The sequence below is a fragment of the Salvelinus namaycush genome, chromosome 32, assembly GCF_016432855.1.
Source record: "Salvelinus namaycush isolate Seneca chromosome 32, SaNama_1.0, whole genome shotgun sequence".
Taxonomy (NCBI): Eukaryota; Metazoa; Chordata; class Actinopteri; order Salmoniformes; family Salmonidae; genus Salvelinus; species Salvelinus namaycush.
Window position 1 is genome coordinate 1,725,588 of NC_052338.1, and position 144,179 is coordinate 1,869,766.

General features: G+C 43.1%; 3 protein-coding genes and 1 long non-coding RNA gene across 13 annotated transcripts; 1 reads left to right on the forward strand and 3 right to left on the reverse strand.

Moving 5' to 3' along the window:
* Nucleotides 1-23,012: 23,012 nt before the first annotated feature.
* LOC120027537 (ubiquitin-associated protein 2-like) lies at nt 23,013-70,205 on the reverse strand. 9 transcript variants are annotated; one of them, XM_038972519.1, is made up of 30 exons: nt 70,011-70,205; nt 63,410-63,541; nt 59,731-59,808; nt 56,314-56,424; nt 55,913-56,087; nt 55,565-55,660; nt 54,816-54,870; nt 53,280-53,324; nt 52,087-52,193; nt 50,474-50,536; nt 50,329-50,381; nt 43,893-43,978; nt 41,655-41,829; nt 34,217-34,418; nt 33,707-33,987; nt 33,282-33,451; nt 32,958-33,057; nt 32,699-32,735; nt 32,188-32,377; nt 32,007-32,073; nt 31,552-31,879; nt 31,195-31,283; nt 30,917-30,970; nt 30,649-30,730; nt 30,063-30,283; nt 29,640-29,745; nt 26,544-26,669; nt 25,070-25,140; nt 24,714-24,914; nt 23,013-24,600 (listed from the first exon to the last, which is right to left on the reverse strand). In XM_038972519.1, the coding sequence occupies exons 2-30, from the start codon at nt 63,497-63,499 to the stop codon at nt 24,502-24,504; spliced, it is 3,558 nt and encodes a 1,185-aa protein (XP_038828447.1). In that variant the 5' UTR covers nt 63,500-63,541; nt 70,011-70,205; the 3' UTR covers nt 23,013-24,501. The 9 variants fall into 9 exon arrangements, with proteins under 9 accessions (XP_038828447.1, XP_038828446.1, XP_038828449.1 ...); XM_038972518.1 differs by having other exon boundaries at nt 24,714-24,917; XM_038972521.1 differs by lacking the exon at nt 53,280-53,324 and having other exon boundaries at nt 24,714-24,917.
* A 25,554-nt stretch (nt 70,206-95,759) lies between these two features.
* LOC120027267 (pygopus homolog 2-like) lies at nt 95,760-115,700 on the reverse strand. 2 transcript variants are annotated; one of them, XM_038972184.1, is made up of 3 exons: nt 115,494-115,700; nt 98,726-98,775; nt 95,760-98,450 (listed from the first exon to the last, which is right to left on the reverse strand). In XM_038972184.1, the coding sequence occupies exons 2-3, from the start codon at nt 98,765-98,767 to the stop codon at nt 96,843-96,845; spliced, it is 1,650 nt and encodes a 549-aa protein (XP_038828112.1). In that variant the 5' UTR covers nt 98,768-98,775; nt 115,494-115,700; the 3' UTR covers nt 95,760-96,842. The 2 variants fall into 2 exon arrangements, with proteins under 2 accessions (XP_038828112.1, XP_038828111.1); XM_038972183.1 differs by having other exon boundaries at nt 114,761-115,700.
* On the forward strand, nt 105,749-106,972 carry LOC120027269. Its single transcript, XR_005473274.1, has 4 exons — nt 105,749-105,846; nt 105,955-106,059; nt 106,195-106,577; nt 106,680-106,972. It is a non-coding gene; the product is annotated as an uncharacterized LOC120027269 (long non-coding RNA).
* An 18,143-nt stretch (nt 115,701-133,843) lies between the features above and the next one.
* Nucleotides 133,844-134,363, reverse strand: LOC120026749 (protein S100-A1-like). Its single transcript, XM_038971469.1, has 2 exons — nt 134,232-134,363; nt 133,844-134,050 (listed from the first exon to the last, which is right to left on the reverse strand). The coding sequence occupies exons 1-2, from the start codon at nt 134,346-134,348 to the stop codon at nt 133,844-133,846; spliced, it is 324 nt and encodes a 107-aa protein (XP_038827397.1). The 5' UTR covers nt 134,349-134,363.
* Nucleotides 134,364-144,179: the final 9,816 nt, after the last annotated feature.

Consider the following 144,179-nt stretch of genomic DNA (forward strand, 5'->3'; position numbering starts at 1 on the left):
TTAGGAGCTAGAAGCAGAGCTGCCGTATCTGTCGGCGCCAAGTTTGCATTTATGTTGTCATATAAAGTTCTGTCTTTTCTGGTGGATTAAACAGAGATTGCAACCAACTTTCTATGGGTTGTTTTAAAAATAGCGATACTTTGGAGATTATTTAATTTTTAAATAACCGAAAGTCAGAGGTTGTAATCTGAATAAAGGGAAAAAGGCCATTCTTTACTGATCTGCTAGAGAACCAGTTTGGATTTAAGTAAAGCTTTTGTATGACTGAAGCCTTTAGTGAGGTCTAATGCTTTAGTATTTAATCATTTCTGCCCGCCGAATTCAAATTCATTATATAAATAGACCCGTTTAATTTTGTCAGGCTTGCAATTCCAAATAGAATTGAATACTTTTTGCTTATATAATTTTAAAAACAAGTCATTAGCTCATTGATTTTTCCATAAATAGACAGGCATTTTTGTTTCCATTGGGTTACCTCTTGTCCTCATTAAAATGCGCAGCAGCCTTGACAAAAGTATTGGGTGTACACCTTATGAAATGTTAACAAGACGACCAATGAACACCCCAGGGGTGAGACCTATGACTGACCGACATAGTGTGACCATCTTGAGTACATGAAGGAACTAACTTCGGTTATACGTTTTCTCCACTCTCACACTAGGAAAGCAGCAGAACCAATCCCAGAGGTCCGGATGGCACCATCTCTCGCATTCCACGTTTCTCCCAGGTTGGCAACCATCCTGCTTTAGGACACAGAGGAGGAAAGAGGCTGAGATCCACCGATGAGGAGGGCCAGAGGAGAAAAGGGGAAGACCAAGGTCAGAAGAACCAACAGAGGGTTCAGCCACAGAGGTTTCAGCCACAGAACCTGAAGAGTCATCAGATGTCGAGGAAACCATCATACATACACACTATGGTTGTGAAACAAGAAAATCGCAACCATGGAAACACACATGCAGGATATTTATTGCTCTCCAAATCCTACCCGTTCCCTTTGTGGACGGGGATGTGGAGAATAATAAATGGGTGAAAGCAGTGACATACATAGGATTACAGGGGAAGGGGAACACATCTGGCACACGGGTAATGATTTTCCATAAACCCACCTCCACAGCCTTTCTGTGGGAAACCCAGGTAGTACCAATTGGAAAGAATGATTTTGGATGTTAATTACTCAATTTTATGCAAAGGAACAATACCAGGGTTCGACAAAGAAACAGCAATTATACTATTCTGATGTTGGTCACTAGGGGAAAGGAAGCAGCATGGGAATGTGGATTATCCAATAAGACAACAGGTAACAGTACAGATGCAGCTAAAGAATTTCAGGAGGTTGGGCCCATTGAGACTAAATGGCCAAAGTAGAAGAATGTTCCTAGTGTACAACCAGGTAACAATTCCCAGCTGATTAAATGCATAGGACCTCCAAAAGTACAATGGGGAGAGTATCTGACTGGTAGTGTAAAGCCCCTAAATGATAAAGGAGATGTTGTGTTGGCAGGATTAAAACCCACAATAACTCCCCCTGTTTGTATCTGCAACTCAGGGAATGTGGATGTAGGAAACACTACTAATTGCCTGTCTTACACAGGCCTAAAAACAGATACCAGTAGATTTGATGTACTGGATGGGCAACAATTAATAACTAGGGTAAATATGTCAAATATAGGCAAAGGCATTGGGACACCTCCGGTTCATCTCTGGATCTGTGGGGGTAATGGCTACATTTTCCTCCCCATGGGATGGAAAGGGTGTTATTATCTGGGGGAAACTGAACTGACAGTAGCAACATTACTTGTTGCTGAACAGTTCTTTGCAAATTCGTTTCAGATCGAATGGCAGAGCTAAAAGAGCAGTGGCTCAAAATAATGAAGCTAATGGACATGTGCTGTCTCAGATAGAGATGGCAGCCCTAGTAATCTTTCCAGGTGCAGGAGTTGTAGTAAGGGGATTAACCATTTGACATACTCTATGCAGGCCCATACTAGTTTGAAAGTACAGGGTTTTACTCAGTTGTCACTAAATGTGCAGAATTTGAAGGCAGTAGTGACCAGAGACGAAATAGCACATATTGGCTAAAGACAGAGGGGCCTACAGGTCCTTTGGAAGAGACGATGAGGATTACTGTGTCATGTTGCTTCCTGACTCTTCTGACATGACAGCTATTATAAATGACCTGGCTAAATTAGGAGGTACTCTGTGAAAAGTTGACAACACTATCTTTGACCAAATTGGACACTGGTTTACTGGTGTATTTGGAAACGTGATGGGTAAGGTAATGATGTTCTTGTCTGCCATGATTGTTCCACTTCTGGTAGGACTGCTGTGCTTTGCTGTTGCTTTATGTATAATAAAGTGCTTGGCTAAAAAGACTGTTGAACATTTGGGGATTATGGGACACATGTATGTTGGGGGGGTTACAGGAAGGGAGCAAACTTACCTAATGTGGCAAGAGGGAAGATATGGGAGATACTAGAGCTTGTCATGTATATATGGGTCAACTGAGAGAAGAGTATAGTGATTGGAGAAACTATACTAAAGGGGATTTTAGTGTGTTAGACTTACAGTAACAGGTGACAGATGTAAACATTTACAGAATAGAGGAAGGCATGGGAGCACCTTTTGGATGGATGTGGGTATGCAGTGACAAGGGGTATCTCACTTTACCTCCTGGGTGGGGGGGGGTTGTGTTGTTATTTGGGGAGAACAGAAATGTACATGTTAAGAATTCCGGTCATGGATCTTTTCAATGAGACAGGTTAAAACAACTCTGGGGTACTGCAGCGTGCAAAACGACTCATACCAGACAATCAGGAAGCCTATGGTCATGTCCTACACCTGGGTGAGATTTTTGGTATGTCAGTCATACCCTACTGGGGTGTGGCTGTCCTAGGAAAGTGGGTAAACAATTTAACCTACTCTTTACAGGCCCATATGAATTTAACGATCCAAGGATTTAGCCAACTCTCATTAGATGTCGAAAATCTGAAAGCAGTCGTCAGCCGCCATGAGTTGACTTTAGATTATCTTTAGGCGAAGGAAGGAGGACACTGTGCTAGGTATTATTGATCCTGAAAATTGTGTTATGCTCCTCCTTGACTCCTCTGAGAAGATGACTGCAATAATTGATAAAATTGCTGATCTTAGTCAAATCTGAAAAATCTGTTTTTGACAAAATTGGTGACTGGTTTAATGCTAAATTTGGAAATGGGATGGGAAAAGTTATGTTAACTTTGTTTTCATTGTTTACTCCTGTACTTGAAGGAGGTTTGGTGATTTTGGTTACTGTTTATATTTGTAAGAAATGACTAACTGCTCTTGAACATGCTGGAATGATGGTGTTGGTGGAAGCTGATACAAATCGTGCTGAAGGTGATACTGGTGCATTTCTGGTTTCTCTTAATCCCATTGTTTTTTCAACTCGTGTGGTTCTTCCCAGGACTCAAGAGGAAATGGGAGTATAGCCAGACTCACCCCACCCCCCACCAGCATTCCAGGAACCTCAGGAGTTGTTTCTCCCGTTAGAAGGCCATCCCTGTGATCAAATGGATCCGGGGGATTTGCCAACTCTGTTTGATTTCAGAGGAGAATATTATGATTGAAGCTGTGAGACTAATTAGTCTCAAAGGGGGAAATGAAAGGGGTTCACCTAGGGGTCATGATAGGGGCTGTACCAAATGTTTGCTGTATTATAATAATTGATTATGCTTATGTTGTATTAATAGAAGGGGAGGGGTTACATGTATAGGGTCCTAGACTACAGATTAACAATATATATACATTATGAGGTTTAATATTGTTCCACGGTACTTTTCTAGTCTCTCTGCTTCTTAAGAAGAAACTGTCTGAGAAATGTGTGACTGAAGACAGAACTCTGCAGGGGAGTGTAAGAGATAAGAGACTAGTCAGACATTCCACTATAAATCAACTTGGACATTTACTGCTAAGCTTTTAGATAGCTATATAAACAAGAGTTTTAGTGTTGAGTAGGCATGATTTTGGTCTCATAAGTTGAAGATAATGATGTAGGCAGTGACATCACTAGGGCTGGACTTTGGGTTTAATAAAATAACATGGGACCTTTTCTTTGATGCAGAACTTACTCAGAAACATGAGTTATGTTCCTGTTGTCAACTTCTGTCTGCAATTGCATTAATAAAGGTTTTTGAATGATTTAATCAAAGATATTGTCATAATGCTAATTTCACCAATGAGCCAATGACTGACAAGGAACAAGGAAATGAACCCCAACACCATATCTATTTTTTCTAACTTTGTATAAAAATGTATTGCTGTGAGAATTTCTCTCTTTGGGATATGAATACCGAGTATGTCCACTTCGACGTCAGACAATTGTATTGGAAAACTACACGGTAATGTAAAAGTTGTATTTTTTTAGTGATCCAATAGATATTATGGTACACTTGTCATAATTTGCTTGTAATCCAGAGAGGTTATGAGAAAAATCTAGATCCTCTGAGGCTGTGGAGGGATCCTAAAGAAAACATGTATCATCAGCGTACAATGACACCTTTGTTTTTAAACCCTGGATTTCTAGCCCCTTGATATTATAGATGGATCTGATTTTAATAGCCAACATTTCAATGGCAATAATAAATAGATATGCCGATAGTGGAGAACATTGTTTTACTCCTCTTGACAGTTTAAAACTTTCTGAGAAGTAAACATTATTTACTATTTTACACCTAGGGTTACTATACAGTTGAAGTCAGAAGTTTACATACACCTCAGCCAAATACATTTAAACTCTGTTTTTCACAATTCCTGACATTTAATCCTTGTAAAAATTCCCTATTTTAGGTCAGTTAGGATTACCACTTTATTTTAAGAATGTGAAATGTCAGAATAAGAGTAGAGAGAATTATTTATTTCAGCTTTTATTTCTTTCATCACATTCCCAGTGGGTCAGAAGTTTACATACACTCAATTAGTATTTGGTAGCATTGCCTTTAACTTGGGTCAAACATTTCGGGTAGCCTTCCACAAGCTTCCCACAATAAGTTGGGTGAATTTTGGCCCATTCCTCCTGACAGAGCTGGTGTAACGGAGTCAGGTTTGTAGGCCTCCTTGCTCGCACATACTTTTTAAGTTCTGGCCACACATTTTCTATGGGATTGAGGTCAGGGCTTTGTGATGTCCACTCCAATACCTTGACTTTGTTGTCCTTAAGCCATTTTGCCACAACTTTGAAAGTATGCTTGGGGTCATTGTCCATTTGGAAGACCCATTTGCGACCAAGCTTTAATTTCCTGACTGATGTATTGAGATGTTGCTTCAATATATCCACCTAATTTTCCTGCCTCAGGATGCCATCTACTTTGTGAAGTGCACCAGTCCCTCCTGCAGCAAAGCACCCCCACAACACGATGCTGCCACCCCCGTGCTTCATGGTTGGGGTTGTGTTCTTCGGCTTGCAAGCCTCCCCCTTTTTCCTCCAAACATAACAATGGTCATTATGGCCAAACAGTTCTATATTTGTTTCATCAGACCAGAGGACATTTCTCCAAAAAGTACAATCTTTGTCGTAGTCTGGCTTTTTTATGGCGGTTTTGGAGCAATGGCTTTCTTCCTTGCTGAGTGGCCTATCAGGTTATGTTGATATAGGACTCGTTTAACTGTGGATATAGACACTTTTGTACCTGTTTCCTCCAGCATCTTCAAATCAAATCAAAGTGTATTTGTCACGTGCGCCGAATACAACAGGTGTAGTAGACCTTACAGTGAAATGCTGAATACAACAGGTGTAGACCTCACAGTGAAATGCTGAATACAACAGGTGTAGTAGACCTTACAGTGAAATGCTTACTTACAGGCTCTAACCAATAGTGCAAAAAGGTATTAGGTGAACAATAGGTAGGTAAATAAATAAAACAAGAGTAAAAAGACAGGCCATATACAGTAGCGAGGCTACATAAAGACACCGGTTAGTCAGGCAAATTGAGGTAGTATGTACATGTAGATATGGTTAAAGTGACTATGCATATATGATGAACAGAGTAGCAGTAGCGTAAAAGAGGGGGTTGGCGGGTGGTGGGTGGGACACAATGCAGATAGCCCGGTTAGCCAATGTGCGGGAGCACTGGTTGGTCGGCCCAATTGAGAAAGTATGTACATGAATGTATAGTTAAAGGGACTCTGCATATATGATAAACAGAGAGTCCTTTGCTGTTGTTCTGGGATTGATTTGCACTTTTCGCACCAAAGTACGTTCATCTCTAGAAGACAGAACGCGTCTCCTTCCTGAGCGGTATGACGGCTGCGTGGTCCCATGGTGTTTATACTTGCGTACTATTGTTTGTACAGATGAACGTGGTACCTTCAGGCATTTGGAAATTGCTCCCAAGGATGAACCATGTTTTTTGTTTCTGAGGTCTTGGCTGATTTCTTTTGATTTTCCCATGATGTCAAGCAAAGAGGCACTGAGTTTGAAGGTAGGCCTTGAAATACATCCACAGGTACACCTCCAATTGACTCAAATCATGTCAATAAGCCTATCAGAAGCTTCTAAAGCCATGACATGATTTTCTGGAATTTTCCAAGCTGTTTAAAGGCACAGTCAACTTAGTGTATGTAAACTTCTGATCCACTGGAATTGTGATACAGTGAATTATAAGTGAAATAATCTGTCTGTTAAGTAATTTTTCCAACAATTGTGTCACACACAAAGTAGATGTCCTAACCGACTTGCCAAAACTACAGTTTGTTAACAAGAATTTTGTGGAGTGGTTAAAAAACGAGTTTTAATGACTCCAACCTAAGTGTATGTAAACTTCCGACTTCAACCCATTGTATAACAGAGATTCTCCAAAATCGAAATATTCAAGGCATTTGTATATACACAACCGTTGAAAAGTTTGGGGTCACTTAGACATTTCCTTGTTTTTGAATCAGATTGATCAGAAATACAGTGTAGACATTGTTAATGTTGTAAATGACTATTGTAGCTGGAAACGGCAGATTTGCTTTAATGGAATATCTACATAGGCGTACAGAGGTCCATTCTCAGCAACCATCAAATCAAATTGTATTAATCACATGCGTCGAATACAACAGGTGTATGTGTTCACCTTACAGTGAAATGCTTACTTACGAGCCCCTAACCATCAATGCAGTTTCAAAAAAATACAGATAAGAATAAGAGATAAAAGTAACAAGTAATTAAACAGCTGTAAAATAACAATGGAAAGACTATATACAGGGGGGTACCGAAACAGTGAAAGGAAAAAAAGGATTCTGCTAGTCCGTGGTGAGTAATCGCAGTCCTGATGTCTAGAAGTTATTTTCGGTCATAAGAAATGGCAGCGGCAACATTATATACACAATAAGTTTTTAAAAATAAGTTACAAACAATGCAAATTAACGAACAAAAGAACACAATCGGCTGGGGGCACGTAAAACGTCTGCCTTCTTCTCCCGCGCAATCTTATCACTCCCGTGTTCCAATGGCACGTTGTGTTAGCTAATCCAAGTTTAACATTTTAAAAGGCTAATTGATCATTAGAAAACCCTTTTGCAATTATGTTAGCACAGCTGAAAACTGTTTTGCTGCTTAAAGAAGCAATAAAACGGGCCTTCTTTTGACTAGTTGAGTATCTGGAGCATCAGCATTTGGGGGTTCGATTACAGGCTCAAAATGGCTAGAAACAAAGAACTTAATAATATATTAGACTTTATCTTTGTTGAATAAGTTCCTACAGTTATTTTTGTTATTCTGTGCCTCTATGGTACAGTTCTTATTGCTATCTATCTGTATTGTTAGTCTGTCTATTTCCTTTGTTAATATGAACTCTTTTGACCTACATTGCTTCTGTTTTATAGATGAGTATTGAATTGCATGGCCTCTAAAGGCACATTTAAAAATGTCCAAAACAATAAGGGGATCTGCTGTACCTATGTTGGAAAAAGTCAGTTATAAATTCTTCTGTCCTAGTTAAAAACAAGTTGTCATCCAATAGGCGTTGATAAAATGTCCAATACCCTCGTCCACGTGGAAATTCTGTAAGAGTAATGTACAGTGTATTCGAAAAGTATTCAGACCCCTGGATTTTTCCACATTTTGTTACGCTACAGACTTATTCTAAAATGGATTACATAGTTTTTCCCCCCTCACTCACACACACAATACCCCATAATGACGAGGCAAAAACAGTTTTGGGACATTTTTGCAAATGTATAAAAAATAAAACTGATCACATTTACATCAGTATTTACATCTTCTTGGATATGACACCACAAGCTTGGCACATCTGTATTTGGGGAGTTTCTCCCATTCTTCTCTGCAGATCCTATCAAGCTCTGTCAGGTTGGATGGGGAGTGTTGCTGCACAGCTATTTTTAGGTCTCTCCAGAGACGTTAGATTGGGTTTAAGTCTGGGCTCTGGCTGCGCCACTCAAGGATATTCAGAGACTTGTCCCAAAGGCACTCTTGCGTTGTCTTGGCTGTGTGCTTAGGGTCATTGTTCTGTTGGAAGGTGAACCTTCGCCCCAGTCTGAGGTCCTGTGTGTTCTGGAGCAGGTTTTCATCAAGGATCTCTACTTTGCGCCGTTCATCTTTCCCTCGATTCTGACTAGTCTCTCAGTCCCTGCCGCTGAAAAACATCCCCACAGCATGATGCTGCCACCACCATGCTTCACCGTAGGGATGGTGGCAGGTTTCCTCCAGACGTGACACTTGGCATTCAGGCCAAAGAGTTCAATCTTGGTTTCATCAGAGAATCTTGTTTCTCATGGTCAGAGTCTTTAGGTGCCTTTTGGCAAACTCCAAGCAGGCTATCATGTGCCTTTTACTGAGGAGTGGCTTCCGTCTTGCCACTACCATAAAGGCCTGATTAGTGGAGTTCTGCAGAGATGGTTGTCCTTCTGGAAGGTTCGCATATCCCCACAGAGGAACTCTAGAGCTCTGTCAGAGTGACAATCGGGTTCTTGGTCACCTCCCTGACCAAGGCCCTTCTCCCCCGATTGCTCAGTTTGGCTAGGTGGCCAGCTCTAGGTAGAGTCTTGGTGGTTCCAAACTTCTTCCATTCAATAATGGAGGCCACTGTGTTCTTGGGGACCTTCAATGCTGCAGAAATATTTTGGTACCCTTCCCCAGATGTGTGCCTTGTCTCTGAGCTCTACAGACAATTCCTCCGACCTCATGGCTTTGTTTTTGCTCTGACATGCACTGTCAACTGTGGGACCTTATATAGACGGGTGTGTGCCTTTCCAAATAATTTCCAATCATAACAGATGTTTCTACAACTTGGAGTCCATCTCAAGGATGATCCATGGAAAAAGGATGCACCTGAACTCAATTTCAAGTCTCAAAGCGAAGGGTCTGAATACTTAAGCAAATAAGCTGGTTTTCATTTGTAATAAATGTGCAAACATTTCTAAAAACCTGTTTTCGCTTTGTCATTATGTGATATTGTGTGTAGATTGCTGAGGATTTTTATTTATTTAATCAATTTTAGAATAAGGCTGAAAAGTAACTAAATTTGGATGAAGTCAAGGGATCTTAATACCTTCCGAAGGCACAGTACTGTATATCTCACAAGGTCAGAATATTTAAGCCTAGTTCCAACATTTCCATGATATTCTTGATGTACTTAAGTGCATGAGGGTGATAGTTTGTAATGTTATTTCCTTTACAAACCATTGAGGTATTTAAAACCATATTATAATCACCCTCCATAATAATAGTATTTTATTGCTTGTAGGTTTGAAAAATTATTCCTTTTTTTTCAACAAAGCATGGATCATCATTATTTGGACCATATAGATTAATGAGCCAAATCTGTTTCTGGTTCAATAACATATTTAAAAGAATCCATCTACCTTGCGGATCTGTTTGGACAATTTGCATAGTTAATATCATCACCCTTTTGAGTTTCTTTTCCCATGGGTGTAGTATATTTCGCCCAACCTGTCCTTTTTACACACAACTTCATCAAAAATTGTTCAATGAGTTGTTCAATATAAAAATTATATTATATTCCTTCTCTTTTAGCCAGGTAAATACTCTATTTACTATAATGAGATACAGTACAAGTTTAAATTCTATTTAACATATGTATGGTAGTGTAGAAAAACCCAGTTCTATCCCCGTATACGGGTAGTAGAACCTAACATAGGATGATATACCCAACCCAGTTCTATTTTCTATAACCCCTCTTCTTCTTTAGTTTCACTACATTTATTCACTAACCACACTACTGTAAATGGTTCCACATATGTGTGGTAAATAACCATAATTGGTTTCAATTGTATTTTAACTTCAGTACAGGGGTCTCCCTGTTTCCTCTCTTGTGGATATAATGGAAGAGTAAACTCACAACATGTCTTTCCCAACACGCAATTCACAAATGTATCCCTTCTTGTACTAGTCTTAAAGACTTGTCTATACCAGTCTAGATTTATTTCAGTACATAGAAATTATTGATATACACTCAACTCATACAACAATTGTCCCACACCAAATCTATAACCCCACCAATTATACATATATCAAAACAAAACCAGTGCCTCCCTCAGGTAAGAACATCATACATAAAATCAGTGTATTCCCTCAGGTAAGAACACCATACATAAATCCAGTGTCTTCCCTCAGGTAAGAACACCATACACAAAACCCGTGCCTTCCCTCAGGTAAGGTCACCATACATAAATCCAGTGTCTTCCCTCAGGTAAGAACACCATACACAAAACCCGTGCCTTCCCTCAGGTAAGGACACCATACACAACAATTCTTTAAAAACCCGTGCCTTCCCTCAGTTAAAAACACCAAACACAACAATTCTTTAAACAAATCAAAATATATTCTTCAAAGTAGCCACCCTTTGCCTTGATGACAGCTTTGCACACTCTTGGCATTCTCTCAACCAGCTTTACCTGGAATGCTTTTCCAACAGTCTTGAAAGTGTTCACACATATGCTGAGCACTTGACTGCTTTTCCTTCACTCTGCGCTTCAACTCATCCCAAACCATTTCAATTGGGTTGAGGTCAGGTGATTGTGGAGGCCAGGTAATCTGGTGCAGCACTTCATCACTCTCCTCAAATAGCCCTTACACAGCCTGGAGGTGTGTTGGGTCATTGTCCTGTTGAAAAACAAATGACAGTCCCACTAAGCACAAACCAGATGGGATGGCGTATCGCTGCAGAATGCTGTGGTAGCCATGCTGGTTAAGTGTGCCTTGAATTCTAAATAAATCACAGACAGTGTCACCAGCAAAGCACCCCCACAGCATCTCCATGCTTCACGGTGGGAACTACACATGCGGAGATCATCCGTTCACCTACTCTGCGTCTCACAAAGACACGGCGGTTGGAACAAAACATCTCAAATTTGGACTCATCTGACCAAAAGGACAGATTTCCACCGGTCTAATGTCCATTGCTCATGGTTCTTGGCCCAAGCAAGTCTATTCTTATTGGTGTCCTTCAGTAGTGGTTTCTTTGCAGAAATTCGACAATGAAGGCCTGATTCACGCAGTCTCCTCTGAACAGTTGAGGTGTGTTACTTGAACTCTGTGAAGCATTTATTTGGGCTGCAATTTCTGAGGCTGGTAACTCTGGGTATTCCTTTCCTATGGCGGTCCTCATGAGAGCCAGTTTTATCATAGTGTAACCGATGTGAAATGGCTAGCTAGTTAGCGGGGTGCGCGCTTATAGCGTTTCTATCGGGACGTCACTCGCTCTGAGACCTTGAATTAGTTGTTCCCCTTGCTCCGCAAGGGCCGCGGCTTTTGTGGAGCGATGGGTAACAATGCTTCGAGGCTGGCTGTTGTCTATGTGTGCAGAGGGTCCCTGGTTCAAGCCCAGGTAGGGGCGAGGAGCGGGACAGAAGCTATACAGTTACAATAGCGCTTTATGGTTTTTGCGATTGTGCTTGAAGAAACTTTCCGCATTGACTGACCTTCATGTCTTCAAGTAATGGACTGTCGTTTCTCTTTGCTTATTTGAGCTGTTCTTGCCATAATATGGACTTGGTATTTTAGCAAATAGGGCTATCTTCTGTATACCATCCCTACCTTGTCACAACACAACTGATTGGCTCAAACACATTAAGGAAAGAAATTCCACAAATTAAATTAACAAGGCAAACCTGATAATTGAACTGCATTTCAGGTGACTACCTCATGAAGCTGGTTGTGAGAATGCCAAGTGTGCAAAGCTGTCATCAAGGAAAAGGGTGGCTACTTTGAAGAATCTCAAATATGTTGATTTGTTTAACACTTTTTTGGTTACTACATGATTTCATATGTGTTATTTCATAGTTTTGATATCTTGCCTATTATTCTACATTGTAGAAAATAGTACAAATAAAGAAGAACCTTGAATTATTAGGTGTCCAAACCTTTGACTGGTACTGTATATAATTTTAAAATTGAATTCTACAATTAACTTATATGCGTAACAAAGTAGGCACTTCATACAAAGGATTGTTACCTTTAAACATTACAACAACAACAAATATTTTTGGGGAACAATTATTGTGATTTATCCTATACTGTCTCTAACACCATTACCCCTTAGCAACAGATGTGGGATACATACACACTCTCCCTACAAACAACCACAAGCTCAGGTGGTCAACAGTTGTTCTATCCCCGAGCCCAACTCAAGAGAATACTTGATGTGCTAATGCATATACAGTTGTAGCTGTATGAGAATGGCATGCAAAAGTGATGGACTTGCTTTGACAGTCATTTCTGAAGATGAATTATTTCATGTGACGTCATTTACGGCGGTCCCTCATTTTAAGGTCAATCGTGTTTCATGAAATTAACTCTCATTTTAATATGGTGAAACTATTCCTTTTTAAATTATTTTTATTTAAGAAACATTGAACATAGTCATATCTCTGGTAAAGCAGGTGTGCTGGTTCTACTCTTTTTAGCCATTTTCTGATGTTTTGTGATGGAAAACTGAGCATGTCGAGAATAACATGTTACCCATAGCTAGAAATGTTTAACAATTGTTAAGCTTGCATTCAACTGCCCCTCCCTGCTGCACACAACAAGCTTCCATTCCCTCTGTCACAAGGGGATTCATGGCTGATTAAAGATGAAAAACTCAACCCTGTTAATGTCACTTACTATACACATTTAATTTTTTACCCCTTGAGATGGTAAAATATATTTTTTATTAAGTTGAACATGTGCTCTTTATGACAATGTTAAAATTAGGTGAATTGTTTATACTACCCAAAATGGCCTCTATTTGTGAAACGACCCCTGTATGACATCTCATTAATGCCGGTTGCCAGCTCTATGGTTCATTAATGCAGAAAGTTTTTTTTTTGTGTAAACAACAGTATCTTGCCAGGCGGTATCACACAACAGTTTCATTAAATGGAGTGTAAATGGAACGATGTATAGATTGCTCAAAAGCTGTATATTTATGTAAATATATGGCTCTGTATTGTTGATGGAGCTCTCTGTTACAACACCATTGCAGCATAAATATGAGAAGTTTGATCGGGCTACTACAGTAGGATTCCATGAGAGTTACAAGGGGTTTTAAGCATAAATGAGGCTACCGGGTTTTGTCTTGAATTACCACTTACCAGAGGTACCTGACACCCACTGAAAAGGCAATATTGACCCCTGGTCCCCAGAGTCAACTTCACCTGGGCTATTACCGCACAGCCAAACATCTGAGGGAGAGAGAGAGGAACGGAATGGGGATAGAGGAGAAAGGGCTGGAGAGGTATGGGGGAGAGAAATGTTCCACGGTCAAGTTAGTACAGTCAACATGCATGCTAGACCAACGTCTTTCGATAGAAAGCACACTGATAAGGGAATAAAGATGGAAGAGAAAAAGACGGAGATTGCAACAAGGTTGGCGAGAACTAAAAGCAGCATGTAGAGACTTGCAATGGATGTGATGGAAAAGTAAAGTGCTTTCTAATCTAGAACATTCCATTTTAACCCAGGGTTGCTGTGTTTAGTTTAATGTTTCTGGATCTCACTCCAACTCTCAAGTCTTGACTACCATGTCAACACAAATCTTTCACTGACTTGCCTAGTTAAATAAAGGGCCAATGGATTCTTTAGGAACAGCTATTCTATAGAGCATTTCGATTATGCTCAACATTGTGGTGAGGTAGTTTTTGCTCCCAAGCACTTTCAAACACGGAATAAACAAATTCCTATGAGATGTAAGAATGCATAAAACAGTAAAAACCCTTGAGAAAGAAATACATTTTGGGATAAAGTACTCACCATAAGGACGAACGTAGCCAAGGTCTTAACAGCGTATTCCTCACCCTTCTCCTCAGTACCTCCATCCTTTCTACCCATCTGTTCCAACTAAATCAATTATTTCCATTTCTAAGTCTCTCAATTGTTCTCTATCAATATTACCCTCTTAAATATCCGATTGTCCCGTCCTGGTAGTCCTGTGTCAAACCCCAAATACTTACAACTAACTCTTAACTATCAGAGTATGCCTGTTGTCATCCCCATGCTTGAGCTCCGTCTGTCTACAGAGGCTCTGTCCAGGTACCTCAGCTTGTCCGTCCTATATGTCCCCTCTATTAACACAATAAGTATGTCACGGGGAGTCGGATAAACTAGCAACTACTGTATGTTTGGAACTAAAGTCTACAACCATGTTAGATACACTGCTTCCAGTAGGACAATTGACACTACTGTAGCCAAGCAAGTGAGAATGAAGTCAAAAACAAACTGCAGATACATTTAATTCATGTTTATTTCTTAAAACAGTTTAGTCTCTGACAATATATATAATGGAACAGATGAGGTCAGAGGTAAGCATTTAGCTCAATTATGATAAGATAACCATGCATCTCAAGAAATAAGTGTATGACATGAAGTACATTTTAAAATCAGAAGCCTTGGACTGTTGCTACACAGGCCATTAACACCACACCTATAGAAGTATCTGGCAATCATGACGATCACATGAAAGTTAACCCATATTTTAGTACATGCAGCAATGCTTTAGTTCAGGGCTGGTCAACAATCTTCAAAACGACTTCAGTTTGTCCTCGTGCAGCAGCAAAAAGGTACGCGTTCCACTTGTTTTCTGGACAGACCATTTAATTGTTGCGAGAAGTAGCCCACTTCTTTTGTACTTGATCTTAGTTCATAGAAATGGCATCACAAGCATACATTTTTTGGTGTGATCCACAAAAAATTCTAAAGCTTCTTCGTGTGATGCTTGAGGCAAAAGGGGTGCAGAGTTCCTCTTGTGAGTGTGACTTCGTCCCAAATGGGACCCTATTCCTTATATAGTGCACACATTTCGACCAGGGCCCTCGACAGGTTGTTTTTCAGATTCAAACAAGCATCACAATTTCATAAAACACGATCACGCCTCTATTGTTCAGTCATAAATTCACATTGCAGAATCTGAAAAGGACTTTACAAAAATAAAATACACATTGAGAAGTGAGAATTTTCTGGTGCCTGATTTAAGCTGAGCTCTTTCTGCAAACAAACTTACTATTCAGGAAAGGGTTATTTGACTTAAGTTTAGACCATACCGTTTCCTGCCTAGCTTATCAGTGGTCATTGGTCGATTAAGAATCACACTGCCATGCTATACGTTTTACAATACAGAAATACTCAGGTTTTTTGGTAATCAAAGTTGGTTCTAGCCTGGGTGCCAGTCTGTTGCGCCATCATGCCAACTCATTGTCACTCATTGTCATGCCAAGCCATGTTTGGCTTGACAATGAGCAATGGCAAGAGCACAAACAGATCTGGGACCAGGCTAAGTTGATTCAGCCTGCCCATAGTTAGAGCGAGGCAATATAAACAGGCTTCATTAAATCCTTACCGAATATACAACCAACACTAAACATTACTTTACTGCCATGTGCCACAACACAATACAGTGAAATAATGTCTAAAAATGATGACCTTCCGAGCTCCAAATCAATAAGTTTATCTCCTGCCTCCAAAGGTGTGTTGCCTCCTGGGAAAAACATTTGCGTAATATACTGGTAAGTCCTTTGCACGAGGTTCTGTTGGAGGTTGATAAGGTATTTTACGTATCATCATAATATACAGTTCTCCCCCATATTCAGTGATAAATACATGGCTGCCAACTTTGACCTAAACCATGACCATGTACGGTTCTCAGTGTCAGGTTATTTTCACATACAGACCTATGATTTGACACAATTGTATGCAAATTAATATGAATGCTGTCCTAAATATGATCTGCCATAATAAGGCACCTATTCCCTATGTAGTCAATGGCTCTGGTCAAATGTAGTGCACTATATAGGGAATTGGGTGTCATTTGGGACATATATTTGAGTTTCTCCATGTTGACCATCTTGGAAAAAACAGGGACCAAGATACAACTTTCAAAAATAAGTAGACAAACTTCTACTGTCTATCATCTTGAGGTGAACCGTGTCGCAGGCTTCACAACTTTGGGAAGAAAGAGCGTGTCTTATGGCTGAGTGGGAGACCGAGCAGGTGGAGCTAGAATCTGATCCAGCCCTCCAGCGGAGACTTGCGAGTCCAGATCTGAGGAGATGGTGTTTGGGAAATGGAAATTATTATGCAAATCCAACAAAGAACAAGACTATCTACCTTTGTTACAACATCTTTATCAAACTGGAGCATTGCAAAGTTCGCTATTTTCTAATATGATGAGTTACAGTGGGGAGAACAAGTATTTGATACACTGCCGATTTTGCAGGTTTTCCTACTTACAAAGCATGTAGAGGTCTGTAATTTTTATCATAGGTACACTTCAACTGTGAGAGACGGAATCTAAAACAAAAATCCAGAAAATCACATTGTATGATTTTTAAGTAATTAATTTGCATTTTATTGCATGACATAAGTATTTGATCACCTACCAACCAGTAAGAATTCCGGCTCTCACAGACCTGTTAGTTTTTCTTTAAGGAGCCCTCCTGTTCTCCACTCATTACCTGTATTAACTGCACCTGTTTGAACTCGTTACCTGTATAAAAGACACCTGTCCACACACTCAATCAAACAGACTCCAACCTCTCCACAATGGCCAAGACCAGAGAGCTGTGTAAGGACATCAGGGATAAAATTGTAGACCTGCACAAGGCTGGGATGGGCTACAGGACAATAGGCAAGCAGCTTGGTGAGAAGGCAACAACTGTTGGCGCAATTATTAGAAAATGGAAGAAGTTCAAGATGACGGTCAATCACCCTCGGTCTGGGGCTCCATGCAAGATCTCACCTCGTGGGGCATCAATGATCATGAGGAAGGTGAGGGATCAGCCCAGAACTACACGGCAGGACCTGGTCAATGACCTGAAGAGAGCTGGGACCACAGTCTCAAAGAAAACCATTAGTAACACACTACGCCGTCATGGATTAAAATCCTGCAGTGCACGCAAGGTCCCCCTGCTCAAGCCAGCGCATGTCCAGGCCCGTCTGAAGTTTGCCAATGACCATCTGTATGATCCAGAGGAGGAATGGGAGAAGGTCATGTGGTCTGATGAGACAAAAATATAGCTTTTTGGTCTAAACTCCACTCGCCGTGTTTTGAGGAAGAAGAAGGATGAGTACAACCCCAAGGACACCATCCCAACCGTGAAGCATGGAGGTGGAAACATCATTCTTTGGGGATGCTTTTCTGCAAAGGGGACAGGACGACTGCACCGTATTGAGGGGAGGATGGATGGGGCCATGTATCGTGAGATCTTGGCCAACAACCTCCTTCCCTCAGTAAGAGCATTGAAGATGGGTCGTGGCTGGGTCTTCCAGCATGACAACGACCCGAAACACACAGCCAGGGCAACTAAGGAGTGGCTCCGTAAGAAGCATCTCAAGGTCCTGGAGTGGCCTAGCCAGTCTCCAGACCTGAACCCAATAGAAAATCTTTGGAGGGAGCTGAAAGTCCGTATTGCCCAGCGACAGCCCCGAAACCTGAAGGATCTGGAGAAGGTCTGTATGGAGGAGTGGGCCAAAATCCCTGCTGCAGTGTGTGCAAACCTGGTCAAGAACTACAGGAAACGTATGATCTCTGTAATTGCAAACAAAGGTTTCTGTACCAAATATTAAGTTCTGCTTTTCTGATGTATCAAATACTTATGTCATGCAATAAAATGCAAATGAATTACTTAAAAATCATACAATGGGATTTTCTGGATTTTTGTTTTAGATTCCGTCTCTCACAGTTGAAGTGTACCTATGATAGAAAATTACAGACCTCTACATGCTTTGTAAGTAGGAAAACCTGCAAAATCTGCAGTGTATCAAATACTTGTTCTCCCCACTGTATATCTGAACCCAACCCTGAAGCACTTACAGGACCTTACGTCTAAATCTAAATAACTTGGCCATTTGACAATTACAAGAGATTAATACAGTGTTACAACATTAAACAGTAATTACCATAATTTTATTAGACCAGTCTATTACAGAGATGATGCTCAGTTGGTTATGGCAATTGGCAAGCATCAGTCAACAACTATGGAATCTGCCTCAGTTAAATACCTAAACCAGTAGTAATAGCATGGCTCATCTATAACCATATTTTTTTACCAGGGAATTTCATTCACAATACACATTACAATCAGCACTGCCCTGTCAATATCAACTTTGTATTGGTATGTCTGAGGGTTGTCTTGGGTTTTTGCCATCATACAAACTCGTCATGCAAAAAAAGAAAAAGGCCAGTGACCAGGCCAAGGATAGCTGAGTGCTCGTAACCAACTGTCCTGCTCAAAACTGGCCATCGAATCGGCCTAGCGGTGAGAAGAACTCTTACATCTCTTTGAAAACCTGGCCAAATAGCTCAGACTCCTGGATCATCACTCAGTTTGGGCCCAAGCTGAAACCAAACCCCCACTGATCATCAAACGGGTCCTGCTGGCCACCGCCACCATAAGAACCATCAAAGTACATTCCATCCTACTTTTCATCTTCATCATGGGTCATGCCATCAAAGAAGTGGTCTCTGAGCAAGATTAGGAGAAGTGAGCAAGGAGAAACTTTAAGGAGATGTCACTTTGCATCTAAGCAGTAGTGCTTGTACAAGGAAGTAATAGCATTTTGCTTGTTGTTTTGGGGAACACAGCTACATCACAACCTGCACTTTAGCCCCACCTTCTGGTCAAAATAATAGCCCCACCTTCAAACAAAATCTTCTAGCACAAATACTTATTTTGTGGTAGAAGACAAGCCAATAAAATACTTAACATTAAATAGCCAGCTAAACATATAGCTAGTCAGCTCAACTAGTTAGGGTGGTGGTTTAATTGGCTTCAAGACACATATTATGAACAGGGTTATGCAGTGCCATTTATGTTATTGGCAATCTACACTGAACAATAATAAAAAAATGCAACATGCAACAATTTCAAAGATTTTACTGAGTTATAGTTCATGTAAGGAAATCAGTCAATTGAAAAAAATCATTACATACTGATCAATGGATTTCACAACTGGAAATACAGATATGTATATGTTGATCAGATACCTTCAAAAAAGAAAATAAGGTAAGGGCGTGGATCAGAAAACCAGTCAGTATCTGGTGACCACCATTTGCCTCATTCAGCACAACATGTCTCCTTTGCATAGAGTTGATCAGGCTGTGGATTGTGGCCGGTGGAATGTTGTCTCACTCCTCTTCAATTGCTGTGCGAAATTGCTGAATATTGGCGGGAACTGCAACACGCTGTCGTGCATGTCGATCCAGAGCATCCCAAATATGCTCAATGGGTGACATGTCTGGTGAGTATGCAGGACATGGAAGAACTTGGATATTTTCAGCTTCCAGAAATTGTGTACAGATCCTTGCGACATTGGGCCGTGCATTATCATGCTGAAACGAGATGGCGGCGAATGAATGGCACGACAATGGGCCTCAGGATCTCATCACGGTATCTCTGCATTAAAATTGCCATAGGTAAAATGGAATTGTGTTAGTTGTCTGTAGCTTATGCCTGCCCATACCATAACGGCATCATGAGGAATTTGGTTAAGAAAGTTGACATCCGGAAACCGCTGGCCAATATGACGCCACACGATGCTGTCTGCCATCTGCCCGGTACAGTTGAAACCATGAAGAGCACACTTCTCCAGTGTGCCAGTGGCCATCGAAAGTGAGCATTTTCCCACTGAAGGCGGTTACGACGCCGAACTGCAGTCAGGTCAAGACCCTGGAGAGGACAACGAACTTCCTTGACGTACTGCCGAATTCTCTAAAATGACTTGAGGCGGCTTATGGTAGAGAAATGGACATTCATTAACAGCTCTGGTAGACATTCTTGCAGTTAGCATGTCAATAGCATTCTCCCTCAATAGTTTATACATCTGTGGCATGTGTTGTGACAAAACTGCACATTTTAGAGTGGCCTTTTATTGTCCCCAGCACAAGGTGCACCTGTGTAATGATCATGCTGTTTAATCACTTTATTGATATGCCACACCTTTCAGATGGATGGATTAGCTTGGCAAAGAAGAAATGCTCAACAGGGATGTAAACACATTTGTGGTCCAAATTTGAAATTTTGCATATGGAAAGTTTGTAGGATCTATTATTTCAGCTCATGAAACATTGGCCCAAGACTTTACATGTTGTTTAAATTTGTGTTCATTATAGTTAGCTAGCCAAGTGGCTAATTTAGCTAGCTAGCGACTGACCGCTGTTCTTGCAATCCACCCAGGTCTCTCACCTTCGGCCCTCCAGGTACCACCAAAAAATCCACGAAACATATCAAATACACTCATTTAAATCAAACGTTAGATGTAAAACTTGGCTACAACCACTAGCACCAAAAAAACATTTACGCAATGAGGCTGACAACAGATCAGAACGTTTAGCTTAGTGTTGGTAGTTTTAATAGTTTATTTCTTCACATTATAAGCGCTTCAATGCGCACATGGCAGTAGGCTATAAGCGCGAATGTTCCAAAACGCAACAATTAGCGGTAGAACGCATTGCTCAAGTGATCACAAATGCAATTACGCATGTAATTGTTTGATTATAATGGCGCATTTTTAATGGTGACAATTCTCTGCCCCAAACTTGAAACTCACGTGCTGCGTACGTATGCCAGTTAAGCTCTACACCCATTGTAAAGCGTATTAATGTGCCAAATTTTAAGCAGTTATTTGGCCACTTTAGTTGTGATTAACCTTATCAAAACATAGTCCTATTGGCTAGGCTACATGAGGTGTGCTACTATGATTTGCATAAGGTCGCAAAAAAATGTGCTGTTTGCCTTACTGCACAAAGCTTGGCATCATTCACAAGTGATAGGATAATATTGTCACCCATCAGACTTTGATTTAATCTAGTCTTTACATATACAAAATAATATGTGTTATGATTTAGAATGGACCATTTCCATACCCCGGTCTTGAAACAAACGTGAAAATGCTGCCCCCTATCCTAGAGAAGTTAAACAGCGAATGGAGGACGCTTTTCCCGTGCTTCATTTTCATGCCAGCCAAGTAGGCAGGCTATACTCCTGTTGCAAAGAGAAGCAATGTGCTTAATATTTGGAAAATTGAGAAATATAGTAAGCCTAGCCTAAAAGAGGCCATCACGGTTCTCTCACGCAATTGCATAGCCTATAAAAATGTTGCGCAACATGAGCTCTCATGAAGTGTTTGATTCGATTTTCGATTACATTTGCATTGCTGTCAGAGGGATTAGAGACAAAAGTGCTGAGTACCAGGCAGATAGCAAGTGTGCTAAGCTACTAATGACCATCAGCAGCAGAGCTTGGAGAAGCCTAATTATCGGGGCTAAAAGGTCACGTGGAATTTGACTACAGTCATGCCTCGTGACCGCCGGTGTGGTGGTATTAAGGTCACTGTAGCACCAAGTATGCACCATGCAGAGTTCTACAGAGTAATGTTTTATTTGATACTGCTGTAACAACCCAGCCCTGCACACCCCCTTGGATGACTACAGAGCAGAGACGTCCAATCCTGTTAACTTAAGGCTGTCCTTGAGGGTTCCCTTCAATTCATGTCTTTTGAACTGTATTCAACCAAATTATACTAATAAATAAATAAATATGAGATAAAGGGAAACTTGCAGAATGACAGCCCCAAGACCAAGGCTGGGCACCACTGTGTTCAGCTGACTAAATTGAAGAAGACACTGCTGTATTTACAAGCCACATAATACAAGCCAAAATGATGAAAATGTATTTTTCCTGTTTATTTAATTAATATTTATATATTTTTTACAAAATAAAAAACATGAAACAAAAAAGCTAACAAGTCTGATTTGAGAAGGGGGAAAGCCATTGAACAAACAAGGACTACAGTACTTGTGTGTGTGTGTGTGATAACCCTACATGCCAAAAGTATGTGTGGACACCTGCTCGAACATCTCCTTCCAAAATCACGGGCATTCATATGGAGTTGGTCGCACATTTGCTGCTACAACAGCCTTCACTCCTCTGGGAAGGCTTTCCACTACATTCTAGAACATTGCTGAGGAGACTTACTTCTATTCAGCCACAAGAGCATTAGTGAGGTCGGGCATTGATGTTGGGCAATTAGGCCTGGCTCGCAGTTGGTATTCCAATTCACCCTAAAGGTGTTTTGATGGGGTTGAGGTCAGGGCTCTGCGCAGGCCAGTCAAGTTCTTCCACACCGATCTCAACAAACCATTCATTTCTGTATGGACCTCGCTTTGTGTACAGGGGCATTGTCATGCTGAAACAGGAAAGGGCCTTTCCCAAACTGTTGCCACAAAGTTGGAAGCGCAGGAACGTCTAGAATGTCATTGTATTTGTAAGTCGCTCTGGATAAGAGCATCTGCTAAATGACTTAAATGTAAATTGTATGCTGTAGCGTTAAGCATTTCCCTTCACTGGAACTAAGGGGCCCGAACCATGAAAAACACCCCTGGACCATTATTCCCCCGCCAAACTTTACAAAATGGCACTACGCATTTCGGCAGGTAGCATTCTCCTGGCATCCGCCAAACTTAGATTCGTCCGTCGGACTGCCAGAGAGCAAAGTGTAATTCATCACTCCAGAGAACACGTTTCCACTGCTCCGGAGTCTAATGGTGGCGAGCTTTACACCACTCCAGCTAACACAGGCACTGCGCATGGTGATCTTAGGCTTGTGTGCGTGCGGCTGCTCGACCATGGAAACCCATTTCATAAAGCACCGACGAACAGTTCTGCTGACGTTGCTCCCAAAGGCAGTTTGGAACTCAGTAGTGAGTGTGGGAACTGAGGACAGACGATTTGTACGTGCTACAGCACTCGGTGGTCCCGTCCCCGTGAGCTTGTGTGGCCTACGACTTTGCGGCTGAGCCGTTGTTGCTCCTAGACGTTTCCACGTCACAATAACAGCACTTACAGTTGACCGGGGCAGATCTAGCTGGGCAGAAATGTTACGAATTGACTTGTTGGAAAGGTGACATCCAATGACGGTGCCACTTTGAAAGTCACTGAGCTCTTCAGTACAGGCCATTCTACGGTCAATGTTTGTTTATGGAGTGATGGCTGTGTGCTCAATTTTATACACCTGAAATAGCTAAATAGATTAATATGAATAGGTGTCCACATACTTTTGGCCATGTAGTGTATATGTACACACACACACACTCATCCATCCATTTAAAAAACATACAGTACAAAAAGAAAATCACTGACAAAAAAAAAGTAACATTTTGTCCATCAGTAATCATTGCTGCAGGTTTCCTAATAATATATTGGGGGGGACATGTGGTGGAGTGAGCGTGTAGGGGTTTAGAAAAATAACTCGAACACATAGGTAAGGGTGTGCTCTGGCCTCTCGTACAACAATTTTGTACTGCAGAATCTACAAATGTAAAAAAAAAAAAAAATCATGGGTAAAGCTAATTTGCAACATAAAATGGGAAATCATTTCAATTGGTATCAGTTTGAGGGACCAGTGTACACACACAATATAGATATCTATATCTAGATCTTGATCTATATATATCTATGGTAAAAAATAAACTTCACAACTCCTGTCAATTTAGAGAAACCATTAGTGAAACTAAAATGTTGTAAAAACCAAATGGGAAACCAAGGAAAAGTTCATCTGCGTTTGGTTTTAGGGTGGGAACGGTACATTTTGACCAAGTATAAGGGGGTGAAGGGAGAAATAGAAAGCCAGCCTGTCCCCCACCTTCAGATTTTTCTTTGTTCCTCCCATCAGTAAAAACAAAAACATTATTTATTTTAGAAAACAGTTCTATGTTACATACAACAGAGTGAAAGGGGGGGGGTTGAACACGATACAAAATTCCAAACACTCAATAATCAGCTCTTAACGATCTGTTACTATAACCATTTAACCCCGCCCCCCTCTCTTTTTAAGACTGCCCCCATGCTCTCCTCGCCACACTAGTGCTTTCCCTCAGCACATCGCCACCCGTGGCAGAGGTGAGTACTGCCGGTGTACTGAGCCAAGAGAATGGGATCACTGTAGGAGAGAGGGGGTTATATGGAGACCATTTGTGGGGAAGGATGCCCCCCTTTGTCAGACTTCGGGACAGGGGGCTGGATGATGGGCGGGTGTTAGTTGGCCCCCCAGTTGTAGCTGTTGTATGCAGACTTGTTGATCTGGGTCTTCTGTTGAAGCGAAGCATTCTGGCTGCGCTGTCCAGTGCCACCACTCTGTTAGGAGAGAAGATAGGAAGAGACCATAGGCAAGGTATTCTGTGCCAACTATTTCTCTCCAAGATAGTGTGACACACGCGCCGTCACATACACACACACACACACAGTACCTGTCCGTCCTGCTGCAGATGATGGTGCAGGATCTGCGAGTGGGGCTGCTGGTGCGGTGCCAGGATGTGCATGAAGGGGGCTGGAGCATAACCAGCCGCAGCTGGGGGGTTGATGGGACCACCGCCGCCCAGGGCCGGGGGCAGGCTGAAGGAAGCTGCCGGTGTACCAGCGTGGAAACCCTGCTGCTTCTCAAAAGACTGCTGCTGAAAGGATTAACACAACAAAGTCGGACGCCCGTTTTTTCTAGTCTGCAGATTTTACACTTGTTTTTCTACATAGACACTGGTTTTCATATCCTTTCCGTATGTTTCAGAAAATAATATTGTATTCTAGTGTTTAATAGCATTATTCTCACCTGCTGTGTCTTTGTGTAAACAGACCCTGAAATGTCTGGGACACCGGTGTTGCTTGACGTCACCGAGACTCCTGCAGAGGAAACAAAGGGGTTCGGACACATTTACTTCACCGTGTTCACCAGGTTACAACCCCTGCAGGAGAGGCAAGAAAACCCCTGGGAGTCAGATCCACAGAGTGATCCAGGATTAAGGCAGAAGTTTCGAATGAAAATTCTGTCAAACATGCATCACATTCTAATTAGGTGCAGGGTGAGAAACTCCACACAGAAACATTAAGGCTTGTACATGACTTGCTCCCATACCATTCCTATAGCAATAATGCCTTTTACATGATTTTCTCCTACACCATTATCGATCCTATAGGACTCCTTGTACATGGTTTGATTTGCTCCTACAACTCAGACTGCCCCGTTGAAGCATGCGCATTGATTTTGTGATGTTGCCAGGTAACCCATCTCTATCTACACACCTTGGATCAAAACTCAGTACAAGGCTGTATTGGAGCAATACAGGACTTTAAGAAGATGGTCACTAGATGCTAATAAACAGTAATCAGATGCATCAATGTAAGGGAAGGATAGTAAAGAAAAAGGCAGCAGGAGAATGAAAGAATGAGATGGGAGTGAAAAAAAAGAAGAGGATGATGCAAAGAAAGATGTGGCAGTGTATCAGTTCTAGTCAGCCATGGCGACGAGGGTCTGATTATCTGGTGGCGGCTACGTGTTGTTCTAGCACACCACTTGTCCCACTGCACTCGGAAGTCGGAAGCATCCATTTCAAGGGAAAAGCAGAGAAGAGGCAAAAAGCCTGAAAACCTGATGCTTCCGGTTTCGTCCAACCTGCGTTAGGTTAGTCCCCCTGTATCGCCATGGAGACGCAGGACAGGGTCAACAAATATGCGGCACAGAGAACAGAAAGACTCAAACCCGAGACTCTAATCTCCGGCGGTCACTCAAACGACAAGTCCAGTTTACCGTTACCTAGCATTAGCATCAAACTCAGGAAATTCACTTTAACTACATAAAAAAAAATACATTTCCCTTTATCTGCTGTAGTTGAGACAAAATATATATAGAGAGTTTGAGGGAGAGTATCACTTTGTAAACATGATACCTTCACACCCCAGTCTCCTGTCACCATTTCAGAGAATGGCAGTTCAACAGGCAGGGCCTCCATTTTGTCACTCGTTCACCAACCCTAGTGTGTGTATCCTGTGTCAACCACACAGGACAACGGGCAGAGAGGTACTGCTGACACATATTTAAGCAAGCACACGGTGGAAAGCTGGCAGCAGAGTGTGCATGGACCAGGGCTTCACAACTGTTAAGTGGTAGTATTGGGGCATGGAGGCAGAGGGTGGCGGGTGACTGCATAACAGGCATTTGTGTGGTGCAGACGGTAAGCAGCGATGAGTGAGAGGGTGGAGGTGATGACGGCGCGAGGAAGTGAGGGTTGGCGTGTGGCGGCACTCACCGACTCCAGGCCCGCTGACAGAGCTGGCTTGCTTGTTTTGTGCAGAAGCGGCGGCGGCCACGGCAGTGCCGTATCCACCCTTACAGAAATCCCCACTCCCTGAAGCCTGGCCCATATCCTCATAGCCTGAAACAGTCAGACGCAGCCCACAGCGTTAGACACACCAGGCAGGGTTAGGGGGTGTCAGGCGGGGTGGAGGCAGGAAGCAGAAGGTGGTGCAGATAGCAGAAGGTGCTGTGTGACCAAGTGGATAGAGGGAGAGAGATAGGATGATGGAAGGATAGAGGTGGAGCGATGGAAGTTTTAAGATGACCTCCATGTGGGAGGGGGTGGAAGGTGGAGGGTGTAGCCGGAAGCCCAACTCCAGTTGTTGAATGAGCAGAAGCAAGCAATGATAGGCAAAAGCAACAGAACACCCACCACCCTACTCCCCCGAAATATATGTAGTGGAAGGGCCATCGATACAGTCCACTTTTCAACTCCAAAACTACTGAAATAGAACAAATGACCATACCAACAAAAAAAAGGTACAAGGGTAAACTATACAGCCTTCCCCATTCAAAATAATGAGTTGCAGAACCATACAGCTCCCATTTCAGAAAAGCGTTAGAAACTTTAAGTCTTACAAAACGCACACCCTGCAAAAAAATGAAATAAATCACAAGGAGCCTCGACCTAATAATCAATATTGGTCCCAGATCACTATAGCTGGCCCATACCAGACAGCACTCAGGGTTGGTGTCGTTCGAATGGTTTGATGGTAACGGAGGCAGCAGGCAACAGTGACTGTGGCTCAGGGTTTCCGTTATGAAAATGTGGCGCCGGACATTTGGCCAGGAGCATTTTAAATTGACCAGACATTTGAGAAATTCAGATGGCGACATGTGCATTGGGTGCATAACCTGTTTAAGCATCCACCAACAGTGCTCAAAATGGTGCAATGGGGGGGTTCTTGGGGGTGGGGAACGGAGTCTATTGTATATAAAAAAAAATCTTCGGGGGGGGGGGGCTCGAATGGTTGAGGGACAGCTATTGGGGAACTGTTGGGGGAGGGGGGGATCTTGGAGGGTTCGGGTTTCACAAGTTTGTGATCATGAAAAAGGAAACTATGACATATTTTATATCACCATCATGCACACGCACCCTCACACATAAGGATGGCTCTGTTGCGGAAAGACTGATACATGTTTGATAGTGTCTTGATGCTGTATTGTTTGTCCTTCATGTTCTAATACTTTCATGTTACCCCTTCCTTGTGTTTTTTGTAATAAAAAAAATATGTTTTTTTAAGTGCTCAAAACGACAGAAATCAAACAGATTATGCCAATTAATCTTAACATAACATTCAAGTCAAAGATGCAATGACGTGTGTCCTTACCGCGCACTTTGATAGAACAACTGTCCACGTTTACTTTTGCTCAGGCAATGAACAGCAAAATCACTAGCCTATGCATAGGTGCGCGTGAGTTCCAAGTTTGGGGAAGCAAATTTTCACCATAAAAATGCACCTTTAAAAAAAGCATTCCATGAGTCATCGTATTTACCGACTTATGTAAAATGGCCTACTATTTGTAATGTGATGAGTAGATTGGACAGTCATTATTTCAGCTAATAATATAACGCACTGTTCTCAAAAAAGACTGCTCAATGCATGGCTGAGCATGTGCTATAGCAGATACGTTCCTTTCGTTGCACAGGAAACACATTTCATGCAACTCCTACACTTTGAGACATAAAAAAATATATTTTTTAATACGACAAAATACAGGATAGCAGAGTAGGCTAACACTGGCAAACATAACAATTAGCACAACTTTGACCATATAATTGGCCTACGAGGAGAAGAGAATATGACATTCATCTAAACTGGAGGAAATGATTGTCCAATTTTTTTTAACTTGCGTTGAACAAGGATGCTCTCCGCTGGTGCCAATAAGATAGGCCGACTGTTGAGACTTTTCCCCTAGGCTTATGGACGTGCCGCATATGAGCATATGTCTAACTACTATCCCCCATAGCAGTAAAAGTGTACTTATTCTATTGGTCAGCTTGTCTAGAAAGAAATAGCCCAGACAGACCCTGGGACAATTCGTACAACCAGTAGGTCTAGGCAACATATATATTTTTTTTTAAAGCAATGAATCTGATGCAACAGATCAGAACTATTAGCTTAAAATGTTGATAAACTATTTCTTAACATTATTAGAGCAGTAATGCGCACATGGCAGTAGGCAACGTACAAATGTGCATTTGGCTACCAGACAATGAAAGTTGAAAACCAGTAGAACATGAGAGAAATAGGCTACTGGTTTCAATGGCATATTAAAATAATAAGTATTGTTTTCAAAATGCATACTGCCTCCAGCTCAATGCTAAGTGGTTGCCTATGCATTTGAATGGTGAATGAAAAGCGTGTTTCAATTGCCAGTTGAGAAATAAAAATAGCTCTTAAATCGTGGGCCAAAAACTATTTTTAACACACGATTGCATTTAGAATTGTTGCGCAATGAGCGGGCTTATAAAAGAGCTGTCTGACAGATTTTACACCCAAAGGCTCTGTACGCATGTGATACATAATGAATATACACTCACATGCCAATTTAATTCCATACTTATGCAAATTAACACAGACCGAATTAGCATGACCGGTCAAATTTACATCAATGAATAGGCTAAAACTACTTCACAATGGGATTTTTCGCATCCCGAACAATTGGGCGGTGCTAATTTTATTCGTCAGCTTTTCCATTTTTGAACAGCCAAAAGCCGGCTATTACTGGCTAACGGAAACCCTGCTGTGGCTATGCATGCCCGATTAGAAAGGTTGGAGTTCATGCCGTTTCATCAACTAGTCATGTTGAAGAACAGTTGATGTAGACTGGTAATGTGGGCAATGTCAGCCTTAGGCACAGGCAAATGTTGCATCAAACCCAACAAACCTTTGAATGTGAGATGCCTATTAAATATAAAAGTGAAAGCACACATTGTCAACTAAACTGACTTTGTTGCATGTAGTGTAGATAGCCATTATATCAGTATGTACAGTGTACTGAATGACCCCTGAACAAATGCCGTTCCACAGGGTGTGAGTCTTACCAGTGTTGTAACCATGGGAACCGTAGCCGCTGGCCTGCTGGAAGGCAGTTGCCGAGGCATTGACTCCAACGTTCACACCGTGCTGCTTCGACGAGGTAGGGGCCACCTAGAAACCCACACAGGTTAGAGGTGAAACTCATATAATTCGTTGACTAACATATGTCAAAAAAATCAGCTGCTAGCACATGCCATTTAAAATTCCTTTTACAGCATACTGGATTCTCTCAATTAAAGCGAAAAACTGTTGACAGTACATTTGCGTCCCGATTATAAATTAGGACAGTTCGCAATTCATATTACAAACTGCATTTGTACATGTATCAGGAGAACATACTTCATAAACTTATATATATATATATATATATATATTTTATATTTTTAAACATCCAAAACAACACCCAGACAAATCATGTGAAACCTCACCGGGAACATAGCGGGGCCGTACTGGAAGGTGTTGGGCAGGCCCGGCACGCCGGTGTAATAGGGCAGGCTGGTGTAGCTGTAGCCTGGGGGCAGCGCTGGGTTGAGGAAAGGCTGCTGCGTGTTGTGGTGCGTCTGGCTCTGGTTCTGCTGCGTCTGCTGGGCCAACGTGGTGGCCGGCGCCGGGGACGACGCATCACCTCGACCAAACTTTGATAAGTCACCTGCACGGAGGGGAATGGGGGGAAAACAAAGAATAAGGTAAAGTGTGAAAAGAGTGAGTGAAAGGGGGATGAGAGGGAGATGAGTGAGAAAAAGTGACAACTTCCATTGTGTTCAAGCAATGGGCGGGTGAGTCATTGAGATCAGTTAGTCACGGCGAATAAGGTCTGACTATCTGGTGGTAGCTAAACATTGTTTTAGCACCACTGTCCCTCTGCATAGACATGAGACGCAGGTCAGGGTCAACTGATGCGTGTTTGTTCCCAACACCAAACGGCTCCTGTCACTGTGTTAGCACTCTGTACATAGACCATAGAATAGGAAAGTAGAGTTAGACACCATAGATGGAGGTTAGAATGGTGCTTACCAGAGTAAGGGTTGTTGCTCAGGCTGCCATCTCTGCCAGTCAGTGCTGTGTTGGGGGTGGCAAACGGGATGCTATAGTAATCCTGAGAAGACAGAAGAGGCTCAGTTTTTACTAGTACGAAAGGATTATGAGACTATATATCCCATTGCATCACATCGCAAAGTTCCTGGAAACAAATGAGTTCCAAGAACAGTTGTTCACGTCTGTAAATAGTCATATTTGGCCAGTCCACGCATGGATGGGTTACATCCAGATAGCTTAGACTCACCAATGGTATTCTTGTCTGGAGCATCTGTAGGTCATCATAGCCATACACCTGAGGCTGAGAAACAAGACAAAAGGGGGAAAACAATTACTTTGGGAATTTCCCTCCAATTGCAGTATACCATTATGAAGCACTAAATCTGAACTTTTAGAAAGTGTAAAAAACAGAATATAGAATGACGATGTGCGCAGATATAAGCAGTCAGTCACACTTCGATAGACCTCATGATTTCCATGACCTAAAGGCAGGTTTAGTTGACAGAGACCGTGAGGAGTACTTACAGGGTAGGCATGCAGTAGTCCGGGAGCCATAATGTATGGGTTGGGAAGCAGAGGGGGCACTCCAGGAGGAAGGTTAGGAGGTGCTTTCCCTGTAAAGAGACCAGCAAAAACAAGACAAAAAACATGTGAAATAATAGGATGGAAATTATAGTATTAAGAAAAGAAAAGAACAAAAACATACACACTTCAAGTTTACAACAAACCAGACCCCACTTGCATCCCAAATGGCACCCTATTCCCTATATAGTGCACTACATTAGACCAGGGCCCATAGGGCTCCAGTCAAAAGTGGTGCACTATATAGGGAACAGAGTGCCATTTGGGACGCACACCCTTTACCAACAATCCATGTCTAACCTGAGGAGACTGCAGAGCTGCGTGAGGAGGCGGAGGAAGCGATAGCCTGGGCTTGTGCTCCTGTGGACATGGCTGCGGAGGCAACGGCTAGAGGTCCCATGGAGGCTACTGTGTGGAGGCCCATGGCCACTAGGTTGCTCACGGGGCCCAAGCCCGAGGGGGCTGACTGAGACACTGTGTTCACTGAAGAGGGCTGAGGGGCCCCCATGGAGACCTGCTGAGCTGCTGCAACCACCGACGAGGAAGAGAGGACCGAGGAAGAGGGGACCGCCGAGACAGAGGAAGGGAAGGAGGAAGAGTGCAAGCTGGAGTCCTCTATGCTCTGGTGCTGTAAGGATGGATGAATGGAGAGAAGAGGAGATGGTTATGATAAACAAGATTAAATACTAGGTGAGATTAAGAAGTATTTGATGCATCCATCACAGGAAATGCAATCTCTTCTCTCACACACTCACCATTAGACTGGTGTTGGATGTGCGGACTTGGGATGGCGCAAGACTTTTCTGTTGTGTAGAAAGGGAACTGAAAGAACAAACGATCGTCCATCAGATTAGTTGAATAAAGAACAATTATCCACTGGCACTACTACAATCCAAACTCTTCAAATTACTCAAGTCTTTCAGGGTGGCATCTTACTTGCTGTGCTGAGGCATGGTATTCGGGGGCAGGTCTTCATTGTGCCCCAGAGCGCTGTGCGACAACTGATTGGATGTGGTCAACAAGGACACGGGCCCTGAGCCACTGTCTGTCAACGTAGCCATGGAGACTGACGCAGGCGTGGCCGAATCAGAGGCCGACTTCACAGACACTGCAGAGCCTGCTGCAGCTGGACAGGGACAGGAGAGAAAGAATCTGGGATTAGTATCAACCCAGATGGACGACAGCTCTAGAATACACACTGTCTAATAGGGCAGATTGCCATTCCAAACTGTATCCACTTTTAGGGACACTGGGTGAATAGCCGTAAAATACAAATAGAGGACCACAAAATAACAGGCATGGTTCCCGAGTACTTAACCTACATCCAGGAAATGCATTACAATGCATGTTAGCGGATTACCACTCACACGGTTGCCATGCTGGCCATAAACACCACATATTTAGACTTTCTTCACTGAAAACCCACACAGCTACCAAAATGACTCACCTTCCACAGAATGTGTCTGTATTGTATTGAATCCATTCTGAAAAAAACAAGTTCAGGTGGGCTTGTTAGGGTACACTAATTTAGGGGAGTCGTTTCCATAGCAACAGGCTATTCAATAAGGGGAGGGAGCCAATCAAAGAAAAGTGAAAAACATAAATTGCTTTATTTTGTATTTCTCTAAGAATCAAAGCAATATGATTAGAGGAATTAATCTCAAGGAGGCAGAGCAATATGAATGGAGGAATTAATGGAGGCTCGCCTCTTTCTGCGGGGAGGAGACAGGGGTGGGGAAGCGCCGGGCCTGGGGAGCCCTCTGGTCGTACATGTCAATCTGACTGGGGTTGGAGGGAATCGCCTCACTGGAGGACAAGAAGCAGAGAGATTAGATAAAGCCATGGGCTACTTTGAGAAAAGAGATGGGGTCCAGTGTCAAAGTGGGCCCACTGACACTGGTGCCCCACGTGTGTGTGTGTGTGTGTGTGTGTGTGTGTGTGTGTGTGTGTGTGTGTGTAGTGTTATAGCTGTATACAACTCATATCTTACACCAATTTTGCAGTGTCTGGTATGACCGATGTGTGCTCACCAGCTGGGGCTTGTGTAGAGGCTGTTTTGAACCTGGCTTCCTGGTGTGGTGGTGGGGGCGCTGTCGTAGTCCTGGAGCACAGGTTCAGAGCCAAACTGCAGTGCTCCAAACTGCAGGTTCAGCCCAGAGATGTCTGCCGAGCCAGGCATCTCCACCGCCATCGCTGGGATCTGGAATAAAATATAATAAAGATATGGTTGACGTCAGGGAAAGCAAGGTAATTATTTATGAAAAGGTAAGCAGAGGTAGGGAGGGAAATATAGGGGTTAGGCTAACAGTGATGAAAGTAAAGTGAATGTGTGCTCACTGTTAGTGCTCACTGCGAGTGAGCAACTGTTACCTATCGAAAATATTAGAAATTAGTCGCAGCATGACCAGCCATTCACTCAGTTTACATTGTCCTTATATCAGTGTTGAGCTGTTACCTTGGTGGTGATGGAGGTCCTCTTCTTTTGTTGCTTGAGCTTGTGCTGCTGCAGTGGCAGGGGGCTGGAACCCTGGGCATCCGATGAGTCAGGGGACACCTGGTGCCCCAAGGAGGGCACCGCCATCTTGGGGAGGGCAGACACAGGGGGCGCCATGTGGGACGAGGGGCTGTTCTGTGAGGGAGGGGGGAGGAAGGCGTCCAACACGGAGGTGGTGGGCTGGTAGGGATGGCGCTTGGTGAAGGGGCTGTGGACCGGAGGCTCTGGCTGGGCCTTGCTGTCTGGGGGGAGAGAAGGGGATGGGAGAAAGGAATGTAGGGGCTGCACCTGACAGCTATAAAACATCCAATTCTGAACCATGCATAGGGCATTTAAGATGTCTCCTCTTCATAACCAGAAAAATATAATGTAGGCATTTCAAAAGCTCTGTAAACCCAAGTTAGTCTAGCCACTATGTACACCCCCTGCTTTACTTAACCATACCAACTGTCCCTATATATTTCCTCCTACCATAGTGGCCCAGCTCTGCGGAGTTGGTTTCCCAGGAAGAGGGGGTGGGGTTGGGCTGTCCTGTCTGCGACTGCTGGGCAGCCAGCTGGGCCAAGGCTTGTGCAGTCTTAAACTGCTCCAAGAACTGGGAGCCGCTGGTCTTCCCTGTACTGCCTCCTTTAGGGTCCCCCACCTCCCCAAAGCCCTTCCGCAGCATGTTCACCTGCAATGGAAACAAGAGGAACTGAAATCCTGCAAGTTTCAGGAATGAGCGTCGAACAGAATAGAACAGCTGTGCTGGTTTATTGCTAGAACCAGTGTTGTCACGATACCAACATTTCACTAACGAGGACATGTAAACATAAGGTTATGGCAGTGATGGCGGACTGAAGATGGCAGTGCAAAATGAGTTATGAGAAATCGCAATATTCATTATCTCTAAAACTGACTAAATAGGAGCACTACACTGATCTATTTAATTGTGGGCAATAACATTCAAGCTGGATAATAACACCAAAAAACATAAGGCTAGAGAAGTTAATTGATAAATAATACAAACGCAGTCAAGGCCAAAACATGTCGGAAAGGAACCAGGAAGAAAAATGGAGAACCAAACTCCAAGACAAAATTCCTTGACAGACACCGATGATTTATGCTTTTCACCACCTGGTACGCCAAGAGTAGAAACCGTTCTGCTAAAAATCAATAAATTATAAATTAGGTGTACTTGAACTAAAGAAAATAAATATAGGAGATGAAGGGGAGCCTCGAAATTGGTGACGAAAAAGCCGTGACAATGGACAAAGAAACTAGCTAAAAGATCATCAATACTATTGAAATGGATGTTAAAGAACATGGTTTGAGAAGCCTTACTTGGAATACAGACTGTCGGATATTATTCATCCTAATCACACAGGTTTTTTTTGCATGGACGATACATTGGAGATAATATAAGACGAGTATGGGAAACAATAGAACGCCGAGAATTCTGGGAAACCAGGCCTGGTATTCATAGCTAACTTTGAAAAGTATGACGGGAACTTATATATAAATGCCTGGAATACTTAAATTTTGGAGAATCTCTGTTATACAATGGGTTAAAGTTATGGTAAATAATTGCTACTTCTCAGAAAGCATTAAAACAATGGTTTTCCACTATCAGCATGCCTATTTATTATGGCCATCAAAATGTTAGCTGTTCAAATCAGATCCAACAATAATATCAAAGGTCTAGAAATCTAGGGCTTAAAAACAAAAAGGTGTTATTATAGGCTGATTTTAAAAGAAAATATGAACATCCACAATTTGGATCCCTCCACAGCCTCTATACATTTTCTAACCTCTGGATTACAACCAAATTATGATAAATGCACTATATTACGTATTGATCACTAATAAAAATACAACTTTTACATTACCATGTAGTTTACCAATAAAACGGTCTGATGGTGAAATGACAAACTATTCACGGCTATTCACATCCCGAAAGAAAGAAATGATATCACAACAATAAAACATTATAGAAAGTTACTTATGCTAAGATCTAGCTGTCAATTAGTGGAAAAAAATTATATCCCTGATTAACTTTAGTCATATCCCAGTTTACCCATTTGCTAATGGCCTTGCCTACACCTATCAACTTGTTTTTTAAGTTACGAGCAAATAATAACACTTTATTTAGAATTGCAAGCCAGGCAAAATTAAAAACGGGCCTATTTATTTAATGAATATGAATTCACAGGGCAGAAATGATTAAAAAGCATTACTCTCTCACTAAAGGCTTCAGTCATACAAAAGTTATACTCAAATCCAAACTGTTTCTCTAGGAGATTAGTAAGAATGTCTCACCCCATGTCCAAGAACGTCCTTTAACCCCTCCCCCTTTATTTATTTAGATTGCAACCTCTCACTTTCGGTTATTTGAAAATGAAATATCCCAAATATTTTTAAAACAAGCCATAGAACGTTGGTTGCAATTTGAGTTTAATCCACCAGAAAAGACAGAACAAATATTACAACAATTATGGTTAAACACAAATATACAAAATTATTTTTAATAAACTATGATTTAAAAATATATATATAATATCATAAATTGGACTGGCGGAGATGTCACATGCAGCTAACAAAAATATGGAAATGTCTGCTCTACTCAAGATTACAATGAACTAACTGCAGCATTACCGAAAAGTGGAAGAGGCAAGTGGAAGTGGGAGAAAGTAAAGGAACTTGTCTGTTGAACCTGCATTCTTTTCTATGAGAATAGAACGGTTCAGAACTTTTGTGAAACATTTGAAAAATAAAATGGCAACTAGAATTAAAACTGGACGGCGTTCTGAGCGAGATGGGAGAGGTTGAGAGGAGCTTAAGGATGGAACAAAAAACAAACAAAATATAACTACTGTAAAATTTAGACAAGCTGGAAGTAGAAGCCTACAAACGCAGCAAAAAGAAACATCCCTTTATCAGGACCCCATCTTTCAAAGATAATTAGTAAAAATCCAAATAACTTCACAGATCTTCATTGTAAAGAGTTTAAACACTGTTTCCCATGCTTGTTCAATGAACCATACACAATTAATGAACATGCACCTGTGGAACGGTCGTTAAGACACTAACAGCTTACAGATGGTAGGCAATTAACCTGTTTGGGCTGCAGGGGCAGTATTGAGTAGCCAGATAAAAGGTGCCCATTTCAAACGGCCTCGTACTCAATTCTTGCTCATACAATATGCATATTATTATTACTATTGGATAGAAAACACTCTCTAGTTTCTAAAACCGTTTGAATTATATCTGTGAGTAAAACAGAACTCATTTGGCACAAACTTCCTGACCAGGAAGTGGAAAGTCTGAAAACTATGCTCTCTTCTAGGTCCTGCCTATAAATGGGCATGATACGTATTAGTATACATGCACGTCATACACCTTCCCCTGGATGTCAAGAAGCGGGGAGAGAAGAAATGGGGTGTTTATCTTGGTCTGAAGTGGAATAAAAGCTCTTGGAATGACTTGTCACCCATTTCCTGTTTTCAGGAAGGCGCGAGGGACCTAGATTTGCCTTCTGATAAGCTGACATTATGGACGACTAATATCTCCGGCTTTGATTTTATTTGATACATGTGACCATATCATCGTAAAGTATGTTTTTTCAATATAGTTTAATCAGATTATTGAATTTTTTTCGGGAGTTTTGCCGTGTTCCGTTCTCTTCCGTTTGTTGACATGGAGAGATTCGTGCCACTTGGCTAGTGTGCTTGCTAAATCGAGAGGGAAAGAGGCCGTTCTAAATCCAAACAACGATTGTTCTTGACAAAGGACCCCTTGTACAACATTTTGATGGAAGATCAGCAAAAGTAGGAAACATTTTATGATGCTATTTCATATATCTGTCGTACATGTGAACTAGTCGTCGGCGCCCAGCTTTTGGGTACTCTAGCTATATCGAAGCTGTATGTCGTAATGAAGTTATTTTTAGAATTCTAACACGGCGATTTCATTAAGAACTAATGGATCTATCATTTCCTATACAACATGTATTTTTTAGTTATGTTTATGAATAGCTATTTGGTCAGAATATGTGTGTCAGAAAAAGTGTCAGAAAAATATCCGGACGTTGTGGGAAAAAGCTACGTTAGCACAATGTATAACCACTGATTTCAGCTCTAAATATGCACATTTTCGAACAAAACATAAGTGTATGTATAACCTGATGTTATAGGACTGTCATCTGATGAAGAAAATCAAGGTTAGTCAAATTATATATCTTTTGCTTGTTTGTTACGATCGCTAACTTTTGCTACTGGGAAATGGCTTGTGTTTCTGGCTATTGTGGTAAGCTAATATAACGCTATATTGTGTTTTCGCTGTAAAACACTTAAGAAATCGGAAATATTGGCTGGAATCACAAGATGCCTGTCTTTCATTTGCTGTACACTATGTATTTTTCAGAAATGTTTTATGATGAGTAATTAGGTATTTTACGTTGGTGTCTGTAATTATTCTGTCTGCTTTCGGTGCAATTTCTGTTCGGTGCAATGATTTATACCTGAAATATGCACATTTTTCGAACAAAACATAGATTTATTGAATAACATGTTATAAGACTGTCATCTGATGAAGTTGTTTGTTGGTTAGTTTGGTTGGTTCTTGGTTAGTTAGGTTGGCTTTGTGCATGCTACCTGTGCTGTGAAAAATGCCTGTCCTTTTTTGTATTTGGTGGTGAGCTAACAAATATACGTGCTGTTTTCGCTGTAAAACATTTTAAAAAATCGGACATGTTGGCTGGATTCACAAGATGTGTACCTTTCATTTGCTGTATTGGACTTGTTAATGTGTGAAAGTTAAATATTTCTAAAAAATATATTTTGAATTTCGCGCCCTGCACTTGAAGTGGCTGTTGTCATATTGATCCCGACATAGGGCTTGCAGCCAGAAGAAGTTAAGGTCACAGTTATGAAAACGTAGGACACCAAAGAGGCCTTTCTACTGACTCTGAAAAAGACCAAAAGAAATATGCCCAGGGTCCCTGCTCATCTGCATGAACGTGCCTTAGGCATGCTGCAAGGAGGCATGTGGACTGCAGATGTGGCCAGGGCAAAAAATTGCAATGTCCGTACTGAGACGCCTAAGACAGCGCTACAGGGAGACAGGACGGACAGCTGATCGTCCTCGCAGAGGCAGACCACGTGTAACATCTGCACAGGATCGGTACATCCGCACATCACACCTGCGGGACAGGTACAGGATGGCAACAACTGTCCGAGTTACACCAGGAATGCACAATCCCTCCATCAGTGCTCAGACTGTCCGCAATAGGCTGAGAGGCTGGACTGAGGGCTTGTAGGCCTGTTGTAAGGCAGGTCCTCAGCAGACATCACCGGCAATAACATCACCTATGGGTACAAACCCACCGTTGCTGGACCAGACAGGACTGGCAAAAAGTGCTCTTCACTGACAAGTCGCGGTTTTGTCTCACCAGGGGTGATGGTCGGATTTGCGTTCATCGTCGAAGGAATGAACATTACACCGGGGCCTGTACTCTGGAGCGGGATCGATTTGGAGGTGGAGGGTCCGTCATGGTCTGGGGCTGTGTGTGTCAGCATCATCGGACTGAGCTTGTCATCATTGCAGGCAATCTCAACGCTGTGCATTACAGGGAAGACATCCTCCTCCCTCATGTGGTACCCTTCCTGCAGGCTCATCCTGACATGACCCTCCAGCATGACAATGCCACCAGCCATACTGCTCGTTCTGTGCGTGATTTCCTACAAGACAGGAATGTCAATGTTCTGCCATTGCCAGCGAAGAGCCCAGATCTCAATCCCATTGAGCACGTCTGGGACCCGTTGGATCGGAGGCTGAGGGCTAGGGCCATTCCCCCCAGAAATGTCCGGGAACTTGCAGGTGCCTTGGTGGAAGAGTGGGGTAACATCTCACAGCAAGAACGGCCAAATCTGGTACAGTCCATGAGGAGGAGATGCACTGCAGTACTTAATGCAGCTGGTGGCCACAACAGATACTGACTGTTACTTTTGATTTTGACCCCCCCCTTTGTTCAGGGACACATTATTCCACTTCTGTTAGTCACCTGTCTGTGGAACTTGTTCAGTTTATGTCTGTTGTTGAATCTTATTATATTCATACAAATATTAACACGTTAAGTTTGCTGAAAATAAAAGCAGTTGACAGTGAGAGGACGTTTCTTTTTTGATAGATACCAGGCCAAGTTCTCTGCTGCCAATGACTGGAATGAACTACAAAATCTCTGAAACTGGAAACACTTCTCCCTCACTAGCTTTAAGCACCAGCTGTCAGAGCAGCTCACAGATCACTGCACCTGTACATAGCCCATCTATAATTTAGCCCAAACTACCTAACCCCCTACTGTATTTATTTATTTTGTTCCTTTGCACCCCATTATTTCTCTCTACTTTGCACATTCCTCCACTGCAAATCTACCATTCCAGTGTTTTACTTGCTATATTGTATTTACTTCACCACCATGGCCTTTTTTTTTGCCTTTACCTCCCTTCTCACCTCATTTGCTCACATTGTATATAGACTTATTGTTCTACTGTATGTTTGTTTTACTCCATGTGTAACTCTGTGTTGTTGTATGTGTCGAACTGCTTTGCTTTATCTTGGCCAGGTCGCAATTGTAAATGAGAACTTGTTCCCAACTTGCTTACCTGGTTAAAAAAAAGTGAAAAATAATAAAAAAGTAACACGATACAGAGTAGTATCGCCATAACACGTGGAAAATTTGAGTGGCCTTAGCGTCCTGTTCGCCCTGTACCCCCAACGCGCGTTTCCGTTTTCTAAACGTTGTGCTACACAAAAAACCTGTCACTGATATTCACACGTCTACTCAATGCAACACATAGAATTTAACTTCACACTGTATAATAGAATACATCATAGAATTGCTGCTTTACTCATATTTGTAAATGCCTACCTGTGATATGGAGGAATGAGGGGAAGGGATGCATAATGATCTGCATGTCATTGCATGAAACCTTTACTCTTCAGTAAACAAACGCAGACTCCCTCACACACACGCACTGTTCCCAACTTTCAAAAAACAGGTACCAAACAGAATTTAAGGAGTACCAATTATTATTATTTTTTATTTATTTAAATAATCTATTTTAGGCTTACATTAGGCCTATATGAATCCTACCTTTGAAGCACATCTAATTAGTGAAGCAGACCGTTTTCCTTTCTTCAGCCAATCAAATTTGCTTAGACCTACTGCCAAGTTAGCAGGTTGTTAGCTAGGCAACATGACTGAACAAGCCATTATCTTTGCTGTGAAGCTGCAAGCATGCCTGTCCCACTGCTGTACTCGGATTTGTCTTTCCTGGCACTCCCGAGGCTGCGTGACAGCGTACTTGCAAAGCCTACACTAGCCTGTACACTTGGTTACATCGGAGAAGAAATTACACAATGCATCAACTTTGCTCGCTCTGCACGCTGCTCTAATGTATCAAATACACAAATGTAACAGAAGACTCAGTGACTGCATCCCCACTCACCATCACGGCTAAATTCGATTTTAAAAACTGATTGAGGAATAGATGTGCAGGAAGAGCGGACGGAGAGAAGCAGGTGAGTGATGGCTGGAAGAGGATGCTGGCTGGCTCATTACAGCTCCCACACGTGATATGATATGCGTATGAAAGTGAAGTGGATATTACTGGACCGGCGCATACAAGAGACGAGCGGCTGTTGCTTAAAAAATGTAACTGAATTTATAAACAAAACTGACTTCATTAACATTTTATAACAGGCGCCAGCATGTTCGTTTGATTGGTAGGGCTGAAAAATTTGATAGTATCATACGAAACTGTACTGAAGTATAATTTTTTTTTGGTATCATAACGTTTTGGTACAACACTTTAGGTCACTAAAACTGTAGAATAGGGTTAAGGCAGTTTTGTGTGTCCTGTGGGCTCACCATGCTGTGCTGGGTGTAGGAGGTGCTGCTGGAGGTGGTTTGGGACAGCGGCTGCTTGGAGTTGCTGAACACAAGTGACTGGGGGAGGGAGGGGGGCTGGCTGGCCTCTATGGGGCCCGAGGCCTCTGCCTCAGAGGATGGGGAAGTCTTCCCAAGCAGCACTGCCAGGTCAATCCTGCAGGGGACAGAGGTCAGAGTTAGTAATTAGCCTTGTCCGAGCCAGAACAGCCCATAGAGCAGGAGCCCATCTCCTGCTTCTGTAGCGTGAGGCAGCTTTATGTACAAGTACAACCCCTAGACAGGACACTAGCCTATCACAGGGTCTGAGAAACGGATGTTGTTCTGACTCACGTTAGCTAATTGATTGTTTCTGTGATAGTACGTTTTGGGGTGGATGAAACATAATACAGAGATGAAAATCATAGTCAACACCAGAAGTGCTTGAATTACAAATTTGAATGTTCTACACTCAGTAAAGGTGAAAACTTTAGATATTTGACAAGACTGCAGAGTTTGGTGATGTTGAAGACAAGTGTTTTACATGGACATGAGTCAGGATACACAATGCATGGATTTCAGTGAGTGGATGAGGAGTTGTGGTTGTATGTATGTATGTATGTATGTATGTATATGGGTCTTCCTATAAACTAGGGTACCAGTGAGGGTTTCTTACGCTGGACAACATTACACCATTGATAATAAATCTGCCTTTTTTTTTTTTTTTTTTTTTTTTTTTTTTTAAATGTGATTGCATTAAGATTTAAGAGGGGAACGTCGCTATATTCAATACAATTCATGAGTCGATTTAAAACCTGTGTAACGCTTTCTCATGGTTGGTGTCTTGACAGAGCTGTCCAAAATAGTGACAAAAAACCCACTTCTCTGTCCTTGCATTTATGGCAAATATAAAACACAACACGTAAAGTGCTGGTCCCATGTTTCATGAGGTGAAATAAAAGATCCCAGAAATGTCTATGTTTACAACCCTGTTAGTGAGTATTTCTCCTTTGCCAAGATATTCCATCCACCTGACAGGTGTGGCATATCAAGAAGCTAATTAAACAGCATATTCATGACACAGGTGCAACTTGTGCTGGGGACAATAAAAGGCAACTAAAATGTGCAGTTTTGTCACAATGCTACAGATGTCTAAACTATTGAGGGAGAATGCAATTGGCATGCTGACTGCAGGACTGTCCAGCAGAGCTGTTGCCAGAGAATTTAATGTTAATTTCTCTACCATAAACTGCCTCCATCGTTTTAGATTTAGCAGTACATCCCTCCGGCCTCACAACTGCAGATCACGTGCATGGCGTCGTGTGGGCGAGCGGTTTGCTGATGTCAACGTTGTGAACCGAGTGCCCTATGGTGGCAGTGGGGTTATGGTATGAACAGGCATAAGCTACAGACAACAAACACAATTGCATTTTATCTATGGCAATTTGAATGCAGAGATACCGTGACAAGCGGGCCATTCCCCACTGTCATGCCATTCATCCACCGCCATCAACTCATGTTACAGCATTATAATGCTGGTCATATTATTAACAAATCCTTATGCTTTATGCAAAACTAAGATTTTTTACAATTTATGAGCCCATTAATGTAAAGTAACATGGGCATATTGTTAACATATATTCATGTTTTATTCAGAACTGAGAGGTTGTAGCAATTGAATAAATCAATACCAAATAATCAATTGCAATGTACAATTAACTGCAATGGGAAATGAATAATTAGAACTACAATTAGAAATAAAACAAAGTATCACATTTTAACTAGTCAATTATGAAGAGGTGACCTAGTAACAATACCCTCACATCTGGCCTAGGCCTATATCTCTCATATGTTTTTCACTCTAAAACATGCGCGCAAAAAAATACTCACCAAATCTCTCCCATGGGCACACGCTCTGCCAGCCAGTCAAGTGGATCTCGACAGGCATAGTAATAGTTTAAAAATAGGTTTGGAATACTGCAGTTTGCAATGCTGCCTATAACACTTAACGTGCTGTTCCCATCATCTCGCTCACTTAAAAAAAGATGTATTGTGCTAGGCCCGTTGTATAAATGGAGTTATGGGCCAATTTGCATATATTCCTCCAAGAAAACACACGGAACCATTTAAAAATTGAGCCAATGTCACAAATTGACCAAATTGTTGATAGAAAGACACGTGTGATAGCATGACTAGAGGGAATGGCTGTGGGTGTGTGCATTACGTGTCAGGCCCACCCACCTCTGTCCTGCAGTGATGGTGACATTCTCCTGGGGGAGTGGCATGGAGACCACACTGGAGGCTGTGAAGATCTTGGTCTCTGACAGCTAGAGATGAGAGAGAGAGAGAGAGAGCGCGCAAGATGAGCAATTGAAGTATAAAAAATAAATAAAACAGAAAAAAAATCAAATAGACAAACTCGTATCTGTTAGATGTGACCTATTCCGATAAGGGTAACTAGTGGAGCACAAACACCAAAGTAAACAGAACCTAGGCCTAGATTTATTTATTTTCATCTTCCCTTGACATTTATACTTACTTTCACACACCAGCTTGCTGAGCGGGCCCTAGCGAAGCCAGCAACTTGTGTAAAGTGCGAGTAGTTATATTCTTCCACAAGATATTTTGTATTCATTTACAGACCATTTTACATTTTATTTAGAGTGTATAGACAGACGGCCTGTAGAGGTCCGGACCGACAAATTTGTTTTCTGATTGCAGAGAAAAATTAGCGGGCGCGACACTAAAATGTGGGACTTCGAAATGCCCATCTGACGCTATCGGGAATTTATCAGCCTCCATATGTGGTCTTAGCAAATTGTCTGACCTGCTGTATAACTATGCTCAATTTGAATTAGTAACAATGATTTTAAATCTAGATTGGTTAATGCTAATATCGGATGGGCTGAAAGATGTTTGTACTGAGCTAACCCTAACCCAGCTGATAACTAAACACAGAATAATATCTAAAGGAGGATTTTTCAAACAAAATCTAAATTTTACAGCCAATTGGATATTTACCAATGAGATTAGTCACCACTACCTAAAATCTCACGCATTACTACAAAAGAGACTAAGAACTTTAATATGCAGTTTTTTATGTCTGAGCTGGGGTTAAGTGACTGAGGGATTGTCAACCAGCATCGACTCAGATCATGTCCTTAATTGTTTTATTTCCCTGTTTAACTCTGTTGCAGATAAACATGTCATACAAAAAAACTAAGGGTTAAAGACTGATGTAATCCTTGGTTAACGCATGAATTGTGATAACATCCTTTTGTTAACCGAACCTAGAATACTTCAAATGCCGACCGTATTACCTCCCAAGAGAATTCACTTTGGTTATAGTCACAGCCGTGTATATCCCCCATCAAGCCAATACCATGAAGGCCCTCAAAGAACTTCACTGAACTTTATGCAAACTGGAAACCACATAACCTGAGGCAGCATTTATTGTAGCTGGGGATTGAAACAAAGCAAATTTGAGGAAAAAGGATGCCGAAATTCAAACACATTGACTGTAGTACTTGCGCTGGAAAAACATTGGACCACTGCTACTCAACTTTTCAAAATGCTTACAAGTCCCTCCCTTCGGCAAATCTGATCACGAGTCCATTTTGCTCCTCCCTTCCTATAGGCAGAAACTCAAACAGGAAATACCCGTGCTAAGGTCTATTCAACTCTGACCAATCGGAATCCACGCTTCAAGATTGCATGATCAAAACAGACTGGGATATGTTCTGGGTAGCCTCCGAGAATAACAATGACTAATACACTGATACACTTCCTGATGAACTCAGTCACTGTATCGGAGAAGTTGTACCCAGTGTGACTTAAAACCTACCCAAACCAGAAACCATGGACAAATAGCAGCAAAACTGAATTATTGTTTAATTCTTTCCTCCGTATCGGGAAACAAATAAGCTAAGCGTCAGTACAGAGACAAAGTGGATTCGCAACTCAACAGCTCAGAGACGAGACGTATGTGGCAGGGTCTACAGACAATCACAGACTACAAATGGAAAACCAGCCACGTCGAGGACACCAACGTTTTGCTTCCGGACAAACTAAACACCTTTGGCCGCTTTGATAACACAGTGCCACCGACGTGGCCCGCTACTACCAAGGACTGTGGGCTCTCCTCCGTGGCCGACTTGAGTAAGACATTTAAGCGCGTAAACCCTCGCAAGGCTGCCGGCCCAGACGGCATCCTTAGCCACGTTCTCAGAGCATGCGTAGACCAGCTGGCTGGACTGTTTCATAATCAATCTCTCTCCATCCCAGTCTGCTGTTCCCACTTTCTTCAAGATGTCCACCATTGTTCCTGTACACAAGCAACTGTAACTGAACTAAAATTACTATCACCCCGTAGCACTCACTTCTGTCATCATGAAGAACTTTGAGGCGCTATTCAGGGATCATACCACCGCTACTGTACCCGACACCCTAGACCCACTTCAATTTTCTTACTGCCCCAAGAGCCACAGACTATGCAATCGCCATCGCACTGCCCGATCCAATATGGACAAGAGGAATACCCATGTAAGAATGTGTTTCATTGACTATAGCTCAGCATTCAACACCATAGATCATCACTAGGCTCGGGGACCTGGGTCTGAACCCGGCCCTGTGCGACTGGGACTTCCTGAAAGGCCGCACCCAGGTGTTGAAGGCTGGAAACAAGCTTCAAGTTTCTCGGCGTACACATCACTGATATGAAATGGTCCACCCACACAGACAAGGCGGTGCAACAGCGCCTCTTCAACACGAGGCTGCTGAAGAAATTTGGCTTGGCCCCTAAACTTTTACAGATGCACAATTGAGAGCATCCTGTCGGGCTCTATCACCACCTTGCACAGCAACTGCACCGCCCACAACTGCAGGACTCTACAGAGGGTGGTGCAATCTGAACCAACGCATCACCAGGGGCATATGCCTGGCCTCCAGGAAACCTACAGCACCCAATGTCACAAAAAGGGCAAAAATATCACAAAAAAGGACATCAACCACCCGAACCACAGCCTATTCACCCCGCTATCATCCAGGTGCATCAAAGCTGGGACCGAGAGACTGAAAAACAGCAGGCTGTTAACTTCTTTGGGACAGGGGGGGGTAGTATTGAGTAGCTTGGATAAAAAGGTGCCCAGAGTAACCTGCCTGCTACTCAGTCCTAAAAGCTAGAATATGCATATAATCAGTAGATTTGGATAGAAAACACTCTGAAGTTTCTAAAACTGTTTGAATTATGTATGTGAGTATAACAGAACTCAAATGGCAGGCAAAAACCTGATAAAAAAATCCAACCAGGAAGTGGGAAATCTGAGGTTTGTAGTTTTTCAACTCTTTGCCTATCCAAGATAGTGGAAATGGGGTGATATTGCACTTCCTAAGACTTCCACTAGATGTCAACAGTCTTTAGAACCTTGTTTGATGCTTCTACTGTGAAGGAGGGGGGAATGGGAGCTGAATGAGTCAGAGGTCTGCCAGAGTGGCATGAGCTGGTATCGCACGTTCACGTGAGAGGTAGCTTGCGTTCCATTGCAATTCTACAGACAAAGGAATTCTCCGGTTGGAACATTATTGAAAATTTATGATAAAAACATCCTAAAGATTGATTCTATACTTCGTTGACATGTTTCTACGAACTGTAATATGACTTTGTCTGAACTTTTTAGCATATGTTATTGTAGGTGTTGTGAAATGCTTGTGTTCCTAGCTCCAACAGTGCAGTAGTATCTAACAGTTCACAACACATCTAAAAGTAAAAGAATGGATTCAAGAAATATAAATATTAGATTGAACAATGTTGGAGTGGCATTGACTAAAATACAGTAGAATAGAATACAGTATATACATATGAGACGAGTAAAGCGTTTCTGGTGTTATCCCTAAGATCTGGAAAGCGGAACGTCCTCCCCCTACATAGAGATACTTCTGACTTAAATGCCATTCAATTTCCAGATTATCTTGCCTTTCCAATGTTTAAGAATCCCTTACTACCTTTCAGCTAAGAACTTTAAATTCACTATATTCTGAATGTGCACCAATCTGGTTTTAGACCTGGACATAGCAGTTTCAGCTGCTATGGTTGTTTAAGATGCGTTCAATTGTTTGGATCAAAAATAATTGTGCTACCTTATTTATAGACCTTTCCAAGCCCTTCGATACCGTTGACAGTACGGACTTTGCCATTTATTGCCCTGGGCAGGGACCCTGGGCATCTCTTTGTGTTTTTCAGAGTCAGTAGAAAGGCCTCTTTAGTGTCCTAAGCTTTCATAACTGTGACCTTAATTGCCTACCGTCTGTAAGTTAGTCTTAACGACCTTTCCACAGGTGCATGTTCATTAATTGTTTATGGTTCATTGAACAAGCATGGGAAACTGTTTTAACCCTTAACAATGAAGATCTGTGGATTTTTACGAATTATCTTTGAAAGACAGGGTCCTAAAAAAGGGACGTTTTTTTGTTGTTGCCGAGTTTAGAAAGCCCTGGTTGGTTTAACGTAAATGGGGATAAGACTAAATACATTATGTTCTCTGGTTCTCGCAAGAATGTTTCAGATGGAAAACATTTATTAATTGGATGGATCTGCCATTGATTGGGTTCCCGCCTACAAGTATCTGGGCATTTGGAATGATAGACTTAATGTTTTAAAAACATTCGGATGAGCTACTTAAAAAGCTAATATTTAAAAGTGGGCTTTTTTTAGACGTAGATCTTTCCTCTCCCTATATAGCAGGAAGCAGATTGTACAGTCAGCTTTCCTGCCAGTTATTGATTATGGTGACACCATTTACCAGATTTCAGCACCCACTACGCAAACCTATGGATGTGGTCTACCATAGCACTATTCGTTTTATCCCTGGTGACAGTTTTAATACTCACCACTGCATCCTGTATCAAAAGGTTGGCTGGTCCTCATTAAAGTTCCGTAAATCAATTCATTACTCTTTTTGATTACGAAGCCATAATATACAAGCTTCCAAATGACAACGTTGTTGCTAACGTATAAAATGAGCTACCAAACCCACTCACAGGACTGGTTAACTCGAGGTCCCCATGGTCTCAAAAAATTAAGGTAGATCCTCCTTTAGTTTTAGTGCCCCCCACTGTTGGATTAACCTACAAAATTCCTTGCATCTTGATTCCTTGGTGCCGCTAGGGCAGTTTAAAACTATGGTAATTAATGAATTCATTGAGGATTGCAGTTTGAGTGTAGACCTGGGCGATATGGCTAAAATATGGTATTATTCATTTTCTTTGACAGTTTGACATGTTTTTGATTAATAAAAGTTCTAAATTTGATTTTTTCAATGGGCCTTTCTCCATTCAGATTGTTTTATACTGTTCAATTCAACTTCAACCGAAAATCATTTCCATTAATTTCTGCATTTCCTGCACCCATTTGCGATCATTTCCACACTGCCACGATACAGGCAAAAATACTAGGCCTTATTTTTAACCAAATGTTGCAATTGCGATTTAGATCAAAACACGTGGGTTAACTTTTGGAATCATGGAAATGGAATGTGTATTATAATTCTATAGTTAGAATATAAATAGTGGGCACTTTGAATACAGTGTTTGACATGAAAACGAAGGAAAATGCCATGGACGAGTTATTGTGAGAGGGTAGGAACCAAAGTGATGTTCAGTGTTTCCTAGGGGATCCTATAATCTTTGGCTACATTAAATCTTTATTCATGATACGCCTATTCCTCTGATTTAGAAGATAGTTGCACAAACATGCTGATGTAGCGGAGTAAACAAAAAAAATGGACATTACACACGGCGTATCACATTTAACAAACCAAACATTCAAATACCGTTACAGAAGGTAAAGTAAAAACCCAAACCGGTCCATGCATAAATACCGGTATATCGTAAAATACGGTATACCGCCCAGCCCTAATTGAGTGTAGTGGATGCATCATGTTATGGGTATGCATGTGATCATTAAGGACAGGTGAGTTTTTCCCAGGATAAAAAACAGAAATAGAGCTAAGCACATGCAAAAACCTACAGGATATCCTGTCTCAGTCTGCTTTCCACCAGGCACTGGGAGATTAATTCACTACTCAGTAGGTCAAGAACCTCAAAACACAAGGCTAAATCTACACTGGAGTTGCTTACCAAGAAGACAGTCAATGTTCCTGAGTGGGCGAGTTACAGTTTGGACTTAAATCTACGGCAAGACCTGAACATGATTGTCTAGCAATGATCAACAACCAATTTGACAGAGCTTGAAGAATTTAAAAAATAATAAAAATGGGCAAATGTTGCACAATCCTGGTGTGGAAAGCTCTTAGAGAGAATTACCCAGAAAGACTCACAGCTGTAATTGCTGCCAAAGGTGTTCTACCAAGTATTGACTCAGGGGGATGAATACTTATGTAAGTGAGATATCTGTAATTCTTTTTCAAAACATGTTTTCACTTTGTCATTACAGGGTAATGTATGTAGATGGGTGAGAAAAAAAAATCGATTTTGAACCATTTTGAATTCAGGCTGTAAAAAAGTCAAGGTGTATGAATACTTTGAGGGTGCTATATGCAGAAACATACAATGTGATTTGTCATCATTTTTACGGTCAAAAGATGAGATCTGTCAAAATACGGAGTACATCAAATAGGCACACCACCAAATCAATAAATAGGCATAGTGAAAAGGTACTCACGTCCTCATTCCAGTCCTCAGTACCCCACTCTTCTGTCGCGCTCCTCCAGGCACCTATAGGAATATAGAGGGGAAAACATTTGTGAGTAATAGGTTTCAAACCAACCAGGCGTCAAACAAAAGAAAGGATGGCGGTTCAATCTTACAAGGGGCAGAGTCAAACTTGGGTTGGTAATTTGTCCCCTCTCCTCCTGCAGAGTACTCAATCCCTACAAAAAGGAGAAGTGAAAGGTGAGACATGTAAGATTACAGAGGGGTATACTACGTACCGGGTTTGAGGTGTTAGCGAGTTAACTTTGGTCAACTGAGTTTAACTCAGGATAAGCTGGACCATGAAAATAGCTCACCTTTAAGCCAAGTACATTTCTATGGCAACGAATCCTTCACTAACTAACTTGCTCCAGGGCAGACTAACTTCATTTATTTAGAATGAAGCGTGAGCTGCGAGTTGAGCAATGAAATCAGATTCCCTCCCACTTGCTAAGAATTTGTCATCATCCCCTTCATTTGAGAAAGACTGATTAAATATTTTATTACCCAAATGTTTAAAAAATAATGTGAAAATAGTGTAACGGTACATGTATTCGTACCAAACAGTTCGATAAGGGGACTTCGGTTCAGCCTGTGAAACCAAATGAATACAAAAAAAACAGATCCACCCCTTTATGAGTCACAAGCGCGCAACTGACACTTAAGGAGACAGTGTCATGGTGCGTTAGTAACCAAGTGGAAATTTACCACATATGACATGAGAAAGATCCACTTGAACGGCCCTCAAACTGGTAATTACTAGTGGGAAACTAGGCTATCATCCACTTCTCCCACATGGTGACCTCTGAAGTCACCTACTAAGGAAACGGCCACAAAAAGATCAGTTTTAGCAGTTAATACAACAAAATATATATAACCATCTATTAATGTGTTTTAACTCTTTTGTTTACACATATGATAGCTGTACTTTTAGTTTCTTTGACACCAAATGGTTTCTCAACGAGTTCAAATCATGAATGCATTCAACTTGTATTTACAACTTCACAATTTTGAAAGCTGAACATTGTGAATGGCATTTAATTCACGCTGTACCAAAACGTGACCCTAAAACCGCAATACATACAGAACCGTTGCACCCCTATTAAAATACCTATCACATTACACATTTAGTAATAGAATGCACTTGAAACTTCACACAGTAAAACTTAACTAAAATGATTTTATCGATAGGGTTGGGAAATAGGTGCTTCTGCATTGATAAGTACACCAAAGACTTAACGATAAGTCATAAAATAAAGACGACACTTCTAAAAGCCTATTTCACACCATAGCCAGAATGGTCTCAATTAAGAGTTCAACTAGCCACATGCACGCCCATTACAAGCCTGCTAGAGTTAGCAGCAGGCGGACGAGCAATATTCACCGTCGTAGTACAGATGAAGTCTGAGCTGGAATGTTAAGCTAACTGAAGCTGGCTAGCTTAAGAAAACCCTGAGTTAGAGCTAGCTTGCGTCGTAGTATACCCCTCAAATCATTCCCAAGACGAGCAAATTAAGTCAGACCCCATGGAGAGTTAGCAGTTACTAACTAGACCACACCTCCACCTAAACCTTTGTGTTTTTGGACTCGGCACTAGCTTGGTTTCTTAATGGTTCCTTCCTTTGGCTCTAGATAAACTAGATGGACTTTCCACCATCTTGCAGAGATATATGAAGTGTCTAGGCTGGGTGGATTTGGACTGGGGCTGAGCAGTAGCTGGGTTCCTTACTGGGTCCTTCCTCTGGCTCCAGGTTTCCCGTGTTGTTCCAGGTGCTTCCCCCGCTGTAGCTCTCCTCTGTCTGGGTCGGCTCAGCGTAGTCCGCCGGGTTGAACGTTCTACAAAAGAGAAGAAGCCGTGGTTTTGAGCACAACCCCTTCCTATGCGTCTACCAACTGGAATATTTGACTGGGGTGAGATATACTGTAAAGGAGGAAGTAAGTAGGCAGCGAGATCAAGGAAGTGATTGAGGTGATCTGATGTTTAGCAGTTAGACAACATTCATCTGAGAAATCTCAGGATGACAGATTCAAAAATACTGAAGGAGTACAACCAAAGAATGGGAAAATAATCCAGGCAGTGCCTTATTTTTCCTCAACTCTTTCTCTGGCACTGTGCGATGGCAAAAAACATAACGTCTTTCAACCCATCATTTCACAGCAACGCTTCAGAGACAATTATAGAAAAGCACGCATCCTTAAAATAACTGTTCTCTTGCTTCTTTCAGGCTCAGGCACACAAGTTGTACAGTGCAGTACAACCTAGTGCAGTACAGTAGATGGACTTCAGCCATTTTCAGGATCTGACTGGAATTCAGACTATTCATGTTTGACTAGCTCCCAGTGAGAACCAACGATAACAGGGGTGCTGTAGATTGGCAGGGAGGGACTCGATTGAACCACTGGTCACGCCCATTTAATAGTATTTAAATACCGTATCCCCGACATAGAAACATTAGAATAAGCTACTACTGTAGATTGTATTTGAGTTTAGCTTGTGTACATTCCCCAGCGTAGAGATGTATAGATTCAATGTTGATACTGCTACAGTGCTATTTGGGTTATTAATTGGATTCGTCCTGCCGTTCTTGATTTATTGCACCCCCCCCCATACATTGATATTTGACAGAATTGTTAAGATAAGCATTTCAACGCACTGCTATAACACCTGCCAAACTGTGTAAGCGACCAATAAACGTTCATTTGATTTATGGGGCTTGTGTGAACAGGTTTACCCTCGATGTTCAATAGACAGCTGTCATTTAATTCCATATCGTGTTACCAGGGTGCACGACATTGGTTTCATCTGCCCTGATACCCTGTGTGTCTAGCTCCATCCTTCCCTCTCTCGTGGCATTTGGCAGAATGATCCCCCCAACAGATAGCAAGATTGACACACTGACACACCAGTGGCGGTGCACTCACCTCTCATCTCCTGAAAAATCATATCTGGGCCCCTTATCAATCTGGCTTTAGAGGAAAAACAACAGCAACGATTACAAGCAGCACAACGGGGACAGATGGGGATGCAGTGTGTGGTTTTAGACTTCATTATTTTACAGAGGAATGTAGGGAAAATCACATGCATGGACAAGTCACTACACTCACACTTCTGCAACACACATCTGTCAACACTGCATTGTTGGGGCAGTGTCACTTTCTATAGGTGTAGTTGGGTAGAATAAAAAAAAGGGGAAAACATGGCTGCCAAACAAACACTCAAACTGAAGACTGTGTTCCATAAGTAACAATAATTGCATTATGATCAGGAGAGGAAGCACAGTTAAAACCAACAGAACACACTCATGCAAACACAGGCGCCCAAAGGCCACAAGAGCAGCAGCGGAAGCAACACACCCGAAGAGGGACATGTTGGGGACAACGCAACACAAACTGCCTGGCTGTCAGTCTGTGTAAGCCTATGGCGCTGGCTCACTCACGCTCCAGGTTAGTCACTATCAGAACAAGCCAAACTTACGCACAAGTACAGCCAACGCATTGGCCCTCTCCTCTAACGTATCCCTATTAACACTGTAGAATAACATTAAAAGATAATTTCAACTTGTTAAAATGAAAGCACTGATGCAGTTGAAGTAGCCATTAAAACACAATTTTCACATTTTATGATCAGTTAATCTTATGTTCCACAAACCAGGTGCTTCAGACATAAAAATCACCATTAATTATTGCAGAGGGATGAAATTAACATGCAGGTTCATCTTTGAGGAAGCGTTTTAACCTGCTGCACCCCTGGGAAAGAGCCCACACTAGCAGTGCCCACTCACCTAAACCCCACAAAGCCTGGTCTTTGACAACCCTAGAAATAGTACTGTCATCTCACTGGGGCTTAATGCTAGCCCTAACACCTAGGAGGAATTATATAGCCAACTAAGTGTTAATTATAATTAAATACAAAGTGACATACAAGATAGCAATATGTCTAATGTAGAGTGAATTAGATACTACTCATTATCAAAGCCGGTATAAAGGGCTGCTTACAATCTCGTCACTGTGATCCTCGTCAAATCAATAAAAAATATATAGTATATATGACATCTAGGGTGCTCAATGACCAGGATTGGGTAAGAGGCAATGCATACACAGACAGACAATACAAACACACAAACCGGTGCTCCATTCAACCCAAAGGGAAAGACAAGGAACAAGAACACACCATGTCAGAGACACTGAGAGCAGAACCCTATGTGCAACTATCTCAATGCCCAACCGTTGAGTTACATGTATGGTGTGGGGTCTACCAATATCGGACTTTAATGCAAATCCCATAGACAAAAGTGTACAGAGGTGGTCAGATTGAGTTACATAAGGGTTTATGTACAGCCCATTTCAACTTGATTTGGCCGAGGTGTATTCTTAAAATGGGCCAGGTCCTGCTCTCTGGTGACCATGGCAAAATGGAACAGACATTTTCCTCTGTGAGCAGCACAGGTGTTCACTTACCCCATGCCCTGCGCAGAAAAGCGGCCCCCTCGCCTGCCTCGCTCCCGTTCTCCCCCTAGAGAGGGACAGACAAGTTACACCACTGACCCAAAAAATACTACAGAAAAATGCATTGTCCCTTGAGGAACATTTGCCGCCTTGAATGCACATTAAAATGGTATTGAGCGCACTACAGAGAACGCATGGCTCTAGAATGCAACCATTTAGCGAACGTTTGACTTGGCTGAGTGTAAAACATTTAATTGGTCTAATTGGTGCAAGCTTCACATCGAGTGCATATAGGCCTCAAGTTTACTGTTAGATTATTAATACTACCTAGCAGTAGGTATTATATTTAGAGTTGGCAATCTAACTCATGTGTTTTGAGTTTCTACTTTCTCAGGTAGTTGAATTAGCCCATGTGATATTAATGCACAGATGTATGCAAAGCCATCTCTATTAAAAAATAAAATGTGAATATTTTGGAGCTCTATTTTGACAGTAACCGCCTAATTGTCAACCCAACATTTCTGACAATCACTAGAACAGAGTGCACATCAAAATATCTTGAATCATGCGCATTCCTGACAAAATCATGGACTGGTGCCACCAACTGAAAAAGTTAGCAGCACCAGGGTAAAAGGTTAATCCGGAGCACTGGAATGCTATGACATCTGACACACTAGGAGGGGGGCATCAGCCTTAGTTTGTGTTGGGAACTTGTTTCAGGAGTCTAACCAACAGCTCTTGCCAACGATCGAGGGACTTACCTCTTCCTCTGCCCCTCCCCCTGTGGCCTCGCTCTGTGCCCCTGCCTGCTATCCCAGCAGCCTTTCCTCCATCCAGACCATTCTCCTGTACACGGACTGAGAGGAGATGGCGGGCGCATTAGAGGTAGTGAGGAAAAACAGACTTGTGTGGAGTCAGAAATTACGTTTGAAGTTAGACATGTCTGTTCAGTCGCTACAATGGCAATTTTTCTTCCAGAAATCTAAGGAGAGAATGTTTGTAGCACACACTGTCCCCTCCATAACAAGGGCAGAAGCTACAAAGAGCCTATTTGTATGCCACTGTCACGTCCCATGACCCTAAAGCAAAGGCATGTGATTTCTACTCACACTCTCGTCCCCTACTAGCCCCTCTACCCCTGCGTGGGGCACCACCTCGACGACGTGCCACGTCCCTCTCTGCTCCCCTCTCCCGGTTCTCCTTTCCTTCCTCTCCGGTCTCAGCATGGCCAGGCTCCTTCTGACCGGACACTCCTTTCTTCTTCCCCACCATCTCCCAAGAGTCCTGAGGAGAGAGGTGAGGTGACAGGGTTCAGTTTGATTATGTTACGGGAGAATCCTAACTTCCACTTAGTGGAATTTTCACTTAGTCTCCCACTGACATGAATGCACACCAAAGTGAAATTTCCACTTTAAGTGGAAGTTAGGATTCTCCCTGTAATGAGCTGGATGGGTAACTTGGTTTACTCCCTCCGCCAACTACTAAGCCCGGACAAAAAGGCCAAACTCACAGTATCTGGGCTACCTTCCAGCAACACGTTGATGGCTCTGTTGACATCCCCGTTGCAGTCATGCAGTGCAATCATAGACTCATCCTGGTCCTTGCCTGTAATGTCAATCAGCTAGACAGGGAAATGGATAAGAAACTTCGATGAGTATATTGCAACGTAGCCCTTTACCCTCATACGTGTTGAAAACTGCATATTTGGGCACTAATAAGCGCTTAAAAATTGGAACACAGTGGCTGTAAAGTAACATGATATAAAATGTCAGTGCAGTATCTGCGCTTCATAGCGCTGTATGGGTTTTGACTGACCCCTTTTAACACCTCACACACAAATAACAAGTTGCCAACATCCCTCCCATTAAAATGGACAACTATTGTACATTTGGCCTCGTGAGTAGCACAGCAGTGCTTGAGGCATCACTACAGAGTCGGGTTCGATCCCGGGCCGTGTCGCAGGAGACCCATGAGGCGATGTACAATTGGCCCAGCATCGTCCGGGTTAGGGGAGGGTTTGGCCGGCATGATCTTGTCCCATCGCACTCCAGCGACTCCTTGTGGTGGGCTGGGTGCATGCAAGCTGACACTTCGCCAGTTGTATGGTGATTCCTCCGACACATTGGTGCGGCTGGCTTCTGGGTTAAGCGAACTTAGTGTAAAGAAGCAGTGCGGCTTGGCAGGGTCGTGTTTCGGAGAACGCATGGCTCTCGACCTTCACCTCTCCTGAATCCGTACGGGAGCTGCAGCGATGGTACAAGACTAATTACCGATTGGAAATCACAAAATTGGGGGTACATTTGAGAGGACTACGTATTTTGAAAGATGAGATGTTGAGGATTATAATAAATACGACTTTGATGTCATACAAGCAAGTCAAACACCTGTGAAAGCCTAAAACCCAAAGACTATTGTATAACTTAGTAAGTCATGCTGGCAATAGAACAACCCTTCAAATGATGCCCACCTGAACCAGATAGATTTTTTAAAAATGGGCCATTTTTGGATTGTATAAGTAGTAATAGTGTTGGCTGGGATGTAGGGTTGTCCCCCAAACAAAACTACAAGTGCATGGTCTAGTTTCAACGGCACAGCTAGGAGAGCTAAACATTTATATATTGAGTCATAAGTGTTTTGTAATTACTTAGGAGAGGTGTATGGCCAACTTGAGACAGCAGTTAGTCCTCATTCAAACCACTAATTTTATTTGTCTTACGTTGCACTTAACCCACATTCCCCAGGAATATCCCTATGTTTCTGAACGTATCCAGAGCATATTACGATTTTATTAACAAATGCAAAATAAAACTAATATTTGGAATAAGTCTTGTCAGGTGAACCTGTTGTGTCCAACTTGTCGAATAAATTTCACATAATCTTCAAACTGTTTTTAATTTCTACCATGCTTATGTATACAGTGCCTTCAGAACGTATTCAGACCACTTTTCCCACATTTTGCTAGGTTACAGAATTATTCTAAAATGGATTCAATCGTTTTCCCCCCCTCAATCTACACACAATACCCCATAAAAGCAAAAATAGTTTCACGAAAATTTGCTCATATTTTGAAAAAAAAAAAATAATAATAACATTTACATAAGCATTCAGACCCTTTACGTTGTTGAAGCACCTTTGGCAGCGATTAGCCTCGAGTCTTCTTGGGTATGACGCTACAAGCTTGGCACACCTGTATTTCGTGAGTTTCTCCCATTCTTCTCTGCAGGGGCGGCAGCGTAGCCTAGTGGTTGGTTAGAGCGTTGGACTAGTAACCGAAAGGTTGCAAGATCGAATCCCCGAGCTGACAAGGTACAAGTCTGTCGTTCTGCCCCTGAACAAGGCAGTTAACCCACTCTTCCTAGGCCGTCATTGAAAATAAGAATTTGTTCTTAACTGACTTGCCTAGTAAAATAAAGGTAAAAAAAAAAAAAAAAAAAGATCCGCTCAAGCTCTCAGGTTGGATGGGAAGGGTTGCTGCACAGCTGCATTCAGGTCTCTCCAGAGATGTTTGATCGGGTTCTGGCTGGGGACATTGAGGACATTCAGAGACTTGTCCCGAAGCCACTCCTGCGTTGTCTTGACTGTGTGCTTAGGGTTGTTGTCCTGTTGGAAGGTGAACCACAGGCCCAGTCTGAGCGCTCTGGATTAGGTCATCAAGGATTTCTGTACTTTGCTTCGTTCATCTTTCCCTCGATCCTGACTGGTCTTCTAGTCCCTGCCGCTGAAAAACATCCCCACAGCATGATGCTGCTGCCACCATGCTTCACCGCAAGGATGGTGCCAGGTTTACACCAGACATGACACGTGGCATTCAGGCCAAAGAGTTCAATCTTGGTTTCATCAGACCAGAGAATCTTGTCTGAGAGTCCTTTAGGTGCCTTTTGGCAAACTCCAAGCGGGCAGTCATGTGCCTTTTACTGAAGAGTGGCTTCGGTCTGGCCACTCTGCCATAAAGGCCTAAAAGGTGGAGTGCTGCAGAAATGGGAGAACCTTCCAGAAGAACAACCATCTCCACAGAGGTACTCTGGAGCTGTCAGAGTGACCATCGGGTTCTTGGTCACATCCCTGACCAAGGCCATTCTCCACCGATTGCTCAGTTCGGCCAGATCTAGGAAGAGTCTTGGTGGTTCCAAACGTCTTCCATTTAAGAATGATGGAGGCCACTGTGTTCTTGGAGACCTTCAACGCTGCAGAATTTCTTTGGTACCCTTCTCCAGATCTGTGACTTGACACAATTCTGTCTCGGAACTCAATGGACAATTCCTTCGACCTCATGGCTTGGTTTGTGCTCTGACATGCACTGTCAACTGTGGAACCTTATATAGACAGGTGTGTGTCTTTACAAATCATGTCCAAGCAATTGAATTGACCACAGATGGACACCAATCAAGTTGTAGAAACAAGGATGATCAATGGAAACAGGATGTACCTAAGCTCAATTTCGAGTATCATAGCTAAGGGTGTGAATACTTATGTAAACAAGGTATGTTTTTTTTTAATACATCTGCAAACATTTCTAAAAACCTGTTTTCGCTTTGTCAATATGGGGTAGATATTGTGTGTAGACTAATTCAATATTGTGTGTAGACTAATTCAATAAAAAAAAAAATCTCAATTTTAGAATAAGCCTGTAACATAAAATGTGGAAAGTCAAGTGGTCGGAATAGTTCCAGTATGAAATGTATGCTTTTCATATTTATTCAGTAAGAAACATTTCAATCTAGCCCTATCCAATTCCCACAAGTGCAAAGGGTTATGGAATATTTTTTACGCAATTATACTTTAAGCTCTAGCTACCAGACCAGAGAAAAAGCGGCAAGAGAGGCTAGGACACTTCTAGATCTCTATGAATGTACACTAATGTAACGGTTCTCCCTTCAGGCAGCAAAAAGGGTCTAAAAGGGCACTGGGATGCCATGTTCTCTCTCACCTGCTTAACTTTTTCTTCAAAATCAGCATCATTGTGGTCCGAAATCATCTGCGCGAGTCGGATCTGCTCAGCAGTGGCCTGTGTAGAGAAGGGTGGAACATCAACTTCTGAGTGACCACAAAGCCTTTTAAAAAAGTGTCTCATGTCATCAAATACTTTTATTTACCTAGGAAAGTCAGTTAAGAACAAATTCTTATTTACAATGACAGCCTACCAGGGAACAGTGGGTTAACTGCCTTGTTCAGGGGCAGAACGACAGATTTTTACCGTCAGCATGGAGACTCGATCAAGCAACCTTTCGGGTACTGGCCCAACGCTCTAACCACTAGGCTACCTGCCGCCCCACAAATGACAGGCATTTATCCACCCATTAAGTATTGGTTAGGTACAGGGTGGGGAGTAACGGATTAAAAGCAACAGTAACTAATCAGTTACCAGCAAAAGTATTGTAATCAGATAGTAATCATACTATTGAAAAACTTTGAGGATTACTTTTAAATTGAGAAAGGGTGCATAATTATTATATATTTTTTTAAATGTAAACACTTGTTTTCCTAATGACATTCAAATTAGCATTGAAAAAAATGGCGCACGTTTAAGTTTGTTCCACCTGAGTGAGTCTGACCATAAGTCAGAGACCACTATAATGACACAAATGGGTTTGATGGATCGCGGTAAAAGAGCAGGAATAAGCTGTCTTCCAATAGTGCGACTGCTGTCCGCATCCAAAGACTTTTCAACTTACGCTTGGAGGTAAGGATGACAGCGGTGGTGTAGTCCACGGTGATACGGAAATCACGTATTGATATCTACATAGCGCATTGATGTGAAACACACTGCTGCTCTCTCATTCAGCTATTTGCACCTTACGGATTGTGGATGGCTGTTAACAAATCTAATTGTGTATGTCAACACAATAAATAGTTGAATTCAAGAATTTTAAGCTGCCTATAAAACATTGTTTTTGAAACCAGTGGACAGCCAGTGAAAAATGCACTCTTGCAACAGCTGCATAGTGAGAATCCGAGCCTATGGAATAAAAGTATTTTATTGCTGAATCTAAATCATGGTGATATGAAAAATCCTTAGGCCTAATGGACACATGCTCAAATTTGCACACTATTGATAGACTTGAAAAGGGGCAATCTTTAGTTAATACATCCATTTTTGGACTTAACACACACACACACACACACACTACCAGTCAAAAGTAGACACTGCATTTATGGTAAACGCTGAATGTTGACTCAATCAGAAATGGCAATCTGTAACGATTCAGCGTCATAAAATTCCACAGGTGGGTGATTCAGACAACATAAAATCATCCAGAACTCAAGTGTTTTCCACTAGCTTTCGGCTAAACAGTTGACTACTCATTTTCAGTCAGCTACTTTTTTCACTTAAATTAACTAGTCGATTATTTTCAATGCACTAATCAGAAAAGTCTGCAGAGCCCTCTCCTGCTAGAATGCACAATATGCATCTTCTAGTGATCTACTGATATGACAGGTGCCGCCCTGTCAGTCACAAAGAGAGCGATGACAGGGAAGCAATGCTGGTTTGACAGTCTGCCGTCTGTCCTGCCTCCCGGTACCTGTGGCTGGTTGTAGTCTAATTTCTTTACAGAGGTGGGGGAGAGCATGATACTTCATCTGCAAGTAAAATTAAGGCTTTACAGTGCAACAATTCTACCCATATATGCACCTAAAAATAGGTGTGCACCGAAAAAATTATGACCAAGTGTGTGCACGTTATGATTTGTAGCTACATTACATGACCAAAAGGTATGTGGACACCTGCGCATTCCAAAATCATGGGCATTAATATGGAGTTGGTCCCCACCTATGCTGCTATAACAGCCTGTACTCCTCTGGGAAGGCTTTCCACTAAATGTTGGATCATTGCTGCGGGGACTTGCTTCCATTCAGCCACAAGAGCATTAGTGAGGTCAGGCACTGATGTTTGGCGATTAGGCAACATTAGCATTAGGCTCAGTCGGCAATTCCAATTCATCCCAAAAAGGTGTTCGATGGGGTTGAGGTCAGGGCTCTGTGCAGGCCAGTTAAGTTTTTCCACACCAATCTCGACAAAACATTTCTGTATGGTCCTCACTTTGTGCACGGAGGCATTGTCATGCTGAAACAGGAAAAGGCCTTCCCCAAACTGTTGCCACAAAGTTCAAGCACAGAATTGCCTAGAATGTCATTGTATGCTTTAGCGTGAATATTTCCCTTCACTGGGCCCAAACCATGAAACAACCCCAGACCATTATTCCTCCACCAAACTTTACAGTTGGCACTATCCAGTCGGGCATCCACCAAACTGATTCATCCGTCAGACTGCCAGAGGGTGAAGCATGATTCATCACTCCAGAGAACGCGTTTCCACTGATCCAGAGACCAAAGGCGGCGAGCTTTAAACCACTCCAGCTAACGCTTGGCATTGCGCATGGTGATTAAAGACATGAGTGCGGCTGCTCATGAAAACTCACTTCATGAAGCTCCTGACGAATAGTTATCGTGCCAACGTTGCTTCCAGAGGCAGTTTGGAACTGAGTAGTGAGTGTTGCAACCAAGAACAGATTATTTTTTTACGCGCTACATGCTTAAGCACTCCCGTTCTGTGAGCTTGTGTGGCACCACGCTGCGGCTGAGCCGTTGTTGCTCCTGGATGTTTCCACTTCAAAATAACAGGGGCTCTAGCAGAGCATACATTTGATGAACTCACTTGTTGGAAAGGTGGCGTCCTATGACGGCACCACGTTGAAAGTCACACTGAGCTCTTCAGTAAGGCTATTCTACTGTCAATGTTGTCTGAGGATTGCATGGCTGTGTGCTTGATTTCATACTCAACAGGTGTGGCTGAAACAGCAGAATCCACAAATTTTAAGGGGTGTCCACATACTTTTGTAAATAGTGTTAGTTTATTTATTAGTGTAGCAACATTATTTTTTACATAATATAACCATATACAATTTTACTATCACATGCCTTCAAGTGATGGACTGTGCCATCCCCGTGGCCTCCGCAATGAATTAGTCCACTGAGACAGGTGCGAATCAGACAGGTGCACCATGAAAAGAAAAATAAATTGCGACTGCTTGACTAAAGAGATTCAGTCGACCAACAGCCTATCGACCAATCGACTAAATACAGTCATCTCTAGTATTTACATTGTTATGTTGACAAGGTTGGTTGATTTTTAATGTTAGTTTGAGTCTGCTGCTTCAACTGATAGTGAAGAGATGCTGTCTACTACTAGTCAGACCCAAAATCTCACACCTCCTCTTGATAACTTGAGTGGCACTGTTAACTTGGTAACCTCCCGCCCTTAAAGTGGCAGATAAAAATTGTCTGCCACTAAAATCTGATAATGTAGTTAAGAGACTTGGGTGACATTTAAATAAATTGAGGAATATATCACATTACTTCCTACTAATATATATTTTTTAATAGAAAAAATAAGCATGCTTTTGTAAAAACAAACATAAGTAAATATATCAAATAAATAAAAATAGGAGTGGCTGGTAGATTTCTCCATCTACTTGCCACAGTGGCTGGTGGACCAAAGAGTTCACTTTAGGCCCTGGAAACAAAGAATCAGCTGTTGGGTCAATGTGCGTGGTAACTAAGTGCATGACATCCTGTGTGGGCAGAAGGGTCGAGGGCGAGGTACCAACCTGAGGTCTCGGCTTGTGCTGTGTCTGGCCTGTCTGCGTCTGCTGCTCCCAACTGCCGCAGGCTCGGTTTCCGCCCACCGACGTCATCATTTACAGTATATACAAATAACAGTATTTACAAAGGAATAACACCTGAGAAAGAAAGTTGGGAGAGAGGTTCAACGTCAAATTACCATTTGGAAAATCCAACTGACACTGAAACCATGCATTTTTGGTGGTTCAGTGAAACAAATTAGTAAGGTAGGGTTTGGGAACATCACCACGGATTTAAGTGTAAATTATTCACTGATTACAGAATGAATATTGTAAAGTACGACCAGGGTTAGTTATAAAAACTAGTTGGTAAGACTGCTTATGACAGTTTCGCAGTTCCTGAGAATCAGTGGCTTAAATAACCTATAAATGAGTGTGGCCTGGTAACAATGAAGAAATATTTTGATTTTCAATAGCAATTGTTAATGCACATATTTCACATGATGTGAGGGAGCAAATGTACTAGCTAGAAAAACAGTACACCCCCAAAAAAACATGGAGTTTAACCCCAGAACTGGGAATAGAGCATAGATAGTAATATCGTAAAGGCCAAGGGCCCGGATCCCAAAAGCTTAAGTTCATCGTTAAAACGTTCTTAGGAGCATCGTTAAATACACTGGTTTCCCAAAACCATAATAATTAACAATGCACTTGAAAAATGCTTGTAATCTAAATGCCTGCCTCAGACCACTCGTAGAACAGGTAAGTGCATCAGATGCATTTTTACACTCCTGCGTCAATTACTTTAACAAGGAAGACCAAGACCTAGATCTCTTTTACAAATTCCCCCTGTATACACACACACACACACACAGTGCATTTAAAAAGTATTCAGACCCCTTCCTCCACATTTTGTTACATTACAGCCTTAGGTGTAAAATTTATTTTAGAATTCTCATCTACACAATACTCCATAATGACAAAGTGAAAACAGGTTAAGAAATGTTTGCAAATGTATAAAAACAAATGAAGAAAATGTACATAAGTATTAAGACCCTTGCTATGAAACTTGAAATTGAGCTCAGGCGCATCCTTTTTTCATTAATCATCCTTGAGATGCTTCTAGAACTTGATTGGCGTCCACCTGTTTGGACATGATTTGGAAAGGTACACACCTGTCTATATAAGGTCCCACAATTGACAGTACATTTCAGAGCAAAAACCAAGCCACAAGGTCAAAAGAATTGTCCGTAGAGCTCTGAGAGTAGTGTTGAGGCACAGATCTGGGTAAGGGTACAAATTATCTGCAGCAATTTCTGCAGTCCCCAACACAGTGGCCTCCATTTTTAAATGGAAGAAGTTTGGAACTACCAAGGCTCTTCCTAGAGCTGGCCACCCAGCTGAAGATTTGTTTTTTTATTTCACCAGGTAGGCCAGTTGAGAACAAGTTCTCATTTACAACTGCAACCTGGCCAAGAAAGGAAAGCAGTGCGACACAAACAACAGAGTTACACATGGAATAAACACACGTACAGTCAATAACAATAGAAAGTCTATATACAGTGTGCAAATGGCGTGCGGTGGTAAGGCAATAAATAGGCCATAGTAGCGAAGTAATTACAATTTAGAAAATTAAGAATGGAGTGATAGATGTGCAGATGATGTGCAAGTAGAAATACTGGTGTGCAAAAAAGTATATATAAACAATATGGGGATGAGGTAGGTAGCTGGATGGGCCATTTACAAATGGGCTGTGTACAGCTGCAGCGATCGGTAAGCTGCTCAGATAGCCGATGCTTAAAGTTAGTGAGGGCGATACAAGTCTCCAACTTCAGCGATTTTTGCAATTCGTTCCAGTCATTGGCAACAGAGAAATGGAAGGAAAGGCGGCCAAAGGAGGTGTTAGCTTTGGGCATGACCAGTGAGATATACCTGCTGGAGCACATGCCAAGGGTGAGTGTTGTTATGGTGACAAGTGAGCTGAGATAAGGCGGAGCATTACCTAGCAAAGACTGATAAATGACCTGGAGCCAGTGGGTCTGGCGACGAATATGTAGCGAGGGCCAGCTGACGAGAACATACAGGTCGCAGTGGTGGGTGGTATATGGGGCTTTGATGACAAATTGGATGGCACCGTGATAGCAAATTGGATGCGTTCTGAGTAGTGTTGGAAGCTATTTTGTAAATAATAGTGGATTCTAGTCGTGTTAGTGAAGAGTCCGGGAGGCATCTGCTGTGTAGCCGAGTGATCATACGGTCCACTGAGCAGGCCGGGAGATGGGCCTGGCTCAAGGCTAGCTTCGGGCTGGGCCACTCGGTGGCAGCTAGCTAGCTGTGATGATCTGGAGTAATGATCCAAAGCTTAGGGCAGGAATCCGGTGTTGTAGTGGAGAAAAACATTAGGATATGCTCAGGGTTGACGTGCTGAGCAGACAGGCAGGTTGGCAAGCATTATCCAGGCTAAAAGCGGCTGGTATCTGTGCTAAAGGTAAAGGCCGCTACCAGTGGCTAACAATGACTAAATAGCTAGTAGATAATTAGCTGGTTAGCTTCTGATGGCTAGCTTCTGATGGCGGTTCTGGCTATAAGGTCTAAAAATAGCAGATCCGTATCATATTGGGTGAGGCGGGTTGCCGGAAGGTATATTTAATTAAAAAATGTTAAGAGATTGAACATATATTGAAATATATACAAAAAAGACAATACAACATGTACACGTGAGACCGACAAACAACGTCTGCACTGCTACGCCATTTTGGAATCAACTGAGCAATGGGGGAGAAGAACTTTGGCCAGGGAGGTGAACAAGAACCCGAAGGTAACTGACAGAGCTCCAGAGTTCCTCTGTGGAGATGGGAGAATCTACCGGAAGGACAACCCATCTCCGCAGCACTCCACCAATCAGGCCTTTATGGTAGAGTGGTCATACAGAAGCCACTCAGTTAAAAAGGCACATGACCGTCCTCTTGGAGTTTGCCCAAAGGCACCAAAAGAAAACAAGATTCTCTGGTCTGATGAAACCAAGATTGAACTATTTTGCCTAAATGCCCAGTGTCACGTCTGAAGGAAACCTAGCACCATCTCTACGGTGAAGCACGGTTGTGGCAGCATCATGCTGTGGGGATGTTTTTCAGCGGCAAGGACTGGGAGACTAGTCAGGATCAAGGAAAAGATGAACAGAGGAAATTACAGAGAGAACCTTGATGAAAACCAGCTCCAGAGCACTCAAGACCTCAAACTGGGGCAAAGGTTCACCTTCCAACAGGACAACAACCCTAAGCATACAGCCAAGACAACGCAGGAGTGCCTTCGGGACAAGTCAATGGCATTGAGTGGTCCAGCCAGAGCCCGGACTTGAACCCAATCGAACATCTGGATAGACCTGAAAATAGCTGTGCAGCAACGCTCTCCATCCAACCTGACAGAGCTCGAGAAGATCTGCGGAGAAGAATTGGAGAAACTCCCCAAATACAGGTGTGCCAAGCTTGTATCGTAACACCCAAGAAGACTCGAGGCTGTAATCGCTGCCAAAGGTGCTTAAACAAAGTACAGAGTAAAAAGGGTCTGAAAACAAAATGTGATATAAATTTGCTAAGGATTCTAACAACCTTTTTTGCTTTGTCATTAGTGTGTGTAGATTGAGGGGGATTTATTTTTTTAGAATACGACTGTAATGTAACAAAATGTGGAAAAAGTCAAGGAATCTGAATACTTTCCGTATGTATGCATGTACGCATGTATGGAGCATTATGTATTTTCAGTTTAATTCACGTTTTCAAGTACTCGTGACAAATAATGCATTCCGATTATTGCACAGATTGTAAACGGACACCTATGATGTTTGTAAAATACTTATTTGAACGTTGTACTGATAATAATGAGCTAATGCTAAGCTATTTGCCAGCTATGCCATGTTTGTTGACATTATACAATGCATTCTGGGTGTCACGTAAACGTCTGTCAGACCAACGATGTTATGAGTAAACTCCCGGAAGGGAATGAAGTTAAGTGAATGATCGTAGACGACACACCCCCTAAAAACATGCATACTGCAAACAGACCAAACTCATCTTGTCTCCTCTTATCTTTGGTTAACACGAAAAAACAAACATCTAAAGTCTGATTAATTTAGATTTCTAGAAAGTTTTTTACTCAACAATATTGATCAATGGTAAGCTCACCTGCAATGTGATTAATTATAAACAGTTAGTGCTATTAGCTAATTCATATTGTGGTTTCTGTCAGCCGAGAGTTATCTAAATATGACCGCTTGTGTTACGTGAATCTTTCCTCAGTTTGATCTAGGACAAATGTAGCCTACATTTTCCGGTTTGGATGATTGTGTATGCTGTCACTACTTCTGAGAATGTCTAAACATTGCATTCAAAAATAAACTGGTCACATTCAGGATATAACTTCGTAAGGAATATGTGTAAAAACAGTGTGGCCAGCTCAAATGCTGACCGTTGCGTCAATCAAAACTGGACGTTCTAAATAAGTCTTCTAATCACACCGGTTTGAGCGTACGCTGCAGGGACCACTGTAGAATGATCACACCCGCCTCCCGAGTGGCGCAACGGTCTAAGGCACTGCTAGAGGCGTCACTACAGACCCGGGTTTGATCCCAGGCTGTTGCAGCCGGCTGCGATCTGGAGACCCATGAGCCGGCGCACAATTGGCTCAGTGTCGTCCGAGTAGGGGAGGGTTTGGCCAGCCGGGATATCCTTGTCCCATCGCGCTCTAGCGACTCCTTTTGGCAGGGCAGGCGCATGCATGCTGACCTCAGTCACCAGTTGTACAGTTCATAATGCCATTTCATTTGTAGCTAGTGGTTATGTTAAGCGATACCTCGCGTATCTATTTTAATTCGAGTTTTTGTAGAAATAGGCGGGGTTTCTGACTGTGGCTGTTGTAACGACCTACCCAAAGAGATGGTTAACTAGGCTAGCGTTACCTAATTTTAAACAATGGTCCTAGCTAGCTAATTGGCCAACTAAAATTATATACCTAGCTAGGTAACGTAAACTCGTACATCGCCTTGGTCCGTACAATTGTCCTTATTTTAGCGCCCCAAAAACGTAATACTTCCAGATCAACTGTAATGTCAATACCATTTTAAGCACAATTTCTCCCCTTTCCAACAAAATCGATTACATGACCTAAACACTGCCCGTTTCTGCATAATTCAAGCAGGCAATGAGCCATATCAGGTCTTTGTAAAAATGGCGGGTGGGGAAGCGAAACTAATGCGTGGTAGTGAGAAGGACAAATGTCGTGTGGGAAAATTGCTTTTTTTCACTCGATCTGTCCAACTGATCACCTCTAAAATGTAAATAAAACACTGTGAAGAGTTTATATAATGTGTCATTACATACCTATTTGAAGGTTTGTGTCGAATTTGATTCGGGTTTTTAGGGCAGTGCTAAAGTTATCTTAGAAGTAAACAGCGGCTTTGAGAATGATGATCGCATGCAATGACGACGAAAAAAATGACTAGGTACCCCGTCACTGTCCATTTCTTGTTTTTAAACGATGAGAGAAGTGCTACACCTGGTGGAGAGAGATTGTAAGACAGAAATAGTTGCTTTATGCATGCTGTACGTTACGACATGACACCGCAAGATGTAACGGAGGGTCAGTTTTTTCAACTTTTCTCCAATACTATAGATCCATTACCATGTCGATCAACGCATGAATAGAAACCTAGTTCACACCCCCGATTTTGAAGTCAACACAGTCCCATTAGTTTTCTTAGTAGCCTCGTTTGAATGTCGCGGTTACGCACATTTGTACGGAATGGGGTGAGTTTACGTTAGGTTTAGTATATCCAAATAGGGTCCAATGAAATTTGAGTTAGCGAACATTAGTTAGCTACTTTAGCTAATAATGATCTGGCAAATGACATTTATTTGGCACACATTTGCTGGGAGGCTAACTAACAAGATAATGTAGCTACTATGGTTGCTTGTTAGCTGAGGCTAGCTAACAAGCTACTGTAACTACTATGGTAACTTGTTAGCGAACTAATTTAGCAGATTGTAATGGCGTCCACTAGCGAACGATGCAATACACACATCGCTCTGGATTTGACATCCACAACATGGTTTTATTTAGCTAACGATAGCAAGCGATTTGTCTCTAGCTAAGCTACATAACGTTACATAAACTCCATGAATATTATTTCACCACAACCATTAACTAACTAACGTCAGGTCCTTCAATAAATATAATATGCTTCATAAACATAACATTGTCCAAATGTTAGCGAGCTAAGAAGTCATTTTTAGGGAACATCCATCCAGCCTGGTCGAAGTTGTCGATGAGATTCCGTTCTTCTCAACCTCATGGCGAAGAGAAGATAGCTAGCTAGATTGTTGCAAATCATCACTTTTAGCCTAACTGGCAAACATGGTTACTAGTAAGGCATATTAGTGAGCCCACAAACGCATAGGCCGCACATTAACGTGGTAACTAACTCACAAATCACTATAAAGTTGTACTATGCAGCACCAGTAAATGCGCCTCCGTTGGGAACGCTACCGATGTCTGTTTATATAAACACGACACCGAGGCTCTAGGTAGGCCCGTAGGCCCAAAATAAAGAAAATAAATAACAAGCGATACTGACCAGAAACCCAGATGAATGTCAGATATTCTGCTATAAAACCGACCAAGCGGTCTCTCTGTCGACCTCCTAATCGGATTTCGACGAAATGAAACCTCAAATCCCAAAAATAATACACTTATGAGGAATTATGCCGAACCGACTCGCGCAGACAATAAGCGAGAGACTCGGCATTTACCTGTGTCTTTTCCACTTTGACACCGCAGATGGCTCCGTCACGTGGTTGACAGGGCGCTTCAATGTAACTAGACCCTCGACACGTGATCACCCATCTCTAAAAAAATGCATATAAAATGTATATCAAATAAATAAACAAACTTTAGAATATTTATAGTGATTTCCTATCCTAGATTGTCAGATTTATCAGAGTGGCTGGATGTTTAGCAGGACCACTATAAGCTGCACTACAGTGACAGTGTCTAAGGAGTGTGCCAGGTAACCTCGATTTTATTTAAAAAGTCATTATTGGCATGCTAGTCGCCCTGAATGCTATTAAGACTAGATTGGAATTATCTTGTAAACCTATTGGGGACCACTGTCCAATTCACAATATGTGATGAGTTGAGTATAGCTGCGGGGCTTACAAGTCCGAATTTCTTATTGCCTAATTTTCTAGACATCAATGTTCAGCAACATTTTTAGACGACACTGCAAAGTACACGCCATATGCACACATAGCTGTGGGGCTTACAATACCCGAATTTCATATAATTTTCAAGACATCAAAGTAGGAATAGAACAAATATCTGAATATAACTTTAAATTAAATAAATCAATGTAGGCCCCAGCAGAACACAAATATGAGAATATATAGGCCTCCTGCCTATGTGATAATATGAATCACATTTTCAGATTACAAACTTTTTCTGTGCTGTGAAGGTAAAGGGAAAAAAATGTTCCACAATGACTCAAGTCCATTTAACTCCTGAGATTCAACTTCTTGCTCAAAGCCGTGAGCGGGCATGTGGCTGGGATGTTTCGCCTCCTTCTAAGGCTGTTCTGAAGGCTGTTCTGGCTGGAGTGCCTATTTTTTTTGTCTTGTCTACAAGGCTTGCTGCCACCAAATGTGCCTTGTTTCAGGCATGTTCAAAAACCTATTTTCTGAGGGCTCTTATTTTATTTATTTTTCTTTACGTCTGATGCATAGGATGTTCATTTACTGTAAATTCCACCCACTCTTTTGCTAGTTTAATTCCTCCCGTCGTTTCTAGACCCAAACTCCCTACCTGTTTGCATGTTGTACAGCCCAACTTTGAATTATGCATGACAAGCCAGGGATTATACATTTGCTTGTTCTTGAACTGCAAATGGCACCAGCTTCGAGCATTTATTCGGTGGACTCCCTATTCATATTCATTGGGGAGACGACTAGACTAGGCCACGTGACGTGATTACGTAGGGACCTCTTCACTAACTGACCACCACTACCAAGACCTGTGTCAATATCCGTTACTTAGCCCACTGGCCCTCCCCATAACCTCTATGTACAAATAAAAGAGAAGGTCTGGAATCAGTGTAGCAGGATAGGCTGATTACATAGAAGGTTCAACGCGCTTTAACATGATGGTCTTTCTGGGGGGCGGCAGAAATAACGAGGAGGCAACTTGATTGAATGCTGATCGCTTTTATTAGACTGTCTACAGTGAGAACAGTGAAATAATAAATCATTCACGCAGCGAAAGGTACTGGATCTGGGAAAATAGGTGCCGGAACAAACAAAGACAAATCTGAGAGGTGCCGGATCCTAATAATGCTGTGGATGTTGTGTAAGGTGCTGAAGATGCTGATTTTGATATGCATGCATGAGCGAGGTGATACGCCTATTCTCAAATGTTTATGACTGATCCCCTGGGACTGCCACGCAGAGCTCAGAAGAAATATCAGCCCACAATGAGAAGCAGGAGATTTAACTTCACTCAACTTTCTAGAGTTTTCCCTCTTAGTTAACACTGTCAACGTTTCCCTTTACTGTGGAAATTGTGACAGAAGCAACGCAATATTAGCCACTTTCAATGCAACATACTGAAACAAAACGAACTATGCAAGAGATTTTGTTGTAGGCCTATATGCAAATAGACTATTACCATATATGGATCTGTGCCATTTACTTTGAACTGGACTGTGTTTACAGCTGTGGTCGAGTAGATGCGCTTGTTGTGAGATCAAATCAAGAGCTGCATGTAGCCATCAATCAATCAATGTTGTTGTTTTTTATTATATCTTTTTTTTTATAAAGCCGTTTTTACATCAGCTGATGTCACAAAGTGCTGCACAGAAACCCAGCCTAAAACCCCAAACAGCAAGCAATGCAGGTGTAGAAGCATGGTGGCTAGGAAAAACTCCCTAGAAAGGCCAGATCCTAGGAAGAAACCTAGAGAGGAACCAGGCTATGAGGGGTGGCCAGTCCTCTTCTGGCTGTGCCGGGTAGAGATTATAACAGAACATGGCCAAGATGTTCAAATGTTCATAGATGACCAGCAGGGTCAAATAAGGGTGCAACAGGTGCAACAGGTCAGCACCTCAGGAGTAAATGTCAGTTTACTCCTGCTGTCTCTAGAGAGTTGAAAGCAGCAGGTCTGGGACAAGGTATCACGTGAACAGGTCAGGGTTCCATAGCCGCAGGCAGAACAGTTGAAACTGGAGCAGCAGCACGACCAGATGGACTGGGGACAGCAAGTAGTCATCAGGCCAGGTAGTCCTGAGGCATGGTCCTAGGGCTCAGGTCCTCAGAGAGAAAGAGAGTGAGAGAGAGAGAGAGAAAGAAAGAAAGAGAAATAAAAAGAGAGAATTAGAGCGGGCATACTTAAATACACACAGGACACTGGATAAGACAGGAAAAATACTCCAGATATAACAGACTGACACTACATTTACATTTTTACATTTTAGTCATTTAGCAGACGCTCTTATCCAGAGCGACTTACAGTAGAGTGCATACAATTTTATTACATTTTTACATACTGAGACAAGGATATCCCTACCGGCCTAACCCGGACGACGCTATGCCAATTGTGCGTCGCCCCACGGACCTCCCGGTTGCGGCCGGCTGCGACAGAGCCTGGGCGCGAACCCAGCCCAGCCTGGGCGCGAACCCAGAGACTCTGGTGGCGCAGCTAGCACTGCGATGCAGTGCCCTAGACCACTGCGCCACCCGGGAGGCCTATAAACTATTGCACATAAACTATTGCAGCATAAATACTGGAGGCTGAGACAGGAGGGGTCGGGAGACACTGTGGCCCCGTCCAACGATACCCCCGGACAGGGCCAAACAGGCAGGGTATAACCCCACCCACTTTGCCAAAGCACAGCCCCTACACCACTAGAGGGATATATTCAACCACCAACTTACTATCCTGAGACAAGGCCGAGTATAGCCCACGAAGATCTCCCCCATGGCACGAACCCAGGGGGGCGCCAACCCGGAAAGGAAAATCACATCAGTGACTCAACCCACTCCAGTGACGCTCCCCGCCTAGGGACGATATGGAAGAGCACCAGTAAGCCTATGACTCAGCCCCTGTAATAGGGTTTGAGGCAGAGAATCCCAGTGGCGAGAGGGGAACCGGCCCAGCAGAGACAGGAAGGGTGGTTCGTTGCTCCATTCCTCAATTAAGTTGGAAAAATAGGATGATCAAGCAGCAGTGTAGGCTCTTCGATACTGCACGGTACTGTCTATCCAAGCTAGTCGGAAGACTTCTACTTTGGTGTAGCACCATTTCCGTTCCAATTTTCTGGAAGCTTGCTTCAGAGCTCGGGTATTTTCTGTATACCAGGGAGCTAGTTTCTTATGACAAATGTTTTTTGTATTTAGGGGTGAGACTGCATCCAAGGTATTACGCAAGGTCAAATTGAGTTCCTCAGTTAGGTGGTTAACTGATTTTTGTACTCTGACATTCTTGGGTAGGGGGAGGGAGTCTGGAAGGGCATCAAGGAATCTTTGGGTTGTCCGAGAATTTATAGCACGGCTTTTGAGGATCCTTGGTTGGGGTCTGAGCAGATTATTTGTTGCGATTGCAAACGTAGTAAAATGGTGGTCCGATTGTCCAGCATTATGAGGAAAAACATTAAGATCCACAACATTTATTCCATGGGACAAAACTAAGTCCAGAGTATGACTGTGGCAGTGAGTAGGTCCGGAGACATGTTGGACAAAACCCACTGAGTCGATGATGGCTCCGAAAGCCTTTTGGAGTGGGTCCGTGTACTTTTCCATGTGAATATTAAAGTCACCAAAAATGTGAATATTATCTGCCATGACTACAAGGTCCGATAGAAATTCAGGGAACTCAGTGAGGAACGCTGTATATGGCCCAGGAGGCCTGTAAACAGTAGCTATAAAAAGTGATTGAGTAGGCTGCATAGTTTTCATGACTCGAAGCTCAAAAGACAAAAAAGCAGTCGTTTTTTTTGTAAATTGAAATTTGCTATCGTAAATGTTAGCAACACCTCCGCCTTTGCGGGATGCATGGAGGATATGGTCACTAGTGTAACCAGGTGAGGCCTCATTTAACACGGTAAATTCATCAGGCTTAAGCCATGTTTCAGTCAGGCCAATCACATCAAGATTATGATCAGTGATTAGTTCATTGACTATTACTGCCTTGGAAGTGAGGGATCTAACATTAAGTAACCCTATTTTGAGATGTGAGATATCACAATCTCTTTCAATAATGACAGGAATGGAGGAGGTCTTTATTCCAGTGAGATTGCTAAGGCAAACACCGCCATGTTTAGTTTTGCCCAACCTAGATTGAGGCACAGACACGGTCTCAATGGGGATAGCTGAGCTGACTACACTGACTGTGATAGTGGCAGACTCCACTAAGCTGGTAGGCTGGCTAACAGCCTGCTGTCTGGCCTGCACCCTATCTCATTGTGGAGCTAGGGGAGTTAGAGCCCTGTCTATGTTCGTAGATAAGATGAGAGCACCCCTCCAGCTAGGATGGAGTTAGTTATTAGCCCAGTTTGTTATTAGCCCAGTTAATTATTAGCCCAGTTATAGATCATTTGTACTCAGCAATAGGGGAGTGATTGCTTCCTACAAGAGCACAAAGTGTACATTTCTAGACATATTTGAAAAGCAAGTCAGGTAAAGAGCTTTTTTTTGTCTGAAAGAGGCAGTGTTGTTGACAGTGTTTGTAAGTGGAAGTGACTCTTTGTGTTTTAGGTATTTGGGGACGCGGAATATTTGAGATACCAGGATGCTCATAATGAACTGGCTGATGTATAAGTATTATTACAAAAATGAATGTGTTTGCTCAGCAAATAAATATATCAGTAGGAAGATTTGTCTTTGGACCTCAACTCCTCATCATGTCACAGAAATCTTCACTCTCAGTTTATCATTCCATTTAATTTCAGTTTGACACTACCCTCTCTCTTCTCCCTTCAGTGTGAAAGCCTACTCCAGCACCACCAGTCTGGACCAGCATCCCCAGTCAGCAGCCAAGGACCTGACGGGCTCCTCAGCACGCAGGACCCCCTCCACCACACAGGTCACCTAGCTGCCCTCCACCAGCCAGCAGAGCAAGAGGCCAAAGCACTTCCTGGAGCTCAAGATCTTCAGGGACAACTACAACACACTGAAGAGCACCCTGTGAGAGGTGACTGTCCTGCACTGTTGGGGTCAGTTCCATTTCAATTCCTTGTTTAATCCATAGGAATTGTTTTCGATAGCAATAGATTGCAAGTGTGATGGAATTGACCCCAGCTTCGCTATGGGGACTACCAAAAACATAGTAACTGAGTAAGCATGTAGTGTATATACTGTAAAGCTTGTGAAAGTTCGCATTGCATGTACTTTTTACCTTATTTCTACTGGACATGAAGAGCCGATAAGACAAAGCATGTGAATGGAGTCATATCGTCATATCGGGCTCTTTATCCCAGGAATCTACTATGAGTCAATGGTACTTCAATGTACTTGTGCTGACACATACACTACTGACAAAGACTGTTGTACCACAGAAATAATTGAAACTGTTAATTTCCCCCTACACTTGAATTGTCAACTTCACATGTGTGTATATATTTGTGTTGAATGATTATTTGTAAAGATTAAGAAAATACATTTGTATGAATTTCATGATTTATTTCAATTATGTTTCTTTTAATTATGTCGTGATGGGCTCTTGTGTTTTGATTAAAACATGGAATGGAACCAAATGGAATACTCCATCGGTGTGTTTTGATTCTTCCACTAGATGGCATTAGCAAGTTGGGGAGCAACTTGGTCCACTGCATTTATTCAAGGAAAGGGGCTTAGAAAGTACAGTATGTCGGGTGATCAATCAGTATGAAAGGTGATCATTGGCAGTTCGAAAATGCAAAGCTTTACGCCTCACCCCGACAATGTCATTGCATTTTGGTACACAAGAATACATTCATTTCCAATGGAACTCTGTGTTTGCCATGTAGCACTGCGTTGCAGAGGCATTTGCAGTGTGTTCTTTGTGGTGCACACGGTCGATTTGGTCACCACACCTTATTCTTGGATTTTCAGCAAGGAAGAACCTATTTTATTTTTTTAAGTTCACAATTTTAATGCAGAAAATATAGACAAATGGTACGGACAAATTATAGGCACCCTGGAGCTATTACAGTGCTTTCATAAAGTATTCAGATCCCTTCACTTTTTCCACATTTTGTTACGTTACAGCCTTATTCTAAAATGGATTAAATTGTTTTTCCCCCTCAACAATCTACACACAATACCACATAGTGAAGAGCAAAAACAGTTTTTTTTAAATGTTTGGTAATTTATTTAAAAAATCAAATAATGAAATATCACATTTACATAAGTATTCAGACCCTTTACTCAGTACTTTGTTGAAGCACTTTTGGCAGCAATTACAGCCTCAAGTCTTCTTTGGTATGACGCTACAAAACTTGGCACACCTGTATTTGGGGAGTTTCTCCCATTCTTCTCTGCAGATCCTCTCAAGCTCTATCAGGTTGAATGGGGAGTGTCACTGCACAGCTATTTTCAGGTCTCTCCAGAGATGTATGATCGGGTTGAAGTCCGGGCTCTGGCTGGGCCGCTCCGGCTCTGTCTTGGCTGTGTGCTTAGGGTCGTTGTCCTGTTGGAAGGTGAACCTTCACCCTGGTCAGAGGTCCTGAGCGCTCTGGAGGAGATTTCATCAAGGATCTCTTGATCTCTTTGCTCCATTCATCTTTCCCTCTATCCTGACTAGTCTCCCAATCCCTGCCGCTGAAAAACATCCGCACTGCATGAAGCTGCCACCACCATGCTTCACTGACGCGATGGTGCCAGAATTCCTTCAGATGTGACGCTTGGCATTCAGGCCAAAGAGTTCAATCTTGGTTTCATCAGAACAGAGAATCTTGTTTCTCATTGCCTGAGAGTCTTTAGGTGCCTCTTGGCAAACTCCAAGCGGGCTGTCATGTGCCTTTTACAGAGGAGTGGCTTCCGTCTAGAGTGCTGCAGGGATTGTTGTCCTTCTGGAAGGTTCTCCAATCTCCACAGAGGAACTCTGGAGCTCTGTCAGAGTGACAATCAGGTTCTTGGTCACCTCCCTGACCAAGGCCATTCTCCCCCGATTGCACAGTTTTGCCGGGCGGCCAGCTCTAGGAAGAGTCTTGGTGGTTTCAAACTCTTGGTGGACCTTCAATGCTGTAGAAATGTTTTGCTACCCTTCCCCAGATCTGTGCCTCGACACAATCCTGTCTCAGAGCTCTACGGACAATTCCTTTGACCTTATGGCTTGGTTTTTGCTATGACATGCACTGTCAACTGTGATACCTTACATAGACAAGGGTGTGCCTTTCCAAATCATGTCCAATCAATTGAATTTACCACAGGTGTACTCCAATCAAGTTGTAGAAACATCTCAAGGATGATTAACGGAAACAGGATGCACCTGAAATCAATTTCGAGTCTCATAGAAAAGGGTCTGAATACTTATGTAAATAAGGTATTTATGTTTTTTAATTGTAATACATTTGCAAAAAATGTTGCTTTGTCATTATGGGGTATTGTGTGTAGAGTGGTGAGGACCTTTTTTTTATTTAATCAATTTTAGAAGAAGGCTGTAACATAACAAAATGTGGAAAAAGGGAAGGGGTCTGAAATTTTTCAGAATGTACTGTACATATCCCAACCAGAAGCCATGGATTACAGGCAACATCTGCACTGAGTAAAATGTTAGAAAAAGAAAACACAATTAGCAATGGCAAAAGGTATAGAATTGCAGGAAATTAGCTTTAAAACTGCAATATTTTCTCTCAACTCCATGGACACATTTGTATATTGCAGGAAATTGGCTTAAAATGTATCTACACTGCCAAGATGGGGGTCTCTAAAATGTTCTCTAAAATTCAGCTGCGCGGACTGGCCGACCGCGCACATTGCCACGCCCACCACCTAAACCAGTTTTTAATCCAGAAAAAACCCTGATGACCGACAGGGTTTGAATTACTGTCTTCTGCACATCAGAAGAGCACATTAGCCTGCTAAACCAAAGCCTATAGACAATGCAACTCTTCAGGTATCAGGCAAGGTTACTCATCATGCAAACAATTAACCAGGGAGAATTGGTTCGGTGACCATGCACATGTGATGAGTAACTTTGCCTCGTGTTGAGTAACTTTGCCCGAGACCAGAAAAATTGCTTTGGCTTACCAGGCTAACATGTTCTTCCATTTTAGATTTTCATTTTAACACTGCAATTTCATTGTGCCAGGAATCGTGCGCCCTGATATGAAAATATACAGTACCAGTAAAAAGTTGACACTCCTGCTCATTCCAGGGTTTTTACCATTTTCTACATTGTGGAATAATAGTGAAGACATCAACACTATGAAATAACACATGGAATCATGTAGTAACCAAAAGTGTTAAATAAATCAAAATATATTTTATATTTGAGATTCTTCAAAGTATCTAACATCTGGGATAGAAAAAGGAGGGAAACACATTTTAAATAAGTTTTATTTTGACAAACTACAATGCTTCTATCTACAATAGACAGAGGGGTAGTTTTCACATTAAATATGCTTGGTTTGTAAAAGGGCCCATTACTGTAACAGAAAAATAACAATTGTTTCAAAAAAATAAGAGCTCTTAAACCAGACAGCAAAATGGTTACTAATAATACCACACCTTGGATGTGTCCATAATGGTACCATATTCTCTACATAGTGCACTACTTTTGACCAAGGCACAAAGGGGGAATAGGGTGCCATTTGGGGGACACCCCATAATCATCAGTAGTTATACAGTATACATGCAGGGTGTAATGATAATTTAACGCACTACCCCCTTTAAAATGATACCATCAAGGCCAAAGACTGAAAACCTCTAATCTTGGGAGGTGAGACAACTGTAAGCCACTTGCATATTTATGCTTAGAAGGCAGGTTAGATTTATACATATTTCTGTCATTAATTGTATTGATACTGTACATCCGATAGCCACCACGTGCAGCATTATAACAGCATGTTGTATTTTTCAGTATAACCATTTATCTACTTGGTTAATAACTGACAGAGGTAAGCTAGGTATAAAGAGGACATTACGTTTCTGTACAATATTACATTAAGTAATAAACAAACAAAAAAATCATAACTCATAATTCTACAAATTTGAACTATGGATTTTTATCTCCATCTAATGTCAGAGAAAAACAAGTAGGTTAAATCGGAGACATCTTAAAATGTTAACAAAAAACGAAATGCCTCTGTGTGTAAGGTGCACTGCAAACACAGGAATGCGACCTACTGTATGGACCCTAAAACGGAGGTATCCTGGTTAACTAGGCTACGGACCTGGGTGCTGAAAACTCCAAGTGTGTCTGAGTGACAACAGAGCTGCATTGCTTTTATATTGATCGTCTCTCCCTAGGGTGATCTAGAAAACAGGCACCATGTCACGCACTGACCATAGATTGCTTTGTATGTTTCTATTTTTTGTTTGGTCAGGGTGTGATGTGGGTGGGCATTCTATGTTTGTTTGTCTATGTTTTCTATTTCTATTGTGTTTGGCCTGGTATGGTTCCCAATCAGAGGCAGCTGTCAATCGTTGTCTCTGAATGAGAACCATACTTAGGTATCCTGTTTTCCCACTTTGAGTTGTGGGTGGTTATTTTCTGTTTAGTGTTTTTGTTGCACCTTTCAGAACTGTTCGTTTTGTCGGTTTGTTGTTTTTGTTCGAGTGTTCATATTTATTAAAAGTATTATGAATACTTATTACGCTGCACTTTGGTCCTCTTCTCCTTCTCCCGACGACAATCGTGACAGAACCACCCACCAAGAAAGGACCAAGCAGTGTGGTATCGAGAGGCAGCGATATCTGGAGAAATGGACATGGTAGGAGATATTGGACGGCAAGGGACCCTGGGCACAGGCTGGGGAATATCGCCGCCCCAAAGAGGAACCGGCAATATGAGGTAAGGCAGCGCAACAGGCATGAGAGGCAGCCCCCAAAAAATGTTTGGGGGGGCACACGGGGAGATTGGTGGAGTCAGGCGATAGACCTGAGCCAACTCCCCGTGCTTACCGAAAGCAGCGCGTTACTGGTCAGGCACCGTGTTATGTGGTGAAGCGCACGGTGTCGCCAGTACGCGCTCATAGCCCGGAGCGCTATAGGCTAGCCCCCCGCAAGTGCCATGCGAGAGTGGGCATCCAGCCAGGGCGGATTGTGCCAGCTCAGCGTGTTTGGTCTCCGGTACGCCGTTTCGGCCCAGGGTATCCTGCGCCGGCTCTGCATGCTGTGTCTCCGGGGCGCTGGGAGGGTGCAGTTCGCCCTATGCCTGCGCTCCGCTCGTGCCGGGCGAATGTGGGCATTGAGCCTAAGGGAGATGTGCGAGTGGTATGCACCAGAGCTCCAGTGCTCCCCCACAGCCCGGTTCAACCTGTGCCTGCACTCTGGAGGGTCCGGGCTAAAGTGGTCATCCAGCCTGGAGGAGTGGTGCCAAGGCTGCACACCAGGGCTCCAGTGCTCCCCCACAGCCCGGTCCATCCGATGCCTCCTCCACGCACCAGGCCTCCTGTAGGTCTCCCCAGCCTGGTGGGCCCTGTGGCAGCGCCACGCACCAGGCTGTCTCTCCGTCTCCTCCCTCCAGGTTCTCTCTCCAGTCTGGAGCTGCCAGAGCCGCCCGTCAGTCTGGAGCTGCCAGAGTCTCCCTCCTGTCCGGAGCTGCCAGAGTCTCCCTCCTGTCCGGAGCTGCCAGAGTCTCCCTCCTGTCCGGGGCCTGCTGCGAGGGTCCCCAGTCCGGGGTCGGCGGCGAGGGTCCCCGCTCTAGAGGCGCCACCTAAGTGGGCCAAGCCAGAGGTGGAGCGGGGTCTACGTCCCGCACCAGAGCCGCCACCACGGTGAAATGCCCACCCAGACCCTCCCCTATAGGTTCAGGTTTTGCGGCCGGAGTTCGCACCTTTGGGGGGGGGGGGGGGGGGGGGGGGGGTACTGTCACGCCCTGACCTTAGTTCCTTTTTATGTCTCTATTTTGGTTTGGTCAGGGCGTGAGTTGGGGTGGGCATTCTATGTCTGGTGTTCTATGTTGTCTATTTCTTTGTGTTTGGCCGTGTGTGGTTCTCAATCAGAGGCAGCTGTCTATCGTTGTCTCTGATTGAGAACCATACTTTGGTAGCCTGTTCCCACCTGTGTTTGTGGGTAGTTGTTTTCTGTGTTGTGTGTTTTCACCATACAGAACTGTTTCGTTTGTTCGTTCGTGCTCTTTGTTATTTTGTTCAGTGTTCAGTTGATTTATTAGCTTGTATGCTAATCACAAGAGGTTGTCTAACGTTAATTGCTTACCACGCTGCGTATTGATCCGATCCTTCCTCCTCATCTTCCCAGGACGAGAGTCGTTACAGTAATGTAACAAAATGTGGGAAAAGTCAAGGGGTCAGAATACTTTCCGAATACACTGTACATGCGTAGACAGACTACTTTCACTCACATACTATTCTCTCTCTCTCTCCCAAGCCTTGACCTCAATGACTGATTAAAGGAAGTGACTTGTTGCCTTGCATTGTTGAAGGTTTTATCAGCTTACTGTGGGCAAAAAGCAGAAATATACCGTAAGACATGAGGTGTACATAGATTTTCTTCCACTTCCTTGGCCCTCCTTTCTATCCTCAAAAAGTATACTGTATTGCTGTTGTGTTGTTCATGAAAATAACCTTCACACACTGACTGAATTCCAAGACAGGTGTGTCACATGTGAAGAACTATTATGAGCCAGTTTTCCAGACACAGATCAGCACAGGACTAAGGAATAGGTTTAATCTGTGTCCGGGAAATCGGCCCTATAGAGATAAGAGACAGGAAGATGGTGTTGTCACCTGTAGACGATGGGTTTTGGGTTTACATTCTTTGGTGGGCAGAGAGGCGGGCTTCTGACCCTCCAGGAAGTACTCCATCTGGTCACGCATCTCTGTGTTCTGGAGAGGGGTGAAAAGTCATTCAGAGAGAGAGGGACCCCTATCCCTCAAAAACATGCACACGCACCACAACACAGATAGCTGTACGAATACGGACCTCAGCTTCCAGAAAATCACCTTCTCCTCTGGATCCCTGATCACTTGATCTCTCTCCTGGGTCACTGTCCGTGAATTCTGCAGCTGTATCACTCACAAAACAAATACTCTTAGTGGCAAGAAAAATTCTGTGAACCCTTTGGAATTACCTGGATTTCTGCTAAAATTGGTCATCAAATTTGATCTGATCTACATCTAAGTCACAACAGACAAATATAGTGTGCTTAAACTAATAACACAGAAGTTGTATTTCTTGTCTATATTGAATACATAATTTAAACATTCACAGTGTAGGTATCATGACACTAGGCGAGACACAAATGCAGAGACAGGAGGCAGATGGTTGGAGTTTAAGATGTTTAATATATCCAAAGGGATTAGGCAAGAGAATGGTCGTGGACAGGCAAAAGGTCATAACCAGATCAGAGAACAGGAAGTACAGAGTGGCAGGCAGGCTCGAGGTCAGGGCAGGCAGAATTGTCAGGAAGGCAGGTACAATGGTCAAAACCGGGAGGACTAGAAAAAGGAGAAAAGGCAAAGCAGGAAACAGGGAAAAACCTCTGGTAGGCTTGGACATACAAGACAAACTGTCACAGAGAGACAGGAAACACAGGGATAAATACACTGGGGAAAACAAGTGACACCTGGAGGGGGTGGAGACAATAACGAGGACAGGTGAAACAGATCAGGGTGTGACACTAGGTTGGAAAAAGTATGTGAACCCCTAGGCTAATGACTTCTCCAAAAGCTAATTTGAGTCAGAAGTCAGCTAACCTGGAGTCTAATCAATGATACGAGATTGGAGATGTTGGTTAGAGCTGCCTTATAAAAAACACTCACAGAATTTGAGTTGGCTATTCACAAGAAGCATTGCCTGATGTGAACCATGCCTCAAACAAAAGAGATCTCAGAAGACCTAAGATTAAGAATTGTTGACTTGCATAAAACTGGAAAGGGTTACTAAAGTATCTATAAAAGCCTTGATGTTCATCAGTCCACGGTAAGACAAATTGTCTATAAATGGAGAAAGTTCAACACTGTTGCTACTTTCCCTAGGAGTGGCCATCCTGCAAAGATGACTGCAAGAGCACAGAGCAGAATGCTTAATGAGGTGTGTCAGCTAAAGACTTACAGAAATCTCTGGAACACGCTAACATCTCTGACGAGTCTACGATACGTAAAACACTAAACAAGAGGACACCACGGAAGAAGCCAATGATGTCCAAAAAAAAACATTGCTGCAAGTCTGAAGTTTGCAAAAGTGCACCTGGATATTCCAAAAATATTCTATGGACAGATGAAACTACAGTTGAGTTGTTTGGAAGGAACACACAATACTATGTGTGGAGAAAAAAAGGCACAGCACAGCACACCAACATCAAAATCTCATCCCAACTGCAAAGTATGGTGGAGGGAGCATCATGGTTTGGGACTGCTTTGCTGCCTCGGTCTGGACAGCTTGCTATCCTCGACAGAAAAATGAATTCCCAACTTCATCAAGACATTTTGCAGGAGAATTTAAGGCTATTTGTCCGCCAATTGAGGCTCAACAGAAGTTGGGTGATGCAACAGGACAACAACCCAAAACACCGAAGTAAATAAACAGAAGAAAATACGCTTCCTGGAGTGGCCCAGTCAGAGTCCTGACCTCAACCCGATTGAGATGCTGTGGCATGACCTCAAGAGAGCAGTTCACACAGACATCCCAAGAATATTGCTGAACTGAAACAGTTTTGTAAAGAGGAATGGTCCAAAATTCCTCCTGACCGTTGTGCAGGTCTGATCCGCAGCTACAGAAAACGTTTGGTTGAGGTTATTGCTGCCAAAGGAGGGTCAACCAGTTATTAAATCCAAGGGTTCACATACTTTCCCCACCCTACACTGTGAATGTTTATGCAGTGTGTTCAATAAAGACATGAAAACATATAATTGTTTGTGTTTTATTAGTTTAAGCAGACTGTGTGTGTCTATTGTTGTGACCTAGATGAAGATCAAATGTTTTGACCAATTTATGCAGAAATCCAGGTACAGTATTTCCAAAGGGTTCACATACTTTTTCTTTCCACTACAAATACTGCAGAGGAAAACTAACATTCACTGTAACTTCCACAGAAGAGGATATACCATCACTTATTCATGATGAGTATTCTCTTTCAGCAAACAGTTTTGCGTGTATTACAGTAACTCCCCTACCGCCTTTACCAACCAAAGCAATTAGGAACCCTCTACTCCCTCCATCTCAATATCATTTCCCCATTGATGGCTGCTACGCATGCTGGGTTTGTGTGTGTGTGTGTACAGTGCCTTCGGAAAGTATTCAGAGGCCTTGACTTTTTCTACATTTTGTTACTGTTCTAAAATGGATTTGAAAGAAAAAATCCTCTGCAATCTTCACACAATGCCCCATAAGGGTAAAGGGTCTGAATAGTGGTCATATTTCAGTTTTTTATTTTTAATACATTTGCAAACATTTCTTAACCTGTTTTTGCTTTGTCATTATGGTGTATTGTGAGTAGATTGATGCGGGGGAAACAAATGTAATACATTTTACAATAAGGCTGTAACGTAACAAAATGTGGAAAAAGTCTAAGGGTCTGAATACTTTCAGAATGCACTGTGTGTGTGTGTACCCGTGTGTGTGTGTGTGTGTGTATCTGCCGCATGCGTGTACGTGCATCCGAGTGTGTGTGTGTGTGTGTTCTCACCTGTTCAATCATGGTCTGCCACCTTTCTCTGCTGGCTCTTCAGCATGTCGTCCAGATGATGGATCTTCTCCTTCAGGACAGCCAGCTCCTTCAGTTCTCACACCACAACCCAGTGGTTACATAAACAGAATTACCATCATATCTACACTGTGTATGAACTTGCCATATTTATGGGTCCAAATTTTAAAGGGAGTATACCGTATCCTTTTTAGTATCTTAAAAAATATGCTGTATACTCTTTTCAAACTTTGGACGTATAAGTATGGCAATTCATGAACGTTGTAGGCTAGAGTATCAATGTTACAATGTCTGTTGCTGAGGACTGTTTTGTTGTATACTCAAGCAGAGTTGTATATGAGATACTATGTGCAGACAGTCTACGTTTCAGTTGCATGACTGATTTGTAGTCGCTATGGCGACAGATCCTCCACCTGTGATTTTTCACCTGCCCCCCCTCCTTGGTTGCTCTCAGCTGCAGCAGTTCAGCCTCGCTGGCGGCCATTTTGTCCTTCAGGACAACACCCTCCAGCTCCATGCCCCCCAGCATCCGCTTCAACTCCTCCAACCTCTGACCTCGCTCCTCCGCCTACCCCTCCACTCGCTGCAGGTGCTTCGACTGCTTGTCAAGACGCCGGCTGAACTCACCGCTTTCAGTCTGGCTGGCCAGTGTAACAGGACTCTAGCATACACAGACAGGTCATAGACTACAGTTACTGTCTGTGTATATGTTTATTCCCTTAGAATGTATTGTTTTTCCCACGACCTAGGTAATGGATGTTTGGTGTCTTTTTACAGGACGTTATGATGTGCTGCACTGAGCCTGAGATAATGTGATGGGGAAATTGGACATGTTGTTCTACGTGTGTGTGTGTGTGTGTGTGTGTGTGTGTGTGTGTGTGTGTGTGTGTGTGTGTGTGTGTGTGTGTGTGTGTGTGTGTGTGTGTGTTGCGTGTGAGATCCCTCGATTATATTTGGTCTGTATCAGTCTGCGTGAAACTGAGACCAGCAGCCATTTCACAGAACAGAGTGATGTGGTTAGTGGACACATATGCTTTCCTATGACTTTCCAATACTTTTATAGTTTGAATATAAATGTAATTTTCAGTTCATATTCAAATTCCTACTCAAATTGTCTCCACAGTAATTTAATACTTTCTTTATATAAAAAGCACTAATGTAAAACTGATGCAAACAGAAACCACACCATTTTAGATAACAAAAGTTAGAGTATGTTGACATGCAAATATGGTCTTACATTTGTGTCTGACTCTGTCCCAACAATGTTATGATTGGTGACAAATTGTTTGGTTGGTAGGCAGGGTGACTATGTAAGCATTGGCTGGAAACTGAGGAAGAGTGCAGGGGTTAGTGGAGTTAAATAGATACAAATACTGACGATGCTGGATTGTTTGCATTTGAGTATTAGAAAGAGCTTGGGATGAGCCTCTGAAGGTCTTTTCACACTGCATTGTTCTGGCCCTGGGCTAGCTTAGCCTATGTTCACACAAGCATTGTTAACCCTGGCTGGGCTATGATTTAACCCTGGGCTAAGGATTCACACTTGTATTCCAAAGCCTTGGGCTAACGGACAAAAACAACATGCGACCAACATTCGGTCTCTTACACGCAACCTATGTTACAAGTAATAAGACATTCATTAACATATTATGTACTGTTTAAGATGTATTTGTATGTGTGACAATGATGTTTTGCTTGCTCAAAATCACACTTGCAAGTTTAAATTGCACTCTTGACTGGCCTGTGCAGGGGACCCATCTTCTTCTCGCTGGACCACATTTCTTCTCTCTTAACTCAGTGCTTGCTCGCGCATCTTGCTCGCGCGTGCCATCTCATGCTTTTGAATTGGATTTGACACCATCGTCTATCAATTACAGAATCACAAATTATTTATATTTGGCATTGGATGTTTATTTTTTTAAATAGTAAGTAATACAGGAGTCAAATCATATAGGTCTGAGGTCTGAGGCGAGGAACCTTGGGTCGTATCCTCCAATGGTGTTTTAGGAGGAGGCGTGATGGTCAGTTCTTGCATCCATAGCTCTGTCTATGAATTTGAGAGTGGTTACATTTCTCCAGCTCCATCCCTCAGTTTTTTATCAAACAGGGGCGGGGAGTACACTTTGTTATTATTTCAACTGCTGAATGCTGCTTTAAAAAACAGATAAATGAGCATACAAGCATGTTTAAGCATACATGACTGTTGGCAGTGAGGTGCCATACTTTTAGCTCCCAGGTACAGCAGAGCTGACACACTAACGATGAAGTTGCGGAAGATGTCTTGACCACCCTCTCTGGCTATTCTCTAGACAGAGAACAGCATGGCTCAGTATTGAACAGTATGCTGTCAGTTCATGCCCAGCCCAGCTCGTGGAGAGCTATCCTCCTATAGGTTCACGTCATCCCTTACCTATACTACTCATATTGTTTAGCAATGACTATCAAATACATTCAATATAGAAACATCTTTCTAACCTATAGACAGCAGCTTTGGTTAAACCACATGGCTAAACAATAGATCGCTATCTAACGTTATCTAGTTAGCTTCCTAGCTACCTGACGTTCACCTAGCTTGACTCATCAATAGCCTGCTTTAATAGCACCTCTTAAGGATCCTTCTCCAACACTTTGATTTTGCATTATTTACACCAAATTGAACATGTTCCATTATTTATTTGACACTAAATTGATTTAATTGATGTATTATATTAAGTTAAAATAAAAGTGGTCATTCAGTATTGCTGTAATCGTCATTATTACAAATATATATATATATATATATATATATATAAAAATCGGCCAATAGATCGGTATCGGCTTTTTTTGGTCCTCCAATAATCGGTATCAGTATCGGCGTTGAAAAATCATAATCGGTCGACCTCTAGTACATACCCCAACCAGAAGCCATGGATTACAGGCAACATCCGCAATGAGCTAAAGAATACAGCTGCCGCTTTCAAGGAGCGGGACACTAACGTTTATAAGAAATCCCCCTATGCCCTCAGACGAACCATCACAGGCAAAGCATCAATAGAGGATTAAGATTGAATCCTACTACACCGGCTCTGACGCTCGTCGGATGGGGCAGGGCTTGCAAACTACAAAGGGAAACCCAGCTGCGAGCTGCCCAGTAACGCAGGCCTACCAGACGGGATAAATGCCTTCTATGCTCGCTTCGAGGCAAGCAAAACTGAAGCATGCATGAGAGCACCAGCTATTCCGGACGACTGTGTGATCACGCTCTCCTTAGCTGATGCGAGCAAAAACTTTAAACAGGTCAACATTCACAAGGCCGTGGGGCCAGATGGATTACTAGGACGTGTACTCAGAGCATGCGAGGACCAACTGGCGAGTGTCTTCACTGACATTTTCAACCTTTCCGTGACCGAGTCTGTAATACCTACACTAGCCATGAAGTGCTTTGAAAGGCTGATCATCAACACCATCATCCCGGAAACCCTAGACCCACTCCAAATCGCATACCGCCCCAAAAGATCCACAGATGACGCAATCTCAATGCTACTCCACACTGCCCTTTCCCACCTGGACAAAAGGAACACCTATGTGAGAATGTTGTTCATTAACTACAGCTCAGCGTTCAACACCATAGTGCCCATAAAGCTCATCACTAAGCTAAGGACCCTGGGACAAAACACCTCCCTCTGCAACTGGATCATGGACTTCCTGACGGGCCGCCCCAGGTGGTAAGGGTAGGCAACAACACATCTGCCACACTGATCCTCAACACGTGGCCAAGCACGACTCCAACACCATCAGAAAATTTGCTGACAACACAACGTGGTAGGCCTGATTACCGTCAAAGATGAGACAGCCTATAGGGAGGTCAGAGAACTGGCAGTGTGGTGCCATGACAAAAACCTCTCCCTCAATGTGAGCAAAACAAAGGAGATGTTCGTGGACTACAGGAAAAGGAGGGCTGTAGTGGAGTGGGTCGAGAGTTAAGTTCCTTGACGTCCACATCACCAACAAACTATCATGGTCCAAACACACCAAGAAAGTTGTGAAGAGGGCATGACAACACCTATTCCCCCTCAGGAGACTGAAAAGATTTGGCATGGGTCGCCAGATCATCAAAAGTTCTACAGCTGCACCATCGAGAGCATCCTGACCAGTTGCATCATCGCCTGGTATGGCAACTGCTAGGCATCCAACCGCAAGAGGCTACAGAGGGTAGTGCGTACAGCCCAGTACATCACTGGAGCCAAGCTTCCTGCCAACCAGGACCTATACACTAGGCTGTGTCAGAGGAAGACCCCAAAAATTGTCAGACTCCAGTCACCCAAGTCATAGACTGTTCTCTCTACTACCACACGGCAAGCGGTACCGGAGTGTCAAGTCTAGGTCCAAAAGGCTCCTTAACACCTTCTACCCCCAAGCCATAAGACTGCTGAACAATTAATCAAATGGCCGCCCGGACTATTTGCATTGATCCCCCACCCTATGCTACTCAATGTTTATTAAATATGCATAGTCACTTTACCCCTACCTACAATACCGTTCAAAAGTTTGGGGTCACTTAAATGTTAGTGTCTAGTTTGAGAAACAGACGCCTCACAAGTCCTCAAATGGCAGCTTCATTAAATAGTACCCATGCAAAACACCAGTCTCAACGTCAACAGTGAAGAGGCGACTCCGGGATGCTGGCCTTCTATCCAGAGTTGCAAAGAAAAAGCCATGTCTCAGACTGGCCAATAAAAAGAAAAGATTAAGATGGGTAAAAGAAGGGTTCTCCTGGGTGGCGCAGTGGTCTAAGGCTGTACCACCAGAGATTCTGGGTTCGAGCCCAGGCTCTGTCGCAGCCGGCCACAACCGGGAGGCCCATGAGGCGGCGCACAATTGGCCCAGCGTCGTCCGGGTTAGGGAGGGTTTGGCCGGCAGGGATATCCTTGTCTCATCGCGCACTAGCGACTCCTGTGTCGGGCCGGGCGCAGTGCACCAGGTCGCCAGGTGTACGGTGTTTCCTTCGACACATTGGTGCGGCTGGCTTCCGGGTTGGATGTGCATTGTGTCAAGTCCGTACGGGAGTTCCAGCGATGAGACAAGACTGTAACTACTACCAATTGGATACCACGGAATTGGGGAGAAAAAAGGGGTAAAAATAAATAAAAATATGGGTAAAAAAACACAGACACTGGACAGAGGAACTCTGCCTAGAAGGCCAGCATCCCGGAGTCGCCTCTTCACTGTTGACGTTGAGCTGCCATTTGAGGTGCCCAATCTGCCAGGGCACCAAGGCCATCTGCTAGGTCACTAAAGCCATTAACCAACATTCAATTGGTTTGGAAACTGAAAAACACTGGCTATTCTGTTAAGAAAAACATAAGTGTATGTAAATGTACATAATTAATTAGCCTACATGCCAAATTGTTGGTGATAGCCTATGCTTATTGGCAGTCTATCATGTCCAGACTGATGTTGACTGGAGGGATGCTCCTGAAAATGTAACCAGACTTTAATGAGACTTTTAATTACATAGCCTTTTTCCACATCAAATAAAATAAAATGTGTCATATGCGCCGAATACAACCGGTGTAGATTCTACCGTGAAATGCAAAACAGTGCCTTCGGAAAATATTCATACCCCTTGACTTTTTACGCATTTTGTTACGTTACAGCCTTATTCTAAAATTGATTAAATAAATTAAAATCCCCAGCAATTTGCAGACAATACCCCATAACGACGTAGCGAAATCAGGTTTGTAGAAACATTTAGTGAATGTATTAAAAATGAAAAGAAATTAAATGCCTTATTTACATAAGTATTCAGACCCTTTGATATGAGACTCAAAATTGAGCTCAGGTGCATCTTGTTTCCATTGATCATCCTTGAGAAATTTGATTGGAGTCCACATGTGGTACATTCAATTAATTGGTCATGAATTGGAAACGCACACACCTGTCTATATAAGGTCCCACAGTCGACAGAGCATGTCAGAGCAAAAACCAAGCCATGAGGTCAAAGGAATTGTCCGTAGAGCTCCGAGACAGGATTGTGTCGAGGCACAGATCTGGGGAAGGGTACCCTAATTGTGGAGTATGAAATAAGTTTTACATTACTCATTTTTGCTATCGTTCTTTTTTTACATCCGTTATTAGAGAGAAAATGCAAATAAATAGTTGAATGATTATGAACATGGTCTTTTGCCTGCTAATGCCTGCAATGCAGTGAAGAAAACAATATGACAGCAATAACATCTAATGTAACTGGCCCCTCTAACAGTACAACTGGCCCCAGCTTGCCCCCCCCCCCCCCCCTCCCAGTTGAATTGGTCTAGAACCGCCACTGGCTATGTGCACACTTCCCACAAAATGAGGTGGAAACTGAGCTGCACTTCCTAACCTCCTGCCCAATGTATGACCATATTAGAGACACATATTTCCCTCAGATTACACAGATCCACAAAGAATTCGAAAACAAACCCGATTTTGAAAAACTCCCGTATCTACTGGGTGAAATACCAGTGTGCCATCATCGCAGGAAGATTTGTGACCTGTTGCCACAAGAAAAAGGTCAACCAGTGAAGAACAAACACCATTGTAAATACAACCCATATTTATGCTTATTTATTTTCCCTTTTGTACATTAACCATTTGTACATCGTTACAACACTGTATATATATATATATATATATATATATATATATATACACATGACATTTGTAATGTCTTTATTCTTTTGAAACTTCTGTATGTTAAATGTTTATGTTAATTTTTATTGTTTATTTCACTTTTGTATATTATCTACCTCACTTGCTTTGGCAATGTTAACATATGTTTCCCATGCCAATAAAGCCCCTTGAATTGAATTGTTTCACAATACACAGTAGACATAAACAAATTCCCACTACTGCTACTAGAGCAACCTGTTGCCAGCAGGCACGTCAGATAACTATCGTCTCGCACTCGAAACAAGCCAATTGGCGCAGGATACCGGGGAAGGCGGCACCTATTGAATGTACCGTCTTTTCGATATTGGCGGGACAGTGCTGCCAATCAATGGTCTGGCGATTACGATTATTTAACGACTATTTGCGCTTCATAGCTCTGTTTGCTATAGCCTACGTGAGTACATTAACCCAGTTTCTTTTCAATAAAATGTAGGGCTATTCTCAAAATCATAAAATAATAGTCTAGAGATAAATGATCATGGATTGATCACAATGAATATTGTAATTAAATATCACAGTTGACTACCACAGGAGAAATCTGACAGCCTAACATATGTTTACACTACACAATTATATAAGGTTGCAGTTCCACTGTGTGACTATATAAGATTGATCATGTTTGATGAATGGTTTGAGGTGATTTGTGAATTAATGCAACCAAGGGTCCATTCGGTTTTTGGTCATGAATGGTAATATAGTGGTTGGAGTGTAGTTTCTCCTGGCCCATAGACAGACTACTTGCATCATGCCATGGTAATAACTCATTTATCTTTAACAAGGTACATTTTCTTCATTGCTCACTGCTCGTCTCTGACCAAAAACAAGTTATGTTGGATTGTTACAGCGTATCAGTGGAAAGTCTTGATGCGGACTCCAACAGTACATTTCTACAGAGCAGAACAGAATTCTGTTTCTCAGACATCAACAATGCATTTAGATGGATATAATCCCCATGACAGACACTGAAAGATGGAAATAGCATAATGGTTATCAATGCTCATGTGAGGGTAGGTCAGTACCGTTCGGGGTTTGGGTCAAAATTATTTCAATGCTGGGCCATGTTGACTCCATTGCTTCCCACAGTCGTGTCAAGTTCGGAACCAGACTTGTGGAGGTCTACAATTTGTTTTCTGAGCTCTTGGCTGATTTCTTTTGATTTTACCATGATGTCAAGCAAAGAGGTACTGAGTTTGAAGGTAGGCCTTGAAATACATCCACAGGTACACCTCTAATTGACTCAAATGATGCCAATTAGCCTATCAGAAGCTTCTAAAGCCATGACATAATTTCCTGGAATTTTCCAAACTGTTTAAAGGCACAGTCAACTTAGTGTATGTAAACTTCTGACCCACTGAAATTGTGATACAGTGAATTATATGTGAAATAATCTGTCTGTAAACAATTGTTGGAAAAATTACTTGTGTCATGCACGAAGTAGCTGTCCTAACCGATTGCCAAAACTATAGTTTGTTAACAAGAAATTTGTGGAGTGGTTGAAAAACGAGTTTTAATGACTCCAACCTAAGTGTATGTAAACTTCCGACTTTAACTGTAGGTATTCCTCTTGTCCAGATGGGATAGGGCAGTGTGCAGGCGATTGCATCGTCGGTGGACCTATTGGGGCAGTACGCAAATTGAAGTGGGTCTAGGGTGACAGGTAAGGTGGAGGTGATATGATCCTTGACTTGTCTCTCAAAGCACTTCATGATGACAAAAGGGAGTGCTACGGGACGATAGTCGTTTAGTTCGGTTACCTTTGCCTTCTTGGGTACAGGAACAATGGTGGCCATCTTGAAGCATGTGGGGACAGCAGACTGGGATAGGGAGAGATTGAATATGTCCGTAAACACACCAGCCAGCTGGTCTGTGCATGCTCTGAAGATGCGGCTAGGGATGCCGTCTGGGCCAGCAGCCTGGCGAGGGTTAACTCGTTTAAATGTCTTACGTCAGCCACGGAGAAGGAGAGACCACAGTCCTTGGTCGTGGGCCGCGTTGGCGGCACTGTATTATCCTCAAAGCGGGCAGAGGTGTTTAGATTGTCTGGAAGCAAGACTCCGGTGTCCGTGATGTGGCTGGTTTTCCTTTTGTAGTCCGTGATGAGCCGTTGAATTGCGAGTCCACTGTCTCTATACTGACATTTCGCTTGTTTGATTGCCTTGCAGAGGGAATAACTACATTGTTTGTATTAGGCCATATCCCCAGTCACCTCTCCATGGTTAAATGCGGTGGTTCGCGCTTTCAGTTCTGCGTGAATGCCGCCATCTATCCACGGTTTCTGGTTAGGGTAGGTTAATAGTCACAATAGGTACATCTCCTATACACTTCCTTATAAACTCACTCACCGAATCGGCGTAGACGTCTATATTATTCTGAAGCTACCCGGAACATGTCCCAGTCCGCATGATAAAAACAATCTTGAAGCGTGGATTCCGATTGGACAGACCAGCGTTGAATAGTCCTCGTCACGGGTACATCCTGTTTGAGTTTCTGCCTATAGGAAGGGAGGAGCAAAATAGAGTCGTGGTCAGATTTGCCGAAAGGAGGGCGGGGGAGGTCCTTGTATGCATCGCGGAATTTAGAGTAGCGGTGATCCAGTGTTTTTCCAGCGCGAGTGCTACAGTCGTTATGCTGATACAATATATGTAGCCCTGTTCTCAAATTTGCTTTGTTAATATCCCCAGCTACAATAAATGCAGCCTCTGGATATATGGTTTCCAGTTTGCATAAAGTCCAGTGAAGTTCATTGAGGGCCGTCGTGGTATCTGCTTGAAGGGGGATATACACGGCTATGACAATAACCGAGGAGAATTCCCTTGGGAGATTATACGGTCGGCATTTGATTGTGAGGAACTCTAGGTCAGGTGAACAAAAGGACTCAAGTTCCTGTATGTTGTTACAATTACACTATGAGTCGTTAATGATGAAACACACACCCATGCCCTTCTTCCCGGAGAGATGTTTATACCTGTCGGCGCGACGCACAAAGAATCCAGGTGGCTGTACCGACTCTGACAGCATATCCCGAGAGAGCCATGTTTCTGTGAAACAGAGTTTGTTACAATCCCTGATGTCTCTGGAAAGCAACCCTTGCCCTAATTTCGTCTACCTTGTTATCTAGACTGGACATTAGCAAGTAATATACTCGGAAGTGGTGGGTGGTGTGCGCTCCTCTGAAGTCTGACCAGAAGACCGCTCAGTCTTCCTCTTCTCCGGTGGCAGGTAGCCTAGTGGTTAGAGCATTGGGCCAGTAACTGAAGGGTTGCTAGATCGAATCCCCGAGCTAACAAGGTAAAAATCTGTCGTTCTGCCACTGAACAAGGCAGTTAACCCACTGTTCCTAGGCCGAATTTGTTCTTAACTGACTTGCCTAGTTAAATAAAGGTACTTAAAAAAAATCTCTGGAATCAGTTCAAATGCCCTGGGTGGTTCGGACAAAGGATCTGCTTCGGGAAAATCATAGTGCTTTTAAGTTGACGTCGCTCTGATATCCAATAGTTCTTCCTGGCTGTATGTAATAACGCTTAAGATTTTCTGGGCTAACAATGTAAGAAACAACTCTGGTACTGTCGTTAGACAATTTGAACAAACTAGACTAGGATAGCACCATATCTGTTTTAGTGGGTTTAGCATATCCCCATGTTTAACGCAACAAAAGCCACACATTTTTTTGTTGTTGAAGAGGACGAGTACAAAACCAATTACATTTACTACTTCAGAGTTTAGTGCCTTCCCCCAACCTGTGTGGGCTGCTGGTCAGTCCCTCAGGTTCCTGCCAGAGGGCGCCAGAGTAGAGCACATTATTACACAGCACATATCAGTACAAAGGGAACAGTTGAGAAAGGCAAATTGAACAGATTTTTTATTTTTAAGAAAAATTAGAAACACCTGCCATGACAGTAATATGAAAACTGATATTTTTTGCGCCGTTATTTGGTCTACTTTGAGGCCTCTAGCAGAGACCAAATTACAAATAAAAACAGATCGGACAAAGTTACTGCATTGGTTCACATGCAACCCCAAAGACTTGTACACACATCGGATATGACCATGTCGTTACTACTTGTAGCTATGCCAACACCATCCAAACAGCACTGATATCACAACTTCCGTGTCCAGTGAAAAAAATATATAAAAAAATGGTTGATTCAATGTATTAAAAAAAAGAGTCCATTGATGGAACCTAGACATAATATAGTTATTTTTTTTCGTTCATTGGTTGATTCTCCTGCATTCCAAGATCGACAGAGGCCGTGTTTTGGGCAAATGTTCAGGCTGTATATCTACACTTTTCTGTGGCGCCATTCATTCGCTCTCTGGAGGTGTCGGAGGGAGGACAGTCTAGTACATTGAGGGGCAGTTTGGATCACCTTTGGATTCATCTGCTCTGGGTCAGAACCAGGGGTGTGTGTGTTTGCGTGTGGTGACCACGCTCTCATCAGGTGTCAGTCAGTCAGTGTGTCAGTGCGAGGGGCCCTTGCCGGTCAGTCACAAAGTATGAGGTAGTGTGTTGGTGTCAGTGCTTTGCTGGTTGGTAGGCCGGATGTCTGGGGGGGTTCATGTGGAGTGGACATTTGTCATGTAGGGGGAAATCAGTTGTTCAGGCCAAAAGAGTCACTAAAAGTGCTTCATGTAAGTGTGTGTTTATGTATGTAATAAAGAGATGTAATCAGGCATTGTAAAAAGCTTGTCAGATAAGGTTGGGTGAGTAGCTGGCGGGTAGACAAGGGCTGGGTTTCCCAAAAGCATTGTAGCACTTATATCATCTTTCGTCCATTGAGTTTCAATGGAATTAAGATGATCTTAGTGCTACGATTCTTTTGGGAAACCCAGCCCAAAGCCATTCCAAGAGAGATCAGAGCAGTCAATGCCTCTTCCCCTGCACCCCTTCCTCCCTCCCAGTCTATTCTCCGCCGCCTTCCATTCCTCAGCCCTCGTTGGCAGCCACCAGCTGGCCCAAGCCCTGGCGGACATACACAGCTTGGATCTCCTTGGTCTTGAGGCAGAAGTCGCAGGCCCAGACAGCAGAGCTCTCTCGGGTCAGCAGACCGTAGGCTGGCTCCGTCAGGCCCGTGCAGTCACGGTGGAACCAGCGCTGGCACGACGCCTCACACAAGATCGCATCCTGGTCGTCGTGCACCTCCGACAGGCAGAAGCCGCAGGGGAACACCATGCCCGGGCCGCCCAGCTTCCCTGGACCGGAGCCTGGGCCAGTGGAGGGGTTAGCGGGGCCGGGGGGCAGCGGAGACTGGGTGTTGGGGGTGGAGTTGGAAGGGGGGTTGGGGTTGCTGCCGGGGGTGTTAACCCCACTGCTGTTGTTGGTCATGTTGTTCTGGGCAGAGTTGGGGGGAGCGTTTGGCATGGAGCCTCCACCAGGAGCGTTGTTCTGCTGGTTGTAAAGGGTGGAGCCAAGGGAAGAATTTGGTGGAGTTGACTGCTGTTGGGACGGGTTATTGGAGGAGGGGGCGTTGGCAGAGTTGGGCCCCTGCAGCTGATTGGGTGGCGGCTGCAGGGGCTGGGAGCCGTTGAGGGGGCCGGTGGGGGAGGAGTTGGGGTTGGACTGGGGCGGTGCTGAGGGGGGCTGGCCGGGTGTGTTGGGCTGCTGGTCAGGGAAGCCTCCTCCAGGCTGGGGAGGGCCAGAGTTGGGAGGCCCGGGGGGAGTGTTGTTGGGACCCGGTGGACCAGAGGTGTTTAAGTTAGGCTGCTGCTGCGGAGGCCCAGACTGGGGCCCACCTCCGCCAAAGTTCTTCCCCTCATCGTTCCCTGGGCCCGGGGGGCTGAGGCCTGGGTATGGCCCATCCTGTGAGGGAGGGAACTGTCCTTGAGGGGGTAAACCTGGAATCCCTCCCATGTTTCCTCCTGGGCCAACGCCCATGCCCCCCATCATGTTCATCCCACCAGGCATGCCCCCCATGGGGTTCATGGGGCCATGGGGGGGTCCCCTGGGGCCTCCGCCACCGGGCAAAGGGGGGCTGTTGAAGGGGTGCCCACCCTGTCCGTGCTGCTGCGGGGGCATCCCAAACCGAGGGTGTGGTGGCCCTCCTCCAGGACCCCCCATACCACCAGGGGACAGCATAGGGTTGAACCCCGGTCCCGGGTGCATGGGCGGACTGAAATTGGGGGGCATGTTAAATTGCGAAGGACCCCCGGGTCCCGGGAAACCTCCTCCGCCACCTCCACCCCCAAAGCCAGGCATCCCCCCAAAGCCCAGCTGGTGGTGCGGTCCTGCGTTGGGTGGTCCTGGGCCAAAGGGCGGTCTCCGTCCTGGTCCTCCAGGGCCTCCCCCGGGGCCCCCCATGAAGCCCATGCCCCCGGGGCCTATCCTGCCTCCACCCCCATATAGAACCCCTCCTCCACCTGCCCCGGGGCTCGGGAGAAAGGGACCCCCTCCTGGAACTCCAGCCCCACCAGGTCGGGACGGCAGCGACGGGGGGCAAAAGTCATCATCAAAAGGGTTGGAGGCAACCAGGTGATCCACCATGGGGGTAGGAGGGGGCGCAAACTCAGAGAGGTGGGAGAACGCGCCACCGGCCCCCTGAAACACACGATGAGGAGATAATGGATTTTTGAGTATAGAATGATTGAACTAGTGAAACCACTGATCGATGTAACAAGTCGTCATGTTACAATGTTACAACGTAAAATGTTAACTTGAGGTGTTTAGACCATGCTTAAAATGTGCAACCATCATAACAAGACCAGTAAAAGGACAAGTGAACACACAAGTAAAACTTTCTCGCAGAAGAGGCCACCAGTCAAACACGTCGAAATGTTTACATTATGGAGGAATGTGTTGAAGGCAGTAGTTACCTGAGCGTTGGATTTTCTCTTCCTCTTCTCTGGACTCTTCATCTGTCCACCTAAAGAGGGGAAGAGGGAGAGGAGAAGAGGAGAGACATGAGACATTCTAGCCTTATCTTTCCAGTTTACAGATGAACATACATTATCTATTTTTATACCAACACCTGTAACCCACGTAGCTCATGCTAATACTTCTACTGTACATTGCATTTTAGTTACTGTTTATACACGCCGCATATTTACAGTGCATTCAAAGTATTCAGACCCCTTGAACGTTTCCACATCGTTTCAGCCCTATCCTAAAATGAACGATTTAAATTATTATAACTGGAGAGTTTTTCAGGATAAAAAAATAAACACAATGGAGCTAAGCACAGGCAAAATCATAGAGGAAAACATGGTTCAGTCTTCTTTCCACCAGACACTGGGAGATGAATTTACTATTCAGCAGGACAATAACCTCAAAACCAAATCTATACTGGAGTTGCTTACCAAGAAGAGTGTTCCTGAGTGGCAGAGTTACAGTTTGGACTTAAATCTACTTGAAAATATATGACAATTTGACGGAGCTTGAATAATTTTAAATAATTTTGGGCAAATGGTGCACAACCCAGGTGTGGAATACTCCTAGAGCCCTCAAAACTCAACTCTGGACCTCAAAGCCAGTTCCACTGCATTTTTTTTATTGTTCCCCTCTAATCAGGGACTGATTTAGGCCTGGGACACCAGGTGCGTGCAATTAATTATCAGGTAGAACAGAAAACCAGCAGGCTCCGGACCTCTTAGGGTAAGAGTTGAGTACCCCTGTCTAAAGACTTACCCAGAAAGACTCAAAGCTGTAATTGCTGCCAAAGATGCTTCTACAAAGTATTCACTCAGGGGTGTGAATACTTATGTAAATTATATATTTCAGCATTTCATTTTCAAATCAGGCTGTAACAAAATGTGGACTAAGTCAAAGGGTATGAATACTTTCTGAAGGCACTGTATTTACTGCTGTACTTACCATACTTAGTATCTCAAATTAATATATATTTGTGTACATACATAAAGATTGCATTTGGATTACTGTTATAGTGCTATTTGGGTTAGATTGGTTCCAACATTTTATTTTATTTGTATTCGTGATTGATATTTTACTGCATTGTTAGGAGCTAATAACATAAGCATTTCGCTGCACCCGCGACACCCATTCATAGATGCTAACTACTTTAGCATCTATTGATGATAGTATCATCTCAACGGGGGAGTTTGGTTGAGAGCCCCGACGCTTGCTCTAAGAATTATCTATATGGCGCCTCACCTTGAGCCCAGATAAAACACTGCAGGTTTCTACTAGTGCTTCCCTCTCATTTTCAGTTTGTTTCGTGCATTATTGCACACACCCGGTTCGAATTTTTGGAATACGAATTGCTGGGTACTCTCCATCCACCCGACCTCTCCAAATTCCCTGAAAACGGCAGAACAATGGATTATCTTACTCGGCGAGGCGCCGAGCTGCTTGGGAGTCCTACCGATGAGCAGGAAGCAAAGATGCTGACGGGGAGGCAGACGTAGCGGGGTCTTAGTGAGATTAAGATGCGAGGCGATCCGTACTCCATTACCGAGCATGCTACTCACCAATGTTCAATCATTAATGAACAAACTTGAACTCAGAGCGAGGATCTCCTTCCAGAAGGGACATCAGATCCTGCAACATACTCTGTTTTTCTGAGACTTTTCTCCGACATCCAATGAATATACATACAACCAGCAGGTTTTACAGTTTGAGTGAAAGATGTCGAGATCTCTGGCAAGAGGAAGGGTGGTGGGCTCTGCTTTGTAACCAACACATGGTGCGACAGGGGAAACGTACAGAAACTTGCAAGCTTCTGCTCCCCCGATATGGAATACTTGGTAATCAAATGTCGCCCATTTTACCGAGAGAGTTCTCCGGGATTATCGTCATGGCTGTGTACATCCCGCCCCAAGCAGACACCAAAAAGGCTATCAAAGATCTCATTGGACCCTGAACAAACTGGAGACCGCATTCCCAGACGCAGCATTCATTGTTGCGGGGTACTTTCAAAAGTAATTTGAGAAGCGTACTACCAAATTATTACCAACACATTGACTGTCTACCTCATGTAAATTCTACTTAACCACTGCTACTTGCCTTTTCCACATGGATATGGCCCTCTCCGTCCTCCTTTCGCCTACAAACAAAGACTCAAGAGGGAAGTTCCGGAGGTCAGATCCAACCATCAGAATTCACACTCCACTGTTTTGATGAAGTGGACTGTAATTAGTTCCGGGTCGCCTCTGGAGATAACGTTAACGAAAACGCAGACTTAGTAACCGGATTTATAAAAAAAATGAATAGATGACGTAATACCGATAGTAGCTTTCAAAACTTACCCGAATCAAAAACCTTGGATGGATAGCAGCTTTGTATGTTGCTTATAAACAGGGCAAGGTGACCGGGGACAATAGTTTAGTTAAAAAGTCCAAATATGATCGATCAGATCAATCAAGATGGCGAAACAAGTATAGGGACAAAGTGGAGGGACAAATCAGCGAGTCGGAGACAAGTTGTATGTGGCAGGGGCTCGAAATGATCACGGATTACAAAAAGCCAGCCACATCAGTCATCAACGCCACCCTACCGGATGAGCTAAACACCTTTTTCTCAAGGATTCAAGTACAAATGAACCTGAGCTGTCATTGAGAGCCCCCAATGACAAAGTGGGCTACACAGTCACAGTCTCCACTGAGGACGTACACTACATGACCAAATGTACGTGGGCACCTGCTCAATGAACATCTTATTCCAAAATCATTGGCATTAATATGGAGTTGGTCCACCCTTTGCTGCTATTACAGCCTCCATTCTTCTGGGAAGGCTTTCCACTAGATATTGGAACATTTCTGCAGGGACTTGCTTCCATTCAGCCACAAGAGCATTAGTGAGGTCGGGCGATTAGGCCTGGCTTGCAGTCGGCATTCCAATTCATCCCAAAGGCGTTTGATGGGGTTAAGGACTGGCCTGTACAGAGCCCTGACAAGTTCTTCCACACCGATCTTGACAAACCATTTCTGTATGGACCTCGCTTTGTGCACGGAATCCTCTAGAATGTCATTGTATGCTGTAGCGTTAAGATTTCCCTTCCCTGGAACTTAGAGGCCAAGCCCGAACCATGCAAAACAGCCCCAGACCATTATTCTGGGGCTGTTTTGCCTCCGGAGAACGAGTTTTCACTGCTACTGAGTCCAATGGCGACGAACCTTACACCAGCCGACGCTTGGCATTGCGCATGGTGATCTTAGGCTTGTGTGCGTCTGCTCTGCCATGGAAATCCATTTCATGAAGCTCCAGACGAACCGTTCTTGTGCTGACGTTGCTTCCAGGGGCAGTTTGGAACTCAGTAGTGAGTGTTGCAACCAAGGACAGACGATTTATTGCACTACACGCTTTAGCGGTCCCGTTTGGTGAGCTTGTGTGGCTTCCACTTCGCAGCTGAGCCGTTGTTGCTCCTAGATGTTTCCACTTCACAATAACAGCTCTTACAGTTGACCGGGGCAACTCTAGCAGGGCAGAACTTTACGAACTGACTTGTTGGAAATGTGGCATCCTATGACGGTGCCATGTTGAAAGTCATTACAGCCAATGTTTGTTTATGGAGATTGTATACCTGTGTGCTCGATTTTATACACGTCAGCAATGGGTGTGGCTAAAATAGCTGAATCCACAAAAAGGGGTGTCCACATTATTTTTTTGAGCAGTGTACAAAAGTAAGGGAACACTAAAATAACACATCCTAGATCTGAATGAATGACATATTCTTATTAAATACTTTTTTCTTTACATAGTTGAATGTGCTGACAACAAAATCACACAAATTATCAATGGAAATCAAATTTATCAACCCATGGAGGTCTGGATTTGGAGTCACACTCAAAATTAAAGTGGAAAACCACACTACAGGCTGATCCAACTTTGATGTAATGTCCTTAAAACAAGTCAAAATGAGGCTCAGTAGTGTGTGTGGCCTCCACGTGCCTGTATGACCTCCCTACAACGCCTGGGCATGCTCCTGATGAGGTGGCGGATGGTCTCCTGAGGGATCTCCTCCCAGACCTGGACTAAAGCATCCGCCAACTCCTGGATAGTCTGTGGTGCAACGTGGCGTTGGTGGATGGAGCGAGACATGATGTCCCAGATGTGCTCAATTGGATTCAGGTCTGGGGAACGGGCGGGCCAGTCCATAGCATCAATGCCTTCCTCTTGCAGGAACTGCTGACACACTCCAGCCACATGAGGTCTAGCATTGTCTTGCATTAGGAGGAACCCAGGGCCAACCGCACCAGCATATGGTCTCACAAGGGGTCTGAGGATCTCATCTCGGTACCTAATGGCAGTCAGGCTACCTCTGGCAAGCACATGGAGGGCTGTGCGGCCCCCCAAAGAAATGCCACCCCACACCATGACTGACCCACCGCCAAACCGGTCATGCTGGAGGATGTTGCAGGCAGCAGAACGTTCTCCACGGTGTCTCCAGACTCTGTCACATAAGCTCAGTGTGAACCTGCTTTCATCTGTGAAGAGCACAGGGCGCCAGTGGCGAATTTGCCAATCTTGGTGTTCTCTGGCAAATGCCAAACGTCCTGCACGGTGTTGGGCTGTAAGCACAACCCCCACCTGTGGACGTCGGGCCCTCATACCACCCTCATGGAGTCTGTTTCTGACCGTTTGAGCAGACACATGCACATTTGTGGCCTGCTGGAGGTCATTTTGCAGGGCTCTGGCAGTGCTCCTCCTGCTCCTCCTTGCACAAAGGCGGAGGTAGCGGTCCTGCTGCTGGGTTGTTGCCCTCCTACGGCCTCCTCCACGTCTCCTGATGTACTGGCCTGTCTCCTGGTAGCGCCTCCATGCTCTGGACACTACGCTGACAGACACAGCAAACCTTCTTGCCACAGCTTGCATTGATGTGCCATCCTGGATGAGCTGCACTACCTGAGCCACTTGTGTGGGTTGTAGACTCCGTCTCATGCTACCACTAGAGTGAAAGCACCGCCAGCATTCAAAAGTGACCAAAACATCAGCCAGGAAGCATAGGAACTGAGAAGTGGTCTGTGGTCACCACCTGCAGAACCACTCATTTATTGGGGGTGTCTTGCTAATTGCCTATAATTTCCACCTGTTGTCTATTCCCTTGGCACAACAGCATGTGAAATTTAGTGTCAATCAGTGTTGCTTCCTAAGTGGACAGTTTGATTTCACAGAAGTGTGATTGACTTGGAGTTACATTGTGTTGTTTAAGTGTTCCCTTTATTTTTTTTAGCAGTGTATATATAGTGTACTTAAGTCATTAAAAACGGGTTAACCCTCGCAAGGCTGCCAGCCCAGACAGCATCCCTAGCCGTGCCCTCAGAGCATGTGTAGACCAGCTGGCTGTTGTGTTCTCAAACATTTTCTATCTCTCCCTAACTCAGTGCCACTATAGCCACCTGCTTCAAGATGTCCACTATCATCCCCGTGCCCAAGAAAGGGAAAGTTACTGAACTGAATGACTACTAACCAGTAGCACTCATTTCCGTCATCATGAAGTGCTTCGAGAGGCTAGTCAAAGACCATATCACCTCCTCCCTCCCCGACACACTTGACCCTCTCCAATTTGCCTACCGCCCTGACAGATCCACGGACCACGTATTTGCCATTGAACTGCCCTTACCCACCTGGATAAAAGGAATGCATATGTGAGGATGCTATTCATTGACTACAGCTCGTCCTTCAACACCATAGTGCCCAATAAGCACATGACAAAGCTCTGAACTCCTCCCTATGCAACTGGGTCCTGGACTTCCTGACAGGCCGCCCCCAGGTGGTGAATGTAGGAAACATTACCTACTCGACACAAATTCTCAACATGGGGTGCCTGTCATGCCAAATAGTGTCCCCCTGCCAATAAAGTATAACAGACCTGATATGAGAGGCGAAACCCAGAGGACAACTATCAATTAAAAAAAAAGAAAATTCAATGGCTATCACTTTTATTATAAGGCGAAGTCCTCCCAGATTGCAGTTTCTAGGGCTTCCACTAGATGTCAACAGTCTTTAGAAAGAGTTTCAGGCTGGTTTTTGAAAAAATGACCCAGAAATTGTAGTTTTTCTAGGTGGCTCCCATTTTGGCTGTAGTCTTTCCAAGCGCGTGGAAGAGAGCGCGTTCTTTGGTATTTTTCTCCGGTAAAGACAATAACGAGTCTCCGTCTTAAATTTGATCATTTATTTACGTATTAGGGTACCTAAGGTTTGATTATAAACGGTGTTTGACTTGTTTGGAAAAGTTTATTAGTAATGTTTGGGATTCATTTTGTATGCATTTTGATGGAGGGAAACTGGGTGGATTATTGACTGAAGCGCGCCAGCTAAACTGAGTTTTTAGGGATATAAAGGACATTATCGAACAAAAGGACCATTTGTGATGTAACTGGGACCTTTTAGAGTGCCAACAGAAGATCAAAAGGTAAGGCTTTTATTATATCGCTATTTCTGACTTTTGTGTCGCACCTGCCTGGTTGAAATATATTTAATGGTGCGCTGTCCTCAGATAATCACATGGTTTGCTTTCGCCGTAAAGCCTTTTTGAAATCTGACACAGCGGCTGGATTATCATTCTATTATATCTAAAATATTATAATTTCAATGAATGTCATATCAGAGAGCACACAATGTTTCAATTTGTCACTTTTTGCTTAAAGTTCATTACCCTGTCTAGCCTGCCAGATGTTTGAGAGGGTTAGCCTATGGCACCGGAGTTGAAGCCCATCAAAATTGTTTCACCATGGCACATGATCTGTAAGTGTCTCAATTCAAATTTTGTCCTGATAAGTTGTTTTGTAATGGTTTCTTTATTTGACCACAGCAGAGTTTAATATTATAGAACGTGTGTGTGTCAGTATCCTTACAAATATGAAAATCTGCATACTATATGACACAGATACAGGTAAGAATATAGTAATCTTCTCCCTAACACTTTAAATTGTTAGAAGTGGAACTCATCGGACCTGTCACGAAATCCAGGAATGTCAACAGCTGGTGTCTGACAGCGACCGATCACTTTACCAAGTGGATGGAGGCAAAACCCATTAAGGTCAGTAAAGGAAGAGTATGTGCTTATCTCTAAATTCCCCTCTGTAACCAATTAAAAAGGGTGCTTGGAACCAAAAATTGATTTTCGCTTTGTATGATACCCATCAAGGACAAGACTGGCGAGGCCACCTCCAAGGCATTGGTGGACATCTTCAACACCCACGGTTCTCCTGAGGTAATTTTGAGTGACCGAGGTCATGAACGCTGGAACAAGGTACGGATGTTATAGGTTATATTCTGCCACCAATGGTTTGTTTGATTTTTTACCATTTGTTTTCCCATGGTACATAAGACATATTTCAAGATCTTACATTTTCACTAGATATCGCTTTCGTACCCCCTCCTCCAGGTTTGGTGAATGGGACAACCAGACCCTCAAGAATGCCATGGGCAAGTCCCTTGATTGGTACCAGGAAAGGTGGGAGAACAACCTGAAGGTAATTCTCTTTGCACACAACAGCAGCATCCAGGCCTCCACCGAGTACGGACGGGAGCCGCAGCTGTTGACTGAGGTAAACAATGAAATTGTATATACAAGTATTGCATATACTGTAGTCTTTCAAATTTGTGATTGATTTTGTGTTGTTGTTTGTCTATTGCCGTTTATGTATAATGTACTTTCAGATCACTGAAACCCCACCTGATGTGGTGGAAGTTGTCAAACCAGATCAGAACTCCTTCGAGGACCACCTTCAGGCATGGACTGAGAAGGATGTGGAGGTTTTTGACCAGGTAAAACTGATTGTCCGCTGTTAATTTATTTTCTGGCCCCCCAAGAGATATTTAAGAAATGTATTTGTAATACAATTGCATTTATTCCTGTTATCAATCAAGGTGAGACTGAACATCGACAAGGCGCAGGAGAAGCAGAAGGAGAGCTACCGGAGCAGAATCAAGAAGGTGACCAAGAGCTACAATCTCCGGGTGAATTACTTGGTTTGGAAGAAGGACGAAAGGAAGGCGAAGGAAGGACGAAAGGAAGTGCGTTCCTGGTGTAACTCGGACAGTTGTTGTTGCCATCCTGTACCTGTCCCGCAGGTGAGCTGTTCAGATGTACCAAACCTGTGCAGGTGTTGTTACACGTGGTCTGCTACTGCGAGGACAATCAGCTGTCCGTCCTGTCTTAAGCGTCTCAGTACGGACATTGCAATTTATTGCCCTGGCCACATCTACAGTCCTCATGCCTCCTTGCAGCATGCTTAAGGCACTTTTACGCAGATGAGCAGGGTCCCTTGGGCATCTTTCTTTTGGCGTTTTTCCAGAGTCAGTAGAAAGGCCTCTTTAGTGTCCTAAGTTTTCCTAACTGTGACCTTAATTGCCTACCGTCTGTAAGCTGTTAGTGTCTTAACGACCGTTCCACAGGTGCATGTTCATTAATTGTTTATGGTTCATTGAACAAGCATGGAAAACAGTGTTTAAACCCTTTACACTGAAGATCTGTGAAGTTATTTGGATTTGTACGAATTATCTTTAAGAGACGTGAGTTTAGTACCAGTCAAAAGTTTGGACACCTACTAATTCAAGGGTTTTCTTTATTTTTACTATTTTATACATCGTAAAATAATAGTGAAGACATCAAAACTATAAAATAACACATGGATTCATGTAGTCACCAAAAGTGTTAAACAAATCAAAATATATTTTATATTTAAGATTTTTCAAAGTAGCCATTTTTCAAAGTAGCCACAAAGCTGCCTTGATGACAGCTTTGCACACTCAGCATTTTCTCAACCAGCATTCCCCCACACACCCTCAACAGTTATACTCTGCCTCCACCCCAATGGACATGTATTTGTTCATCACAGCAACAGTTGTATTATATATATAGTGCTATTTCTATTGTTTTTTATTACAATTTCAATTATTAAATTTCACTTAGTCCTGCATGTTGGAGCTCAAAGCCTAAGATTGTCACTGTACCCTGAAATGACACCTGCAACCATGTACATATGAAACACTGAATCTCAACGTGAAAACATTAAACACACATCACTTGTGGTACTGTTTTAGAAACATCAGCGAGAAATGAAAAAGAAATGTAACACCATTTTATAGGGTTAGTGTTCCCACATGGCCATATGGGACCGACCGACTCGATCTTGTAGCAACATTTGAAATAGTTGTTTTATTTTTTACATTGGATAAAAGAGACTCAGAGCTAGAAAATGGTATATCATACAGTACAGTTGAGGAACAATGAAAGTAATTCTGCTTTGAAAGTTGATAAACTTGTAACCTCACTTGAGAAAATGGGTCTTGAATGTTTTGGTACAACTACTCCAGAGTAGGGTTGCAAAGGGTCGGAAACTTTCCGTTGAATTACTATAATTTTCCCGGAAATTTTCCATGTTAAGCTAAGCCCGGGAATTTTGCTTAAATTCATCAAAAAAGTTAGCTTATAAATGTGAACCTTTTTTGTGGGATACACATAAGGGAAATCTAGGTCTGGTGGCATATTTTGGTTAAACTATCCTCAAGTCAATGGAATTGCAACCCTCTGCATGCACAGTGCATTCTTCCATCACATGTGCAGCTGATTCTCAAGAACTTGCGAGACGCTATTGAGCCCACACTACTACACTGTCTGAGCCAAGGACTACATGCTTTCTGGTAAGTTTTGATTACAATACTGGGTGGGGTGGATATATTTTATATGAGGACATACATAATTTTTTGTTAACTAGTAAATAGTAGCCTACAGCAAAGTGTGTTTAAATCATTTCTAACTTGTTAACAATTTCTGCTCGTTAGTTTTTGCTGCCTGCTAACGGAGGAGTGTTAATTCACCTGTTTCCCTACATGTTTCATTTTAAAACATTTATCTTACAAAGGAGTTGTTTAATCTAACTGCTTAACTATTCATCTGTACATGGATTTTTATCGATTTTTTACTCTTTTTTCTCATCTTTAAAACTTCTTAAGACTAGGGGGCGCAGTTTTCGCTTTTGGCTAAAAAGGCGTACCCATTTCATTTGAAACTGCCTATTCCTCAGCCCCCGAAACTAGAATATGCATATAATAGTCAGATTAGGATAGAAAACACTCTGAAGTTTCCAAAACTGTAAAAATTTTGTCTGTGAGTTAAACAGAACTGATATTGCAGGCTAAAACCTGAGGAAAATCCAACCAGGAAGTAAGTGGCCCTTTTTTTGAGACCTCTCTGTTCCCATGCATACCTATTGCCCATTGAAAGGGATATCAACCAGACTTCTTTTTCTATGTCTTCCCTAAGGTGTCAACAGCCTTTAGACATAGTTTCAGGCTTTTATTTTGAAGGATGAGCGTGAACGACCACATTGCGTAAGTGGATAGGTGGGGGCTCTCCGAGTGATTTTTGCGCAAAAGTGAAAGGCAGCCATTGTTTCTCTCGGTCCTAGTGAAAAGCCAACTGTCCCGGTTGATATATTATCGAATAGATATTTGAAAAACACCCTGAAGATGGATTATAAACAACGTTTGACATGTTTCTGTGGACATTATGGATATAATTTGGAATTTTTTCCGGCATTGTCGCGAACGCTCTTTCCGGTGGATTCCTGGGCATAACGCAGCAAACAAACGGAGGTATTTGGATATAAAAATATCTTTATGGAACAAAAGGAACATTTGCTGTCTAACTGGGAGTCTCGTGAGTGAAACCATCCGAAGATCAAAGGTAAACGATTAATTTGATTGCTTTTCTGATTTTCGTGACCAAGTTACCTGACGCTAGGTGTTCTTATTGTTTTGTCGAGCGATCGATAAATTTACACAAATGCAAGTATTGCTTGCGCTGTAAAGCATAATTTCAAAATCTGAGACGACAGATGGATTAACAAAAGGCTAAGCTGTGTTTTGCAATATTGCACTTGTGATTTCATGAAATTATATTTTATTATATACCGTTCGCGCTAGGCTAGGGTTTGCTAGTCAGCGTTTCTGATGACAATTATCCTGGATCCGGGATGGGTGGTTCAGAAAGGTTAAAGGAAAATTCCACAGGCACTATATGATGTGTGGAGACATTTCACTGCAGCTAATGTAGAAGGAAAAGCTGGGTACATTTGCAAATACCGTGCCAAATCATTTGAAGAATCCAACAAAGATGCAGAATCATCTGGCAAAGTGCATAAAGTTCCCTCAGTGCTCACAACAAGCAACCTCTGTCAAAAGTCCCTCTACTTCTATTCGAGGTGAAAATTATGAATCAGACACCTTACAGCAACAGTTCATGGTCCTCCTGGAATCAGAAGTTTGACTCAATGGAGGAATTTAGTCAGAAAAATGCTGATGAATGTCTTGCTCAAACTGTATGCAACATATTCAACCTCTGATGCTCACAGGCAATGTGTATTGGAAGAGATTTCTGAATGTTCTTCGCCCAGCATACACCCCTCCAACCAGACATGCTTTATCTACTCATTTGCTGGATGCAGAGTTCAGAGTTCAAGTGAAGGTCAAACAAATTATAGAGAAAGCAGACTGTATTGCAATCATCTCTGATGGGTGGTCGAATGTTCTTGGGCAAGGAATAATTAAATCTCCACCCCCCAACCAGTACTCTACAAGAGCACAGACACAAGGGACAACAGACACATCAGTCTCTACATTGCAGATGAGCTGAAGGCAGTCATCAATGACCTTGGACCACAGAAGGTATTTGCATTGGTGACAGACAATGCTGCAAACATGAAGGCTGCATGGTCCAAAGTGGAGGAGTCATGCATTGAATCTGCTCCTCAAGGACATCATGGCAATGAAAACAATGGATACACTCTACAAGAGAGCCAGGGAAATGGTTAGGTATCTACCTCACCAAGCAAAGTGAGTAGAATAAGAGCACCACATTGAAGCTGCCCAGCAATACCCGTTGGGGTGGTGTTGTCATCATGTTTGACAGTCTCCTGAAGGTGAAGTAGTCTCCAAGAAAATGGCCATATCACAGTCATGGATGCAAATTTGACGCTTTTTGAGCCTGACAACGAGCCATCCTCAACACGGTTGGAAAGTGACAGTGAAGATGAGGTCTGATGTTCAAGAGGTGGACATTGATGAGGTCCAGGGAGAAGACATGGAAGCCTGAGAGGAAGACAACCAAAGCCTTAGGTTTCTAGACTATCATTTTAGAGATGCGATGGATCATTGGGGATCATTCAATATTCCCTTTCTGTTGTTGTTCAGTGAAATCCTCCCATGTGAAGAGTCAACTCATTTAATTAAAGTTCAATTCGTAACTAAATAGTTTTTTTTAATTTCTATTGGAAGGATTTAATCATTTGCAATTATGTCTACTTATGATAAGGTAAAAGGTTTGTCTCCATATGATATGGTAAATATATCCAATGCAAAAAACATTTACATTTAAATGGTATTAATATTAATTTGCATACATTTCCATTAATTCCCATATATTATCGTTAATTCCCATATATTCCCCATGGAAATATTGCCCAAAATGTGCGACCCTACTCAACAGTCCTTCTTTATCTACACCCATTCAGCATCGTTCACACCATCTAAAGCCTTAGCTCCACCCATCTCTTTAAGGATTCACATGTGAGGCCTTGTACTAAACAACCAAAGATTTCAAGACTAAAGGCTGATTTATACTACGGGTGTGTTTGTAAATTTAATCTGGAGTGTCAGAGTGTCCTCAGAGTGCGCTCTGGGCGTTCATAAACTCAGAGCGTTGTCAGATTGTCCGTTTGTAAACTCAGAGTGTTTTGCTCTTGGAGTGTTGAGTGCACACTGGACGCTCTGGCCGAGGAGTAGGGTTGATCCGAGCTTTCCAACCTAACAGCAGCAGTCAAGCACCCAAGCTAACTGGCTAACGTTGGCTAGCTTGCTAGCTACTTCGAGACACAAATGAGAGAACAGCTCACTGACCATTTTACTCGCCCTAGCAGAGCTGGTTAGGCTGTTTTTATGTTATTCAGAGCATTGGTGACTGCAACTGTGCTGCTGGCAACAATTGAATTATGCTTTTTTGACAACTTTAACTGACACCGGCCATATTCAACGGGTGTTGAGCATTTGTAAATTCGTCAGTTATTCTGCGCTCTGGCACACTGACGAGAGTGCTCTGAATTCGGAGTAGATAGCCAGACCGAATTTACCAGCTACGTCTATCGACAGTTGTCGCAGTGACATCATGAACATTCTATTGAAACGGTTACTTGCATAGTGGAGTCTTGTTTAGACATGTAGCTAGCTAGCTAAACAATTAATCATAATCCCAACGGATAACGTTACGCAAATGGCTCTGAGATACAAATAATAACTACACAGATCATACACCTAACGTTAGCTAGCTAACAGTACACGATCTCGAAAATGAAAACGACTGACAAAATTTGAAACGTGTAATATCTGAAAATGTAGCGAGCTAGACTATCTTACCTGTATACATGGATGGACGCTTCACCCTCTCTGTCATGGATGCCATGGTTTCCCTTAGTTTGAAGATGTTATCTGGAGACAGGTGTTTTATACAACAACCTTCTTTCTGTGTGTTCTCTTTTCGACTCTGTCTGCATATTTGCAATCAAACGCCTGAATTTTCTCCATCTCCTTAGCTATCATACTCTAATTCCACTGATCTCAAAACTCAGTCCTCCAGAAACTGGAGAGCAACACAGTTCTATTACGTGATACATTTAAAAAAAAGCCGCGTTAGAAAGGATTACCTACACATACTGACCAGCTCATGTTATAGACAGAAGCGCGCTACATAGCAGACGAATCCAAACTCATCTCTCCCCATGTCCAGCCCACTGATTATCTCAGCCAATCATGGCTAGTGTAACGGATGTGAAATGGCTAGCTAGTTAGCGGGTACGCGCTAATAGCGTTTCAATCAGTTACGTCACTTGCTCTGAAACCTAGAAGTAGTGTTGCCCCTTGCTCTGCAAGGGCCGCGGCTTTTGTGGAGCGATGGGTAACGATGCTTCGTGGGTGACTGTTGTTGATGTGTGCAGAGGGTCCCTGGTTCGCGCCCGTGTTGGGGCGAGGGGACGCCGTAAAGTTAAACTGTTACACTAGCAGGAAGGTTGCTAGATTTTTCTAAACCAACTAGGCTCGTCATTTAACAATTTGATTCATATTTACAGATGGCATACAAGTGTTAAGGCACATGAAAGTTCCAAGAAGGCATTTCTGCCAAAAAACATTTAGATCAACAACAAAAACATGAAGGGTTCAAATGGCTCTTCTGTTAAGTAGTGACGCGCGACATACACCTAGTTTCCTGAACCGAGTCACATATCTCCATGTTACAGCGCTTGTTTACGGAAGACATAGGCCATCACTTGAGCTAATTAGCCATCTAGCATGCTCCAAACACCCGTGTGTAAGCTAATTGGGGAGGAAGTGCAGATCTGTGCAAAACTGCTACAGTAAGTGTCTTTATTATTTCTCGCTGACATGAAAGATAAATATGTTTAGAAAACGATGACTGACGTCTCTAAAGGTTAAAGGTCATGAACAGTCAAAATTATGTTTTTCATGAAATGTGATGATATTCGGATGAAACCAGATCAAAGTATATGTCTAAAGTATGAAACATGACTTTTGCTTCTACATTGATAAAGTTTTTATCATAAGTTGTTGGTCCCCTCCCACATGGATTCACGGGGCGGGACTATTGAAGGGATAGGGGGATGTCACCCTAACTCTCATTTTAATACACCAATGGTAACATATTCTCTTACCCAATTGAAATAAGTACCACCTTATAACCAACATCGGAGAAGGCGCGTTTGCGGAGGGGCGTGATTTATATAGCTAGATGGCTACTCTACTGGTGCCAAAATTGGGACTGTAGGCTGTCAGCAAATACAATTAAAAGTTTAGACTTCATCTATGGCAAAGATACTTACATGTCTTCCCTTTCATCTGCGTCTGGTGTTAGCTAGTTAGTTCTTGAGACAGCATGGAACAAGAAAGTGGGGGGGGGGGGGGTCAAAACTCTGACAGTTGTCATGTCAACACATCCATCAGTGCTGCTGTGAACTGCATCACAAGAGACATGCCAATCGGGAGATGAATAAATAAATAAAAATTACACCATTGACGAGTTGCTTTGTGTATCACCAAATTTGCTTGAGATGATTTTACTGCAACACTGCATCCAAGTTTCTTGACATAGGCGTTTCAAAGACATGTCAGTAAAGGTGACTAGATGAATATAACCTCCCTGCCTACTCAGCCTGTATTTTCAAACTTCCTGCTAGTAAGCCACGAGAGAAAAAGTCATTTCTAAAATGTTGATAATTCCTACCCCATAAAAATATTATTGGTGATATTTTAGTCACTCAAAAGGCTAGTAGCGAGGGAATCTGGGAATACATGGGAATCTGAATGACTGTATGGGACTTTTAAAAAAACACAGCATCACAATTGGTCCCGTGTGGCTCAGTTGGTAGAGCATGGCACATGCAATGTCAGGGTTGTGGGTTTGATTCCCACGGGGAACCAGTACGAATGAATATGTATGCACTCACAACTCTAAATCACTCTGGACAAGAGCGTCTGCTAAATGACTCAATTGTAGTTTTACATGGAGGCGAATTTAATGGTTGAAAACTCTACATATGGAGACGGATTTTCGAGAGCTACACCCGCTATAATATCTGAACTGTGTATGTACCGATAAACTTAGATTAAATTTGAGTGTTGAACAGCCACAACAAATCACCAAGCAGAGGGACAGGTTTGGTTGATTATGAGACACAGCGGGGAAGAATGGACACATCACGAGAACGTAGAAATTAAATTAATACAAGGCTAATACCAACATGAATAGCAGGTCAGACAAACTACATGACAGAACAACTGTCTACAGTCGTGTAGACACGTGCATTTGCAGCAGTGGTAACTAATGGTTAGTTCTGATCTGAGACAGACGGGGATGGATGAATGAATTATCATATACCTACCTTTGCCTCGCTTTCCTTGGCCTTGTCCCGCCAGTAGCCTCCCCGATTCGGCAGCCATTAATATGACTGTCGGTGCGGTGACATTTCACCGTTCATATCATGTAAGATTTTTTTTTAATGACGAATAGTCTTGATAATTTGGACCTGAGCAATACTCGCAAGTAGAGTCATACACGGTCTTTGGATTTGAGGACGGTTTCTATAGATATATAGGTAGGTAATGTGTATCCCCTTGCAATTCAAAACTCGTTTTACAGCTAGATATCTTGCGCCCAACGCTTTGACTGTCACGGGGTTCGGTGGCCAACAACTGTGGCTAGCCAGGGTTAGTTTCAGCAGCCAGCTTGCACAAGATGAAGAGCCGGGCTGAATGAAACTGTGGCTAATGTTTGCCAGAATGCAAGTTGCATAACACTACCCTCCTCCCTCTAAAAATAATAACTTAGTTACAGATGAGTAAAGTTAGCAATTAAGATAGTTGGCTAGCTAGCTGGATAGCAAAGTTAGCTATCACATTTGGGTAACGTTAGTCGCTAGCTAGTTACTATGTTTGTGATAGATAACATGTAGATTATGATTTATAATAATCAATAATCTACATTCAATTTGGTTAATTGACCAGTTTCGCCTTCATAGCAAGCGGTACAAAATAACCGGTCTCTAGTAAAATGTTAGCTACTTGAGTTAGTTAGCTACGAAAAGCTAGCTAGCATTATTGGGAAGCAAACTATACCCTTTCTCCGGCGTTGCTTGCTCTGCAGTCCGTTAATATGAACATCTCCGGTGTGTCATTGCCGATATACCAGTCCTCACATGGTATATGCTTTATGTTGTGATACAGCTTAAAATAATAATTCATACAAAAACGCAAATTTTGCCATATTAATCACGGCCTACTGTCGCCGCCGGACAAAGAGGGCCAGGCAGGAGACGCGCACCCGGGAACATTACAACTCAGAGGGAAAGTAGGGGTGTCCTAACACGAGATTTCTAAATTAGTCACTCTCTGCATCCAGGTTAATAATAAACGTTATTACACTTAATAATACTTCTAGCTGTAGTTTTACTGCTTCATTTTGTGCAAGAAATGACACACATTGTTTACTTAATTTGTGAATTACCTCATCTTTAACAGCAGGTTATGGAGCAGTCTAGAACGGACCACTTTCAACGATGAATTAAGGATGGACACAAAAGTAATCGCATCCCATGACTTTTTCCTAATTTTGTGTTACAGTTTGAATTTAAAATGGATTAAATTGAGATTTTGTGTCACTGGCCTACACACAATACCCCATAATGTCAAAGTGAAATTAGTTTTTTTGACATGTTTACAAATTAATAAAAAAATATAAAGCTTAAATGTCTTTCTTGAGTCAAGTATTCAACCCCTTTGTTATGGCAAGCCTAAATAAATTCAGGAGTAAAAATGTGCTTAACAAGTGACATAATTAGTTGCATGGACTCCCTCTGTGTGTAATAGTGTTTGAAAAGATAAACATGCTCGACTCCACTTTATATCAACTTAAATCGGGTGCTGTATCCTCATATATAATCCAAAGAACAGAAATAGGACAGCACTCCGGTAAATACATTTAAATTGACATTTCCGCATGAACGTTTCGGGTATTAGCCCTTTTTAAGCGTTTAAGGGCAATGTCAATCAATGTCATAACAACAATACCTCACATTTGGGCATAGTTACAGTCAGTATTAGCCCAATCAAGAGATCCCAGCAGGGGGAGCTGTGGGGGAAACATGAAAATCCAATAAAGATAAACACAAGCATTACAAATACATTATGATGTCATTACCTAAATGCTGTGGGATCGCCCAATTATGCAAATATATTTATAGGGAAATTTGAGTTGGACATTGTGTACGATAATAATCCCTATTCTAAGTTTATCAAATTGTTTATGAGATTTATTGATTACATTTTTTTGATTTGGTCAGGTGATGATCTTGAATCGCAGTAATTCTTTACATAGGCTACATCAAATCAAATTTATTTATATAGCCCTTCTTACATCAGCTGATATCTGAAAGTGCTGTACAGAAACCCAGCCTAAAACCCCAAACAGCAAGCAATGCAGGTGTGTCAGGACCCGGTGTGAGAAACAGTCACTAATAGTCGGCAGAACCCAGAAGATGAGGCAGACACAGCAGTACTAGAGATGGTGGTTTAATAAAGGGAAACATTTTCAGGCAAAAAATATAAATCCACAACGTCAAAAAGTAACGCCAAGAGAAAAAATGAATATCCACCAAGATACAAAGAAAATCCACAAAGTGGTAAGAACAGCAGGGAAAAAACAAACCTCAAAAGAATAATCAAAAACAAACAAGAACAAAACCAGAGTACCTCAGGAAAATCCAACTGGAGAAATACATGTTAACAGCATGGCTGGGGCTGGGTGCTAACATACAAACACAGAGCAAAGAACTGAGGAACACTAAGGGTTTAAATACCTACAAAGAAATAAGGCACAGGTGCAAATAATAATTAGACCAAGGGAAAAACAAAAGGTTCAAAAAAGGCGCAATGGGGGCATCTAGTGACCAAAACAATCCTGGCCAAATCCTGAAAGAATCCCCCTCCTAGGAACGGCTCCTGACGTTCCTACCAGCCTTCTCAGGGTGGAGGGCCCTGAACTGACGAATGAGGTCAGGGTCCAGTATGTCTTTGGCAGGAACCCAGGAGCGCTCCTCGGGACCGTAGCCTTCCCAGTCCACCAGATACTGCCAGGACCGCTGCACCCGGCGGGAATCCAGTATCCGATGGACGGTATAAGCCGACTGGCCTCCGATGACACGGGGCGGAGGGGGAGGTCTGCCTGCCGGGATAAGGGGAGAAAAAACAACAGGTTTTAATAAAGAAATGTGAAACGTGGGATTAATCTTAAGGGATCTGGGTAAGTGCAGGCGAAAAGTAACGGGATTCACTCTCCTGGCAACCTTAAAGGGACCGATGAATTTCTGGGACAGCTTGCGAGACTCCACCCGTAGCGGTAAGTTCTTAGTCGAGAGCCATACTCTCTGGCCGAGGCGTAGGGTAGGCCCGGGACGGCGACGTCTGTTGGCTTGTCGTTGGTACTGCTGTGAGGAACGCAGAAGATTAAGACGGGCCTTCTTCCACGTAAGCCGACAGCGTCTGATGAACCTCAAGGCTGAAGGCACTCTGACTTCTGCCTCCTGGTCCGGGAACAATAGCGGAGCATAGCCAAACTGACACTCGTGCGGGGACATACCAGTGGAGGAGGAGCACAAGGTGTTGTGCGCGTACTCGGCCCAAACAAAGATGGATGACCATGTGGACGGGTTGTTGGAGACCATACATCTGAGGGTGGTTTCCAGCTCTTGATTCATCCTCTCGGTTTGGCCGTTGGACTCCGGATGGTACCCTGAAGAAAGACTGGCAGTGGCCCCTATGAGTTGGCAGAAGGCCTTCCAAAACCTTGAGGCGAACTGGGGACCTCTGTCGGAAACCATATCTTGCGGAATGCCGAAGACTCGGAACACATGGTTAATCACCAACTCAGCCGTTTCCTTGGCAGAAGGTAATTTAGTCAAGGGGACGAACCTGGCCGCCTTGGAAAACCTGTCGATGATGACTAGGATAGTAGTATTACCATGGGACGGAGGAAGGCCAGTAATAAAGTCCAACGAGATATGGGACCAGGGTCGGTGGGGAATAGGTAAAGGGTGAAGGAGTCCTTGAGGGCGGAGGTGAGAAGATTTGCCCTGGCAGCACACGGGACAGGCCTTGACGAAAGTGGCAACGTCTTCTTTTATGGTGGGCCACCAGAACTTACGCTGGATGAACTCCAAGGTACGACCTACGCCCGGGTGACAGGTGAGGCGAGAGGAGTGCCCCCACAGAAGGACCTGGGACCTCGCCGCCTTGGGAACAACCGATTGGCAGGACCTCCTTCAGGACCCGGTTCGATGGCTTGAGCTCGTTTCACGGTATCCTCAACTTGCCACAAGATCGGAGCCACGATCTTAGCGGCAGGAAGGACAGGCATGTCAGTATCTTCTCGAATGGCAGGAGCGTAGACTCGTGACAAGGCGTCCGGTTTGAGATTCTTCGACCCGGGTCTATAGGTGAGGATAAACTGGAATCGATTGAAGAAAAGAGACCATCGAGCTTGTCTGGAGTTCAACCGCTTCGCCTGCTGGATATACTCCAGATTTTTGTGGTCCGTAAGCACTTGAAACGGTTGAGAAGCCCCCTCGAGCCAGTGTCTCCATTCCTTCAATGCCATCTTAACCGCTAGGAGTTCACGATCCCCCACATCGTAGTTCCTCTCGGCCGGGGTAAGCCGGTGAGAGAAGAAGGCGCAAGGGTGAAGCCTCTTGTCTTCACCCCTCTGAGACAGGACAGCTCCAACACCAACCTCTGATGCGTCTACCTCCACCACAAAAGGTTCTTCCGCCATCGGTAGTGTCAGGATGGGAGCAGAGAGGATGCGCTGCTTGAGTCCTTGGAAGGCCGTCTCAGCTTCTTTACCCCACAGAAACCTTGCGTTGCCACCCTTGGTTAAAGCTGAGAGAGGGGCTGCCACCAAGCTGAAGTTCTTGATGAACTTGCGGTAAAAGTTAGTGAAGCCCAGGAAACGCTGAACTTCCTTAACGGACTTGGGGGTGGGCCAATCCGCTACCGCCCCTACCTTCCTGGGGTCCATCTGGACTCGACCGGGTTCCACTACAAATCCCAGGAATTGTACTCGGGAGGAATGGAATTCACATTTTTCCGGCTTAACGTACAAATGGCTGTCTAGGAGGCGTTTGAGTACTTGTCTGACATGCTTAGTGTGTTCTTGAAGGGAGCTCGAAAAGATGAGGATGTCATCCAAGTAAACAAACACAAAGATGTTAAGCATATCCCTAAGCACATCGTTTATGAGCGCTTGGAACACAGCCGGGGCGTTGGTCAGGCCGAAGGGCATCACCAAGTATTCGTAGTGACCAGTAGGCGTGTTGAAAGCGGTCTTCCACTCGTCACCGGGTCTGATCCGCACAAGATGGTATGCGTTCCGCAGGTCAAACTTAGTGAAGACAACTGCTTCCTGGAGCAGCTCAAAGGCTGTGGCCATAAGGGGTAGAGGGTAGCGGTTACGGACGGTTATGGCATTGAGTCCCCGGTAGTCGATGCAAGGACGTAATCCACCGTCTTTTTGGCCACAAAGAAAAACCCTGCCCCCGCCGGCGAGGTAGATGGACGCATGAGGCCTGCTGCCAGAGCTTCCTTGATGTAGGTATCCATAGCAGCTCGTTCGGGAGGAGATAGGGAAAAGATCCGACCTCTGGGGGGGCAGGTGCCCGGAAACAGGTCGATGGGGCAATCGTAAGGTCTATGGGGTGGTAGTCTGGTGGCCCTCTGTTTGCTAAATACCGGTTTGAGGTCATGGTAACACTCGGGAACTCGGGACAGGTCGATGGATTCTAGAGACTCGGGAGGGGAACTCGGAAAGATACAAGTGGCTTGACACGTAGGACCCCACTGCTTGATAGTGCCCACAGACCAGTCGATGTGAGGGTTATGGCTGTGAAGCCAGGGGTATCCAAGGACGAGAGGGAACTCGGAACAGGAGATCAGATGAAAGTTCATCACTTCCTGGTGTTGGGAAACTGAAAGTCGCAAGGGGGTAGTGACACAAGTGACAAGTCCAGATCCCAAAGGGCTTCCATCCAACGTAGTAACCCTTATGGGGTCACTTAGGGGTTCAGAGGGAACGCCATTCTCCTTCGCCCAGACACCATCCATGAAGTTACCTGCGGCTCCAGAGTCTACCAAGGCTTGAAGAGGAAGCTCGTGGTTGTCCCAGGAAAGGGTGACTGGAATGAGCAGGCGGGAGTTGGATGGATGGGAGGAGGTTATGTTTCCCGTTACAGTCCTCCCAGGCCTGAGCGGAAATGGCCCGGTTTGCCGCAATATAGACAGCATCGCTCCCTCATCCGGCGGTCTCTCTCAGCCTGGGAGATGCGTCCAACCTGCATGGGTTCCGGTGGAGCCAGCGAGGATAAAGGTGGAGACTCGGAGCTGGGACCGATAGGAGCTAGGGTGAAAGGTCTACGGTTGAGTTCTCTCTCTCTCAGACGCTGGTCTATGCGCGAGGCCAACTTGATCAGGGACTCGAGGTTGTCCGGTGGTTCCCGAGTGGCCAGTTCATCTTGGATGGTGTCGGAAAGACCCTTCAAAAAGCACACTGTGAGCGCCTCGTCGTTCCAGCCACTCGCTGCTGCCACCGTGCGGAACTGGATGGCATAGTCCGTCACGCTGCGCCGACCTTGGCGGAGAGTCAGGAGCTGTTTGGCTGAGTCAGGGCCGCTGGTAGGACCTTGAAACACTCGCTTGAATTCTTCAGCAAAGGTAGAGTAGCTGGCACAGCAGGGACTTTGGGCATCCCACACAGCAGTAGCCCAGGCTAGGGCTTTTTCCGACAGCAGGGTGATGATATATGCTATCTTGGACCGGTCGGTGGGAAACGACGAGGGTTGCAGCTCGAAGGAGAGAGAACATTGGGTGAAAAACCCCTTACAAACACTCGGATCACCTGAGAACCGTTGGGGAGGCGGCAGACGAGGTTCAGCCAGAGGGTTAACTGCCACAGGCACTTGAATCTGATGTACTGGAGCAGAAGCGGTTGCCGGGGAAAGACGATCAGAAATCTGCTTTATGGAAGTCAGCATCTCCGACAGAAGTTGAGAATGTCTAGCCATTAAGGCCTCTTGCTGAATAAGAGCAGCTTCGTGGCGTTGGACAGTCCCCTCGTGGTGGGACAGCATGGGGAAACAATCCTGGGTACTGGCTGCCTCTGGGTTCATTTTAATGGCTCTGTGTTTCTGTCAGGACCCGGTGTGAGAAACAGTCACTAATAGTCGGCAGAACCCAGAAGATGAGGCAGACACAGCAGTACTAGAGATGGTGGTTTAATAAAGGGAAAAATCTTCAGGCAAAAAATATAAATCCACAACGTCAAAAAGTAACGCCAAGAGAAAAAATGAATATCCACCAAGATACAAAGAAAATCCACAAAGTGGTAAGAACAGCAGGGAAAAAACAAACCTCAAAAGAATAATCAAAAACAAACAAGAACAAAACCAGAGTACCTCAGGAAAATCCAACTGGAGAAATACATGTTCACAGCATGGCTGGGGCTGGGTGCTAACATATAAACACAGAGCAAAGAACTGAGGAACACTAAGGGTTTAAATACCTACAAAGAAATAAGGCACAGGTGCAAATAATAATTAGACCAAGGGAAAAACAAAAGGTTAAAAAAAAGGCGCAATGGGGGCATCTAGTGACCAAAACAATCCTGGCCAAATCCTGACAAGGTGTAGATGCAAGGTGGCTAGGAAAAACTCCAGAGAAAGGCCAAAACCTAGGAAGAAACCTAGAGAGGAACCAGGCTATGAGGGGTGGCCAGTCCTCTTCTGGCTGTGCCGGGTGGAGATTATAACAGAACATGGCCAAGATGTTCAAATGTTCATAAATGACCAGCATGGTCAAATAATAATAATCACAGTAGTTGTCGAGGGTGCAGCAAGTCAGCACCTCAGGAGTAAATGTCAGTTGGCTTTTCATAGCCAATCATTAAGAGTATCTCTACCGCTCCTGCTGTCTCTAGAGAGTTGAAAACAGCAGGTCTGGGACAGGTAGCACGTCCGGTGAACAGGTCAGGGTTCCATAGCCGCAGGCAGAACAGTTGAAACTGGAGCAGCAGCATGGCCAGGTGGACTGGGGACAGCAAGGAGTCATCATGCCAGGTAGTCCTGAGGCATGGTCCTAGGGCTCAGGTCCTCCAAGAGAGAGAGAGAAAGAAAGAAAGAAAGAAAGAAAGAAAGAAAGAAAGAAAGAAAGAAAGAAAGAAAGAAAGAAAGAAAGAAGGTGAGAATTAGAGAGAGCATACTTAAATTCACACAGGACACCGGATAAGACAGGAGAAGTACTCCAGATATAACAAACTGACCCTAGCCCCCCGACACATAAACTACTGCAGCATAAATACTGGAGGCTGAGACAGGAGGGGTCAGGAGACACTGTGGCCCCATCCGATGATACCCCCGGACAGGGCCAAACAGGAAGGATATAACCCCACCCACTTTGCCAAAGCACAGCCCCCACACCACTAGAGGGATATCTTAAACCACCAACTTACCATCCTGAGAAAAGGCAGAGTATAGCCCACAAAGCTCTCCTCCACGGTACAACCCAAGGGGGGGTGCCAACCCAGACAGGAAGACCACGTCAGTGACTCAACCCACTCAAGTGACGCACCCCTCCTAGGGACGGCATGAAAGAGCACCAGTAAACCAGTGACTCAGCCCCTGTAATAGGGTTAGAGGCAGAGAATCCCAGTGGAGAGAGGGGAACCGGCCAGGCAGAGACAGCAAGGGCGGTTCGTTGCTCCAGAGCCTTTCCGTTCACCTTCACACTCCTGGGCCAGACTACACTCAATAATATGACCCACTGAAGAGATGAGTCTTCAGTAAAGACTTAAAAGTTGAGACCGAGTCTGCGTCTCTCACATGGATAGGCAGACCATTCCATAAAAATGGAGCTCTATAGGAGAAAGCCCTGCCTCCAGCTGTTTGCTTAGAAATTCTAGGGACAATTAGGAGCCCTGCGTCTTGTGACCGTAGCGTACTTGTAGGTATGTACGGCAGGACCAAATCGTAAAGATAGGTAGGAGCAAGCCCATGTAATGCTTTGTAGGTTAGCAGTAAAACCTTGACATCAGCCCTTGCCTTAACAGGAAGCCAGTGTAGGGAGGCTAGCACTCGACTTTAAATGGTGACTTTAAACCAGTTGCAGAGTTTAATTGCTGTGACAGGAGAAAACTGAGGATGTATCAACAACATTATAGTTGCGCCTCAATACTAACCTAAGTGATAGACTGAAAATAGGAAGCCTGTACAGAATAAAAATATTCCAAACCATACATCCTGTTTGCAATAAGTCAATGGCTTGCACATATGATAAAAAAATGTGGTTCTAGTCAGGATTCTAGCAGCCGTATTTAGCACTAACTGAAGTTTATTTAGTGCTTTATCCGGGTAGCCGGAAAGTAGAGCATTGCAGTAGTCTAACCTAGAAGTAACAAAAGCATGGATTAATTTTTCTGCATCATTTTTGGACAGAAAGTTTCTGATTTTTGCAATGTTACGTAGATGGAAAAAAGCTGTCCTTGAAACAGTCTTTATATGTTAGTCAAAAGAGAGATCAGGGTCCAGAGTAACACCGAGGTCCTTCACAGTTTAATTTGAGACGACTTTACAACCATCAAGATTAATTGTCAGATTCAATAGAAGATCTCTTTGTTTCTTGGGACCTAGAACAAGCATCTCTGTTTTGTCCGAGTTTAAAAGTAGAAAGTTTGCAGCCATCCACTTCCTTATGTCTGAAACACAGGCTTCTAGCGAGGGCAATTTTAAGGTCTAGGAGCACGAGGACAGATGCAGAGCATCGGTCTGACGCCATTAAAAGGTCATTTACCACCTTCACAAGTGCAGTCTCATGAATTCCAGGATGCCGTCCATTAAATTGATGTTAGTAGGCTGTCTTATAAAGAGCATGTTTCCTTTTTGGATGTTTTGGTTAAGAAAGATGGCAGGCATCGCAGTGCTAGCTGTGCCACCAGAGACTCTGGGTTCGAGCCCAGGCTCTGTCGCAGCCGGCTGCGACCGGGAGGTCCATGGGGCGAGCGTCGTCCGGGTTAGGGAGGGTTTGGCCTTGTCTCATCGCGCACTAGCGACTCCTGTGGCGGGCCGGGCGCAGTGCGCGCTGACCAGGTCTCTAGGTGTACGGTGTTTCCTCCGACACATTGGTGCGGCTGGCTTCCGGTTGGATGTGTTAAGAAACAAGAAACAGTGCGGCTTGGTTGGGTTGTGTTTCAGAGGACGCATGGCTCTCGACCTTCGGCTCTCCCGAGCCTGTACTGGAGTTGTAGCGATGAGACAAGACAGTAACTACTAACAATTGGATATCACGAAATTGGGGAGAAAAAGGGGGTACATTTTTCTTTTTAAAGATGGCAATGGCTTGCACACTGAGGTGTATAGAAAAGAAACGGAGGGAAATGCCTTTCTTCATTTCAACAGCTATCATACACCTTAATTAAAAAATAGTTTAAGGCGCATCGCATAAGGCGCATTTGTGATTTACCAGTCAAAAGTTTGGACACACCTACTCATTCAAGGGTTTTTCTTTATTTTTACTATTTTCTACATTGTAGAATAATAGTGAAGACATCAAAACTATAAAATAACACATATGGAATCATGTAGTAACCAAAAAAGTGTTAAATTTATCAAAATAGATTTTCTATTTGAGATTCTTCAAAGTAGCCACTCTTTGCGTTGACGACAGCTTTGCACACTCTTGGCATTCTCTCAACCAGCTTCATGAGGTAGTCACCTAGAATGCATTTAAATTAACAGGTGTGCCTTGTTAAAAGTTCATTTGTGGAATTTCTTTCCTTCTTAATGCGTTTGAGCCAATCAGTTGTGTTGTGACAAGGTAGGAGTGGTATACAAAAGACAGCCCTATTTGGTAAAAGACCAAGTCCATATTATGGCAAGAACAGCTCAAATAAGCAAAGAGAAATGACAGTCCATCATTGCTTTAAGACATGAAGGTCAGTCAATCCAGAAAATTTCAAGTGCAATCACAAAAAAAGAGGTAAATACTGGTAAAAATAAAAAAGCAGACATTGAATATCCCTTTGAACAAGGTGAAGTTATTCATTACACTTTGAATGATGTATAAATACACCCAGTCACTACAAAGATACAGGCAGTCATCCTAACTCAGTTGCCGGAGAGGAAGGAAACCGCTCAGGGATTTCACCACGAGGCCAATGGTGACTTTAAACCAGTTACAGAGTTTAATTGCTGTGACAGGAGAAAACTGAGGATGTATCAACAACATTATAGTTGCGCCTCAATACTAACCTAAGTGATAGACTGAAAATAGGAAGCCTGTACAGAATAAAAATATTCCAAACCATACATCCTGTTTGCAATAAGTCACTAAAGTAAAACAGCAAAACATTTGGTAAAGAAATGAACTTTATGTCCTGAATACAAAGTGTTATTTTTGGGGCAAATCCAACACAACCCATGGTGGTGGCTGCAACATGTTATGGGTATGTTTGTCATTGGCAAGGACTAGGGAGTTTTTCAGGATACAAATAAATGGAATAGAATTAAGCACAGGCAAAATCCTAGAGGAAAACCTGGTTCAGTCTGCTTTCCAACAGACACTGGGAGACAAACAGTGGCGTGTTTTCATGGATGCCAAGGGAAAAACTTTTACCAAGAAAAAAAGAAAATACATAAATAATGTATCCTTCGTCTCTCTGTGTTTCATCGTTTTCCTTCAATTCGAAGAGGCTGAATGTATCTCACTGGAGAAAGCATCCGAGTGAGCGAAACAGCGCCCCTTTTTCTCTGTATGTGTAGGCCATCTATCTCATGCTGTCTGATCCAAAAGAGTATGACATTGTTGCCGCCCGTAGCATTGAATGTAAAGAAGCTGCCTAGCTTGATAAAAAAGTATACTTGTGGACTTGTTTACGTGCTGCTGTGCGGTTTGCTGCTAACGTTACTTTGCTACCTGCCAACTTTATGAGTTTTACTTTTTAATTACCGTTTTATATTTTTGCTTTTTCCCCCTCGGCCAACTTTATTCATTAAACTTTTTCACTCCGGACGCTTTATCTGGACACGGTTCTACACGACCTCCACCAGCCGAAGCTAAGTAGTAACGTTAACATTATGCCTTCTAATTGCAGTCGCTGTACTCATAATATACAGGAGAACAATCGCCTTATTGTGAGGATAGCCGTGCTGCAAGCCCAGCTTCAGACTTGTAATCATTAGGCAAGGGAAATGGAAGTGTAGGAAAGGATGAAACAGCATCTGTGCCACCAATAAGTACAGATAGTAGTATAAATCTCCTCGCACAGTCCCCGCAGCTGGAAAATGTTCTAATGGCTCCTGGAAGGAAATGCTGTAGGAATGCTCAACCAGTGTCTCTCATTCAGCCGACAGAAACTATCAACCGGTTTTCCCCATTAATTAAGTCAGAAGTCGAGCCTTCTCTGGTCTCTCCTCCTCCCGTTTCGGGGTCTGAGATGACGAAGCCTCCCACCATTAGCTCTGACAATTTGAAAACCCTAGTCATTGGCGACTCCATTTGTAAAGGGTCGATGTGCAGCAGGTGGGAAGGAGTCAGGTGCAGGACACAGAGGATGAGTAATAACGGACTTTTCCTCAAGACGACAACAAAATAAATTCCACGCAGGGAAAACAATCCAGCTCACAAAATAGTAGCGACTGCTAAACACAGAACAAACACGCACAAAACCATGTGGGAACCAGAGGGTTAAATAGGGAATAAATAATAATGTAATGGAAACCATGTGTGTACAATAAAGACAAAACAAATGGACAATGAAACGTAGATCGGTGGCGGCTAGAAAACCGGTGACGTCGACCGCTGAACGCCGCCCGAACAAGGAGAGGCACCAACTTCCGCGGAAGTCGTGACACCATTACACGCAGTATTAGACTTAAAAAGAATCATCCAGCGATCATACACTGTTTACCAGGGGGCAGGGCTACCAACGTTAAAGCTAATCTGAAGATGGTGCTGGCTAAGGCTAAAACTGCCGAGTGTAGAGAGTATAGGGATATTGTTATCCACGTCGGCACCAACAATGTTAGGATGAAACAGTCAGAGGTCTCCAAGCGCATCATAGTTTTAGCGTGTAAATCAGCTAGAAAGATGTGTCGGCATCAAGTAATTGTCTCTGGCCCACTCCCATTTAGGGGAGTGATGAGCTCTATACAACTCAATCACTGGCTGAAAACTGTTTTCTGTCCCTCCCAAAATATAGAATTTGTAGATAATTGGCCCTCTTTCTGGGACTCACCCACAAACAGGACCAAGCCTGGCCTGTTGAGGAGTGATGGACTCCATCCTAGCTGGAGGGGTGCTCTCATCTTATCTATGAACATACGTGTTAGGATTTATGTTTATGCACTATAGCCCGCTACCATATTGTTTGAAGATGAATATTGTTTTGTTACACACACACACAAACAATACAGATGTGTGTGTGTGTAGGTGTGTAAAGACTGATCAACATAGAGTGACAGGCTATACAATCTGTGGTCAATCTGGAGAGGGGAGGGGTGCATATCTCTAGGCCAACCAGGGAGGGTAGGACACTGGACAATACCAAATAAGGAACTGTTTGAGTGTAGAATCGGGGGGGAGACACAAGACGGATCTAATCTACGCAACGACCAGATGTGGACAGATGAGAGCACCAAGGGACTGGGACCAGTCCGAGTGCCAGCGATAGGCTGAGCAAAGTTTAAACCGCGCACAGCCTCTACTGTGATAGGCCAACGGACGGGTTGGAACTAAAGCTGTCATAGTATAAAAACTGTTGTGTGAGCACATTCCAGAGTTCTCTGTTTTACCCTGCGCGGTGATACAGTGAACCTGTATATACGAAAATTGCATTTACCTTTTATCACTTGAGTTTTTTCTCCCCAATTTTTGTGGTATCCAATCGCTAGTAATTACTATCTTGTCTCATCGCTACAACTCCCGTACAGGCTCAGGAGAGACGAAGGTCGAAAGCCATGCGTCCTCCGAAGCACAACCCAACCAAGCCGCACTGCTTCTTAACACAACGCGCCTCCAACCCGGAAGCCAGCCGTACCAATGTGTCGGAGGAAACACCGTGCACCTGGCCCCCTTGGTTAGCGTGCACTGCGCCCGGCCCGCCACAGGAGTCGCTGGAGCGCGATGAGACAAGGATATCCCTACCGGCCAAACCCTCCCTTACCCGGACGATGCTAGGCCAATTGTGCGTCACCCCACGGACCTCCCGGTCGCGGCCGGCTGCGACAGAGCCTGGGCGCGAACCCAGAGACTCTGGTGGCGCAGCTAGCGCTGCGATGCAGTGCCCTAGACCACTGCGCCACCCGGGAGGCCCTATCGCTTGAGTTTAATTAAAATACTCATAAAGACAGGCAGCTGAGTGAAAGGTCCTGGTCAAGGTCAAATGTGCATTTGAGTATTTTGTATTAGGTGCTGGTTCAATTGTTTTGGTTTGTAAATAGTTAGGTAATGTCACGCCCTGACCATAGAGAGCTTTTATTCTCTATGTTGGTTAGGTCGGGGTGTGATTTAGGGTGGGTCATCTAGGTGTTTATATGTCGATGTTGGCCTGTTATGGTTCCCAATCAGAGGCAGCTGTTTATCGTTGTCTCTGATTGGGGATCATATTTATGGAGCCATTTCCCCTTTGTGCTTTGTGGGATCTTGTGTTTGTGTAGCTGCCTGTGAGCAGTCCAGAACGTCATGTTTCGTTTGTGCTTGTTTGTTTTGTTTGGCGAGTTTCGATTTATTAAAATATGTGGAACTCTACGCACGCTGCGCCTTGGTCCATTCATTTCAACGAGCATGACAGAAGATCCCACCACAAACGGACCAAGCAGCGTTGCCAGGAGGAGCAGACATCCTGGGTGTGGGAGGAGATCCAGGCCAGAAGGGATCGCCTTCCATGGGAGCAGACAGAGGCAGCGAGGGAGGAACAACGACGACACCGGGGTTTATGCAGCCATTTCCCCTTTGTGCTTTGTGGGATCTTGTGTTTGTGTAGCTGCCTGTGAGCAGTCCAGAACATCACGTTTCGTTTGTGCTTGTTTGGTGAGTTTCGATTTATTAAAATATGTGGAACTCTACGCACGCTGTGCCTTGGTCCATTCATTTCAACGAGCGTGACAGGTAATCGCTCTGTGTCCCCAAGAGATTTACCGTAAAACTTTTAATATTTGCTATTTATTTGCTTCAATCACTGAACACAACCAGCTCTTATTAGAGACAGGAGCCAGGGGTCTATTTCCTTAACGCACACAGCTTTTGCTCAATGAAATCTTGAAAATACTCCCCCACTGTTTATTGAGACCAGTATGACCAGAAACATAATAACAAATCCATCACAGATCACCAGTAAACAATTAACACAGCTTTTATTTGAAACAGGCATTTATTTGCTGAAATGTGTGCCGATGCCCGGCTATTAAAAATGACAGGCGGCTTTTTAAGACTCACCTACTCGACTTAGGTGTTCCTAATGTTTGGTACATTCAGTGTATACTACAGCTTTCCAGACAATATATACTGGACAAAATATAAACGCAACATGCAACAATTTCAACGATTTTACTGAATTATAGTTCACATAAGGAAATCAGTCAATTTAAATATATTCATTAGGCCCTAATCTATGGATTTCACATGACTAGGCAGGGGCGCAGCCATGGGTGGGCCTCGGAGGGCATAGGCCCACCAACTTGGCAGCCAGACCCACCTACTGGGGAGCCAGGCCCAGCCAATCAGAATATGTTTTTCCCCACAAAGGGGCTTTATTACAGACATATGATGTCATGGCTTTAGAAGCTTCTGATAGGATAATTGACATAATTTGAGTTAATTGGAGGTGTACCTGTGGATGTATTTCAAGGCCTATCTTCAAACTCAGTGCCTCTTTGCTTGACATGGGAAAATCAAAAGAAATCAGCCAAAACCTCAGAAAACTAATTGTAGACCTCCACAAGTCTGGTTCATCCTCGGGAGCAATTTCCAAACGCCTGAAGATACCACGTTCATCTGTACAAACAATAGTACGCAAGTATAAACACCATGGGACCGCGCAGCCGTCATACCGCTCAGGAACGAGACGTGTTCTGTCTCCTAGAGATTAACGTACTTTGGTGCGAAAAGTGAAAATCAATCCCAGAACAACAGCAAAGGACCTTGTGAAGATGCTTGAGGAAACAGGTACAAAAGTATCTATATCCACAGTAAACGAGTCCTATATTGACATAACCTGAAAGGCCGCTCTGCAAGGAAGAAGCCACTGCTCCAAAACCACCATAAAAAGCCAGACTACTGTTTGCAACTGCACATGGGGACAAAAATCGTACTTTTTGGAGAAATGTCCTCTGGTCTGATGAAACAAAAATAGAACTGTTTGGCCATAATGACCATCGTTATGTTTGGAGGAAAAAGGGGGACGCTTGCAAGCCGAAGAACACCTTCCCAACCGTGAAACACGGGGGTGGCAAAATCATGTTGTGGGTGTGCTTTGCTGCAGGAGGGACTGGTGCACTTCACAAAATAGATCATGAGGCAGGAAAATTACGTGGATATATTGAAGCAACATCTCAAGACATCAGTCAGGAAGTTAAAGCTTGGTCGCAAATGGGTCTTCCAAATGGACAATGACCCCAAGCATACTTCCAAAGTTGTGGCAAAAGGGCTTAAGGACAACAAAGTCAAGGTATTGGAGTGGACATCACAAAGCCCTGACCTCAACCCAATAGAATATTTGTGATCAGAACTGAAAACCATGTGCGAGCAAGGAGACCTACAAACCTGACTCAGTTACACCAGCTCTGTAAGGAGGAATGGGCCAAAATTCACCCAACTTATTGTGGGAAGCTTGTGGAAGGCTACCCGAAATGTTTGACCCAAGTTAAACAATTTAAAGGCAATGCCACCAAATACTAATTGAGTGTATGTAAACTTCTGACCCACTGGGAATGTGATGAAAGAAATAAAAGCTGAAATATATCATTCTCTCTTCTATTATTCTGACATTTCACATTCTTAAAATAAAGTGGTGATCCTAACTGACCTAAAACCGGGAATTGTTACTTACCTTAAATGTCAGGAATTGTGAAAAACTGAGTTTAAATGTATTTGGCTAAGGTGTATGTAAACTTCCGACTTCAACTGTATTTAGAGTATCTTATATAGTCGCATCCGGTTTCCCCTCAGAGGGAATGCCTCGTATCCGACAAAGACATATGGGCATGGTGTTTGGGTCTCCGGCAAACCCTCTGGCCGAGGTAGCGGCAGCTGGCCTGAAATGAGTTAGGAGCCGAACTTGCTTCGCGAGAAGATTCCCTCATCTCCCTCAAGACAATATCGGGAGGGAGGGAGGGAGATGTCGATATGGTGAAGCTGTACCTTGCATCTCAGACTGCCATCAGGACCATTGCGAAAAAGCCCTTGTAGTTTTAGTACTTGCTGCCCGAGTTTGCCAGAGCTCGGATCCAAAAATTGTTTTCCATCGGCAGCTCCTGCACGAAACTGAGAATTCCAACGATCCACAAAATCTCTCCCGATTTCTGCTCATTTTGCAGCAATTACAATTCAAAAAGTGACGTGTTCACTTCTACGTCTGTGGATAAAAAGTAGTGTCGTAAAGCGTATGACACCAGACTAGGCTGACATGTAGCTAGTTATTATTTTGTAAACAGGCAGAACACCGGATCAGAAGTTCAGATGTCATCACTAGCTAGAGTAAAAAAAAAGTGTCTTGGCCCCTTTTGCTAAGTAAGATACTCTGGCTCCCCAAGCCCTCTAGTGGATATACACTACACAAGGCAGACTTCCTCTCTGGGGAATGCAACGAAAAAAGTGTCCGCTTTCCCCCCCAAAACAATGTCTCCACTCAATGCATAGATCAACGGAGTGGAGTTTGTAACCGCCTTAAGCCAACCTGGCTCAGATTGTGCATGATCAACACGATAGTGTTCAGAAGGTGTAGTAAGCAGCGCGGAAACAGCTAATGAAGAGGGGACCTCACCTGAGGATGAGCCACGAGCAGCACAACCGCTATTTGCAGGTAGAAGTGTGACAACCAATCTCCCTTACTGTGTATATACTGCAGTGCTGACCAACTCTCTCCATTCTGTGGATCATCTTACACACTTAACGTCTTGCTTTCTTATATTCTATGATGTATTTGCACTCTACAGCCCTGGGTTATTGAAGGCTTACATCTGATTTGTAGTTAACCCAAATCCATCAACCATTTCACACTTAGTTGGTGTGTATCACTATCGGGCTAGGAAGGTTCACAGTTTTGACACAGAAAAGACCAAGAAATGTTGATTGATAGCTGGTTAAATGTTATGTTTAATATTTAGAATAACACATTGGTAATTACAAAATATGTGCAAAGAAAAAGGTTCATGATATTAAAATGTTCAACACTGAATACATAATAAGTATCAGAAATATTGATTGAATAGGTTATATCTATACATATAATATCTACATCTATGATATGTAATCTTTATGTTCATGAGACTCAGAGTATCACCCTGTTGTGCTTCAGGCCCGATCTCACTCCATTGGTGGTAGTGTGTTACAATAACATCCACTGAAAATATGAACATTTTCAATGAAATCTATCCTGAATATATAACCAAAGCACATTTGAATTAGAATTTGAGGCTGTATAGGGAACACAACTGAACACACACATGCTACTGTGAATACCAGGGGAGGGCAATCAGATTCAGCCACTGCTGAATTTTTTTTTTTGTCTGAGAGGGTGATCTGCGAGCCGTAACATAATTAGGATAATTTGTACACTGCAAATTGACCACAAATAGGCCCCCAAAAAATAATTATTTTAAAATAACAGTCACTGATTACATTGATCACATATCACATGTTTTTATTTGTGGGAATACTTGGGAACAGATTTCCTAAGTTATACACATTTTTTCCTAAATTCCTGGTGATTTTACAGTCTTCATACGTTGCCAAAAAATAAATAAAATAAAAATAAAATCCACTAAAAACTTTGGGGGGGGCCCAATAAAATTACTCACGTGCTGATTTTGGTCCGCCGAGGCGCCTGTTGCTGACCCCTGCGGTATACAGTGCCATTCATGGATTTGAGGACAGAGTAACTGACCTGTGACTTAACTGTGGTATGAAAAGTATTTGGATAGTTGCAGAGGGAAAACACTGCTTTTCCTGTCTAAGTGTCCGTCAGCGAAACTTTACTTACTTTAACACAGTGGCGTTCCCTCAGCCTCTTTTCACACATTGCAGTTGCACTGTTTAGAAATTGCATAAGATGACCATACAACCATAAATTATACCCTTTCACTATTGCTCTACAGTTGGACCCTTCACCTCCACCTCCCCCTTCCCTCCTCCCAGTCCCTCCTCCCATCTTTCCTTCACTCTTTAATCTCCTCTATCGTTGCCTCCTTTGTTTTGAAGGGCGTGTGGACGAGTTTCTCGGGCTTATATTCCATGAAGAAGTCGTTGCAGGCCACCGTCAGGGCTCCCATGAGGATGATGAACTCTGTGAAGTCCACCTCACCGTCACTGTTGGCGTCCAGGTCATTCATCACCTTCTCAACCCCTTCTCCATCCCGGGCATTCTGGATGAGAAGGGGGAGAGGAAGAGGGACAGGGGGAGAGGGAGGGAGGGAGGGAGAGGGGTTGAAGAATTGTGTGTATTCTTGTCAGTACATGTCTTTTCTTTGCCTATGAGTGAGTGTTTGTGTATGTTTGCGTGTCTGTGTGTGTGTCTCTCTCTCTCGGCTTGTACACTCCTCTTACCCCTAGGTAACTCCCCAGCTCCTCTGTTAACAGCTCTCTCAGCTCTCCACGGCTCAGAGTGTACTTGTCCCCCTCCTTCCCCGAGTACTTGTGGAAGGTTTTGATCAGCATCTGCATTGCGTTCTCCAGGTTGGAAGAGGGTTCTTTGGACATACTGGAGGGAAGGGCAGAGGTCAGACACTATGGCAGGATGCACGCTCCATCCAAACCGCATGTGCGGTCACATGACGGACATGGGTGTGAAGCCTCCACCAAGACAGAGTGAAATATACACGCTGGACGGAAGAAGATCAGCAAACTAGAGAAAGAGGTGTCCTAATTCTAGGACTAGGCTACTATATTGGGAGGTTAAATTACAGGCTACAAATGAGCTATTCCTTCTCGACATACTGTTGCCACTGGACAGTGTTTTGTAACCTTACTTGGTTTGATGTGAAAGATGTGATGGATGAAAGATGAAGAGACAGCTTTTTAAAAGCAACAGTCTTACACACATTGTGTCCGGCATCTTAGAATCTTCTTGAGTTGGTTTCGTTGGAGAGACTGTGCACACACAGACACAGATAGGTAATTTAATCTCTCTCAGTTGACAGACTTGTAAGCAGCTTGTTAAGTAAAGATAACGTCACTGAGGTAACTTCAGATGGAGGCTTCAGGGTTTCACAATCATATCAATCATGTGACAGAAGGAAACCACAAGTGAAACACAAAACTGTCAAAATGCAGATAAACCACCTGGCAATCAGGAACTCAGGCCAGGTGATCTGGTAACCCGAGGCACACACACACGCACACACACACACACACACACACACACACACACACACACACACACACACACACACACACACACACACACACACACACACACACACACACACACACACACACACACACACACACGCACAACAATCTGTCTCTAGTCATTCCAAACTCTGAAAAATATTCCTTTGCAGATGTTGACTGTGTGATCAATAATACAGAACTAAGGAATTCAATTTAATCAAATAACTGAAGTATATATAAAAAAGTCTGGTTATAAAATGTTTCTTTCATAGGGGTCATCTGTCTCATTGACAGGCATTACACAATGGGTGGGTCTAATCCCGAATGCTGATTGGTTTAAAGGGCATTCCAGCTGGTGTCTATTCTACAAGTTACCACCGGCTAAATCTATGATGTTAAAATGCCTATTTACTCTGTTCCATCTGACTGTGCAATCCACTCTCATCAGCCCAGCCAGGCAATTTATAACCTTGATCTCCACTATAAAAAGTTTCTAGACATTATCTCACATTTCTTTTAGAATAACATTTCGTTTTTAACAGCGGAGATTTGTATAAGCCTTGCCTTCTGTCTCTCCGACATTTGAAATGTCAATTGAAAAAAGGTCAAATAAAATTAAGTGCATCTAGTTTGCATTCTTTCCAGATTCAGTTTGAAGTGATTGTGTTAGCTGTGTTGTTGGTTAGCTCCTCTGAACAACAGTGTAACTTTTGACGAGTGAGCACATCTTCTATGCCAGGCGAAATCGCGCCTCATTAGCTCATTGTGTACGGATGCATCCAAATAAAAGTCACTGGAAAACAGCTTAAACAAATGCAAATGCAGCTACTGTTATTCTTTTTGACGTTTGACGTGACTGTAAGTTAGCCGTAGTTGGCTAGCTAGCAAGCAAGGGATAAGAACGTTGCTAGCCAGTATGGCAATGGAACATTTAGAACGAACGACTGGGTCATGTCTCTGGCAACAGAACCAATAGAACAAACGACCAGCCGGCTTGGGTAGCAACCCTAGATTTGAGTCGGGACTATATCTTGTGGAAGGATGAAATAGTATGAATAAATTAATCCAAATAACGTTTTTAATGAAAATATGTCAATCATTATTTGAATATGTTGGTAACTCATTGTATAAAAGTGATAATGCCCTTGAAGCCGGTGCAAACATCGGCTTCTCGGGCATTATCACTTAAGAAGATCACTCTTAAAATTGTCCATAATGAAACAATGAAATTGAGTCCATGTCAATGTTTAAATCACATCAGAAGTCCATTTTTTGTTTTGATCTAAAAAACAACAACAATCTGGCCCTTTAATTGAGTGTCAAGCAAGTGATTGAGTGTCTAGCAAGTGTGAAATGTGCCTTCTAATATGCAGGTCTAGTGATGTTCTATACTGCTGCTGCTCATTTCATGGCAAAGTTTGCAAATAATAGATACAAATGATATACTTCCTCCTGATATACTTCTGCAAGGTAAGCCTACTTTGCAGTTAACATTTAATTGAGAAGGTTTTGGGGAAAGTATTTATGTCAACCCACAAGATGGTTATCACATCAACTGGCTACACACTGAGTAATAGACAAACGTGCGCACCACACAGACAGACCGGGGCAATATTGCTGGAAATTAATTGGCAGATATTGTGTTCGGTGTAGCTTTTTAAGCCAATAGTGGCTAACCAGGGGTGGGATAATGTCAATGTTGCTTTGATTAGATAGTAGCCTGGAGCTTGCGGTGTCTGATACTTGTGAGAGTTGTTTACGACAGTTTGGGTGGAACGTGAAAATTGCATGTACTTTCAGAATTGTTTGGCGAGCAACTCATAGGTGGCCTGCGAGATACTGGTAGCTTGCGATCGACCTGTTGGAGACCTCTGTCCTAAGATCACAGATGGAATTGTTTTAAGATGGTTACACCATGGATCATTTAGCTATTTGATTTTGAATTCTGGGCGGTATAAAAACATTTTTTTACAAAAATATAGAATTTGGCCTTTACTACTATAGCACATAGAAACACATTGAATAACACGTTCATAAATGGCAAAACAGTCCCAAAAAATATCATAAGGAATAAGGTTTTGAGGTGTTTGTCCTATTAACTAGGAGATGTAAGAAAGCTTTTGTTTTTTGGAAACATATTTCACTTCTTTTTTGTTGTTGGCACAAAACTACCTCCATACTTCCTTCCATTTTTTAAAACCAGTATGGAGTTACCTTTAGACCAGTCCCATGACACTCGTAGAGCAAAACGGAGAACACCATCGTGTTTGTGAGAGTCTTAACTTTCCATAGAGTGGTATTAGTTTGTAGGCCAAACCGTTTCCGACTCTACAGACGTTTTCGTGAGAAGACCGATTTTCGGGAAGTCTGATGGTCTAAACACCACAGGTGAAGAAGGCTGACAAAGACGGATGTGGTAGATTGAGACGCAGCCCATGCAAAAAAACTGATGGATTTCGATGGGGATTTTTGTATTATATTACATAGATTATCTTAATTTTAAGACAATCTATTTCATATATTAGCATTGATGGAACAAGTTAACTGACTTTCTGAGCATTATATAGAAAAAACAATTTTCTTCACAGGTTTTGGTCTGTCCAACTTAAATGTTTTAAACCTCCTTTACAACAGGCAAACCAATTGTAGTTTGAGGTGATGGGCTCAAATTATCGGCCCATAAGTTTTATTGCTCTGGATACCAAGGTGCTCGCCTGGGTATCTCACTGTGAAAAAGTGTTTCACTATTCGCAATAAGGCACATATATAAAAACATGGGTAAAGCTGATCCCAGAAAACAGTTATCAGTTACAGAGAAGAAATAAGGAGAAGGGCACAACTTTCCTCTAAACTGTCAATCTTACCTTAGTGCTGATGGAGGGCCTCCTTTGTCTTCGGTGAAGAGGGAGGGAGAGAGAGATGAGCGAGAGCCAAGGAAAGATGGATGAGAAAGATGAGGAGAGAGTGGACAGCGGCTTAAATATCACCTGTCCCCTCGTCCGTCTTCTTCCCTTCTCCCACCTACCCACCTACGTACCACCATACCTGATTCTATTTCTCTCTCACTCTTTCCTCTCCCCCTCCCTTCCCTCCCTTTCTTCTCAGGTGCTCACACATACAGACAGAGTGCTTGACCTCAGCACGCAACAGTAGCATCAGGACAGATCAGACAACAGGCTTGCGTCAAAGTATTTTATTTTGGGCCGTTACACAGTGGTTACATACTGTAAATACTATTAGCGTAGCTTAGCGAAAATGATACAGCATTGGTTGTGAAGGTGTAACATTGGCATAGTCGTTCATTTATTATGGCTTTTGGTGAGCATGGCAGTGGCTCTGTGATAGAGCTTGTGGTCTACCTGTAAACACTACTTATGTCTATTTAGTATAGTATACCACTGGAAAAGAGACCTGGAAACGGAAAAGAAAATGTGCATCTGTGTATCCTGTACAAATCAGATTTGGGGTCAATTTGATGTTAATAAGCCAATTCATAGAATTGCTGTTTATTTTTGGTGAGGATTTTTCAATTAATCTACTGAATTGGCTGAGTTGGAATGGAACCCAACCCTGGTACATAGCAGAGTTCTTAGAATACACTGGGATAGGGCACAGTGTGATAGGTCACATTGTCTATCAAGCTATAGTGTCAGCCTACCTGCATTTAGGTACAGAGTGTCATAGTTTCATCATCCTTGAGTGGACACAATTCTAACACAGGTGTGCATAGTGTTGATGATTAGACTGTGGGGAACTGCAGGAGGGTACACAGCTAGCTCATGCATACAGTACACTGTGCTAGTGGATGAGGCCTATGTACATTCTGTAGCATTAGCAGGAGATGTTAGCATGATGCTAACTGCTAGTGAGTGGCATGGTTTTTCACATAATCGAGATAGGACAACTGTAAAGTAATGTCGTTGTGCATTACTGTAAAATACATTGGTTTCCTCAGCAAATAATATTACAGTACAAAATATGCTCTTGAAAAAAAAGCATGCTCGGATGAGTAAAGAATGCCAGATGAGCCTTTGCTTTCCTTAGTTTAAATGAATCATGCAAGCAATGTAGCATAGTAAGAGAAGAGCGAGAGTGTAGTAAAATGCTTGGATAAGTAAAGGGAAGACTTTTTACAAGTGTCAAGGTGCAACATTTTGTCGACATCCTCTGTATTTCACCGAAGGGTTTGAAGCTCAACCTGTCATAATAAAAAAGTATTTATACTGTATATCTCCATGTCTCGGTCGTTGGTGCAATGTGGTTTCATGCGTGATGCAACATAAGATTTTTCCCATGATTGCATTATTAATGAAGGAACAATTTAAAAAACATTAAACTACAATTAACAAATTGTCTGTATCTATCCGACAAATATTTACTAGGGTGTAAATAACCTGAGTTTTGGGCTGTACAGTACAACCCCTGCGTTCCATTAAAGTAACTGTACAGGGTTTCCAGATTTCTGTTAAATATGACCTATAAATAATTACAATATGAATGAAAGTTTTCCTTCCAAGAAATGGTAAAAAAGTTAAAAAGCAGGTTTTCTGTGTTTGAATGGTGTAGGCGTATTAACCGGTCATTAAACATTTTCATAAAATGTATTGTAAAAAAGGCCAGCTTTCTAGCACTCCCTTCTGGTTAGTTTAGTCAGGCAGCAAAAATTAAGCCAACTTGACATCACGTTAAATTAGGAAATGTATGTTTTGGCCTCTAATACTAATTTATGCTTTGGCAACAAAATGAGTATAGGACGAGTCAACAACATTATTTGGGTATGGGTTAACAGAATATGAGCTTTGAAAAGTGAGATTTCACTGGAGAGTAATTTTAAGGCTTACAAAACCTGTTAGTGGTCCAATTCAGGACATACCTACTCATTCAATGGTTTTCTTTTTTTATTACTATTTTCTACATTGTAGAATAATAGTGAAGACATCAAAAATATGAAATAATACATATGCAATCATGCAGTAACCAAAAAAAGTGTTGAACAAATCTAAATATATTTGATTTTAGATTCTTCAAAGTAGCCACCCTTTACCTAGAATGCTTTTCCAACAGTCTTGAAAGAGTTCCCACATATGCTGAGCACTTGTTGGCTATTTTTCCTTCACTCTGTCCAACTCATCCCAAACCGTCTCAATTGGGTTGAGGTCAGATGATTTGTGGAGGCCAGGTCATCTGATGCAGCACTCCATCACTCTTCTTCTTGGTCAAATAGCCCTTACACAGCCTGGAGGTGTGTTGGGTCATTATCCTGTTAAAAAAACAAATGAGAGTCCCACTAATTGCAAACCAGATGGGATAGCGTATCGCTGCAGAATGCTGTGGTAGCCATGGTGGTTAAGTGTGACTTGAATTCTAAATAAATCACTGACAGCGTCACCAACAAAGCACCCCCACACCATCACACACCTGGTTTTTGTGACTGCACTTGAAGAAACTTCAAAAATAGGGCCTACCTTGTCACAACAAAACTGATTGTCTCAAACACATTAAGGAAATAAATTCCACAAATTAACTTTTAACAAGGCACACCTGTTAATTGAAATGCATTCCAGGTGACTACCTCATGAAGCTGGTTGAGAGAATGCCAAGAGTGTGCATAGCTGTCACGGCAAAGGGTGGCTACTTTGAAGAATGTCAAATATGATTTTTTGGGGGATTTGTTTAACACTTTTTTGTTTACTACATGAATCCATATGTGTTATTTCATAGTTTTGATTTCTTCACTATTATTCTACAATGTAGAAAATAGTAAAATTAAGAAAAACCCTTGAATGAGTAGGTGTGTCCAAACTTTTGACTGGTACTATACTTGCGAATAGAGTATAATATACAATGCAAGCCATTAGAATGGCTGGAGTAATAATAGTTATAATATCATATAATAGTAGCTGTTTTATCAATAAAAGGTAATAATATGAACATAATATTAGATAGTAAAAAATAGTCACATGCTGATAACAATCCCACTACATAGTTTTCAGATGTCTGATAGCTCAGTATATTTCATGTTTTTAAGGCCAAGACTTTGAACAGTACTCTCTGTAACACTACTGGTTTAAGGGTTAAATCAGTTTACGGACCTGGGTTAAAATACTTTTTGAAATAATTTGCCAAGGTTGCCTGGTGTAATGGACCAATAGAATAGTCCAAAAACGTCAAACCCCGCCCATCTGGCACTCTGGGCAGGCTAAAGCAAACACGCACAGCATTTAAAAGATTTAAAATAGTATTTGAAGTCTGGCAAATTCGTTGGATCTCAGGAAATTCAGATGAGTCACAGATAGCTATCAGTAATCAAGTAACTCTTGTGTTGGTTTTGTCCAAGGGTGTGCCCACTATGGTTAAGGTAATGGTTTTAAGCCATGGCTAAGTCAATGGTTTTAAGCACTAGGATGTAAGTTCAGGTCAAACAGGGTCTCTCAACACAGAGAACAGGGGTGTGACCAGGAAACCCAGCAAACCTGATGGTTGCGGAACCATGAGGAAAACAACGGGTTCCAATAGAGTTCTTCTGCTGTCCCCATAGGATAATCCGTTTAGGTTCTAGATAGAACCCGTTTGGCCCTCTGTGGAAAGGGTTCTACATGGAACCCAAAAATAGTTCTTCAAAGGGTTCTTCTGTAGGGACAGCGGAAGAATGCTTTTTGGTTCTAGATAGCAACTTTTTTTCTAAGAGTGTAGAAACAATACAAACACAATACCTATACAAGGGTCAAGTTTCTGTTGTGAGTTTTCACATCAGGTGTAACGCTTCCAACAGGCTATAAGAGCCCATTTTCTTCAAGTTTGGGTGTCTGTTTCATTTTCCTTTCCTCTTGGTTCTGGTCCTGGTGGATTGGGTTGCATGGAAACGGCTCGCGACCCATATCAAGGGCCTCTAGTGGCCTCCCCGGGTCAGTGGCCTGCTGCTTAAGGGCTATTTTGGGCTGCAAGGATCCTAGCAAGGGTTCTGGTGTTGATTCCATCCTGGGCCCTCAATTATTTACTAGAAGGCCATTATTAGGACACACCACACCTGATCTTCCAGCTCCAAATCCATGGCTATTGGCTAGCTAGTAGTGGAGAGGAGTCCATAAACTCCAGATGCTGCCCTGCCTGGATTTTTCAGGAAATGAGATAGACGAAGCAAAGACAGAGCGACAGAGAGAGACTAGTCTGAACTAAGAACCCTAGCAACACAATTTGTTTATTGTCATGTCATGCCATGTCAGAGCTTCATTTCAATGACAGAGAGAGCAGAGCACTTAGACAATCTTGCAAAGCACATTGGTCAATGTAACATTTCTAATGTTAAGGCATGTGTTAAATTCACTCTGTAATTGTTAAATTAACACTCATTGGTGTAAAAGAATCCCAGTGTTGGTGTTAATAATCAGTGTTAAACCAAAACCATGCCCATCATTATCATATTTCCCAGCATGCTCTACTGCAGGCAGATTTTTTAGAATTGTTTCAATATCTATGTTTTTGCATGTACATTGATTAATTCATTAATCTTATTCTTCTCAAATATAACTAACATACATTTTTCTAAACTAATCCAATCTGGTACTTGGACTTCCGCACCATTACTGAAATGGTTGTTCCAGTTAAGATGGTTAAGGTGGTCTTATATCTTAATCTTCTCAACCCAGCAGTTGTTCTGAATGCAGGATGAGGGTCAATAAAAATTCTAAATGTTTAATATCCCCACTCTGGCTGGATTCCTATAGAAATTACAGATCGCTTTGCAAGCCAGCATACTGTGACTTGCAGGCCTGATGTGGCCTGTAAACCATGAGTTTCAGGTCACTGTTTAATGGTAAAAGGCCTTTAGAAATATGTGATATATTGTGTTGCATAATAAAAACTGTATGATAATGTATTCACTTAGGATCTCACTTGGTGGAGGCCACAGGGCTGAAAATGGATGAATGCAACAGCCATGTCTCTGTCACTAACAAATACAGTCATGGGTGGTAACTCTAAACTTCACTCGAAAGGCAAGGCCCTCTGGGAAATATGCAAATAAGGCTTTACACTGAGCAGTGTGTTAATTTAACACTGAAAAGTGTGGATCTGTCTAGACACTGGACCTGTGTTAAATTTAACGCTATCTGTGTTGATTTAACACTGTCAGTGTTAATTTAACACTTGAGAATTTGATGTGTAGCAAATGTCATGTAACCATGCATCAGTGCTTGCTTGCATCATGCAAAGCCATTAAGCCAAACAAGCTTCTCAGAAGAACAACTTGAGATGGCCTGACTTGACTGTACATTGTGGAATATACTGTAGTATAGTGTTGCATTGCGTCATTGTAGATGGGCAAAGGGAGAAAGAAGGAATGCAAATATAAAAACATTTCGTATTGCATGTGTGTCAGTGTATATAAAGATTCATCAGCTCTACAGGTGTGGAAATGTGTCAATTTCAGAGGGTGTCAAAATTTCACATCAATGAATGGCAGAATGAATTATATATACATATAATAAAGTATAGTGTGCTATATAGTGGGAAGTATATCAACATATAAATGGCATGTACTGCTGCAAAGTAAGTAATTGTAGTGTAGTTTATTTTAGTACCAAATACTGGGTTTATGTATGTGTGAATGAAAATGAATGTGCTATTGTGGTGTTGCAACATATACTGTACTGTATGGTATTATTATTATTATTATGGTATTAGCACTCCTGTTTGTATTAGGGTAGTGAGGTGTCTATCAGTTTGGTGTTGGTGTGTATTGTAATATCTGGACTGGACCGGTGGTAAACTCCTATGAGGCCTCCTTTGTCTTCTCCTCCTCGGTTGCTGCTGGTGCTGGCTCCTCCACCTTTTTCGCTTCTTCCACCTTTTCTGCCTCTACGGCTGCCTCTGCTGGTGGCTCTACAGCTGTGGCTGTCTCAGCCTGTGCCTCCTCTGGCTGTGCCTCGGCTTCTGCCTTCTCTTCCTTTACCTCTGTTGCTGCTGGTGCCGGTGCATTCTTGGTCTCTGTTGTGGCGGCCGCACTCTCAGCTGGCGTCGCCACGGCAGCGGTGCATTGCACGCTCAGGGAGGTTGCTAGGTAGCCCACCAGCTTCATGTACTCCTCGAAGTTGACTTTACCGTCCTGGTTAGCGTCCAGGCCCTGTTGCATTTTCTTCACCGCCTCGGAGCTGTCCGTGTCCT

Excerpts from the sequence above, each read along its gene's own strand:
- LOC120027537 (XM_038972518.1), bottom strand. The coding sequence starts at position 63,499 with ATGATGACGTCGGTGGGCGGAAACCGAGCCTGCGGCAGTTGGGAGCAG. Across the intron at positions 55,661-55,912 it reads GGCTAGTAGGGGACGAGAGT|TCCGTGTACAGGAGAATGGT; the intron begins GTGAGTAGAAAT and ends ATCTCCTCTCAG. Across the intron at positions 50,537-52,086 it reads GGAGCCAGAGGAAGGACCCA|GGATTGAGTACTCTGCAGGA; the intron begins GTAAGGAACCCA and ends TCCTTTTTGTAG.
- LOC120027267 (XM_038972183.1), bottom strand. The coding sequence starts at position 114,818 with ATGGCTGCCGAATCGGGGAGGCTACTGGCGGGACAAGGCCAAGGAAAG. Across the intron at positions 98,776-114,760 it reads CCAAGGAAAGCGAGGCAAAG|GTGGACAGATGAAGAGTCCA; the intron begins GTAGGTATATGA and ends TCCCCTCTTTAG. Across the intron at positions 98,451-98,725 it reads AGAGAAAATCCAACGCTCAG|GGGGCCGGTGGCGCGTTCTC; the intron begins GTAACTACTGCC and ends CGTGTGTTTCAG.
- LOC120026749 (XM_038971469.1), bottom strand. The coding sequence starts at position 134,348 with ATGCAGATGCTGATCAAAACCTTCCACAAGTACTCGGGGAAGGAGGGG. Across the intron at positions 134,051-134,231 it reads AGCTGGGGAGTTACCTAGGG|AATGCCCGGGATGGAGAAGG; the intron begins GTAAGAGGAGTG and ends CTTCTCATCCAG.